The following is a 121,464-nucleotide window of genomic DNA, read 5'->3' on the forward strand; positions in this document are numbered from 1 at the left end:
TGCTGAGATCTTCATTAAGCTGGGAAAAGGGGTGGGGGGAATCTTTTTTTTGTTTGTTTTTTGGCTATTCCCTGGGATCTTAGTTCCCTGGCTGGGGACTGAACCTGCACCCTTGGCAGTGAAAGCATGGGGATTCCTAACCACTGGACCACCAGGGAATTCCCAAGTAATCTTTATTATTAAAAGTTCAGCAGACAGTCTGGTTCTGGTACAGGTGACCTGCAGGCCCTGCATTCGGTGAGGGATTGGCTTCCAGGGCCTTGAAGGCAGTAGATAATATGGGAAGGGTGAACCTGGCTGACCACCACCCTTATTTACTGTGTGATCTGCAGTGAGTTGCCTCTTCACAGAGTGTGTCTTCATCTCTAACACCATGAAGTCATGTGGGTTCAAAGCCATGGACAAAAGGTTTTGCACAGTGTACCATTTACTGACCTCTGACTCAACACAGAAGAGGTCATTAGTGTGAGTGCCCAGAAGAGGGACATAATACCAATGAACACTTTTTGAGTATTTACTGTGTATAATCCCCTATGTTAAATCCTGTTTGTAGGTTATCTTGATGAAATTTTACAACACCCCAAGTCTGTGCTATTATGGCCGTTCTTACCAGTGAACTGACTGAGCCAATGAGATGTTGAGTAATTTGACCAAGGTCACACAGCTAATGAGAGCAAATGTGTAACTACTATTCAGGGACTGAGGAAGGGCGGGAGTTGCAAGGGGAAGAAGCAGATTGTTGAGGGTGCAGCTCAGGAAGAGCAATCTACCCCAGTGCCCACTAGGTATCTGGGGCCGGTCAGCATCCTGGACAGCTCTCGTAGGGGCAGGCCTGGCTCTCTGGGAGATGCACTGGGAGGACTCTCCCACCTAGTGAGTTGGAGTTCGGATCCGTGTAAGGTTCCTGGCCTACTGGAGGCTGCTCCAATGGGGTGGGGGCCCCCCGCGGGGCCGGGCGGGGCTGCATTGCCATCTGGAGCCGCTGCGCGGCTGGCCACAGAGAAGGCGCGAGCAGCCAGAGCGCACGCAGGGCTGGAGGGAGCGCAGCCTCCGCCGCCACCGCCGCGGCGGCACATGGGCCGGCCCCGCCGCCGCCGCCCCTAGCAGACCCCGTCTCTCAGCCTCCCGCAGCTCCGGCCACCCGACCAGCCATGTCTTTCAGCGGAGCCTCCGAGCGCAGCGTCCCGGCCACCAAGATTGAAATTACCGTGTCCTGCCGGTGAGCGGGCCGTACCGGGGAGGGCTTAGGCATTGCCCCAGCACCACCCAGCTCAGGGGCTCAGCGCAAGCGGGGGGTAGACCCCAGGAGAAGAAGCATCGGGGCCAGGGAAAATCGCGGATGCAGACTCAGGGGAGTTGCTAACGGACGCGGGGAGGGGGTTTCCTTGAATAGCCCCAACCACAAAAGAGGGCTCAGCCTGCGGCTTGAAGGGATGGGTCGCGGGGATCCAGTAGGATCTGCGCCCCAGGAGGGTAAAGTTCTAGGGGGTTACCCTCTTTCCTGGGCCCTTGGAGGCAGTCTGGACGCGTCCAGTCCGCAGAGAAACAGCTCTTGGGCTGAGATTTCCGGTGTTGTCCAGGGTGCTGATAACGCGGGCCCCCAGGAGGGTGTAGTTACAGGGGAGGGAGGTGTGATCTGAACCCCGTGCCTCCCTAGGTGCCCACCTCTGGGTAGGGTACCGGCAGTGGGCTCCAGAATGATCCACTCGCTGTCCGTCTGTTTGTCTCTTTCTCTAGCAACCTGCTGGACCTCGACACCTTCTCCAAGTCCGACCCCAGTAGGCGGCACCAGGGTCGGGAGGGAGGGAACTTGGGGTCTGAGAGCACCTGAGGGGCGAGGGGAGGCGCGGGGGGGCGGCGAGGGGGAGGCGGGCCGACCTGATGTCCTTCCCTCCCCGCCCCCGCTCCCGCCTGCAGTGGTGGTGCTTTACACGCAGAGCCGGGCCAGCCAGGAGTGGCGGGAGGTAAGTCCTGGAACCCTCACCCAGTCCACCGCCGTACCTGGGAAGCACCTGCCCCCTTTAGCAGCCCCCGTGCTGATTGTCCACTCCCCATTTAGTTCGGACGGACCGAGGTGATCGACAACACACTGAACCCAGACTTCGTGCGCAAATTCGTCCTCGACTACTTCTTTGAGGAAAAGCAAAATCTGCGCTTCGATGTGTGAGCCCCGCCCAGAAACCTGGCTTGGACCTCCCCCAACCTGGATCCGCCCCCCAGCGGGCCCCCGACTTGGCTCCACCCCCAGGCCCAGTTCAGTGGCACTTTGAAGGACTCCTCTCTAGGCTTAGCGCCGCCCCCAAGTCTAGGTTGGCCACTCCCCAGGCCTAGTCCTGCTGACAACCCTTCTCCTTAATTGGCTCCGCCCCTTTCTAAGTCCCACCTCTGAGGTGACCCTACCCCCAGCAGGCCCCGGACTTGACCTTGCCCAGGTCAGACTCCTTCTGACCCCGACTCCTGCCCAAAGGAGGTCCAGGTTGAACTCCGGTACAAGACTGCCCCACCCTCCACCCACAATTTTAACCTGGACTCGAAATCGGACCCCTTTTCCAGGCTCTCTCCCACCATCCCCGCCCCATGTTGGTCCCACTCTCTTCCCAGGTACAACGTCGACTCGAAAACCAACATCTCCAAACCGGTGAGCGACCGTTCCCTCACGGGCAGGCTGGGCACACAGGCGGCGCTCACTGTGTGTTAAACGACCCTCCTTAGAACCCTCCTACCCCTCAAACCCGACTCGACCTTCTGCCCCGAACCTGCCCTCCCTGCCCTCCTCTCCTGTTCCTGCCTCGGTTTCCCGCCTGTGCCTCTTACTCACTGCTACTCTTCCTTCTCGACTGCTGCTGGGACCCTCAGAAGGTGAGGCTGAATGGGGCTGGGCGGGGTCAGCGTGTGTGGTGTGTGAAAGGTGAGGGGTGGGATGGTATCTTGGCAGGGTAGAGGCAGAGGGCTCCAGATGTCAGGACCAAGAAGGGCGGCTTGTCTGGGGACCCCGTCCCTCCTCTAAAGCCCTGGCTGGGTGGTTCCACTGCCTCCAGTCACAGTGGTTAGTGCAGCAGCATCACCAGGGCTGGGCTGGGACTGCACCACCAGTCGCGCCTGTCCTTGCTGACTCTGTATCCCTGTGCAGGATTTCCTGGGCCAAGCGTTCCTGGCCCTGGGAGAGGTGATCGGAGGCCAGGGCAGCCGAGTTGAGCGACCCCTCACGTGAGCTGAACCTGAAGGGGAAAGGGCGGGGGCGGGCCTCCGAATTCTCCTAAAGATGCAGCTGACTCTGTATCCTTGGAGGCTGGGATTCCCCTGGTCAGGTGCCTTCAATGGCTCCCATCACCTCCTGGGAAAATTCAGTTTTCAGGGTTTTGCTCAAGTCACTCTCAGCCCTGACATATCTCCTCTCTCTCTCATTCTCTGTCCTCACTCTTTTTCTGAATCTGATTCAACCTTTAAGGTTCACTTCCAAGTCTTCCTCACTAAATCAAGTTCTCTGGAATTTACATTACATTCACTCACTAAATATTTATTAGTACATTTTGTATGCTATACCCTGGGCTGGGTACCAAGGATTTATCCATTCCACAAACACTACTGGGCATATACTCTATGTAAGCCACTGTTCAAATGGCTTGGGTTGCAGTGGTGAACGAAACAAAGGCTCCTGCCCTCAGGGAGCTTATGTAACAGAAGAGGGAGAGAAATAGTACAAAACTGAAATAATAAATAAGTAAATTACATAATGTGCTAGAAGACACGAAGTGCTGTGGAATGAAAGTAGAACAGAATTAGAGTGACCGGAAATGCAGGGTGATGGGTGTTGCAGAATTCTACAGAAGGGTTGAGGAGGCCTCATGGAGAGGTAACTTCGGAGCAATAATCTGAAGAAAGTAAGGGAGTGAGCTGTGCTGATATCTGGAGGAGGAATGTTCCAGGAGAGGAAACTGCCTGTGCAGAAGTCTGATGTGTTCAAAGAGCATCACAGAGGCCAGTGTGGGTGGAACTGGGTGAGCAGCAGGGAGAAAGGAGGAGGTGAGCTCGGTGGATTCACGGTTAGGGCCCGGTAGCCACTGTGAGGACTTTAGTTTTTACTCTGAGTTGAGAGTCAGTGGAGGGTTCTGAGCAGATGAATGCTCTAACTTGCTTTCAAAGGTTGCTGCTGGGTTGAGACTACATCTTGGGTGGGCTAAAGTAGAAGTAATCCATGGTGCCAGCAGTGAAGGAGGGGAGAATTAGTTAGATTCTGGATATAAACTGAAGATGGAGCAGCAGATTCCTGTCAGACTGAATATGGACATGAGCGAATAAGAGGAGTCAAGGATGGCACCAAGGCCTTTGGCCTGAACAAGTGGAAAGATGGAGTTGCCATAGAGATGATTTTTTTTTTAGGTGAGGGAGGAGTAAGTTGTGGGAGGAAGTCAATGAGGAGTTCAGTATGACGTACTGAATTTCATAAATTTTTATTAGACAAGTAGATGGGTCAAATAGGCAATAAGAAACATAAATCTTCCATGCTCTTCAAGGACACGAGACTAGATGAGATCACTAAGGGACTGAGGAGAGAGAGAGAAGACGAAAGACCAAAACTCCATGAGTTGGAGCTAAGAAGGGAGACTGAGAAGGAGCATTAATGAAATGGGGGGATAACCGAGAGTGGGTGGTGCTGTCCTGGAAGCAAAAGACATGCAGCAATGACAAGAGAGTGGCTGATCGTGTCAGATGCTGCTGCAGTCGAGGACGGTGAGGGTTTGGACCTGGGTATTGGGTTTAGCAAGATGTCAGTCGCTGGGGACTCTGCTTGTCACAGTTTTGAAGAAGAGGTTTGGATAATAGCCTGGTTGGGAGATTTAGAAGAGAATGAAAGAGAGAAATGGCAATTAGGAATCTTTCAAGGAATTTTCCTGCAAAGAGGAGAAGAGAAAAGGAGGGGTGGCTGGAGAGAGAAGTGAGATCAAGAAGAGGTTTGTAATATTTTAACCTGAAAAAATTTATATCACATTTGTATGCTGATGGGAATGATCTAGTAGAATCTGAAAATCTGACATAATACCAAGAGGGAAAGAACTTCCCTGGTGGTCCAGTGGTTAAGACTCTATGTGTCCAGTGCAGAGGGTGTGGTTTGGTCCCTGATCGGGGAACTAAGATCCCACATGCCTCATGGCATGATCAAAAAGAAGGGGGGACAGTTGCTGGAGCGATGTCTCTGCACAGGCAAGAGGGAGGGTGTGGAATGTAGCACACGGGAGGGATAAATAGGCACATGGTAGTCATTTATAGCAACGGTAGGAAGGCCTCGTGTGGGAGAAGATCTGGAGGCAGGGTAGGTGTGTGGTGGGTCTGTGGACAGTGTCTTCTGGTTGCTTCAGCTTTGTCAGTGAAGTAGGAAACAAGGTCATTGGCTGAGAGTGAGGACGGAGGAGGAGGCTTTTTGGGCTGAGGAGAGAGGAGGAGGAGTACAAGTGAAATCTCACACCCAGCACTGGAGAGTGAAGGGACTCAGTGCACAGTATGATTAAGGACCTTCTTGAGGTTTGTGGTCACACATCTAAAATGAAGCCAATTAGCCTGAGTGTGGGTTTTCCTCTGGCCATATCCAGTTGCACAGGTGTGGTATGGGTTAGGCAGAGAATTGGATTTAACTCAGGCTGTGGTTCCGCCAAATAAGTAGACAGAAGTGAGAGAAGGGCTAGGGGAAAGGAGTAGGCTGGAAGGGAATGATTATTATAGTCCAGAGTGACTGGAGTTGACACTGGGTGAGGAGATGAGGGAGAAAATTAAGGAGAGAAGGAGCAGTGAGAAGGCAGTAGCATCAGAGACTCGCTTCTGGGTATGCAGGTGGAGTCCCTGCACTCATTACTCGCTATCTTTTTAAAGCACAGAGAGTCAGAGATCAAAAAAGCCAATGAAATGGTTCAAATTCTCATATTAAAGATGACAAACATCACATGGCAAGTTGGAATCAAAAGTTGAACTGAGAATACTCCCAACTTAGCTTCCTCTCTGTCACACTTTGGCTCTCCCAGAGTTTAGGGTTGGCAGGCCCATATCCACAAGGCCTCTGACTGCTTGGAGACCCAAAGCAAGTTGGGGATGGGTGTCCAGGCATATGCAAGTGTCTCTTCTTGGATCAGAAGAGGATAAGGCTGCCCTGGTCTTTTAGATCTCACTCTTCACAACCTTCTGAAAGCACAGCATCTTTGACCTAACAAGCCAGTCGTTCTGCCCCAGATCTGGGTAGAAACTGCTGCCCCTCATTCAGGACTGCTGCATCACATCACGCTCTACTTGCCTATTGGCCTGGGCATCCCACCTGCCCCTGGAAACTCCCTCAAGGCAGGGTCTAGCAGAGCTGGAAGGTGCCAACTGGCCCAATTGTACCTGGAACAATCCCTGGCATATACCAGAGTCTGCTTTGAGAAACAGAACCACCTTCATATCTACCAAGCTTACCAACTGCTTTTTATTCCATGCATTCATTCTGATCTTTTCACAACCCTAAGAGGTAGACAAGATTCCCATTACATAAAGAGAAAACCAAGGGCCCAAGGAAAGGGAAGACAACTTGCCAAGAACTCTAAATCCTGTCTTTCCCATGCTACCATTATGAGATGTCCGCACAGGCTAAAACCCCTTCCTTCCAGACCAGAGACCCTCCCCAGTCCAAGTCAGGTCCTACCCCACCAGAGACAGAAACACTTGGGACAGTCAGTAAATGACAGATTGAATCCCCTGGCCTACCCAATCCCCGATTGGCCACCCCAATCGTTGTTTCCTACTCTCCCCCCTCACAAAGAGGCTTTTTCTGCTTCCAGGGGTGTACCAGGCAAGAAGTGTGGGACCATATTGCTGACTGCAGAGGAGCTTAGCAATTGTCGGGTCAGTAAGGGCCACATGCTAGACCCAGGAGGCTCTCTTCTCTCCCCAAACTCCCTTTAGTGGGCTGTCTGTCTGGGGGCAATTCGAGTGTCAATAGTCCAACTTCATCCACAGGATATTGCCACCATGCAGCTGTGTGCAAACAAGCTGGACAAGAAGGACTTCTTTGGGAAATCAGACCCCTTCCTCGTGTTCTACAGGAGCAATGAGGATGGCACGTGAGTCACTGCTCCCACTATTGCTGTGGGCCCATTAGGGCTCTTAGGCTGGGACATCTTAGACTCCATCAGGACCTGAGCCCAGAATTCACTTAAGGCAGCACCCAATATGTGCTTAAACCACGCATATCAGGCCCTGTCTCTGGGCTCAGTCCTACCCCAAAGGCAGGATCCAGTCCTCTTGTCCTCTCCAGGTTCACCATCTGCCACAAGACAGAGGTTGTGAAAAACACACTGAATCCTGTATGGCAGCCCTTCAGCATCCCTGTGCGGGCCTTGTGCAATGGAGACTATGACAGGTCTGCGTCAATATAAGCTAAGGAGTAAGGGGACAAGGGTGTGAGAGTGGGGTTCTTGGGCTGAATAATGAAGGTAGAAGTGCCATAAAAGCGTTGGAGGATCCTGCTCAGTGAGACAGTTTTGGACATGGATATGGGTGCATGGGAAGGCATATGGATAGCCACATGGATGAATAAGTAGATGGACAGATGGATGGGTGGATGGATGAGTGTATGAAAGGGCAAATGAATAAGTGAATGAGCAGATACATGGATAGATAATCAGATGAATGGATAAACTGGGAATGAATAGATGGGTATGCTGATGGGTGAATAAGAAGACTGGTGGGTGGGATGGATGAATGGATAGCAGATGAATGAGTGAGTGGACTGCTGGGTGGATTAGTGGATGGGTAGATGATGGGTGGATTAATGGATGGATGGCTAAATGCTTGAGAGGCTGGATGGGTATATGAAAGATTGGAGGTTGCTTGGAGAGGCAGATGGGTGACTGAAAAAGCAGGAGGATAAACAGGTGGAATGACTGGTACATTAATAGACAGACAGATGAACGGGTGGTAGAGGGAATGGATGGGTGAGTGTAAAGCAGATGGACAGGCTGACCATATAAATTCACAAGTGGGCAGTATGAAGGTAGGTAAGTGGGCCCATAAGTAGATGGTTATGTAGACGAATGGATGATTAGATGGACATATACCAGATGGCTGAGTGTTTGGTTGGGTAGATGCGTGGAGATACAGATGGATGCTTGTATCTATCAGTGAGTCATTGAAGGGCTGGATGTATAGTTATATGGGTGATAGAGTTTAATAAGTAATTGATTGGTAAGTTTATATGGGTAAAAGGGTGACTAGATGGCAGGATGGATGGTTGAATGAACTGCCACATAGATCAGTGGCCATTTGAGATGACTTAGGCATAGCTGTTAAGAACATGGTCTTTGGAACCAGGATGTCAGAGTTTAAATCTCAGCTCAGCAATTTACTTGTTATGGTCCTTAGTCAAGTTACTGGTTTTGGGGGCCTCAGTTTCCTTATCCAAAAGTAATAATAGTATTAATACTGCTTTATAGAGTGCTTGTTAAATCAGTCGGTGCAAGTGCTGAGAACAATGCCTGGAATACGTGTGTGTGTATTATGCCTGGAACAATGCCTGGAATAGTTGTGTCTGACTGTGACCCTCTGCTCTACAGCCAACCAGGCTCCTGTGTCCGTGGGATTTTTCAGACAAGAATACTGGAGTGGGTTGCCATCTCCTACTCTAAGGGGTCTTCCTGACCCAGGGATCAGATCCACATCTCCTGCATTACATGTGGTCTTTACCTTTCGAGCCGTCAGGGAAGCAATGGAATTCCCTGGTGGTACAGTGGTTAGGACTCTGCATTTTCACTGGTGAGGGCCTGGGTTCAGTTCCTGGTAAGGGAAACAAGATCCCACAAGCCATGCAGCATGGCCAAAGTATTTTTTTAAAATCAGTAGTAAAGAATAGTAATAAAGAGCAGCAGCAGTAGTAATAGTGATAGTGTCAGTAGATAGTTGGGTACATTCATGGACTGATGAATGGATAAGACAGATGGGAGGAAGGTTGATAGAAGGACAAACGGATGAATGGAAGGATGATCTGTATAGGCAAGATCATCTTGACTATGATGGGTGGGGTTGTCTCAGATTTATCCTACAAACCTAGCCTATGTTTATCTCCAACATTTCAGAACGGTGAAGATTGACGTGTACGACTGGGACCGGGATGGAAGGTAGCACTGCCCTCTCCTAGAATTAAGCCAAACAGTTCCCTGAAATATGTAGCACACTCACCAGGAGCCCCAGAGTAGCCTTGGGAGCCAGAGAGGGTGACGACAGATGCCAGGACCTTGAACACAACTGGCCCCCTCAGTTGTCTCTCTGGGACACCATCTCTTCCCTTCTTTTCCTCTTAGGTTGGTCTCTCTTCTGACCCAAGGCCCGGTGCCTGGCAGACCAAGTAGGGGCAGGGGATAGTGAGGATAAAAGACTGGTTTCAGGGGTGGCTGCAAGCCAGCAGCAGTCGCTTACCTGCCCCTGGCCTCGTTGCAGCCACGACTTCATCGGTGAGTTCACCACCAGCTACCGAGAGCTGAGCAAGGCCCAGAACCAGTTCACAGTGTATGAGGTGAGAGCTCAGCCCCACCCAGGTTTCCCAGGCCTCCACTCCAGGTGTGCTCAGCCCGTGCTTCCCTTCCTCTATGTCCCACCGTCACCACTACCTTACTTCACTCAGGTACTTAACCCTCGGAAGAAATGTAAGAAGAAGAAATATGTCAACTCGGGAACTGTGAGTACTCCCGAGAGCTCTGGCCCTCTGTAGATCCTTCTGTTTCTGTCCCCAGAATGGGGACACACAGCATGACCACCCGGTGAGGGTGTGGGAGAGCTATGGGTGCAGACTACTTGCACATAGTGATGTTGGATACAAGGTGGCACCATTTCAGTTTTCCTTTTGTTTTGTTTTTTTTTTTTCTTGTTTTTCCTCTCACCTAAGAAAATTTGTTTGATCTCTAATCTTTTGCAGGTTTTTCTGCGGCGGTGAGGTGGGGGGGGGGTTATTTCATGATTTAATATACTTTTGGAAATCCAAGTATGTTTCTGATGGCTTCCCCCTTTGCCCTTTCAGAAATTGGACAGGGTGGGTCAGGGGCTGGAGTCGAGTGCCTCTTTCCCTTTCTCTAGCCCAACCGTCCTTCCCAAGTAGCAGGGCTGCCTCTTCTGTCCCACAGGTGACGCTGCTCTCCTTTTCTGTGGACTCTGAATTCACTTTTGTCGATTACATCAAGGGAGGGTGAGTCAAAGCCAAGCTCCGGACTAAAAGTCCAGCAATGAGTTTCTCCCAGTTCTGAGCCTCAGTTTTACTCCTCATTAATGGTCAGGATCTGATGAGATCGTGAAAACAAACTTGAAAACACTTGGCAGACTATAAAGTACAGGGTGCTGTCCACCGTAGTTCTCTCCATAGGGCTGCCTTTCAGCCCTAGCTTCCAGCCCCCCTGGGGAGATGACAGACCAGTGGTCTCCCGTAGCCTTACTGGAGCCCCGACAGAAGATATGGCGAGGCAAGAGGGAGAGGCCAAGAGAGAAGGAAAAGATAAGCAGGCTGTAGGGGACATTCTCTTTGGTTTAGTGGATGCAAGCAGACCTCAGTAAGGTACTTTTCTTCTCTAAACTTGATTTTAATGTAAAATGGAGATGTTAATTGCTACTTCAGGACTATAGTAAGGGTTAAATTATGCATATTATGTCATGAGGTAGGCATTTAGGGATGAATGGGGCATGTGGGAACACACTCCCCAAAGTGTGTTCCATGGGCCAGCAGCATCTGCCTCACTTGGGATTTTGTTAGAAATGTAGAATCTCAGGCTCCACCCAGACCATCCAGATCATAATTTGCTTTTTAACACAATTCCCAGGTGATTCAGATGCATACAAGTGTTTGAGAAATCCTGGTATAGTAAGTATTAGTCCCTCATTTCTCAATCCATCTATTTCCCCAACAGGACACAGTTGAACTTCACAGTAGCCATTGACTTCACAGCTTCCAATGGTGAGGCATGGATGGGGGAACAGGGTGTGGAGGGATTCTAAAGAAGTCATTAGGGATGGGCCTGAATTAAAACCTGGGAATAAAAGTTAACCGATCCAGGAAGCCCAGGCTTAAGGCAAGGCCCAGTCAGGCTAATACTGGGGCAGGAGTGTTGTGAGGGTAATGGTGGGAGAGAGTACAGAAAGGTAAGTGGGTAAATGGATCAAAAAAAAAAATCAAAAGGATAAATAGCTCTAGATAGCTTGAGAAGTGGATGAGTAAATGAATGGATGGGAGGGAACAGAAGTATACTAACAGATGAATATGTAAATGAGTGAATAACTGTGTGGGTAGCTAGATGAATAGAGTGGACAAATGGGTCTGAGTGAGTACAATAGGCTGAAGAGGTGGATGCATGAACTGGCATGTGGGTGGGCAAATGGACAGGTGTTTCAATTGGGGAAATAGATGAGTGGAGAGGTGGATGGATCCATATGAGGACAGACAGACAGGTGAATGAATGGAATGGACAGAGAGGGATGGATGAATGAGTAGATGGACAAAAGAATGTGGTTATATGGACAGATGGGAAAGAAAGGGAAATGGCAGATGAGCAAGTAGATAGATGGCAGGCTGGCTGGCTGGATGCACAGGTGGGTGGCTAGCTGGATAAGAGGATGGAGAAGCAGATGGATAGAGATGAATAGGTAGATGGATTTATGGCCAGTGGAAGGGTGAGTAGATGTATGAGCAGGTGGATGAACTGATGGATAGATATAGGGGTGGGTACACGGATAGTTTGAAAATGAACATTTGGATGACTCAGTAAAATAAAAAGGAATACATGGGTAAAGAGGCTTCTCTGGGGGCTCAGTGGTAAAGAATCTGCCTGCCAATACAGGTGACCTGGGTTCGATCCCTGGGTTGGGAAGATCCACTGGAGAAGAGAATGGTGACCCACTCCATTGTTCTTCCCTGGAGAATTCCATGGACAGAGGAGCCTGGCGGGCTACAGTCCATGGGGTCATGAAAGAGTCAGACACGACTTAGAGACAAAACACCAACAACAGCATGGGTTAAGAGTGGATGAATGGATAGGCAGCACATAGATGCACACAAAGACAGGCAGGTGAGCAGACAGATCATCAACTGACCCTGAGGTGGGGCTCCTGTTTCCCTACAGGGAATCCCCTGCAGCCCACCTCCCTGCACTACATGAGTCCTTATCAGCTCAGCGCCTATGCCATGGCCCTCAAGGCAGTGGGAGAAATCATCCAGGACTACGACAGTGACAAGCTCTTCCCAGCTTATGGCTTTGGTGCCAAGCTCCCTCCAGAGGGACGGATCTCCCACCAGTTCCCCCTGGTACGGTATGGGCCAGAGCCTAGACCCCACACTCTGGAATCTGGCCCACCCAAGTGGACAAAATTCTTCTACTTAGGTTTTCTTCTAAGGGTCAAGGACATGCAGAAGAGCAGGATCTAGGGGAGAGTGGCAGAGCAAGGAGGGGAGCTGGGCTGGAGTCTGGAGGGGTGTATGAAAGAGAGCAGTGGAGAAAGGCAAGAGTGAGCTGGGATCAGTCCAGCAGGGCATCTTCCCTGACAGAACAACAATGATGAGGACCCCAACTGCGCGGGCATTGAGGGTGTGCTGGAGAGCTACTTCCAAAGCCTGCGCACAGTGCAGCTCTACGGGCCCACCTACTTCGCCCCTGTCATCAACCAGGTGGCCAGGTAAGGAAACTGGATGCACCTGGGGGAAATTAAGGGGACCAGATAAGGGACTGACTTCCCAAGGATAGTGAATTTAGGCTTTGGGGAGAGGTTGAAGGTTTCAGTGTTGGCCAAGCTCTGGTATAAAGAGGTTACATCAGGCCTTATTCTAAGGTAGAAAGAGTGTCAGTGAACTGCCCCAACCCTACTTTCTGGGAACAACAAACCAGGCCTCAAGTCTGAGGAAGAGAGAAGGACCTATAGAACAGTGGATAAGGAACAAGCTTTGGCATCAAACCTGGGAGTGACCCCTCGGTCCACCACTCACTAACCTCATCTGACCTGAAGCAACTTAACTTCAAGAATACTTAGCACAGTGTCTGGCCCATAGTCAGTGCTCATGGTAGATTAAAATGAGCTCAAGTTGTAGATTAACAATGGAAGAGTAACTTCTAAAAACAGAAGAGTAACTCCAAATTTTCAGAATAAAAACACAAAGCAAAGAAAATCTAACTTACATATCAAATGATTTTTAATGCAAATAAAATAAAATGACTGAACTAAAACCAAACATACGTCAATGAACTTAAGTTGGATAAATTCACCTATTAAAAAGTTTCTCTGATTGGATAAAAAGTAATAATTCTACTATATGCTAAGGGCTTCCCTGATAGCTCAGTTGGTAAAGAATCCACCTGAGACCTCGGTTTGATTCTTGGGTCAGGAAGATCCCCTGGAGAAGGGAAATGCTACCCACTCCAGTATTCCGGCCTGGAGAATTCCATGGACTATAGAGTCCATGGGGTTGCAAACAGCTGGCCACAACTGAGTGACTTTCACATACATACTATATGCTAAATAGAAGAGACCCATGTAAAACAAAATACCTCAGAAAACTTGAAAGTAAAAAGATGAAACAAACAAACAATAATAAAAGTGGAAGGATTTCAGGGAGATATATATATCCAGAGACTCCCTTTTCCTCTAATAAAGATTAGTTTATCTTCTAATTCATCATGAGATAATAGTTTCTTTAATTACAAAAATAATGTAACATTGCTGTTGAAATTTTAAGGATGAAGAAATTAAATAAGAAATGACCCAGAAAATGGCCCATGAGAATGTGAAGATACATATATATATAATACACATATATATATAATATATATAGTTAATGATTATCTTTTCCTTATGTAGCCATAATGGCAGTCAAATTTGATGTAACATTTCACTACTGATCTTTTCACTTCATAATGGAACCTGAACAGATTTTCTTTTGTTATTGATATTAAACAGACTTAAATATTATCTTGGGCAAATTAGCTGGTTCACTCATTCATTTCCTGATTCGATGAACATTCCATAAAGCAAAATGTAGCATGAATGTGGGCTGTAGAGCTAGACTAAGTTAATACACCCAATCTACTACTTACAGCTGTGTCACTTTGGGCAAGACTCTTAACCTCTCTGTGTCTGTTTCCTCAACTGTAAATGAGGATAATAGTAGCTACATCATAGGGCTGTTGTGAGGACTAACTTAATATTCATCAAGCACATAGAACAGTGCCTGCCACATGGTAAGTGCTATGGGTGTAAGCTATTACTGTTACTATTATCACTATTACTATTCAAAGGGCATCTGCGTGTGCTCAGATATCTGCTGGGACACTGGAGACTCAGATGAATCAGATCTAGTCTCTGCCTTTGAGATCTCCCACCTTGGCGCAGGAGACAGAAATATAAATAAATCATTACCTTCTACAGGCCAGAGCTTCCCAAACTTTTCCAGCAAGTCGCCTGTTGGCAAAGGCAAACAACTGCTTCCCCTAGGGGAAACTGGGGGCCCAGTTGAAAGCAGCCAACCTGAAAATGTCTTTGAAATCCCCATATTTTATCTTAACAATTCATGCAAATTTTACATGCTTCTGACATTGTGTCCGTATTTGCTATAATTTAAGGCGTGGGGAGGTGTGTTTTAAGTATACTTAGAGTCATCTAGCTTTATCCACCAGACCATATAGTGTAATGGGTGCTTCAAGTATCCTGTGACCTTGGGTTCCCCTTGGCATACATGTTGGTACACTCATGGGTGTAAGGACTCATGAAGGGCAGACAATCCATCTTGGTGGGTGGCATCCAAGAGACCCAAGACAGCCTAGTTGTGGAGGGACCTGACTGCTTGGCTGGGTGCAGAGGGCGAACTGGACTTTTATCAGAGGAAGATGTGCAGAGCAGGCCTGGCAGCAGGAACTGCACGTGAAGAGCACAGAGGCATGAAGGGGCAAGCTCGGTAGACAGTGAACCGTACACCTAGATCAGAATGTGCACCGTGCATGGAGGAGGCCAAAGAGCAGGCGAGAATGAAGCCTAGAGGCATCAAGAGCTCAGGCTTTAGGCTTAGTCAAGTGTGGACTGGGGCCCCAGCTTCACCACCCCTTTGGAATGTTGTTACTCACACCTGTAAACTTCACTTTGGAATAACAAATGTGCTCACCTCATAGAATGGTAGTGAGGATTCAATCAGATCACGTATGTCAAGTGTGCAGCCATGATTCTGATGACCACAGATGCCTCTTCGTTGTCTGCCACCCCACAGCCAAGTGGGGCGCAGACTGGCTTTCCCCAGCCTGTAACCCAGCTCCAGGTCTAAATGGCCTTGGGAGTGCCAGGCTTCTGCAGGGAGCCACGATGTGCCTCCCAAGTCCCCAAACCCTTCCACACCCCTCAATGCTCCTGCTCACAAATCCCTTTCTGAAGAGGCCCTTACCCGTTGCTCTGACCTCCTCTCTCTTCTGTAGTCCTACCTGCATCTCCTAGAACACGCTCTCTCTTGGTTTGCACGTGCCATTCCTTCTCTCTGGATCATCTTCCCTTTACCCTCCTGTCCTCCCCCGACCCCACCTCTACCTCCAGCTCCTCCTGGCTAACTCCTACTCAGTTTTCAGGTCTTAGGTTAGATGTCATGTCCTCAAAGCCCTCGCCTCACTGCATCGTCGTGCTGTAAGCATCCATCTCCCCCCCAGGACAACATCCGATTCTCTGCTGCAGGCTCAGCACCAAACTTGGTGCCTGACCCACAGCAGGTGTGCAGTGATTATATGCAGAATGAGTGAGTGACAGGAAACAGTGCCAGCCCAAGCCTATGAAGAGGCTGCAGCCAGAAAAGAGCAAAGGCTGCTAGGGAGGATCATGGCCCACTCCCACCCTGGGCCCTGGGCAAAATCAACTGTAGCTGTTCGAATTCTCCACTCTCACTGTGCTTTCCTCTGGATTTTTTATATCAAGCTTAGATATCAGCATTGTCCGATAGAACTCTCTGCAGTGATGGATGCAATGATGGAGATGTTCTGTATCTTGTGATATCCTGTATGGTAGCTCCCAGCCACATACAGATAGTGAGCACCTGGAGTGTTGCTAGGGTGAACAAAGAACTGAGATAACTTTATTTAACTTAATTTATATAAATTTCCATAGGACCTGGGGACTGCCTTACTGGATAGTACAGCTCCATCCTTTCCAATCCTCACAGGGTTTGAGACTGGAAGTCAAGAGACCAAGTCTGCCATGGCCTTTGTGCTGTCTGAGGTCTTGTTTCTCTTATGTATAAAATAAGGGGACTGGACTCAATGACTTCTGAACTCATTTCAGATCAAAAAATCTTGGGAGTCAAAGACTGGCAGTGAGAGAAGGAAAAAGACTCTGGGAGCAGCTGTTAAGACTGGCTGAGGACCCAGAAGCCTAGGCAATGGGATGTGATGAGCAGAAGGGAGAAGGGAGGAGGAGAAATGGGTGAGAGATGGGAGAAAGAAGGCCTTCAGTCTTTGGTCTTGTTCTTGTATAAACACCAAGATCATTCTAGGGCCAACAAAGTCCTGGGTGATCTGGGCCCCACCCCATTTTGATCATATGGTCCATGCTGCTCCCCTCACTTTCTGGTCTCCAGACAGGGTAGATTTCCTCCGGTCTCATTACAGGGACTTTGTCCACGCTGTTCCTTCTGTCTGGAATGACCTCCCCCTCCCCTTCACTTAGCCTCCTCTCCCTCCTCTTCTCCTTCATCCTCAAACATTGTTTCCTTAAAGAAGTCTTCATTGACCTGGGCCAAGTCACGATCCCTTAGATGCTCTCCTCACAAATGCTATCCTATAGCTATTTCTGTGATTCTTGGTTCAGTGTCCACTCTCAAGAGGACTGGGGGGACTGTTGCTTTCTCACAATGCCTAACACAGTAGCTACCATAGTAAATGCTCTGTGAGTGTCACTGGAGGGACGGTAGGAGGGGCAGGCAGCCAGCTCTGGGGAAGAAGCATGAGCTTCCGAAGCCCCAGTGCTTGTCCTCTGCTTACAGGGCCGGCTGTGGAAGTTTTAGGGATAGACATTCCTTTGGACTCTCTGGGCTTTCAGCTGAATTCTGATCTTAGCTTCTTCCCCAGGGCTGCAGCCAAGATCTCTGATGGTTCCCAGTACTATGTTCTGCTCATCATCACTGATGGGGTCATCTCTGACATGACACAGACAAAGGAGGCCATTGTCAGTGTAAGTCTGAGGAGGGTTTGGCAGGAAGAGGTCACTGTTAATAACTGTCCAGGGGTTGAGATTTTGCCCTACATGCAAGCTAACAAGTCAGGCTGCCAATTTCATGGATGCTTGCAGTGGACACAAGATTTCTGGATCAAAAGCAAAGGTGTGTGGGACTTCCCTGATAGTCCAGTGGTTAAGACTCAACACTTCCACCGCAGGGGGCATGAGTTCAATCCCTGGTCGAGGAATTGAGATTCCACATGCCACTATTCCCAGCAATAGCAACAGCTCAACTATCAGCATTGGCTCTGATTCACTAAGTCCCACTTCCCAGAAGATAATGTGCCAAGGGCCAGATGACCAGTGGGTTGTATTATAGAACACAAACCCTGAGTGTAGAAAACCTGAGCCTTTTATCATGGGCAGTAAGCATGCCTGCCCTTTGTTCCAGCATGAGACATTTTATCGTACCAGACAGTAAACAAACCTGCCCTTTGCTGTATAGGAAGGCCCTGTATCTTTCAAGGCTGTTACATATGCAGACATACTTGAAAAGTTAGTCCGGCACAAAGAGAAATCAGTGCCTCTGCTTGGAAGATGTGCCGAAATATTATACACAGAGAGAATTGTCCCCCAACAGTCACTTCCCTTGCTATGGCTGCTCACCCCAACCATTTACCCTCTTTCCCCTCACAGGCCTCATCACTGCCCATGTCTATCATTATTGTCGGTGTGGGACCAGCCATGTTTGAAGGTGAGTAAGATGGGGAGTTTTCATGAGTGGGACCAAGAACTGGGGAAAACAGAGAAGGATCTAGGAACCCAGGCCTATCTCATAGAGAAGATAAGATGGATGCCTGTGTCAGACCTTGGCCAAGTCAGACCTTCTCTGAACCATTTCCTCATTATAACTGAGGTTGTTGATACAAATACTTCCCTCCTGGGCTTCCTAGGATGATGGAATGCATGGGAGGGAATAATAATAACTCCATTACAATGCCTAATATTTGTAGACTTTGATACAACCAGTCTCTTGATGACTCCAAAGGGGAGCGAAGAGGCAGAGGGCAGCATGGCTTGTTGTGGGAAAGGCCAATCAGCTGAGGGGTGTCTTTTCTGCAGCTATGGAAGAGCTGGACGGTGATGATGTGCGCGTGTCCTCTCGGGGACGCTATGCCGAGCGCGACATCGTTCAGGTAGACCTGATGTCATGAGGTCAAAAGGAAGTCATGGTGTCAAAGGCATGGTGGGAAGGAGGGGCTAAGTTAGCAGCCATTCCCCTTTACTGCCTTCCTTTTATTTTTTTCCAATTTTATTTACCTATTGGCTCTGCTGGGTCTTCATTGCTGCATGTGGGGCTTTCTCAAATTTATGCGAGTGGAGGCTACTCTCTAGTTGAGGTGTGTGAGCTTCTCTCGTTCTGGAGGCCGGGCTCTGTGACCCGTGGCCTCTAGACTGTGGGCTCAGTAGTTGTGACGCAAGGTCTTAGGTGCCTCAGGGCATGTGGGATCTTCCTGGACCAGGGATTGAACCTGTGTCCCCTGCATTGGCAGGTCGATTCTTAACCACTGGATCACCAGGGAAGTCCCTTTACTGCCTTCTTAATCACTTACCTTTCTTCCCTTCACTCTTTCAGCCTTCCTACATTCATTCAACAAATTCTTTTTGAGAAACAGGCAGGTTGCTGCAGCCATGGTGGATTCATAGTGTAAGAGATCCCCAAGGCACCTGCCCTCTAGTGGAGGCTGCCAATAATAATGGCACAGTTCATTAGATTGTGCTAAGTGCTCCAGAGGGACAGTAAACGCCACAGTGAGAGTCTGTAACTGGGATCTGATTAGGCAGGATTGTCAGAGAAGGCTACTATGAGGAAATGACATTGGAACTGAAATCTAAAGCAAGGTATAAGCATAACAGGCAGAGAAGCAGCAGGTGAGAAGGCCCTTAGGTTCAAAATAGCTGGCCCAATCATGGAGAAGGCAAGAGGCCCAGGTGGCAGCATCACAGCAGTGAGTGGAAGAGGAAGGCAAGGCCCTGCCAGTCATGGTGAAGTTTGGGTCTTTGTTCTAAGATTATTAGAAAGCTCTTGAAGGATTTTAGACAGAGAAGTGAGATGGTCAGTCTCGCATTTTGAGACATGCAGAGAGGCTGCAGGAGTGCAGACTGCAGCAGGACGAGGGAGAAGGCAGGGAGCTCTGTTAGAGAGGAAGCCTTCGAAGTAGTCCAGGGATTTGGATGGGAATAGGAGCGGTGAGGATGGAGAGGAGAAACAGGTTCAAAAGACAATTTAAGAAAAAATGTATGAGAATTGACTACTTGATTAAATGGTGATAGGGAGTCAGGGTGGCTTCAAGAATGATTCTTAGTTTCCTAGACTGAGCCCCTGGTGAGTGATAGTCTCACTTGCTGGGAAAGGAAAGGCTGGAGGAGGGGCAGATTTGGCAGAAAAGCCTAGAATTCAGCTGTAAACACATTGGACTTGAGTTATCTAAGACGAACGAAAGGGGATGTGATACAGGCAACCAAGTTGTGACTCTGGGCCTTACAGAAAAGAAGGTAGGGATGGATGTATAAATGTAGGAGTTATCAGGGAACAGGGTTGTGTTTTTTTTTTTAAATTGAAGTACAGTCGATTTACAATACAGTGTTAATTTCAGGTATGCAGAATAGTGATTCAGTGCTTTTAGTTTATACTCCATTTAAAGTTATTACAAGATAAAAGTTACAATACCCTGTTATACAGTTTATCCTTGTTGCTTATTTATTTTGTCTATATTAAGTTTGTACATCTTAATCCAGGGAACAGTTTGTAAATGTGTTGAAAGTGTATGAAATCATCCAGGAAGAGAATTGAGAAAGAAAAGGCATTAGATTTAGGGATTAGGCAGACTTAGAGCATTGGGGTTGGTGCAAGGAGGCATCCAGAAAGGTAGAGAAAATCTAGAAGAATGTAATGTGTCAAGAGTGGGAAGTGTTCAGGAAGATCATGGTGAAATGTAATGGAAAGCTCAAGGGGAGTCAGCAAGATGCCTGACAATCATTGCCTGCTAGACTGATTGGGGAACATGGTGCTGTTGACTTCATTAGCAAGAGCAGTTTCAGTAGACTGCATGAAGCCAGATTAGAGTGGTTTGAGGGTGAATAGAAGGTGGAAAAAAAAGTGGGTGGGGAGAAAGCAAATGTAGAAATTTACTCTAGATAAGGTGGGAAAGAGAGTGATACTTAGAGATATTAGGGGTCAAAGAGGAAGCCTCCGTCCGGCCACCCTCCCCAGTCCTCTCTCTCCTGGCCACCCACATCTGATCGTGCCTGTCACAGTTCGTCCCATTCCGAGACTATGTCGACCGGTCGGGGAACCAGGTGCTGAGCATGGCCCGACTTGCCAAGGATGTGCTGGCGGAGATCCCAGAGCAGCTACTGTCCTATATGCGCACCAGAGACATCCAGCCTCGCCCGCCACCCCCTGCCACCCCCAGCCCAATGCCAGCTCCAAAGCATCCCTGAATAGCCCACCTAACCAATGCCCAGCAGTCTGCCCGCCTGCCCACCCATTGCTTCTGCTCAAAATCAGAGGCACCTGGAACCTTGGACTTCATTGGGAGGGCAGCTTGGAGGATCAGTATTGGCTGGTTGAGCCCTCTGCCCCATCACCCACAGAAGGGCCTGGCACTGTCACCACCTCCCTGCCTTCTTGCTGATAATAAAGCTGATCTTTACTCCACTTCTGTCTCATGGGTCTTGGGGAGGGAGGCTGGGACGCCCAGGGTCTGGGACACACGAAGAAAAAGATGGAGCAAGGACAGCTTCAGCTAGGGATCATCCCCAACCTAACACACATCCATCTAACCCTTCTTCAGATATTCTTCAAATACTTTAAGAAACAAGTGAATCTTCATGTGTGTACATTTTTCCTGAGGAGAGGCCTATAGCTTTTATCAGATTCTAAAAGGGATTCTTGACCTCAAAAGGGGTCAGCTTTAAGATGATTCTGTATAAATCTGCTCTAATCTGTCTAGTTCAAATTTTTTTGAGTGAGGATAATTTTAAAAGCTGATATTTTCTTTGAGTGAAGTGAAGTGAAGTCACTCGGTAGTGTCCGACTCTTTGCGACCCCATGGACTGTAGCCTACTATGCTCCTCTGTCCATGGGATTTTCCAGGCAAGAGTACTGGAGTAGGTTGCCATTTCCTTCTCCAGAGGATATTCCTGACCCAGGGGTCGAACCCAGGTCTCCCGCACTGTAGACAGACGCTTTACCATCTGAGCCACCAGGGAAGTCCCTTTTTTTTTTCTTTTGAGTATTCACTACATATCTGACATTGATAAGTAATTTACATGCATCATCCTATTTAATCCTCACAGCAATCCTGTGAGATAAGCACTGTTTTATCTTTTGCACATGAAGAATCTGAGGCTCAGAGAGGTTAAGTCACTTATTGAACAGAACCCAACAGTTTGGCTCCAGATGCCAAGATGTTAACCAGCAAACCTCTTCCTGGAGTGTCAATTTTATTAGGATGTTTAGGGGAAGACATTGTATATATGAAAACATATACTTTATAGTGGGTCAAATGCAAAGTTTATACTAAGATAAATTAGAAGTTTCCAGATGTTTTAGGCTTTGCCCCAGAACCCTGGCAGACCCTTTCACGCTCCCCATTGATGGCAAAACTGGACAGGCTAAGCAACAAGTACTGTTTTACAAGTAGACTCTTCTTGGCACCCAAGTTCTCAAAAGCCCACCAAAACTGATAATAGAGTTGTCCAGCTCAGCTTTACAAATAAGTAATACGAGGTAGGAAGAATTTAACGAATTGCCCAAGTTCACATGGCTATAAGTGACCCAGTCACATTAAAAGTTGCTGTTTTGACATCATGAAGCCTTTCCCCGCCTACCTACAAGGTTCCGTCCAGCATCTGAATCTTATTTTACTTACACAATTTTACACCCAACCAGCATTTTGCACCGCCCCCAATCAGGCGGCTACTTTCAGATCCACATCTTTCCTCCAGCCCTGCCCTTTTACCTTTTCCAAGCCCCGCCCTTTCCCTTCAGCCTCGCCTGGCTTTTCCCAGCTCTATCCTCTCCCCAGCCCAGATCCAAGTTTCAGGCCTATCCAAAGCCCCGCCCTTTCTTTTCTGAGGCCCCCTCTTCTGTTTAGTCCCACCCCTCACCCCCGGTTCAGTCCCTATTCTCCTTACTGGGGCCTGCTTTACAGATGGCCCCGCCCACTCCCCGCAAACCCCGCCCCGTAGATTGGTTTATTCTCTTCCAGCCCCGCCCCGCCCCTACCCATAACTCCCGGTGCCCCTTAGGCTGCAGTCCGCGTCCCTCTTGCTCCTGGCCCTGCCCCCAGCCCCGCCCCGAGGCTCCGGCCCCGCCTCGCCGCCGTCCTCGGAGACCAAAGCCAGGTCCCTACCGCAGCCGCGGCGCCAGCAGGAGGGAGGGAGGGAGGCGGGGGGAGAGACAGAGGGGGAAGGGAGAAGGGCGGGCTCCTTACGCCCAGTCCCGCGCTCACCGTCCGTGCCGGCAGATTCGCTACAAACGGCCCGACCACTCCGGATCCCGAGTATCGCAACTTCTGTCTCTAGAAACTCAACTCTAAGATGGAGGCGCTAGAAAAGCCCTGTAAGGTGTCCAGGGGCCCTTCCGAATCCCAGAGAATGGCCTCTCGAACCTCAGCGGGCGGGCGGGGATCTGTGGCGAAAGTGCAGCTCGGCAGCGCCGCGGCGCCGAGTTTACCCTGCGCAGACGCCGTCGCCGCTGCTGCTGCCGCCGCCGCTGCCACTGCCTTTGCCGCCACCGTCTCCGCCGCCGCCGTCCCCGCGCTGCCTCCGGGAGCCTCCATTGTTCCGGCGGCGCCGGGTCCCGAGACCCGGCAACCTAGGGGCCTTCGAAAGGGGCGGCGGCCGCCGGAATTGAGACGCTCGGGCGCCGGCGGGACTGGGAGCGGCAGGGGTCAGCGCGGGAATCCCAGGGAGCCGGGCCAGAGCGTGGGGCGGCAGGGGGTCGGGGTGGCGTGGTCTGCAGTCTCCGGAATTGGGGCTCTCCCTCCCCGCCCCGTCTTTCCCCGCCGGCCTCCTTAAGTGGGGTCGGAGCCCCGGCGGGCGTCCCCGGCGATGAGCCCGGACTCGAGGTGGCCGGTGAGTACGAGCCAGGGACCAGGGCGGGAGTGGCAAGCCGGGAAGGGGTAGGCTGGTTTCGTGGGGCACGCACTGAAACTGCCCGGCCCGAGGGTCGGGCCACTCTAGCTAGAAGAACTGACAGTGCATTCGCCCCCAGCCCGCATCCCTGGGCAACAGTGTATCCCTTCGGGGCTGCCTGGATCATTGGCAGGAGGAGAGCCTAGTTCAACTTGTACACTTTGATCAAGGGGAAACGTCGCCGCATCCGGGAGAGGGCTGCGGGCACCGCCTGGGCCTGGCCTGATCCCTCTGGCCTCCGCCCCCTACTTCCTCCAGTCCCCTGAGAGCCTTGGGCAGATGCGGTCGTCATACCCCAGGGCCTGGGGCCCTCCCCACGGACTTTCGGGTCTAAGTTTCCGTGTCTCTTCTCTGTGCATCTGCTGCTGAGTCCCAGCGGAACGTTTGCCGGGGGCTCTGTGCTGCTTAGGGAGCTAGGGCAGCAGAGTTGCAGCCTTCACCAGGGACTCATTGAAACAGTAGAGTTTGTTTGTGCTTCTGATTGGTTTGTTCAAAGATAGCCACAGGTAGGAAGTAAGGGCAGTTTAAGTAGTTTTAATGAAATGGCAATCAGGGCCTTGGACAGAGTGGCTGGAACTGTTCACTGGCTGGGTTAAGTCACAGGAGAAGAACTCTTGTTAGGGAGCTCAGGGTGGCTTTGTTTGGAATGGTGCCCAGCCCATGGTTAAATTGTTGAATTCAGCTAGGCCTGGAGAAATTGGGGCAGTCTCTGACCAAGCTGGGCTTCCTGGGGGCTGGTGCCATCTGCTGTCTCCACTCACCCAGGAACACTGGCGAGAAGGAAGGGAGGGCTCTAAGGACCAGCGTGGAGCTGAGTGCACTGGACTGCCATGCTCCTGTTTGTACTCTTAAGGCCTGGTGGCATCCCCAGAGCTAGGGCATAGGCTTACCCCAGAGGCCTCAGAAAGTCACCAATTCTTTCTGTCATCCATTTATTTCTGCTGGAGTCCAGGACCAAATCATTTTGGCCACCGATTCAAACTTCTGCATGGGCTGACACTAGCCTTCATCCATCTCAGTCCTTAATCTGGTGATCCCTTCATTTAGCTATTCATTCAACAAATTATTTATTCATTTGCCAAAACAATATTGCATGCCAGGTTCTGGGGCTATGGAAGTAGGTAGGCTCTGGTGTCTGCACTGTACAGCTCCCAGTCTAGTGGAAGGAGAGAGAGAACTTTCAGTGTGGTGAGTGCCGTGGTGGAGGTGAGGATGAAATGCTGTGGAAACACAGCTCTCTATTTGAGCCATGTTTTGAAGAATGAGTAGGAGCTCACTAATCAGGGAGGGTGGAAGGCATTCTAAATAGAGATCATTTTGGGGGAATGAGAGCTGGTAACATTCAGAGAATGGCAAGTTGCCCTGTTTCGACAGAAATACAGCTATAACTGGTGAAAAGAAGGATCTAGAAAGGAAGACTAAGGCCACAGAATGAAAGGAACACCCTGACTGTCATCATAAGGAATGTGGATATTATCCTGAAATCAGTGGGGGGCATCAGGAGGCTTCTAATCAAAACACTGATATGATTAATGCTACTTGGTAGAAAGACCATTATGGATACATTTATGTGAGAAAAAGCTAGAACCGAGACATAGGGCAGGATGATCAGACAAGAGGTAATAATGCCAAGACCATGGCCATGGTGTGGACGAGATGGCATTTGCATCTGCTGTAGAGGCTGGCTGGCCAGGACCCTTGGGGAAAGGGAGGGCTGGAGAGAGCGGAGTGGGTGGCCCGGGCCTACGCTAACTGATCTGTACATTCTAGATGTGACAGCATGGGGGTGGACTTTGACGTGAAGACTTTCTGCCACAACTTGCGGGCAACTAAGCCACCCTATGAGTGCCCTGTGGAGACCTGCCGCAAGGTCTACAAGAGTTACAGTGGTATTGAGTACCATCTGTACCACTATGACCATGACAACCCACCGCCCCCACAGCAGACTCCACTCCGAAAGCACAAGAAGAAGGGGCGCCAGTCACGCCCAGCCAACAAGCAGTCGCCCAGCCCCTCAGAGGTATCCCAGTCACCCAGCCGTGAGGTGATGAGTTACGCACAGGCCCAGCGCATGGTGGAAGTGGACTTGCACGGCCGCGTGCACCGCATCAGCATCTTTGACAACCTGGATGTGGTGTCTGAGGATGAGGAGGCCCCCGAGGAGGCGCCTGAGAATGGCAGCAATAAGGAGAACACTGAGACACCGGCCGCTACTCCCAAGTCAGGCAAGCATAAGAACAAGGAGAAACGCAAGGACTCCAACCATCACCACCACCACAATGCTTCTGCGAGCACCACTCCCAAGCTGCCAGAGGTGGTCTACCGGGAGTTGGAGCAGGATACCCCTGATGCCCCGCCCCGGCCAACTTCCTATTACCGGTAAGGCCACCTCCGCCTCCCAACTCTGGAAAACTGGTCAAGCAGGGCTTAGGAGCCAAAGACAGGTGACAAGCAACAGATAGGAAATGGCAGAGGTAAAGCATAGCAGCAACACACTGGCCCTGCCAAGGCAGACATGCCCCAGCTAGCGGTGATGGCCGTTCCTGTACACTGCCACAAGCTGGACCCTGCCCTGGGCGCTTTATAGCCATTCTCTTGTCTTATTCTCACAACTCGCTCAGGTAGGTTTTGTTCACGGGTGAGGAAACCACAGTCCAGAAGAAGGACCAGACTTATGAGTAGTCACGTGCCAGTAGATAGCTGAACTGGGATTCAAACCCATATTCCTCTGACTCCAGAGTGGCTACAGTATCAAAGGGTCCCATCTGTTGTTCTTGACCCTTTCTACTCCATCACTGTGACCTTGGGAAAGGCATCTCTTTGGCTTTTGGTGTTCCAGTGACGCCATCTGAGTGCAGATATAATTTTCCTCTGCTAGCCTCAATGTGGAAGACTAGGGACACTGACTTCATAGAGTCCTAAAAGCTGTTTGTAAATCTGTATAAGTAATTTCCCCATTACTTGTCCAGTTATTATCACCTATCCTTTAGCATGCAGAAGCAGTGTTTTCATCACCTATGTTTCACACTCCTCTAAGAACCCTTTTATTTCATTTAACTGTTTCTTGGTATCCCACTTCCTTCCAAAAATTTGTCACAGTGGCTCCTAATAAAAATCACAGTCAAAAGGCTAAATTTCTTTCAACGTGAGGTAAAAAAATGGAGTGGGGGAAGTATGGTGGTGAAACTACATTCAGAAACCCTAGCTAAAGGATGGAACAAACACCAAGTGTGAGACTTCTTTCTGAGAGTCTTGGCATCCAAGTCAAAGAGGGCACTTGGGTGAGGCAGTTAAGCAGCTGTCTTTGGTATCAGCTAATCAGAAGGCCTGATCTCTGACAAAGACTTCTTAGAAAGGTTTTAATGTGAAAGGTAGTTTTTACCAAATGTAGGTACTAAATCTCAGTTCTTTACAAGCAGATTTTGGGGAACTCAAGTGATTTTCTTTCCTTTCACCCCTGTCCACATGCCAGCCTGTCTTTTCCTCCTCTCTTCCATCCTTCCATCTGTCCAGCCCAGCTCCATGTCCTTCTGGCTTTTCACTGTCTCTTATCTGTTAGTGCTCACTGCCATGCCCACCTCCCAACACACAGACCCCTCTCCGGGGCTGCCCTCTCCCCTCATGATTCTTCAGCACTCTCTGCTCCCTTAGGCAGCACAGCTTAGCTCCTGCTCATTTTCTTCATCCTTCCACTCAGAGTCACTCTTTCCTCCTGTGGATCAGATCTGTTCTCCAGGCAGCAGCTCTCAGCTGGTCCCCTACAATCAGTTGGGAGGTGTGTTGCATGTAATTTGTTACTACTCTTAGCAGAACTGCCTGTTTTGGAAATGATTTACTTTTTATGTAAATGTGACAAGATTCGAGGTCATCTGTCTAACAACACCACTGGCTCTTGCTCCCATCTGATAAACTTTCTCAAGGGGGAGAGGGAGGGTGGAGTGTCAGCTGGCGCATCAGGAATCGCACATGACGCGCAGCCTACCTTATCTGCGCCACAGCCTGTAATCTGAGTACTGTGGGCGTGTGCTGTGCACCATCACGTAATGTTACGCGTGTCAGGGCAGAGAAGAGGTTGAGAGCTGGTGCCAAGGCCTGGAATGGGCCAGATGGTTCACACTAGCCCTGAGCCACACCCTTTCTCAAGGATGAAGATGTTGCAGTCACCTTGGGGATGAGGTGAAGGGCTAAGCAAGAAGGTGCTTCTGACAGACACAGCACTTTAGTCTGTCCTCCCTTCCACTCTCAAAATGTCCTTCAGGTGAACAACACTGACTGCCTCTTTCTGTGTGGTTAATCAGATATGGTCCTTGCCTCTATCCACGTAGTGCAGGAGTTAAGACACAAAAACAGTTATAATGCAAGACAGGGTCGGGCAGAGCTATACCAAAGCTAATAATCAAGCTAACATTTATTGAGTACTTGCTCCAGGTACGTTTCTGAGCACTTTACCTATATTAACTCATCTAATGTTCCCAACAGCTGTGTGAAAGAGGTTCAAGTTAGTATCCCCACTTTACGGATGTGGAAACCAAGACCCTGAGAGGTTAGCTCACTTGCCTGCTGTCACCCAGAGCACAGCTCTGGAGCCTATGCTTGCCTGGCCTGCTGTGGCTTGCAGAGTCGCATTTTCCTTATGGAGAGCAGAGTGGAGGCCTGGGAACTAACATTTATCTAGGGCCTGCTACGTACCACTTGATTCAGCCCATTCATTTTTAATTAATTGCATTTAATTCTGACGTCTTAAGAAATGAAGGGTATTCTCCTCATTCTCTCATCAATAAAACTGAGGTTTAGGAAAGAGCAGGGATGTCCTGGATGTCCCACAGTAACAGAGCCAGGACCTAACTGACTGTTAGGTGTGTGTCCAGGTGTGTTAGAGGCCAAAGCCGTGTTCTTTGCCGTCGTTGCTCCCTGTAGCTTTACATAGCAGAGTCAGGCCACCTGGAGTGCACACGGCAGGGGAGTGGGGAGCCTGCTCTGTACCCCAGGTGCCTGGAGCCGCCCCTGGCTGCAGTCCCGCGGGCCCAGTGAGTGCTGTGGAGTGGAGTTTGAATCCTAGGTCTGCCACTTCCTGGTTGTGTGAACCACCTGTGTGGGGCACTTAACTTCCCAAAGCTTCCGGTTTCCTCCTCTATAAAGTGAGGGCAAGAAGAACATTGACCCAAGGACTGTGGGGAAGATAACTGTGATGACTTAGCACAATGCCCGGTCATAGTAAATGCTCAGTAAATATTAGCTCTCCTGACTGTTACCTCCCAAGGCTTTCCAGAGAGCAAAGAGTACCTAGATTCTGAGGGAGCCCTGAGCTGCTGCTGCACCAGCTGAGAGAAGACCTACAGCAGCTCCATTCAGGATACAGCCAGCTGGTACTCAAACAAATGTAAATTGGCAAGTGAAAACCGAGGACCTTCCTGCCCCTGACTCTTTGTGCCATCACCCAGACCACTGCAATCAGGGGTCCTAGCCGCCCCATCCTTCTCCCTTCAGGATCTTGCTGAGCCTCTGCATCTCAAAGGAGGCAGTGTGGCAGCTAGGACGTGAGCTTTGAGCTCGGCATGCCTGGGTTCACATCCCAGCTCTTCCACTTTCTCACAAGAGAGCTGAGCCAGGTGAATTCACTGCCCCAAACATTAGGTTTCCTTTTCGGCACAACAAGAATGATGACAGGCCTTATGGTGCCTGGAGTAAAGGTGAGGCTAGAATGAGACAACATGTACATCAAGGCACGGGCCTGGAACAGGGTGAGTGCTCCACAGATGTAACCCACGTTCTTTAAGGGAGGGAAATCCCAACCTTCTGATGCCGAGCTGCCTGTGTGCACTGCAGGTATATTGAGAAGTCGGCGGAGGAGCTGGATGAGGAGGTTGAGTACGACATGGATGAGGAGGACTACATCTGGCTAGATATCATGAATGAGCGGCGGAAGACGGAGGGTGTGAGTCCCATTCCGCAGGAGATCTTTGAGTACTTAATGGACCGGCTGGAGAAGGAGTCGTACTTTGAGAGCCACAATAAAGGCGACCCCAATGCGCTCGTAGACGAGGATGCTGTGTGCTGTATCTGCAATGACGGCGAGTGCCAGAACAGCAACGTCATCCTTTTCTGTGACATGTGCAACCTGGCCGTGCACCAGGAGTGCTACGGTGTCCCCTACATCCCCGAGGGCCAGTGGCTGTGCCGCCGCTGCCTGCAGTCACCCTCCCGCGCTGTGGACTGCGCCCTGTGCCCCAACAAGGGTGGTGCCTTCAAGCAGACAGATGATGGGCGCTGGGCCCATGTGGTGTGTGCCCTTTGGATCCCCGAGGTCTGCTTTGCCAACACGGTCTTCCTGGAGCCCATTGACAGCATTGAGCACATCCCGCCTGCGCGCTGGAAGCTGACCTGCTACATTTGCAAACAGCGAGGCTCAGGGGCCTGCATCCAGTGCCATAAGGCCAACTGCTACACAGCCTTCCACGTGACGTGTGCCCAACAGGCTGGCCTTTACATGAAGATGGAGCCTGTGCGGGAGACAGGTGCCAATGGCACCTCCTTCAGCGTCCGCAAGACCGCCTACTGCGACATCCACACACCCCCAGGTTCAGCGCGTCGCCTGCCTGCCCTGTCCCACAGTGAAGGGGAGGAGGAGGAGGAGGAGGAAGAAGATGAGGGTAAGAGTTGGAGCTCAGAGAAGGTCAAGAAGGCCAAGGCCAAGTCCCGGATCAAGATGAAGAAGGCGCGGAAGATCCTGGCAGAGAAACGGGCAGCGGCCCCTGTGGTGTCTGTGCCTTGCATTCCACCACACAGGTACGGGGGAGCAGATGGGCGGGCCGGGCAGGGAAGAAGCCCTGTTGGAGACCGGCAGTCCCCTGAGTGGAGGGAGAGGCTTGGGCTTTCTTCCTGTCAGGAGCTCCCTAGAGGTGGTGGTTGTTTTTAGTATCTAAAGAGATTAGCTCTAGCAGGTCACCTGACTTTTACATTAGGAACCAGAGACTTCAGCTCTTCTCTGACCAACTTGGCAGGTGTATTTGAAACTGCCCTCCATATTGCTGGGGTGGTGTAAGTTAGGAAGTAAGACGATGGAGTAGCCACCAGCCACAGTGGAAAAAATAGTCTGACTCTGAAGGGAGAACAGAATGGAAAAGAGGGAAGGAAATGCTCAAGGAATTGTGTTATGGCCACAGATGAGGGCTGTGAGCATCAGTTACTTTTTACTCTCTCTTCTGCTACCTGTACAATTTCCTGTAGTTGACTGCTGTGTTGTAGTACTTCATCTTGAAACCTTCCCAGGCTCAGCCCGAGTTGGGTGTCCCAGGGTCAGTTAGTACTCAGGGCTGCAGTGACAATAAGCAGTCTTCGGGGCCAGGCTCACTCACCCACCCTGTGAACAGGGTTAGTACTGGGAGCTTGGCTTCCTGTCTCCTGAGGTGCCCTTGACAGCCAGCTGTGTGTGTTCTCCTTTGCCCTAGCCCAGTGTCACAGGCCTTCTTGACAACAGATTTATTCCCTATTCAGCCCCACTCAGAGACCCTCATGGGCCAAAGACCCCTGTTCTCTGTGAGAAAATCAAAGCCCAAGAGGTTTTTCTTCTGTTTGCTCTCCTGTTTCCCAGGCTCAGTAAAATCACTAACCGCCTGACCATCCAAAGGAAGAGCCAGTTCATGCAGAGGCTGCACAGCTATTGGACGCTGAAGAGGCAGTCGCGGAATGGGGTCCCGCTGCTGCGTCGCCTACAGACCCACCTGCAATCTCAGAGGAACTGTGACCAAGTCGGGGTACTATGTCAGATTCCCTGTGGGCTCTGGAAACTAATGCCAGGGGGACGAGGGCAGAGATTTATCATTGGTTGGTTGTTCTGTACCATCCAGCATGTGGGATCTCAGTTCCCCAACCAGGGATCGAACCCGTGCTCCCTGCATTGGAAGCACAGAGTCTTAACCACTGGACCACCAGGGAGGTCCTGAGAACAGAGATTTGCGACTGCAGTTTCCAATCCCTGAGGGCTTGGGCTGTTTGTTCCTTTAAACTAGACCTCAAATCAGGCTAAGGATGAAATCCTTACACATGCTTCTCAATGCATTATTCCTTGTGTTCATCCTTTCATTCATAACAAGCATATACTGAGTACCAACTCCACTGGGCTCAACAGCCACAGTGGGTTGCAGAGCTTCCGCTTTAGCTGGTAAGCCTACCAAGAGATCAGTGTGCTCCCAGCTTTGGTTTTCTTGCCCTTGACCCAAGTTTCCTGGGCTCTTGTTGCCTCTGGCTCTCTCATCATCTCCTGATCCCCCTTTTGCCTCTTCAGAGAGATTCCGAGGATAAGAACTGGGCCCTCAAAGAACAGCTTAAGTCCTGGCAGCGGCTTCGGCATGACCTGGAGCGAGCACGGCTGCTGGTGGAGCTGATTCGCAAGCGGGAGAAACTCAAAAGGGAGACGGTGAGTGCTCCTCAACCAGCTCTTTTTTACAGTGGAGAAAACAGACCCAGGAGAACAGAAAACACAGAAAAGTATGTGTGTCCCCTGGCCGGGAAGCAACAGAACTAATGTGAGAGTAAGGTAACCTGGAGCTCAGTTTGCTCTCAGGCTCTTCAGAAGCAGAATGGCACAGGAGAGTTTTATGAATGGACTCCTAAATGATGTGATGCAGGTAGCTGGTGCTGGATGTTCAAGGAAGGGGAAGTCCACGGTAGTGAAGTGCACCCAGTGTGGGGTAGGAAGGAAGGCGAGTTCCCACGCCAGCTACAGCTACCTCCCCAGACCTCTCCGCCAGGGACCAGCCTCGGCCTGGCTGACGGGCTTTTATGTGTGCCAGATCAAGGTCCAGCAGATCGCCATGGAGATGCAGCTGACCCCCTTTCTCATCCTCCTTCGAAAAACCTTGGAGCAGCTCCAGGAGAAGGACACGGGCAACATCTTCAGCGAGCCGGTCCCTCTGTCTGAGGTAACCGAATTGGACGAAGTAAGAATCCCTTCCCCTCACTCCACCTTCTTTCTGTTCCTCTCCCAGATGGACCCTTGCCGCAGGTCTGGGCCAGGGGCTAGGAGGGGACCATGAAGAGAGGGGCTGGTGGCTCTGGGGCTCCGGGATGAACCGGAATCACAGGCATCACCTGGACTCTGTCTTGTCCCTGTCGTACCTCAAGGGCCCAGAATGGGAGGCAGTCTGCACTCCTTCCCCAGAGGCAGGGACTGAGTCTGCCAAGTGAATAAGCCCAGGGCAGGAAGACACTTTCCGGGTGCTGAACCCTAGAGCGGAGAATTTAGAAGGCTCAGCACCTAAAGAACCATCTCTGAAGCCCTAGGTCCTGACTGGCAGACTCTTCTCTCTAAAAGGTATAAAATGAGAGACCTGAGGCAGCAGCCTCCTTACATGGCTTACTGATAAGTGAAAAGAGCTATAGGAATGCAGGGTGGTGTTACTTCCAGAGGCTCCCCCTAGCCATTTTGGTATTAAAACCTCATGTGGCTCTAGGATTCGGCTGTAATTGCACTGCTGTTTTCCAAGCAAGGAAAAGAAGGCCCAGGGAGGCTAAGAGGCTTGCCAAGGTCACCCAGCTTGTGACTACTAAAGTCCAGACTAAAATCCAGCTTTCTTTTCCCCTGTGCTGTATGCCTGCCTCTGACTGTAGTAGGAGGAGGTTGCTGGATGCATTTCAAGGGAGGTTGTTAGGAACAGGGGTTCAGGGGGAATGAGGAACATACCTCCACTTAGCTACACCTCCCGTGTTCTCCCAGGTACCTGACTACCTCGACCACATCAAAAAGCCTATGGACTTTTTCACCATGAAGCAGAACTTGGAGGCTTACCGCTACCTGAACTTTGATGATTTTGAGGAGGACTTCAACCTCATCGTCAGCAACTGCCTCAAGTATAATGCCAAGGATACCATCTTCTACCGGGCAGCAGTGCGGCTCCGTGAGCAGGGTGGCGCGGTGCTCCGCCAGGCCCGGCGCCAGGCAGAAAAAATGGGCATTGACTTTGAGACGGGCATGCATATCCCCCACAGCCTGACTGGAGACGAAGCCCCACACCACACCGAAGATGGTGGGTGATAAGTCACACATACACGTAGAGGCCAATGCCAGGGATGAACAGCTTTCCAAAAGTCCCCTCCTGGGAGCAGGCAGTGTAGGCAGGAAGCAGCTAGTCTGAGCAGTGGCACGCTAGCCCCAGGAATGCTCTCGAAGCCAGACTTGGTAAATGGAGAGCAATCCCCGCCTTTCTGCATCTTGGTGCTACTGTTTTACAGCCGCTCCCGGTGAGAAGCGGAGGGGAGAAGAGTGACTTTCTGGTTGCCTGCCCAGGTTCACGGGGCCCAGAGGGCTGCCCTGAGACTGACCTCTCATCCCCTGTTCCCACCCCCCTGCAGCAGAGGAAGAGCGGCTGGTCCTGCTAGAGAACCAGAAGCACCTGCCAGTGGAAGAGCAGCTAAAGTTGCTGCTTGAACGGCTGGATGAGGTGAACTCTAGCAAGCAGAGCGTGGGCCGCTCTCGGCGCGCCAAGATGATCAAGAAAGAGATGACGGCGCTGCGGAGGAAGCTTGCCCACCAGCGAGAGACTGGACGGGATGGGCCTGAACGACACGGCCCCTCCAGCCGGGGCAGCCTGACACCCCACCCAGCGGCCTGTGACAAGGACGGGCAGACAGACAGTGCCGCCGAGGAGAGCAGCAGCCAGGAGACAAGCAAAGGTCTGAACCCCATGGCATGATGGACCCCAAGGCCAGCCAGACTTGGACTCTGCAGCACACACTCAGCCCCTGCCAGCCCCCCAGGCAGAGGTCCCTCCTACTCAGCTAGCTGCACTTTCTCCCTCCTTCCCCTTTCAGGGGCCTCTTAGCTGCCTCTCTGGCTATTTGTGTGAGAGACAGTGTTCCCAACTCCCTGCCCCCCTAACGATCTCCCCTACTCTAGCTGAAGTTATGTCCTATATCCCCAGGGCCTACCATAGACAGTAGCCCTTCCCACTTCAGGCCCCTCACCGACTCTCCTTCTCTCTTTCTCTGCTCCAGGCCTGGGTCCCAACATGTCCTCAACCCCCGCACTTGAGGTGGGCAGGAGAACCTCAGTTCTGTTCTCCAAAAAGAACCCGAAGACAGCTGGACCGCCCAAGAGGCCGGGCCGGCCCCCCAAAAACCGGGAGAGCCAGATGACCCCCAGCCACGGAGGCAGTCCTGTGGGGCCCCCCCAGCTCCCCATCATGGGCTCCCTACGTCAGCGCAAGAGGGGTAGGAGCCCTCGGCCCAGTTCGAGTTCAGACAGCGACAGTGATAAATCCACAGAAGACCCCCCAATGGGTGAGCCTCACCATCACCCAGCCCCTCCAATAGAGTGAGCGAAGCTGCCATCCTTCCCAGTATAACTCCCACCTAGCCCTTCATTTGCCCATAATATATCAGAGCTAGAAGGGCCCTTAGGAAGCCTGTCATTCAACCCCCTCACTTTATAGATGGGGAACCTGAAGCCCAGAGCCACTAACCCACCCAGATTCCCATCCAGGGTGCCCTCCATTTTATCACTTCACCTTTCCTCTTCTCATTCTCCTTGGGGAATCTCCTTTAAGCCACTGTGTCCTAAGGCTAGTAACTGCCAAGGGAAGTGCAAGGGGTGGGGCAGGGCTGTGGCCAGCTGTGGTGGACACGGCCCAGAGCTGGCTCTGCTGGCCGAGGTTGGAGGAATTTTCCAGCACAGAATGGAAAGCCAAGCTCTGAGTCCCCCCCAGTAGATCTCTGATCTGCATCTTACTGACTGATTCCTTCCCTCCCGCCCCCCACCCACAACCAAGACTTACCAGCCAATGGCTTCAGCGGTGGAAACCAGCCAGTAAAGAAGAGTTTCTTGGTGTATCGTAACGACTGCAGCCTTCCTCGGAGCAGCTCAGACTCGGAATCCAGCAGCAGTAGCAGCAGCAGTGCTGCCTCCGACCGGACCAGGTACCAGCCCTCTTGGTTTAAACCTGCCTCCAGGATGGCCTTCCAAATTTCCCTGTGAGGAGTCTGGTAGCAGCCATCTCCACCTAGATTAAGATGGCTCAGACCAAAGGTTCTCTGCAAAATAAATAGAACAGATGAGACTGTCACCATAATGAAATAGAGGGGACCATCCTTGGTTAAGTTCATGCTTTAGAACAGAGGGCTTCCCTGGTAGCTCAGATGGTAAAGAATCCACCTGCAATGTGAGAGGCCCGGGTTCGATCCCTGGGTCAGAAAGATCCCCTGGATAAGGGAATGGCAACCCACTCCAGTATTCTTGCCTAGGAAATCCCACTGACAGAGAAGCCTGGCAGGCTACAGTCCATGGGGTTGCAAAGAATTGGACATGATTGAGCAACTAACACTTTCACTTTTCACTTAGAACAGAGTGCATAAACTGATTCGTGGTGACCTGGATTTGACCTACAGACATATTTTGTTTGGCCAACATGATATTTAAAAAAAACAAAACAAACCCAGAAGTGGCACATAAAATTTCCAGTTTCTGTATTCCCTTTAAAAATCAGACCTAGCCTTTCTGGCCACTGTTGCCTTAAGATAGGGCATACACTCATCACTACTGCTGTATCCAGCCCACTTCAGTCAGATCACCCCCAAATCCCTGAGGGCACTTGAGTCTGAAATTATTCAATTAGCCTCTGCTTTCCAAAAGTCTTAGACCACTTAGGGGCCAAGAGAAGACACCCACCATGCCATTCCCCACTCTTGCCCTCCTCTTGAGTTGAGCATCCCTTTTGTCCACAGTACAACGCCTTCAAAACAAGGCCGGGGCAAGCCCTCCTTCTCTCGGGGCACATTCCCAGAGGACAGCAGTGAAGATACCTCAGGCACTGAGAATGAGGCCTACTCCGTGGGCACTGGCCGCGGCGTGGGCCACAGCAGTAAGTACGCCCACCCAAAGCCAGGGATGCTGGGGGCCTGGTGTCAGGGCCTTGCCAGACCCCTGGCTGCTGATCCGTCCCCTCTCTCCCATTCCTGTGAAGTTGTAAGGAAGAGTCTGGGCCGGGGAGCTGGCTGGCTATCAGAGGATGAGGATTCCCCTCTGGACGCTCTGGACCTGGTGTGGGCCAAATGCCGAGGGTATCCATCATACCCAGCTCTGGTAGGCTTTTGCTTTTCTCGTCATACCCCTTGTCTTCCAGCCCCAAGACATACACTCAAAAGCAGCAGACCTCCTACTCTGCTGAGCTGCAGAGCACACTAGTCTTTAGCAGATAGTCACTTAGAGGCCCCTCGTTAGTTTCTTCATCTGTCCCTTTCTCTTCCCTTTACCTCTTGGGCTCTGAAATAGTTCAGCATGGGAAGAAGCTGAGGGTCAGCACTGCAACCCTAGTTAGATGATTATGTTTTTCTGTCCCCACTTTAGAGGTAGTCTCCAAATTCTTGGATAGGGTAAGCCTGGGGGAAGGAGGAGACTGAACTAACCAAGGTCTTATTACACCCTTAGATCATTGATCCAAAGATGCCTCGGGAAGGTATGTTCCACCATGGGGTTCCCATCCCTGTGCCCCCATTGGAGGTGCTGAAACTTGGAGAACAGATGACCCAAGAAGCCCGAGAGCATCTCTACCTCGTCCTCTTCTTTGACAACAAGAGAACTTGGTAAGGAAGGAGGGGAGCAGTCGATGTGACTCAGAGGCACAGACGCAGCCCTGGCTCCTGAAGGCAGGCTGCCAGGAAACTCCAGCACTGCCGCCTGGGCGATCATAAATCAGTGGGGGAGGGACTTAGATCGCTGAGCAAAAGGGTTGTGTTGACCAAGAGTCTGAGAGACTGAGTGGGTAGCAGCTGACAAACAGCTGTAGCTAGAAAACAGGACCACGAGTGACTGTGAAAAACGTAGGGGTGGCTCCGCACCCAGACGAAGGTGGCTTCTAGATTTAGTTTTCCCACCTCTGCCTCCATGGTGACAAGCTGTGGGGGATAAAGCAGACATAATCATTGGGTCTCTGCATCCCTGTTCTGTCACACTTACAAGTGTAGTCCTTTGTTGTTGTTGTTAATTGTCTGCGAAAGATATCTAATGTCAGTTAAGTCTGCCTGGAGCCCATGGGACAAGGTATCTATTTCAGGCTGTCAGGGCTTCTTTTTGCACTCATAAATGTCCTGTGGTTATCCCCCAGTGTGACTGTCAACTGGGCTATTTTCATCACTAGCCTGTGAGCAGTTCCTGGAGGGCAGGGACTGCATCTCTGGGTTTCTGTAACTCCCACCAGAGCCTGGCTCAGAATGGGCACTTAGGAGTTTCTGAAGGAAGCAACAAGTGAGGGAGGCTGGTGCTTGTTGCCCTCCCAAGAGATAAGAGATGACTTACTTGATCCTTGTCTCATCCTACAGGCAGTGGCTGCCCAGGACTAAGCTGGTTCCTCTGGGCGTGAACCAGGACCTTGACAAGGAGAAGATGCTGGAGGGCCGGAAATCTAACATCCGCAAGTCAGTTCAGATAGCCTACCACAGGGCCCTGCAGCACCGCAGCAAGGTGCAGGGCGAGCAGAGCAGCGAGACCAGTGACAGCGACTGATGCTGCCCAGCGCAGCCCAGCCTTCAGTGCCCTGCCGCCTTTCTCCTCCCCTTGGCTCACTGTCCTGGAGTGGCACCGGCCTCTGCACTGACTCATTCCTGGTCTTGGGGCCAGTCTCAGGGGAAGCTGGGTGGGGGAGGTCCCTCCCGCCCTGAGTGCAGCTGGACTGTACAGAACACTCCAAGGGCCCCTGGGGGCTCTGCGCAATGAGAGGGGAGGTCCCACAGGCCAGAAAGCTCCAGAGACCTCACGGCATTGTAGCGCAGGGTGGTGGGCCCAGGTTAGGACACTGTGTAAAACAGGCCATCCCACCACCTCTGCCTACTTGTGCCGGGAGAATCCCTAACTGCCTAGTGGCCTGAGGCCCCTGAGGTGGTGTGGTGAGCGGGCATCTGCCCAGCCTAGCAGTGGGACTGATGTCTGTCCAGCCCGGAAGAGGGGCACTAGGTGACCCCCTCCCCTGCTGTTGTAAATAATGTAATTAGCGGAGAATTTAAATTATTCTCATTTGTAACTGCGTTTCCGGGTCGCGCCAGAGTCATTTGGTACTAAAAAAAAAAAAGACTGGGGCCTGTCCCCACTTCCCTTCTTCCCATAGATTCCCCCACCTTTCAAACTGGTTTGTATTTATTTCAAAGGAAGAAAATATATTGATTCTTAGAAAATAAATGGTCTGTTTGGAATTCTTGGTTCTTGCCTTCTGCCAGGGCAAAAGGATGAAAAGGGAGGCTCTATCCCTCAGGGATGGGAAATAATTGGGCTCAAGTGGTTGCTGGCTGTTGCATTTGTAAGACAAAGATACTATGACAGCTCCCATTCCCCATGTATTTCACTGAGTGGTAGACTGTGCTGAAACACCTGAAGATCCACACTTTTGTATAATCCTTGCAATAACTATGGGGAAAGTTAATAGGATAGTTAATTCCATAAAGACACCAAGGTTTAGAAAAATTACGTAACTTGCCTAAGTTCCCACAACTAGGAAGTTGCAGAGCTAGAATTTGAATAAAAGCCTGTCTGCAAAGCAGGTTCTGTAACCAGTATGCCAATCTGCTGGAAGGAAAGAGTTTAGTGCCCATGCCTTCTTGAACTGCAGATGCTTCAAGTCCTTTGCCAGTTGGATGGTCCAAATACTTCTTCAGAGTCAATATAGCTGTGACCTTCCCCTGTTTAGCTAGGGACTAGGCAGGAATATAGAGTGACACTTCATTCATTCCCCACCTTGACACCTCTTCAGACTGTAACATTTACTGGAGGAATGCCCTCTTCAGTGCTAGGCATCTGAGGGCTGGTGTCCCACGGAAGAGATAAGCACAGGAAGCAGCCCCAGGGTCTTGTGACTACTGAGCAGTGGGCTGAAATGCCCCCAGGTTTACAGCCCTCTGCTAGATACTGTGTGGGAGAGACAGACAAATCAGCTGCCAGTCTGTCCCTTAAGGAATCTGCAGGCTGATCATTGAGATACAGTAACCAAGAGTCACTATGCTAGAAGGGGAGAAACCGTCGAAACACAGTTGTTGTCTCTGGTTTTTGTGTCTTTCTCCAGGAGGGAGGTTTTGCCACATCTTCCCTGGACTAGGCAGCCGGCCCTGGCAACCGGGCTGCCCTGGGGCCACAGAGTTGGTGGTCCTAAGGCCTCTCTGGAGGCTCACAGAGGCCCCTTTCGGTAGGGCTTTCAGGTGGGGGGTGACGCCAGATGGGGCAGTCTGCGCAGAATCCCAGGAGGCAGGCCTCAGATGAGGAAGTCAGTGAGGCCTAAGGTTGCTCCGTGTCGAGGTTCTGGGACAAGCCCTTGGAGGGCAGAAACTCAGAGAGCGAGGGAGTAAGCAGATTCCTCGGGATCCAGACGCTGTAGAGACATCTCGGGCTCGGCTGGCCCGGAGCTGCGATCCGGGCACGATTCTCGGTGAGGGAGGAGTTCAGGGTAGCCAGACTGATGAAGGTGAGGATCAGCCCGAAGAGGCTCGTTGAGAAAGGCCCCAAGGATGCCGGGGGACAGCGCTTGGTTCTGCGGGCAGGCAGGCCCTGAGGCATCGCAGGGCTCTGAGGAAAGCAGGCGGTGAGGACTGTGGCTTGAGGGCGCACTGTGCGTCTTGGCAGAGGAGCGCGGGGATGGGACGCGCCGGCGTGCCGAGTGCAGACAAATCCCACAGAGGAAAGGCCAACAGCGGGCAGCGAGCCCAGCTCGCGCCAACCGCTGCGGCGCCTAGAAAGGCCCGCCCCCTCCCCTCCACGCCCGATTCTCATTGGCGCCTCCCAACTCTCTGCGGATTGGTTACCTCTGGGTCCAATTAGCCTGGCCTGAGCCCTCCTTCCGGTGAGAGAGAGGTCGGCCCCCAGAGAAAGCGGAAGAGCGCGTAAGCGCGCGCTTCACAAAGTCTTGGTAGCTTGAGGGGCTGGGTTTGCGTGCCCAAAGGCTATGAAGTGCGGGAGGGTCAAGACAGAGTGAAAGGGAAAAAGCGTTGAGAGAGCAGGGCCTGCGGGGAGTGGAGAAATTAAATAAAACTGCGGGCCTTAAATTAAGAGGCTAGGATTTGGTGGGTGAGGCCTTGAGGGGCGTGGTCTGTGGGGCCAGGTCTTTTGACAGGTAGAGCCCCTTCCGAGTGGGCAGGACCATCGCGGGGCGGGGACTGACTGGAAATGTCAGTGGTCTCCCTTCTGCTGGGTAGCATGGGCCATCGCACTCTAGCCTCCTTCCCGGCCCTATGGGCCTCCATCCCCTGTCCACGCTCTGAGCTGCGCCTGGACCTGGTTCTGGCTTCTGGACAGTCTTTCCGGTGAGTGACCCTGAGTCTTGGCTCCTCAGCACCGCAGGCCCTGGGTGCAAAGGAACGTTGGGGGTGAAGGAAGGGTACCAAAGAGACCGAAGCACGAGTGGTGATCCTGTTAACTCCTTTATAAGGTGGAAAAGCCTGCGCGGTGCTGTTGCGAGAATTACATAGTATAATTGGTGTAAAAGAAAGCACTTGTGTTTTGCAGTTCGTGAGTCAGTTTTGTATGTGAAACAGTTATAGGATAGGAGGGCCCCAAAGGGTGCAGAAAGGGGCATTGAGTGCTAGGGCTGCCATATGCCTGGGAGCGCAGGTGGAGGGAGCAAAGCCCTGCGCACTGGAGTGGCGTGCTGGCCGACCAGGTATGGACCCTGACCCAGACTGAGGAGCATCTTTACTGCACTGTGTACCGAGGGGACAAGGGCAGGGTTGGCAGGCCCACACTGGAAGAGTTAAAGGCCGTGCAACAGTACTTCCAGCTGGATGTCAGCCTCGCTCCACTGTATCACCATTGGAGTTCCGTGGACCCCCACTTTAAAGAGGTGGCTCAGAAATTCAAGGGTGAGTACAGAGCCTGAGGCAGAGGTTGGGTTGCTTGTGATTTGGTTAAGTTACTCGGTTTCACCATCTGTAAAGAGATTATATTTATCTGAGAATTTTATGAGGATTAAAGAAGATAATACATATAAAGTGCCTAGAATAGTGCCTGACACACAGTAATTATTATTACTACTGTTAATGTCCTGCTGGCCGCCATAGTGAAGTGACAGGGATATCCTGTCTGTGTGATCTGGGGCTGGTGACATCGTTCATTCTGTAAATGTTGCAGAGCATCATCTATGTGACTGGGAATACCACAGTGAACGAAACAAATCCCCAACCTCGTAGTGCTTATGTTGTGCATTATTTGTCTGTGGAATGGGATAACACAAACCTCACAAGGTGCTACAAAAAATGAGAGCTCCAGTGTTACTGTCTTTAACAACACTGTCCCTTATTCCCCTAGGATCCCATTGGAGCCTAGGATGTGAGGGTAAGAAGAGGTCACTACCAACAGCAGGTGATTTCTCATTTCCCTACCTTTCTGGTCCCCAGGTGTGCGACTCCTGCAACTGGACCCCATCGAATGCCTTTTCTCTTTCATCTGTTCCTCCAACAACAACATTGCTCGCATCACTGGCATAGTGGAACGGCTCTGCCAGACCTTTGGACCTCAGCTCATCCAGCTTGATGATGTCACCTACCATGGCTTCCCCAGCTTGCAGGCCCTGGCTGGTGAGTAGCTGGGTCCCTGGCTCCAGGCCTTACAACCGCTTTCAGGGTCTGTTGAGTTCTCCCCTGATGCCTTTCTTCCATCTCAACGCTTTCTGCCTTTTTAAATACTGCTCTCATCCAGAACCACCCTGCCTGGTCTGGTCAGCCCCAGTTATACCTCATCTTCCTTGTCCCTGAATTTTCAGCACTTCAGTGGTCTGTGCTTTTTGCCCATGAGTTCAATGGCTCATCAGAAGACATCTGTATACAGTGTACAGTAGTTTGGGCTTAAGATACATGTTCTAGAGATAGCCTCCCTGGGACTGAATTTCAACTCTGGCACTTGACTTCTGTCTATATGACCTTGAGCTCATTATGTAGCCTCTCTGTGCCTCAGGTTCTTAATCCATTGAATGGGATAATAGCTCCAACCTGTCAGAGTTTCAAGAGGGTTGAGTAAAAGAATGCACACAGTGCACCTAGCATAGTGTTTGGCATATAGGAAGTAAGCAGAAAATTCAAATTGTTATCTCTGCTGTGAACCCAACAATTCTGCATCCAAAAACACACATGTTCTTCATGGGAGCACTGTGAGGGACGTATTTTACAGAGGCAAGTACATCAGTTGGCAGATGTGAGAACAAGCTGGAAAAAGTGCTTAGTGCCTGCATAGCAAAGACACAGCCCCCGCTAGAGAAAACAGAATGTTTTGGGTGCTTAGAAAACCCATCTTGGGTCTCAGCTCCCAGCTTAGTAGTCATAATACCTCTGGGAATTCATTCACTTCTCCAAGCTTCCCTTGTTTGTGGAATAGGAATGACAGTTTCTATCCAGAAGGGTTTGAGGCATGAATAAGGCAGTCGTGAGGTAGTGCAGTGCAGTGGGTTAAGAGCACCGGCTTGGTGTCCTAGACCTCAGTGCAAGGTCCCATCTCTGTCCTTTCTTGAGCAAGTTACTTAACCTCCTCTAAGCACTCATTTTCTTCATCTGTAAAGTGGGAAGAACAGTAGTATTGTCATCAAGGTCCTTGAGAAAAGCATGTAATAGAAACTGCTACTGTTATTATGACTATTACTTTATTTATTTTTTAGATTATTTGTCTGCTCTGGGTCTTCATTACTATGCATGGGCTTTCTCTAGTTGTGGCAAGCAGGGCCTACTCTTCATTGGGGTGGTTGGGCTTCTCATTGAGGTGGCTTCTCTTATTGTGGAGCACAGGCTCTAGGACTCGTGGACTTCAGTAGCTGCAGCTCTAGAGCACAGGCTCAGTCATGTGGCACACAGGTTTAGTTCCTCTGAGGCATGTGAGATCTTTCAGGACCAGGGGTTGAACCCATGTCCCCTGCATTGGCAGGTAGACTCAACCACCAGCCCACCAGGGAAGCCCTATGTATTATTTTAGATCATGAATGTGAATTCATGAATTCACACCCTTTGGAAAGGTTAAAGAACTCAACTGAGGAGTTCTTCCACTAGCAAGTCCTTCTCAATCCCTGCTCCAGTGCACAGCACATAGTGCTCAGAAAACATTTGTAGAGGGGCAGAACCCAAGCTTCATTCTTTCCTTTGTATATGCAAGTGTCCTGGGGTCTCCCAGAGGATGGCAAGGTAGGAGAAGGGTACTTAGGAAAAGCATACGTATCATTTACAGGGCTCACACACTAGCCTGGTGACAGGAAGGATTTGAGAATGTCTGACCCCTGTTCTCCTCCTCACTCCCCCACAGGGCCAGAGGTGGAAGCTCAGCTCAGGAATCTGGGCCTGGGGTACCGTGCCCGCTTTGTGAGTGCCAGTGCCCGAGCCATCCTGGAAGAACGGGGTGGACTTCCCTGGCTGCAGCAGCTGCGCAAGGCCCCCTATGAGGAGGCTCACAAGGCCCTCTGCACCCTGCCTGGAGTAGGCACCAAGGTGAGGCCCGGCGTTGGGAGGGGGGCAGGTAGAAGCTACTCTCACTCCCCATGCAGAGAGTAGCAGAGGAGGAGACAAGGCAGTCCTGAGAGCTGGGTGTGGGCTTGGCTTCTGGAGGCAGAGTGGGAGGGAGAAAGGATACCAGCAGATGTTTTATTAGAGAAAATGTAGAATGCAGAAAGTGTATAAAAGACACTGCTCTTTGAATGCATTTTTAGAAAAACCATTTGTTCAGGTACATACGTACACTGCTGTATGTGTGCAGAAACTTCTGGAGGGAATCATAGGGAACTCAATAGTGGTTACCTTTTGGAAGACAAATAAGATGTTTCCAACTTTTTTTTTTTAAAACACCGTACTGTGTGACATGCAAGATCTTAGTTCCCTGGCCAGGGATTGAACCCATTCCCCCTGCATTGGGAGCTCAGAGTCTTAACCATTGGATCACCAGGGAAGCTTTCCACTTTTCATTTTGTTCTTCCCTTAAAATTATATGTACTTACAGAACTTTTAAAAAAATTTTATTAAAGGATAATTGCTTTACAGAATTTTGGGTTTAATTTTTTTTATTAAAGGATAATAGACCTTCTTGTTTAATATCAAGAATGGTTAGGTATCAGAAAGATGATTGGGAATTTGGTATTTATTGTTTTATTTTTTATATTTCTCTGTACTTTAAAAATAAATTTTTATTTAAATTACTCTTTTTAATGGGCTCTGAACTCCAGCCTAACATTAAATCTTGGTTCTGAGTCTCCCTATCTGTGTAACTTTGTCCAAATCACTTCACCTTCAGGACTTGTTTTCTTGTCTACAATAAACCTTTTCAGGTTATGATGAAACTGGCACACATAAGATGTTTACCCAGTAGCACTCTCGTCACAGCTGTTTTTTAAATTATTAATAGAAAATACAGTAAGAGTGTCCTCAGAGTGGAGAAGGAAGCATTTGGCTTTGGGACTAGAAGCAGGTTGCTGACTGGACCCTGCCATTCCTTTGTGGCTTACTGTGGCTTACTCTTTGTCTGTCAAAGGTGGCTGACTGCATCTGCCTAATGGCACTAGACAAACCCCAGGCTGTGCCCGTGGATGTCCATGTGTGGCAGATTGCCCAGCGTGACTACAGTTGGCACCCCACCACCAGCCAGGCCAAGGGCCCGAGCCCCCAGGCCAACAAGGAACTGGGTAAGGAGAGAGAGTGGGATGTCAGGGCTGGTATGTGTGGGCTGAGGTGGTAGAAATACACTCTCCCTAAAACCCCACCCTTGTGGACAGAGAGCACAAGGGGCCATTTAACATCACCTCACCACTTCTGGTTTAGGTAATTTTTTTTTTTTTTTTTTTTGGTTTAGGTAACTTTTTCCGGAACCTGTGGGGACCTTATGCTGGCTGGGCCCAAGCAGTGAGTGTACCTAGGCTTCCCCTCCAACTCCAGCCCAGACCCCATAGGACTTCTCCCTGGCCCTGACCTATTTTCTTCTGCCTCCATTGCTGTCCCAGTCGAGCCTAAAGGACTCTCTACCCCAGCCCTGCCACCCATGAGCCCTTACAGCTCCCCACACTGCCCCACCAGTCCTGACCGCAGTGTGCCCTCTCCCCACTCAGACTCCCACCCCTCTTCCCCAGGTGCTGTTCAGCGCTGACTTGCGCCAACTCCAGCGAGCTCAGGAGCCACCAGCAAAGCGCAGAAAAAGGTGCACAGGGCCGGAAGGCTAGGTGGGGGCACAGAGAAAGGGATTCCCCAAACACCCCTCCCTACTGCTCCCTCCTACTCTCCCTCGTCCAGTCTCATGTTGGAAACGGGACTTCCTACAGCTATCTCAGGGGCCAGGCACCCTCAAATCAAGCAGTTTGCATAACCATGTTGGGTATAGGTTGTCTGAGGAGACAGAGCTGCCTGTGGTTTTAATCTCTTATCTTTATTGTAAGAAGGAACAATAAAATAGAAATATTTGTATGGAAAATGCAGTGGAGGGGTGATACGGAAAGGGGTGTGGAGGGGATGGGGCAGGGTACCTCCGCAGTTCAGGGAGGGAGGGAGAGTAGGCCATCCCCAACCCTTCCTGCATAGCAGATCCTGACCCTGGATCCAGGCCCCTAGAGCTGGGGGTGCAGAGAGGGGGACAGTTCTGGGCTGGGCTCCACACAGCAGTCACGACAGCAGCAGCCAGCCACCGGCCCTACATGGGAAGAGAGAGCAGAGCTGATCACAGGAGCAGACCCTCCACTCCAGCCTGGGCCACTCTCCACGGACCTCCCATGCCCTTGCACAGAGCCCTCTTCTCACCCCCGGCTGCTGGTGCCAGGAGCTCCCCACGACTCGCTGTCTGTCCCTGCCCCTCCTGGCTGGTGCCCAGCTGTAGCTTCCTCATGTGCCGCACCACGGCTGTGGCATTGAAGGCTTGCTGTGGAGAAAGGCAGAAGGGACTTTTGAGAGAGTAGGAGATCGTGGGGCAGGGTCTGGCGGGAGAATTCTTAATAGCAGTTCTGTTATTTTCATTCAAGTGATATTGGTTGATCCCCAAAACCCCCTGAAACCTCTACAAGACTTCATTAAATTATATTCAGTCACATTATATAGTTACACACACATACACACACGTATAAAATATATGTAGACGTATAATTTTTCATATAATTCACATTCACATAATAGTAAACACTTTGTATAGCATTGTGTGTCAGGTAGTGTTCTAAACACTTATCATAATAGATCATTTAATATTCCTGAAAGTCTTTGAGGTGGGCAGTGTTAGTGTCAGCATTGTCAAAGGAGGAAAACAGGCACAGAGAGGTTAAATGACTTGCACAGCTGTATGTGTATCATTCTCTATTCAACCTGTCCACTGAAATGCCCCTCGAATTTACCATGTCCTAAATCAAAATCTGCCCCAAAACAAGTTTCTGGCCCCAGGATCTCCATCTAAGTGATGGCACCATCATCCACCTTGTCCCCAACCAAAGTCTTGGGCGAGCCCTGGTCATCTCCACTCTCTTCCAGTATCCATTCTAACATCACTTCTTGTCGGTTCTGCCTCCCAAACAACTCCTGGTCCAGCGTTCTCTGTTCGCACTGTCACTGCTCTGATTCAAGCCCTCACTGTCTCCTGACCGCATCTCTGCCACAGTCCTCTAAAGGGTCTCCCAGCCTTCACTCTGCCTTTAAGCATCTTGAGAGCCCCTTGTAAAGGTCAAGTTTCAGCTGAAAATCCTGCCGGAGCTCCTCAGCATCCTCACCAAGTCGGTGCTCTAATGTGGGACCCAAGCCCCCAGGCAGCCTGGCCCCAACCTGTCTTCAGCCCGGTTTCCTGCCTGCAGCCCCTTCAGTCCTGCCAGGCACTGCCCAGATGGCTGTACTCTCTTCTCCTGGGCCTTTGCACCCTGGTTCCCTCGGCCTCAGACCTTATCCTGCTGTGCTAGACTAATTCCTACTCAGCTCTCAGGCCTGACCAGTCTGTCAGGCCATGACCACTTTAGGCCCCTTCCAGGACCCCATAACTTGGATTATGTCTCCTTGAGAAGAATACACTGTTCTCCCTCTGGTCTTGAAGATCAGGGACCATCACCGGAATAAAGTAGGTGTCACAGCATTGCATGAATAAATGAGACCCTTCAGTAAGCATCCCTGAGCATTTACTGTGTGCCCCACTTGGTGTGAGCTGGAGGCTAGATGGGGGTCGTGGGCTCACCTTCCACTTGCTTTTGGCAAAGTTCTTCTTGATCTGCTCGCTCACGGACTGGTGAATATTCTTATCTAGGGCAGTATCTCCTGCAATCCTAGGACAGGTGTGTATAGAGGGCTGTCGGTCAAGGAAGAGGCAGGCCTAGGGGCCCCAGACCCCATCCTAGCCCGAGGCTTGTGGGAGCTCTCACCAGGGGTGCTGCAAGGCCTGCTCACAGGTGAACCTCTTCTCTGGATCCTTCTCCATCAAGTGCCGGATGAAGTCTTTGGCTGAGCCCCCCAGATAAGAGCAAAGACAGCATGGCGGTGCCTGAGAACACCCCCAAGATAGAACCCACCCCCTCAGGTCTGGCCTGGCATCAAAGCCAGATCTGTCCATGTACTGCCCCACACCACCTGTACTCTTTCTCTAAGTCCCCCGACCCAACCCAGCTCTCCAGCTTTCTCCCTTAAGAATAACTTGTTCTTAGAGAAGATTCACACTGACGTGTAAATGATCAATAATGCCTTCATAGCTTTGCTGCCTAACTGGAGGCACAAAAGGACAGATGAAAACATTAGTGGTGGTGTTTTAGGTACTAGGAAGTCAGTGTGGGGAGGTAGTCTGAAATATACTATGTCTGACCAGGGGCCAGGCAGAGAAAAGCACCCGGGGTGAGGTGTCTGGTCTTGAAGACAGTGCTTAATCTGGGGCTGGGGAATCTGGTGAAGTGAAGAGACCTTCCCTAACCCTCACTCTGCAACCCCCACTCCCCCCCACCCAAGCAGATGAAGCAGGGACTGGAGGTAGGATCAGGGGATGAAAGCAAAGCCCCAAATACCAGAGTCAGAGATGTCGTCCCAGTAAGGAGAGTCAAACTCGTACTCGGCCTTCAAAATCTGTTCAAAGAGTTTGGCATCATTCTCGTCATAGAAGGGAGGATAACCACAGAGCCTGCGCAGGGAGAAACTCATTCTCATTTCTACCGTCAGTGTACACACTGGCTTCCAGAGGGAGCTTTGGTGCGATGTTGAGGTTCAGACAGGACCCCGAGGAAGGAGTTCCCCTTCTACAAAGTGGGGAAATCTAGCTTTCTGCCTTGCTCACTCCTGTCCGACTCCACTGGCTTTCTATTCTGTATTGTGCCACCATCTGTCGTTCCTCAGGGCCTTTGCGCTTGCTCTGTGCTCTCTCTAAGCCACTCTCCCCGAACACTTTGAGTGTCTGGCTCCCTCACTTCATTCTGGATGCCACTCATGCCACGTCCTCAGAGCGGCTCCTGACCTCCTTATCTAAAACAGCATCCATCCCATCTCCCTACCTTGCTTGATTTTTCTTCATACATGTCTCACCACCTGCCATTATTTTACAGGTTTATTTACTTGTTTATTTTCTGTCTCCTCTGCTACTAGCATGTCTGCTCCCTGAGGGCAAGCACTTTGTCATTTTTGTTCTCTGCTAAATCCTCAGCGCTTGGGCACAGTGGTCAGAAACATAGTCTCTATTGAGTGAAATAATACAGTCATTAACTGGTAGAGATAAATATGGATGGCAGGAAGGAAGAAATAGCACAGAGGAAAAAGAGAGCAAAGTAGGGGAGAGAAGTCCAGAGCCACATCCATAACAGCCAGGCCCCCACTCACAGGATATAGGCGATGACCCCGATGGACCAGCAATCCACGGCCTTGCTGTAGGGCTTCTGGGCCAGCACCTCAGGGGCTGTGGAGGGAAGGGGACACAGTGTTGACAAATCTCTGCCCGGCAGCTCCCACTTCTTCCCTGCCCACAGCCCCAGACCAGGGCCCTCCGCACCCACGTATCCTGGGGTCCCACAGGCCGTGGAGAGCACACTGCTGGGGTCTTCCATCTTGGAGAGGCCAAAGTCGGAGATCATGATCTTAGAGTCTTCCTCCAGGCTGTAGTACAGCAGATTCTCTGGCTTGGAGGGCGGGAGGGAGGAAAAGGAAAGTTGGAAATGGCCAGAGGCTAACAGAAGCTTCTGCCTCCATAAACACCCCAATGAGCCCCCCTCCCCAAAAGCCACTGTAGTTTTACAGCTACCATCTTGGTTGGAGGCACAAGAAACTCAGGGAAGTTCTCAAGGAAGTCAGAAGTTCCAAAAAGGACAAGGACCTCGGGAGTATGGAGCGGGGGGATCTCCTATAAACCTCAGGTATGTATTGTGAAGCCCTGAAGAATTTTTGAGCACCTACTGTGTGCCAGATCCTGTGCTGTGCTTCATTTCAGTTCATCCTTACCACATCCCTGCCAGGCCACTGTGAATAATCCCTCTTTACAGATGAGTAAACGGATGCCTTGAGAGGCAAACTGACTTGCAGTTGGGGATCTATAGTTAGGGAGTGGCTAGGCCAGAATTCAAAGTTAGCTCTATTTCACCCCAGTGCTCTCCTCCTAAAACAGAGTGTGATGTACCACCAAACATGCACCTCATCATCATCTCTGAGGTGTAGGGCTTTGGGGGTTTCTGGCTGTCTTCTTTGTGTTTTGCTGTCATCCAAGTTTTCTACAAAGAGCAAGTGGGAGTTTTATTATCAGAAAAAACCTAAGATGTTACTGAGATAATCACCTTTGTGTTCATTTGAGTTTCAGAACTGGAATGGGGAGGAAGCAGTTTAGGGCTTAAGAGGTCAGACAGAAAGGCAAGGCTTAGCAAGGGAGTGAGAGGTACCCAAGGTCACAGTGGGGAGTTTGCAGAGGCCCCACTCTTGGGTGCCCTAGCTTCCCACACATCTTCATACCCACCTTGAGGTCTCGGTGTACAATGCCCAGGTCGTGTAGGTACTTGACGGCATCCAGCACCTGGAAGATGAGGCGGCTGGCATCCCGTTCCGTGTAGAAGCCTTTTTCCACAATTCGGTCAAACAGCTCACCGCCTGACACCCTGCAGCCAGGGACAGGGCGGTCTGACCAAGAGAGCAGTGGATGCAGAGAGACCAGGGAGGGGGCAGCAGGGACGGGTGTGAGAAAGGGGTTGACACAAGGCCACTCACAGCTGCATGATGAGATAGAGGTGTCCCCCACTCTCGTAGATGTCATCCAGGGCTACAATGTTGGGGTGCTTGATCCTGAAGGGAAATGAGGTGGTTCAGAGCCGAGGACAGTTCAGCCACCTCCCTACCCTCATCTTAAGGAAGTACTGCCTGCACACCAGGGCAGATGAGCCAAAGATCTGGGTCCCAAAGGGAAAAGCTGCTTTACCATGATGTGTTATAGTGTCACGGAGGTTAACACTGGGCTCTGGCATCTCACAGACCTGAGTCCTCATCTGCCTCTGCCACGTGCTGTTGAGGGCAAGTCTCACCTCACAGTGCTGACTACTATAGGATTTTAACACTTGTCTGGGTTTGTAAATTTTCCAGCCTCTCCCACCAGCATGTCATCTCTACAAGACCAGCAGCTTTATCTTGCTGACCACTGTTCCTCCACACCTAGTGCAGACTGAATACTCACTAGTATTCACTGAATTGAGTAACCTCTCCAGACCTCAGTTTTTTAAAATCTGTAATATGAAGCCAGTGATAGTACTTCCCTCCAAGTATTGAGGTGAGGATCACGTGAAGAAATGCAGGGAAGAATCTTGGCACAGTGCCTGGCACACAGTAAACACTCCAGAAATGAACCAATGATGGTGAGTAAATTTGATGAAAGGCTTGGCTCTGCCACAGACTTGCTGTGTGACCTTAGGCAAGTCCTTTGTCCTCTCTGGGCCTCAGTCTTCCCGACCCAGTGGTAGAAATGATTATTTCGTCCCTGCTCAGGGTGGTGAGAAAGCTCAGGTGGGAGGCTCAAAGTGGAGATTCTATATGAGCTTTCCAGTGAGAACAGCAGGTTTCCCATCAGCATGAGGAGTTCAGAGACCATCTGGTTGTTGTCAGGGTATCAGCAGATGGGTGTTTTTAAACTTGTGAGGCGGTGTAATACGTGGGGCAACTTGAGGTAGCTCTAGAGATAGCATCAGCAGAGATACATGGGTTCAAGACATGTTCAAGGATTGACCTTTAGATATGACTGGACATTAAACCACTGTAAAGAAGCAGTGGCATGTTAATCACATCAGTCGTGTTTGCTCTCGTGCCAGGCACTTGAAGTAAAGGACCTCTAATGCTCCCCACATCCTACCAAGTGGAGATAATTACCCCCATTTACAAATGAGCAGTTTGAGGCTCAGAGAGGTTAGGTGATTTGCCCAAAGCAGAGAGAGGAGGGGAGTGGGACGGGTCAAGGCAGGGTTAACCCACAGCAGGAACAGAATTTGCTCCACGCACTTGTGTAGGACAGCGATCTCGTTCTCCATGCTGCCCTCCTTGCCCTCCAGAGCCTTCTTGGCGATACATTTGATGGCTACCAGCTTCTGAGTCCTCTTATCTTCTGCCAGGATGACCTCAGAGAAGGCTCCTCTGCGGGGAGAGGGGATTCATGAGATGGAGAGCAGGAACCTCAGCTTGCCTCCAGCCTCTCCTTCCCCCTATGGGTTACATGACCATCCCCAGGACAAGGAGGTGGAATGAGCCTCCCTCTATCACCCGTTCACCTCTGGTGCCAGAGGTGTCCCAGCCTAGCCAATCAGAGTTGTCTATTCCCTTGCCACAGTAACTGGGTCCTGTGATGTGATGTAAGCCAGGTTACTGGCACTTTGAGAATGAGGTGTTCTTTCCTACTAAGTTGGTAGGATGTAAGCCTGGAGCTAATGGTGGTCATCTTTGCCACCACTTGGGGAGAGCCTGCTTGAGAATGAAACCAACACAAAGGAAATCAGAGCAGAGAAACAGTCAAAGACAGTTTCCTAATAATATCATGTGAGTCCCTGTATCCCATACCTGAAGTTTACTCCCTAGGCTTTTTGATTATGTGCATGACTGATTCATTCCTTTTTCTGCAAAAGCCAATTTGAGTCATGGCTTATTTAACACCCTTTAGAACCATGAAGAACATCAGCATCACCTGGTAGCCTTTCAGAACTGTGGAATCTTGGGCCCCACCTTAGACCTACTAAAATCAGAAGCTGCATTTTAACCAGATCCAGTACTTAGGCCACCTAATGCAAAGAGCCAACTCACTGGAAAAGACCCTGATGCTGGGAAAGGATTGAAGGCAAAAGGAGAAGGGGGCAGCGGAGGATGAGATGGTTCGACAACATCACCAACTCAATGGAGGTGAATATGAGCAAACTCCAGGAGATAGTGGAGGACAGAGGAGCCTGGCAGGCTACATACAGTCCATATAGGGTCACAAAGAATCACTGAACAACAGGTGATGTGTATGCTCACTGAAGTTTGAGAAGCAGTGCTTTTGAACAGTCTTAGAAAGGAGCATACTCATTTTCACTAAAGTTCACTGGTTAAGGAATGAGTGTTGACTAGTGCTCTCTAGAACTATTTGCTTTTCCTGGGATAATAAGTCATAGTCAATGAACAGCATCTCATGGTGAAATCTCAATCATCAGACTAACTAGTGACTACAATAGCCTCATTGCAGGCTTCCAGTCTTGTCCCTCTTCAATGTACCCTCTATACTGTGGCCAGAATGACTATCCTGAATTGCAAATCTGCCACAAAGTCTTAAATGTTATCCTGTGGCTCATGAGATTACTTCCAGCCTCTATAGCTTGGCTTCGAGGCCTTATCTGACCTGTTCCTCTCTTTCCTCAGTGTCTTCCACTCTTCCCCCCAGCCTCTGATTATAAGCTGCACCAGACTCTGTCTCTTTCCACACATAACATACCTCTGAGCCTTTGTTTATGCCATTCCTCCTGCCTGGAATGCCTTCTCCCTGTCTGACAAGTACTCTCCTACCCATCCTTCAATCCCCAGCTCTAATGCCCCCTTCTCCAGAAAGTTATTCCCCACGCGGAAGCCGCTGCTCTCTGGGCTCAACAAGTCCTCTTTTGCGAACTTGGCTACAGCACAGCACACACCCGGTTGTCATTTTCCGTGGGTCTGTCTCCCTCACAGGTTTGGGATCAACTTGAGGGGCAGAGATCAGGTTTGAGTTATTTTTGGATTCTCACCATGGAGAACAGAGCCATGCCCAGCTTCAGTTCCAAAACCTAGGCCAGAACCCCCAGTTCTTGGCAGTCAGTTTAAAAAACTGGCTCCTTCATTCTCGCCTACTTTCTTGTCACAGGAACCCAGAGCAAGAACAGCCTCTGTTCCACCCCCTGTCAGCCAGAAGTGAAAACTCCGGGCCACTCGGGCCATACAAGGCCACCACAGGGCCTGGGATGTAGGAAACAGGAAGCAGTGATCAACTGGCCAGAGGAAGCACCACCCTGGACCCAGCCTCCCTAGCCAGGCAGGCCCACGAGTGAGGACCCTCCGCACCCTACCCCCCAGCTCAGGGACAGCTCCCCCTTCTCTCCTGCCACGGAGACTCACGTTCCCAGAACATCTCGGAAGTCGTAAATGTCTCTAATGTCCTCCGCCTGCTTCCAGCTGGGGCCTTCCACTGCCCCCGGCATGGCCCACTGCCCTCCAGCCACAGCCAGGGCTCCTGGGAAAGGGAATCGAAGAAGACTCAGCAGGGCTCAGACTTTTGTGGGAACTTAGTGAAGGCCCCATTGAGCACGCAGTTATTCATCCTTGATTCATTCATTTGACAAAATCATCCAACATTCATTCACAGGCCATTTGTTCATTCAGCAACATCCATTCATTATATCCTTAAGCCTAGAGGAAAATCCTTCAGGTGGCAGCAAAATTCTTTATTCAATAAAGTCACTCATTCATTCATTCAACTCACCTCCCAATTTCTCCCTCTCTAAATCCAAACACACGAGGGGATACTGAACTCTAGGAGGACAGCAAAGAAGACCCCAGAACAATTTGTAGAAACACAGAGCCCCAGAGAATCCCCCTGTCCCCAGAACCAGCAATGTCGTTGCCCCACCCTGGGAATCTCTGGGGTGTCTCCTCTCCCTCCTCCTCCTCCCTTGCCAAGCCTCTCGGAAATCAGGTTTCCGGCAGCCTGGGCTTCCAGCAATATCTCAGCCACGTTTTTAAATAGCTCCTTCTGCACTGTTACCACAGCAACAGCAGGCACAGCTGGAGCTGCCCAGGCCTCCCGTTACCCCTCTCAGTCCTGACTCCCCATCTGGGTCCCAGCAGCCTGAGAAAGGGTCCCCTCCTAACCTGTCCCCTACTGGCTTCATCTTAGCCTGATCCAGCCTATACTTTTACTCTGTTGAGCCCTCTGTCACAACCAGCAGTAGCGGGTGAGCACTCTCTCCCCAGTTATCAGATGGGGAATGGGGAGCTGAAGTTGGAGATAGATAGGATTTGGTTGGAGATGGATAGCTGCCCAATGAGGCCCCAGCTAAGCTCGCTGAAAGCAAAGGCCTTGGAGGGCACTGCAGGCAGACTAGGACCCATCCAGAAAACACAGCATCTCAATGCCATCATAAGCCCACAGAAAGGGAAGTCAAAACTCAGCCCAGTGTGCTGTGTGACCTCAGGGAGGGCACTTTCCTTCTCTGTTTCTTCTGCTGGAAAAAGAGGGGAAGGTGCCCTAACTAGAGCCCATGGTATGAGAGTCCAATCTGGATGAGACTTTGTTCCGGGGGGCCTGACCACCCATCCCAGGGGCAGAAACTTCTAGGAAAAGAGACTTGATGGTAAGCTTCAGAGGGCAGGATTTTAAAATCCATCTGGAGGCCTGGCCGGAAAAAAAAAAAAAAAACCTCACAGTTCCATACATATCCCTGCACCAAGACCCACCCACAACCCTGAAACCAGACACCTGCCCCCAGATCCTCACACTCCATCTCCAGATGAGTCTCTGATCACACATGTATACCTAGACATCAGCCCACATCAACTCACCCCCCCCAGACACCCTCACACCCAGACATCCTTCCCACACCCCAAAACACATCCACACACACCAGGACAAGATGACACCCAGACAGAACAGATACACACACACATACCTACCTCACCTGTATACCAGACATTCTGGATTCCGCACACCTGTCACCCTGCAGCTCCTGCACACCCTGTTCAGTGGCTCAAATCATGTCTGACTCTTGTGACCCCATGGACTGTAGCCCACCAGGCTCCTCTCTCCATGGGATTTCCCAGCCAAGAATACTTGAGTGGGTTGCCATTTCCTTTTCCAGGGGATTTTTCCCACCCAGGGATCGATCCTGTGTCTCCTGCTTGGCAGGCGAATTCTTTACCTCTAAGCCACCACAGAAGCCCTCCTATACACTCTAGAAGCTCTTAAACTCCAAATCCTTATACATCTAACTCCAAACATCCTCAGGCCACAGCTATATACCCCCCAACTCTGACTTACTACCCTTTGAGCCAGAACCCAGCACACACAACACTTGGATACAGTCTGTAACAAAAACACGGATTCCCAGACATCCCCACCCAGACGGATACCCTACACACCAACATGCCTGCAACTTCACATTTGATCCACTTGCCTGTGCTGACATTCGCACACCCCAATACGGCCGCCACACATCTATACCTCCAAATGCCCAGTCCTTCCACACTCAGGCCCAGCTGAAGGCAGACACATACACACACATCCCTCCTCACCTTCCCCTTTTACCCGCTCAGTTTCCCACTGGCCACCTGGCACCTGCTGGGCCTGGGGCAGAGCTAGGGAAGAAAGGCCCTACCCTACCCAGGTAGAGTCCAGCATGCCCAGGCACCCCCTGCCCATCTTTGGGAGAGGGTACCCAGCGGATGGGGGTCCCGCCGCCCTCTGGCGCCCAGGGTCGTGGGCGGGGCGGCTCCGGGGCGGTACCTGCGGCTGCCCCGCCGCGGGGCTGGCTGGGAGGCCCGACTTGGCTGGGGCCGAGCTCCGGCCGCCGTCCGCCGCTGCTGCGCTCCTGGCCCGCCAGCCCGCTCTCTCACTGGGGCTCGGTTCGGGCTCCGCGGGCTCCCTCCTCCCGCCTGCGGCTCTGATGTCAATGGAGGAGGAGCCTGCGGCGGAGGGACTGGGGAGGTGAGGCCCCGCTCCGGGGCTGAGGAAGGGGCGCCCGGGGCGGGGTGGGCGCGCGGAGGAGCCCCTCAGTTCAGTCAGAGCATCCGCTGGACTCGTTCTGTCTTTCGTTTCCCGCCGGGGTCCCCGTTTCGCAAAAGGAACCACTGAGGCATAGGGAGATGAAGGGTTCAGAATCAATTGGTCAGAAGCAGAGCTGAATTCGAACCCAAGTCTGTCCAATGCTGGAAGCTGACCTTTTCCACCCTGTCTCTAGAAGTTTCTTTCAGACCAGTTCTGTGAGCTTCCTTAGGGTTGAGCTCTGTCCTCCTCCCCTCCCCGCCACTCCCCACCCCTCCCCACCCAGCCCCGGGAATTAGTCCCTGGGAAGGGCTTGGGAGACTGATGGGAGTGGAGGAATGGGGCCGTAAGGAAAGGCCCACGCAAAAGTAAGCAATGAAGAGAACAGAGGCAGTGGTAGGCTAGGGGCCGCATTCTACTGGCGGGAAAACTAAAAGGTCCTTCTCTGAGGAAGAGCTGATGCTCTAATTCCCTACACCTGCCAGGCAGAACAGGTGTGGTGCCCGGAGGGCCTGGGGCGGGGAGGGAAGGGGGAGGAGGGAGAGTTAAATCAGGATCCTGGGGGAAGGCGGCCAAAGAGGATCACGTGATGGGGCGGGCGCCTGGGGCCCATGGCTCAGGGCCAGGTTGGGGAGGGGACTGATTCAGGACTGATTTTTCCTTTAGGATGGACTGGTTAGATCTCCTTGAAGTCCAGGGTACTCTCAAGAGTCTTCTCCAACACCACAGTTCAAAAGCATCAATTCTTCAGCACTCAGCTTTCTTTGTAGTCTAACTCTCACATACACACATGACTACTGGGAAAACCTTACATGTATACATACATATATATATATATTCTTTTTTATATCCTTTTCCATTATTCTTTTTATATTCTTATCCATTTTATCATAGGATACTAAATACAGTTCTCTGTGCTATACAGTAGGACCTTGCTGTTTATCCATTCTATACATAATAACTTACATCTGCTAACCCCAGCCTCCACTCCACCCTTCCCCTCCCTGCCTCCCCCTTGGCAACCACGTCGGTACCCTGTGTCCGTGAATCTGTTTCTGTTTCATAGATAGGTTCATTTGTGTCATATTTTATTTATTTATTGGCTGTGCTGTGGCACAGTTTGCATGATTTTAGTCCCCCACCAGGGTTTGAACCTGAACCACAGCAGTGAAAGTGCCAGTTTCTAACCACTGGACCAGGGAATGACCAGGAAATTCCCTGTGTCATATTTTAGATTCTACCTATAAGTGATACCATACGTATTTGTCCTTCTTGGTCTTAACTTACTGTGACAATCTCTAGTTGCATCCATGTTGCTGCAAATAGCATTATTTTGTTCTTTTTTATGGCTGAATAGTATTCCATTGTATATATGTACCATGTCTTCTTTATCCATGCATCTGTTGTTGGACATTTAGCTTGTTTGCATGTCTTGGCTATTGTGAATGGTGACATAGGGATGCATGTATCTTTTTGGATTAGCTTTTCATCTGGGTATATGCTCAGGAGTGGGATTTCTGCATCTTACGGTAATTCTATTTTAGTTTTCTGAGGACCTTCCATATTTTTTCCATAGTGGCTGTACCAACTTATTTTGGAGGTTCACTTTTGTCCACATCCTCTCCAAAATTTATTATTTGTAGAGTTTTAATGATGGCCATTCTGACCGGAATGAGGTAGTACCTTGTAGTTTTTATTGTATTTCTCTAATAATAAGAGATGTTGAGCATCTTTTCATGTGCCTGTTGACCATCTGTATTTCTTTTTGGGGAAAATGTCTATTTAGGTCTTCTGCTCATTTTTCAATTGGATTGTTTTTTGTTGTTGAGTTGCATGAGCTGTTTGTATATGTTGGAAATTAAGCCCTTGTCAGTTGCATCACAATTATAAAAACATTCTTAACCTCTGTTGTTGGAAACAAACAAACCCAAAACTCTACCTTATTCCAAGATCATAGCTAACAGTAAAAGGCAAACTTCCGACTGAGGAAATGTTTTAGTGACAATGGATTAATATTTCTATTATGTAAAGAATACACGAAATTGATAACTAAGAACCCAATAAATGGTCAAAGGAGACAGACAAGACATAATGAACATGGAATATTCTCTACCTTGAAAGTAGTCAAGGAAGTACAGATTAAAAGAAGAAACCATTTATAGCTGATGTTAGTGTGAGCAATGGGTACTTCAGTATTTCTGGTGGAAAAATAACTTGCTAAAAATCTTTCTTTTGGAAAGCAATTTGGCAATACGCATCAAAAAGCTTAAATAATGTCCAGCCTTTTGACCCAGGAATTTCTCTTCTGGGAATCAATTTCAGGGAAATAATCCTAAATTAGGGCAATGGCAAACCACTCCAGTACTCTTGGCTGGAAAATCCCATGGATGGAGGAGCCTGGTAGGCTGCAGTCCACGGGGTTGCGAAGAGTCGGGCACGACTGAGCTACTTCACTTTCACTTTTCACTTTCATGCACTGGAGAAGGAAATGGCAACCCACTCCAGTGTTCTTGCCTGGAGAATCCCAGGGACGGGGGAGCCTGGTGGGCTACCGTCTATGGGGTCGCACAGAGTCAGGCACGACTGAAGCGACTTAGCAGCAACAACAGCAGCAGTGCAAAGCTATACGCTCCAAGATGTTTGAAGAAATATTTTTATAACAACAAAATTTAGAAGAAATTACCACGAAGAGAATGACTAAAACATAGAAGGTACATCTCCTAGATGTACTACTTCACAGCTTGTAAATTGATGGTTACTGCAGCCTACTTAAGAGAGTTTTCCTCTCCTTTTCTAGACATTAGGTCCCCAAGGACAGCACTTTCAATATTATTTCTCCTTCCATTCTTGAAGGCCCACAAGTTCTAGTCGAGCCCCACATTTGGGGTTTTCCCTCTGCCTCTGTGGTGCCTACCCCTACTTTCTCACTCAGGAACAGCCTATCTCTAGAGGCTCAGAGGTCTATCTACTGTATACCAGATCTCACTAATTTCTCTTGGCTAACACAGGCACATTCTAGGGCACATATTCTTGGCCTTTCGCTGATTCTCATCCCACAGTACCTACAATTTTGTATGTGATGGTGCTGGCCAGCCCAGAGAGGGACGTTTAGAATAAGGCCTCTAAGGTCTAAGACTTGGCTTACAACACTGGCTCACCACCAGCTATCTGATCTGGCCCTTCCCCTTTCTGTATCCTAGTTTCCTCATCTGTAAAATAAAGGTAATAGTATCGCCTGCTCTGACATAGGGTTGTTGAGAGGAGCAAATTCATGTACTGTGCTTGGCACCACCCTAGCTTGGGGGTCCCTTGCATAACCATTGTCCCAGAGTTGTTTTAACAATATGTCCTGAGCTTTCATCAGGGGTTGTGATAAGAAATCACCATGTGAAACTCAGTCTCCTTTTCCTGTCAAATTTATGGAGAATATTATCTACATATGACTCTAGTTGAGAAATTTCACCAGCATGACAAATTATTAGAATTTTTGTCAGTAAAACTGGGAGATGCCCTTTACTCTGATATCAAATGCTCTGAGACTGATGCATCATATTTCCATTTTTCACCTTAGCTTCCAGGAAGCTTAGAGCTAAATCTAATGGTTAATGACCATGACTCCATTAAACCAGATGGGCTTAACTTTATGAAACTCATTAGACACACCCTCAGTTATGTTTTCCCAAATTCTTCTGAAAAAGAAAGAGACGAAGGGAAGAGAAGGAAGCAGGTATACTTTGAAAAGAGGGCTTGGCATGCCACTTACTTTATCAACTAGAACATAGGTTTGGTTTCCCTAGGAGACACCCAAAATAATTGTGACTTAAAATAGAAATGTATAACAATCTGGTTACAGCAGTCTCAGGCTGGTACAATGACTACAGGTAAGAGGAACCCTAGCTTCTTGTCTTTTTACTCACCTGTTTCTATGTTGTCTTGGACCACATGTTTTGAGAAGCGTGGCCACCATGCCTCATCCCAGCCATGGGGAGAAGGGAACATGGAGGGCACACCCCTTGGGACTTAAGACCTCATAGTAACACACATCTCTTCCACTCACATCTGTCAGCCAAAACTTGATCACATGATCATACCTAATTGCAAAGGAAGCTAGGATGTTTAGTCTTTCAGACGCACATGTCCAGCTAAAGATCAGGAGTTCTATTACTATAGAAGAAAGGGATAATATATTTGGGAGGACATCTGCCAGTTTCTGCAACATCCTCCATCTCAGATGTGTTTCTCGGCACATGATTGCACTCCTGTCTGCTGCCGGTTCACCCTCACCCCTTCTTTTCAGTGCAGCCTCCCTGCTGCTATCAGAGTACTTCCCATTTTAGAGTGCTGTTATGGCACTCCCCTGTTCACAAACCACCCCTGACTCCCTAGTGCCTAGAAGAGTGATGCCCAGACTAAAATGCATCAGGAATCACCTCAGGGCCTGCTGAAACAGACATCTGGGCCCCCCCTGGAGCCCTGCTGATTGGGTAGATCTGGGCTCTGAGAATTTGCATCTTTAAGTTCCCAGATGATGCTGATGTTGCCGGTTCAGGAACCACATTTTGAGAACAACCACTGACCTTAGGAATAAAACCAATGAACCTTAACCTGCCGTTCAAAGCCTGTCCCAGCCTGGTCTCAACCTACTTTCCGCCTCATCTCTCATCCTTCCCTCCCCCTCCACACATCCAGGGCTCCAGTCACACTGAAGTTCTCACCTCTCTCTAAGCAAACCAGCTGTTCGCACCTCTGTGCTTTGCTGTTCCTTTTGTCTGGAGTGTCTTCTGACCCGCAACTTCCTTTCCACATTCTCCCTGACCCTCTAAATGAAATGGAAGTTTTAACTGCTCAGTTGTGTCCGACTCTTTGTGCCCTCTTGGACTGTAGCCTGCCAGGGTCCTCTGTCCATGGAATTCTCCAGGCAAGAATACTGGAGAGGGTTCCCTTCTCCAGGGGATCTTCCCTGACCCGGGGATCAAACCTGGGTCTCCCAACATGGCAGGCAGATTCTTTACTGTCTGAGCCAGCAGGGAAGCCCCCTGACCCTCTGAGCTGTTGTAAACCAGTCTCTGTCCCAAGTCCGTGCAGATTTTATACATTCTTCTATCTGCTTTTATTGCCTTGTGTTTTGGTTGTCTGCTCAGCTGCCTCCCATTGTCACCCACATAGTTTTTAGCCAGGGTAACAGGATCACTGAGTAAGGAAACAAAAATATGATTGAGGAAATAGAGGCAAGTAGATGGAGCGATCGGAGAAGGCAATGGCAACCCACTCCAGTACTCTTGCCTGGAAAATCCCATGGGCGGAGGAGCCTGCTAGGCTGCAGTCCACTGGGTTGCGAAGAGTCGGGCATGACTGAGCGACTTCACTTTCACTTTTCACTTTCCTACATTGGAGAAGGAAATGGTAACCCACTCCAGTGTTCTTGCCTGGAGAATCCCAGGGACAGGGGAGCCTGGTGGGCTGCTGTCTATGGGGTCACACAGAGTCGGACACGACTGAAGTGACTTAGCAGCAGCAGCAGCAGCAGCAGATGGAGCGATAAATGTTTTTATGAAGTGAATAAAGAGAAAAGGCAATGAGTGAATTAATACATGAACAAGTGAATTATGGTCTGTTTATGCTTAGTTCTCTCCTTTGAGTCCTGAGCCACTCATCAGGAAAGGAATTAATTCTCTGACCATTTTTCCACAAACTTCCAGCCATTGCCTCCTTCTTTTTTTTCTTTAGCTACACCCTGTGGCTTGCAAGATCTCAGGTCCCCCGCTAGCAATTGAACCCTGAGGTCACAGCTGTGAAAGCCCAGAATCCTAACCACTAGGCCACCAGGGAATTCCTCATTGCTTCCTTCTTAGCAGAAGTCATGTGCGACCTTGCATCCCCCAGTTAGTTCCCCAGAGTGCTCAGGAGCTAAGAAGGCCTGGCGACCCACGCTAGGTCATGGGTGGGTTAAGCCTACCTACGCCAGGGCTTAACCTCTACCCAATCCTGTTTTCACTCACCCTGGTGTTTCTGAAAGTTAGTTGTAAGGCACTAGGGACTCAGGGTAAACAATGTTAGTGGATGATTTTCAGGGCCAACACACAAAAGACTTTTTTTTTTTTACCAAATTGGTGATAAGGGGTCAGTGAAGTGAAGTGAAGTCACTCAGTCATGTCTGACTCTTTATGACCCCATGGACTATAGCCCGCCAGGCTCCTTCATCCCTGGGATTCTCCAGGCAAGAATACTGAAGTGGGTTGCCATTTCCTTCTCCAGGGGATCTTCCCAACCCAGGGATCAAACCCAGGTCTCCCGCATTGCAGGCAGACGCTTTAACCTCTGAGCCACCAGGGAAGCCTATATCATAAGGGGTCAATATCATTTCCAATTAAAACTGTAGCCTAGGGAATTCCCTGGCAGTCCAGTGGTTAGAATTCCACACTTTCACTGTTGGGGCCTGGGTTCAGTTCCTAGTCGGGGAACTAAGATCCCACAAAAAATAAAAACATTGGAGCCTTGCAGTGTCGAAACTAATCTCCCCCTCCTCAAAGGAAACCCAGCTTTCCCCAAACCCCATAAAGGAGGCCTTCTTTGGCTCTAATGGACATGGGTAGGCCATAAGAAGGGACTCCCTGTCCTGTTGTGGTTGTCACCTCTGTCAAGGATGGTACTAGCAGGGCTGTAACCGTTCTTGCACTGAGGCTGTGCAACCTTTTTGACCCTGGATGTACTGCTCTGCAAGGTAAATGTTACTCCTTGCTTTGTAGGTGTGTAATGAGCATCAAATAAGACATGGGAGCAAAGGGCCAGCACAGTACCAGGCAGAAGGTAGATGCGCAATAGAGAATAACTAGAATTCTCACAACCAATCCTTGAAAGTTCTGTTTTTTCCCTAGTGAACTAGGCCCAGTCAGTCTTCTAGGGTTTTTCCTTCTATTTATAATGTCTACCTTCCTCTCTCACAGTTCTACCTAATCTTGGGACCTTGGCTGCCACCCTTCCTCCTCCACAAAACCGTCGCTGTTCCTGGAACACTGTGCTAACGACGCCTACTATACTTATGGTCTTGTCTAATGGACAGGGAAATGAGTAGTAACTAAGAACAGGGGGTCTGTAGGCAGGGCTTGCATGTATCGCTGTACAGGTTGCGCACCACCTAAAGCTGAACCACCATACGCAGACTCTAAGGAAGTGGGGCCCTGATGTGTTGTGTCATAAAGAGACTCAGTGTGCAAGTCAAATTGACTGAGCTTGAAACCATGCTCAACCACTAATCCACTACTTGAGCAGGCAAGGTGTATCAATTCCTAAGACTTAAGTTTCCTCATCTGTGACTGGGGTATTATTAGTACCTACATGAGGGATGTTTGAGAAGATTCAGTAGCTTAAAAAGTTTAGCAGTGCCTTATACAAGGCCGAATTTATTGAGCACTTAATTTTAGAAATTAAGTGTGGGTGTTTCTCTCTGAGAAGGCTGTACAGAACCGCAGGGCAGTGAATCACTGAAAAGCTGCAGCAGCACCTCCCCCGGCCCTCCACTGCCACATAGCAGGAGGCAGAGCCTCCCTCACGCTGTCCTTTCTCTCAGGACAGCACACCGCCCTTCTTTTTGCCAAAATACACTTTTATTAGTCACATCTTTTCTAGTTGACAAATGACAAAGCTCCAAAGTAGACTAGCGTAAGCCGAAATAAACATTTGTGGGCGAATATAACTGAACTCCAGTGGAGGATTCAGGGCATCAGCCATATCATTCGAGAGCTCTGTCTTCCATCTCCTGGCTCTGCTTCCTAAATTGGCTGTATTCTCAGGCAGACTTTTCCATGTGGCCGGAAAATGGGTTACTGGGTGGTTCAAGCTTATATTCTGTGGTTTTTCACTCAAAAGAGAAGTCCTCCTTTCTTTCATCATCCATAGAGCAGTCTTACGGAAGGCCTCTGATTGGCCCAGCTTGGCTCATTTGCCCACTCTTTGGACCAATCATTGTGGCTAGAGGGATGGCAGACTGAGATTGGCCATGCTGGTGTCATGTGTCCACCCTCTTTTAACAGCCCACAGAGCTAGGTGGAATGGGAAAAAGGCAGTTCTCTAACAGGAGACGTGTTGGCCGTATAAGAATGTTGGCCATCCTGGCCATCCTCCTTTAATGCTCAGTTCATAGGTCACTTCCTCAGGGAATCTCTGCCCCCCGCACCTCCCCACCCCGCCTCCATGTGGATCTCAATCTTCCCACAGTAAATTGCAAAATATTCTCTGACTCTCTGACACCACAGTTTAGGAACAGTTGGAGACAGAAACAAGTGTTTATTCATCTGTTCTACCGTCTCCCCACTGCCTTAGGTTTAGTGGGGAAGCAGACTCCTTTCTCATGGAGAGTGGTCTAAACCCATTAGAGTCATCCCTTGCTAGTGGCTTGTTCAGGAATGGGCATGTAGGACCAAGATTGGGCTGGTGAGACCTAAGGGTGTCTGAGAAAGGCTTCTTATTCTTTGGGGTGGGCTGTGGAAGCCAGCTGGTGCCTTCCTGCCCTCTTGTGCTAGACAGAAATAAGGAAGCATTTGGCCTCCATCAGCTGCTACTGGCTGCCACTGCACAGCAGGAAGGGAACCTACTTCAGGCAAAAGCTGACACCATGGGAGAGTGGAGATCCCTGGCCCTTTGGTCAACCCTGGTGGATGCCACCCTGCCCCCGGAACACCAGACCCCTAGCTAACACAATGTCCTTCTTGTCAAACCACCTGGAGCTGAGATGTTGTTACCTGTGGCCACAGATATCTTCAGAAAGTTCTCCCTGAATGAATGACCTGGGTGAGTGGCCACAGGCTGACAGCCATCGAGCATGCCCTAGTCAACTCTGCCACTCACACCAGTTCCTTTCTACCCCACAGTAACAGACATGCAGAGATTCTGGATACTTTTTAAAAAAACCATGTTTCAGTCACTTTATTCTTAGGTCTGCACTTTACAAAACCACAAGGGAGAAGTCCTTGAGGGTGAAAGGGGTAGGGAGGGTGGGGGTGAGGATGACCCAAAAATGAAGCCCCCCCCCCATCTGGGGGACCAAGCAGAGTCTGGGCCCCAGGCCAGCCCAGCAGGGCCTCTCATGTCCTGGCTGTACAGAGTTTCGCCAGAACATGTCAGGGAAGGGCCCAGCCTCTAGAGACTGCTGCCATTTGACACTAGCTACGCAGCCACAGGCCAAACTTCTGGAAGCCCGAAGGAAGCGGGCCTCCCGTCCCAGGCCAGGGGAAGGCAGCCTGAGCAGGGGTGAGAGCTACCCGTCCAGCAGCTTCAGGATGCTCTCGCGCTCCTTCAGAGTCTTCCAGGCCTGATCTTTCTCCTTCTTGGTGGGGGTCCGTTTCTTCTGCCGGGCAGCCATGATCTTGCGGAAGGCATCCATGACCTCATTGTCTGCCATGCGGACCCGCTGCCTCAGCTCCTGCCGACTCACCTCCTCCTTCGCCAGCCTATGGGGACCAGCCAACCAGAAGCTGTGGGAAGCCCACCATGGCAGGGGCTCCTCCCTCTTCCAGACTGAGCCCGTCTGCTACCCAGGGACCGTGGGCCTTTCCATACCAAAAAGCAGTTACTGAGCCACACTTAGGTGTGCCCTGTGCCAAGTACTGCCTCTTCAAAAACAGTAGTTCAATTAATCCTCGTAACAACCTTGTGAGGTAGGTACTACTATTATTCTTGTTACCAGTGAGGGAACTGAGGCTCAAGGAGGGTAAGAAATGCCCCAGGATCCCGCAACTAGTGAACAGGAGATCTGAATCGAGGCAGGCTGGCTCCCACTATCTTTAAAAGGTGCCCTGGTGCCAGCAGAAGACCTGCTTGCTTCAGCATCCAAACTCCAGAGCCACCTAAGGGTCCAGGCAGCCTGAGTCTACAGGAGGCGAGTGAGACGCCCAACTGATGCCTCTGAACAGAACCTGACCTATCAACTCAATTGATGGTGGAGCTGGAAGGTCACTAAAGAAATCCATAGTCTAACCTGTTGATTTTTCAGAAGGGGAAGCTGCTGCTTGGGGCAGGAGATGCCTTGCAGCCTGTCCATGCAGGACTGAGGGGTACATGCGGGCCTTCTGACAGCCAAGCTAGTTCCTTCACTGCCCCTGACTTCCACATCTGCACAGCCCTACTTCTCTTTCTCCCCCGCTCTGCCCTTGCCCTCCCTTCCTCTGTACTCTTTCATCTGTATTTTCCTCTTCTTGCCCTTGAGAGGGAACTAGAATGAGGCTTTGGACTCAGCCTTGGGCTTGAGTCACAGCTTGGCTGTTTGCTGGCTGTGTGGCCTTCGGCAGAGCACTCATTTCGCTGGGCCTTTATTTCCTCATTTGGTGCACAGGGAAAACTACCAGCTACTCTCTGGGCTGTAGTGGAGATTAAGTAAGAGGGCAGACATAAAACCCATGGTACATGGTAGACACTCAGTACACCCGCATCCTCAAATACCCCAGCAACTCGTCAGCAACTTTCATTCCTACTGGTGCGTGTCTTTGCCAACCACTCATGCAATGACCATAAGCCCTTTGCCCTGCCTCTCCTCCTAACCCACAGCACCAGGTCTAAGAGATAGGCAACCTGACCAAATGGATGAGCGTGCCCTGCTCTGTTGGGGCTCTGTGAGGTGAAGACACAGCACCCACCAGAAGCAAGGAGACTTAGTTGGGCTATTTGTCTATCTCCCCAATAAAATGGCAGTGCCTCCCGTGATCTCCCTCTGGTTACCACCTGCATCCTTGTGACCGATGCAGGGCAAGAGGTATGGGAATGAATACAAAATGAGTGACATTGCACTTCAACACTGGTCAATTCCTGGTGAGAGGCTGATAATCACAGATGCCCAACTAAATGTTAACAGTTGCTAATCTGAGGTAGAGAGTATATTGGTGTTTACTGTGCTAGTCCGTCAGATTTTCTGCATGTATGAAATTTTCACTATAAAACCTGGGCGAAACAAAAGGTCCCTGGTTCAATCCTGAGTTTTGGCACCAAAAACAAAGGTCAAGAATTTTAAAAAAAAAGCACACTTTGGGAGAAAAAGAAAATCAGCATGGAGAGAATTAAAAAATAAGCCACACAACAATGTGAGTATAATTAACACTACTAAACTGTACACTTAAAAATGGTTTAGAGGGTAAAATTTTGTGTTATTTGTTTTTACCACAGTTTGAGGTAAATAAATAACTCACAGATGCCTCAGCTCTAGTCAGTGGAATTAGACTGTTTGAGATATAACCAGTGGGGTGGTGCCCAGCAATGATTTCTTTTTTCAAAGCTCCTCAGGTCTTCAGAGGCCCTGCCAGGTTTGGAAAGCCTGTCGTCAAGCTCCCAGAAGGGGACCATTGTGGCCGAGGCCTCCCGTCCACACTCACCTCAGCAGGTCGTGCTTCTTGGTGCGGTTGTGGGCACTGAGCGCCTTCAGCTCAGCCTGCCGCTTGCGCAGCTCCGCCAGAACCTCATCCTCTGAGTCCTCTGCAGGGCGGTCCTCAGACTCCAGCAGGCCCTGGGCGATCAGCTCCTCCTTAATGCGGCTCTCCAGGGACTTGGTATGCGGCACGCTGCAGGGGAGGGCAGTGCTCAGCTCAAGGCCAGCCCGTGGGGGCCCCTCTGAGGCACCCAAGCTAGCAAACACCTTCCCTTCTCTTTGGGACACCCTCTCTGTCTATCTACATATCAAAATACAGAGACAGACACATCTGATCTTGTTTCAGACACAAGCAACAGATATCAATATATTATGTAATATAAAATACAGGAAAACCTATAATGCTAACAACCTAGAGAGAGTTATTATTATGTTATCTGTTATTATTACTTACCATTTTCTTTCCATGTGGTATATACATAAATATGTATTTTATGTTAAGGCTTCCCTTGTAGCTCAGTCGGTAAAGAATTTGCCTGCAGTGCAGGAGACCTGGGTTCGATCCCTGGGTTGGGAAGATCCCCTGGAGAAGGAAATGGCAACCCACTCCAGTATCCTTGCCTGGAAAATCTCATGGACAGAGGAACCTGGTGGATTGCAGTCCATGGGGTCGCAAAGAGTCGGGCACAACTGAGTGACTAACACACATATTATATAAACACTATACGTATTCTAGATTGTGTTACATATTAGTCTCACTTTTTTTTAAAATCTTTTGGCTATACCTCATGGCCCTGTGGGACCTTAGTTCTCTGACCAGGGATTGAACTCGCACCCCCTGCATTGGTAATGTGGAGTCTTAACCACTGGACAACCCAGGAAGTCCCTCTTCCCACTTTTATTATGTATTATTTTAACTTCTTACCCACTATGTGCACACATTTAAATATATCTTAAGTAAAAATAGGGTCGTATTGTTCATATTGTGCTACAACTGATGTTTTCCACTTATCACTCTACTGATCCCATCTTTTCATATCAATTAATTATATTTCTCTAATATGATTGATAATTACAAGTTATTTCATCATACGGAGTTACAACGAGTTAGCCGGCCAGTCCCCTCCAGTTGGATATTTAGGTTTACAGTGAGAACAGGGCCATAACGAAAACCCTGAACTAAGTCTGTGTATGTGGAAGTGCTGGGCCAGCATGCACATCTGACTTCTATTGGACTTTATCAAAATGTCCTCGGTCTCTCTATGAATATAAAGACCACCCCACGTTGGGATTGACAGAAGTCAACAGAAGCAGAGGCCAGACTGTGGAGTGTGGACACGATGTCACTCACCTGAAGGGCTTGTTCTGATTGCGGGGAGAGGTGCTTGCCCCATCCGCCCCCGATTCTTTTCCAGACATGTCTGGAATAGGAGAGTCCTCCATGGGGGAAATAATATTTTCCTAGAAGAGCACAGAGATGGTCAGAGGAAGAAAGAGATGTAGTATTACCATTTCCTGCTTCCCTCTGACCTACATGGACAGTCTTCACATACCAGAAATAATCTTTTCTTCTTCGCATTCCACCCACTCTGGGAAGTCTTCCCAAACTGGCTCCAAAAAGCTTTGATCATTTTATAAATTCTTGTTTTTGTACTGATACAAAAGGGAGCACAGAAGAGTGATGGTAACATTCAACAGCAGTAATGAGAAGAACTAGGGCTCGTTAAGCATTTGCAGTGCACCAGGGGCTGTGCTAGGCACACGGTACTGAGCACAGGGGCTGTACCATAGCAGAGGTTGCTGGCTGTCCGAAAGCCATTCTTGCCTTTCCTCCACAGGAGCTGGGCTAATGGCTGCCCAGATGAACCCCACTTCCCAGCCGCCACTGTGGTCGGGGTGGTCATGTGACAAATACTCTCCAATGGAAAGTGATTAGAAGAGATAAGAGCCATAGCCAGCGGGATCTTCACACACTCCTCCTTGCTCTTTTTCTGTGGGCTGGAGTGCCAGTCACATCTGGAGTGACCCTGTGCAGAGCGCATGTTTACAACAGCAAAGTGGGCTTCCCTGGTGGCTCAGTGGAATGCAGGAGACATAGGTTTGATCCCTGAACCAGGAAGATCCCACATGCTGCAGAGCAACTAAGCCTGGGCACCACAACTACTGAGCCTGTGCTCTAGAGCCTGGGAGCTGCAACTACTGAGCCTGTGCACCCCAGAGCCCCTGCTCCACAACAAAAGAAGCCACTGCAATTACAAGCCCGAGCACCCCAACTAGAGAGTAGCCCCTGATCGCCACAACTAGAGAAAAACCTAAGCAGTAACAAAGACCCAGCACAGCCCAAAATACATATATACATTTTTTTAAACAACTAAAAAGCCAGCAAACCTGGGGTCCCTGTCTGATGGTATGGAACAGAGATCTCCCCCAACCTCCACTGATCTGGAACATGTGCCCAGAATGCTACATGGGAGAGAAAGAGGCTATTGTGTTTGAGCCAGAGGGAAAACTGAGGCTCATAGGTGAAGAGACATGCCTTGGGATAGCCAGTGGGCATAAAGAAAGGGCACCTGAACCTGGTGTTTGAAACCTGCTTCCGCTTATTAGCTGTGTGATGTCAAGCGAACAGTTCCCTTTTTTGAGCCTCAACCTTGTTCGGTGTAATGTGGGGTTAACCACTATCTGCCTTTAACAAGAGGATGTGTAGAAAGCCCTTTGCACAGGGCCTTTCACTAATGCTCCACAAAAGTAACTGTGGAGTAGTGGCTACCCTGGAGGTGGGGGAGGTTAAACACTGCGAGGGGCATGAGAGGGCCTTCAAGGATACTGATGATGTTTTATTTTGTGATCTTGGGACTAGTTGTACAAGGCTGCTCATTTGTGAAAATCGATCAAGCTGTACATTTATGACCTATGTACCTTTCTAAATATATAATATACTTCAATAAACAAACACTGAAACAGAGTGATAGTGGTTTCTGTTTTGCATTGGGGGTACTCACCTCCACCAAGGCCTGCAGCAGACGCTGTGTCAGGGCACCAAAGGGACACCCGTCTTCTGGCTGCTCATGCTGGGCCTCAGACTTCTTCAGCAGGGCATCCACATCTGAATTGGGCAGAGACATGGTAGACTCATGGGCTGAAGTTCTGGGAACTCAAGTCCTAGCTTGGGGTGGGCAGGGAGGTGAGGGACTTACCTTTAGTGTCCAGTTCGGTCAGGGGCCCCAAGAGGCCTTTCTTCTTGTCAGCCACAGCTGCTGCCCGGGCCCCGTCCTTCTGCTCCTCCAGCAGGTCCTCCTGTGCCCAGCGCTGGGAGTAGTGCTTCCCCAGGGGCGGGATCTGTGGGAGACATCCCACCCAGCCCCAAAGAGATAAATACAGCCAGCGATGCCTGGGGTGTGGCAGGGTCTCTTTGTGCACTTGGAAGTGCCAACAGGCTCTTCGTTCACCCTCCTTCCTTCATTTATCTGTCTCCCAAGTATCTAGTCCAGGGCTGAGGCCTGAGCCTCAGGTGAGAAGAGATACAGGAGATAAAAATCTCTACACTCACAGTTTAGTAGAGAAGCCAGGTACATAAACAACTAAAACACACAGAAGGCAATACAGGAAAATTTCCATGATGTAAGGTGCAGAATGGTGTGTGTACACAGACAATTTCAGTTGAGAGCTATTATCTCTCGAGAGAACTACAGGCCTTCAGGTCAGAAATGAGAGAAATAGGCTTATGCACTGCTTGAACTTGTGACTGCCCGTATAGATTACCTTTTCAAATAAGTTTTTTAAAAACTCAAACAAGTGGAGTGACAGAGTAGGTTAAGGGGTTGTGGCAGTGCAACAGACAGACCAACCTTCTGCTGGAAAACCTGCAAAACCATTTTGGTGCAGGTAACGTGCAATAAGGGACTTGAAGGGTGTTAGTTTGCCAAGGGAAGATTGGCATGTACAGAGGCCCAGAGACCAGAAAGGACCTCGTGTGAGCCTGGAGTGAGGGTAAGGTGCTTGGTGGGGCTGGCAAATAATAGCAGTAAAGAGGTGGCGTGGCCAAGGACACTGTGCTACCAAGGACTGAGGCTTGGACCTGAGTCTGTGGGCAATGGGAGCCACACAAGGCTGTTATAAGCACCTCTGATCATGATAGCGGACCTATGGGAGAATTCCCCTCCAACATTTTTCTGTATTTTCTACATTTCCTTTAACGGAACCTCTTTTATTTTCATCATAAAAACTAAAAATAAAAAAACTTCTACACATTAAAAAAATAAAAAAGAGAGAGAGGAACTTCCATGGCAGTTCAGTGGTGAAGACTGCTCACTTCTACTGCAAGGAGTGCAGGATCGATCCCTGGTCAGAGAACTAAGATCCCACATGCCACCTGGTGCATCCAATAAAAAAAGGAGAGAAGAGAATCCCTCTAGAGGCAAAGTGTTAAGAGGCTGTAAAGGGAAAAGCTGATGAATTTTTGAGCCAAAGCAAAAGGGATGACAGAGACAAAGGGAGGACCGCACTGAAGAAGATGCCTTAGGACGTAGCAGGGTAGAAGGGAGGAAGCTGAAAGCTAGAACCTGGGTGTCTAAGTGAGTTAATGGAACCGTCAGGAGGCTGGGGAGAGAGAAAAAGGAAGATGATATATAGCTCTGTTAATTGTGAGGCATCTCTGAGCGCTCTTGTTCTCCATCATGTCCAAGATGTTTCCATCTTGTCTCATCATGCCTAGGGTCTTCACCTTGTAATGTTCAGCCTCATCTTCTGGGGGTTTCAGTAGCTCCTCTAGCGTGCGCACTTCCTCACTGGTGATATCAGCACAGTATGGCTCCACTGAAGCCCAGAATCTGCAGGGAAAGCAGAGCCTGAGGGGGTGCCCCCTGCCCCCTGCCCAACCAGCCTCAGCCCCAGGCCTCTCCACAGCCTCCAGTGCCCAAATCCTAAGGCCCATCTGTGTTCCCGGGCCCAGAACCTGTTGGGGGCGTCATTCTTGGGGATACGTGGCACATCAATTGGGTCATCAGTGAATTCATATTCCTGGATCTTGGGCTGAAGGTTTTTGGATTTGGGTCGCCCAGGGCCAGGGCCAGGCCCATGTCCCGCCTTCCCTTCCAGTTTCTGCTTCTTGGGCTTCCCATGTTTGGGGGGAGCTCCAAGCTCATGGTCTCGACCCAGCTTCAGGAATCGTCGGTCACCTTTCTTATCCTGCCAGTCAGTGAGGATCTGAAATTCAAAGACTGTCACTGAGGATGAGAAGGGAAGACAAAGGACAACTCCATCTCCCCATGAAAAATTAGGATCTGGAACTCAAGAAGGCCCTAAGTCTCTCCCCTTCCTCTTTTCATCTACCAAACTTCTACTCATACTGCAAAAATCAGCTCCTTTTCTGTGCCCATCTCACAAGACTTTTTCATATACTTGTCATCATTCCATTCACTTATCTGTATTGATTCACCTCTGCAGCGCCCAACCTGGTCACACAGTGTTTAGCAGGTCTAACAGGTAGATGACAACGCAGTGCATGATAGCCCGAGGAAAATATGCTGGCAATAACTTTCTATTGAAGGCACGCATGCCTCCCAGCAAACCTTCACTTCAAATGTCACCATGACTAGGAAGCCTTTTCTGTATCAGCTATCTAGCTTCTTAGATGCTGTGTGCTACAGCCCCACTCGAAAAGCTTCCATGGGTTCCCAGGGACCACAAGTTAATTTTATTCATCTTATGAGGTTCAGTTAAAATGTCATCTTCTTTCTATAGGAGTCTCTGGTACCTTGCATCCCTAGGCCCAATCATGTCATCTGGTCATAACTAGAATAAATGGAGTACCTAATCTCTTCAACAGGATTATAAGCTATTGGGGACCAGGAAGTTCATCTCAGCCATCTCTGGTCCCCAAGTTCTGGCAGAGCACCTGGCACACAGGGCTCAGAGGATGTTTATGCCATAAATAGAAATAATGAGAGTCAGACCAATAAATAACATTTGACATGCTTACTTAAGTGTCAGACGTTGGGCTGAGCCTTTGCAAAAAATCTCTTAATTCTCACAAAAGCTGAGGGTAGATCCTATTATCTAGCCCACTTTTCAGATGGAGGACTGATCTGCAGAAGCAGGCAGTAAGTTTTGCAACGTCACACAACTCAGAAACTGCAGGATTCAAATCCAGGCCTCCCATTCCAGTTCCCCCAGTACTCCTAACCAGAACAGCAATTCACCTGATACGTGTCTGACCTCCCTTTCCTTTAGTTGGCACACTCCCCAAAGGCTGGAATTGTCCTAATTAACTCTACAGACTCAGAACATTGTGAGGAGTCGGGGGGGGGGGGGGGTCCCTAGATGCTTAGTGAATAAGAAATCTCACATTTTAGAAGGATCATGCACATTCTTGCATATTTTATGTGTCACACAAGCAATGTTTGGGTCTCTCTCTTCAAACCCTGAGATCCTGTAACCTGGGCCTCAGCAGCTGAGGCTAACTCAGTGACACATCCCATAACTTGTCATAGTCCATCCCTGTAGTGGACTGTAGTGACATCCATGTAGTGATGTCCCCTCTGTAGGGTATAACCTGGGTTTCAGCCTCAAGCACCCGCAGGCGTCGGCTGGCAGAGGAAAGCAGGGTCTCAAGCTCCAGCTGCAGAGTGTCCAGCTCCTCGATACCGATGCCGTCATCCTCAGAGCGGGCCAACACCGCTGTGTAGCGAGGACAGACCTTCAGGTGGTCCACTGACTTGAAGTCGTGGAACTGCAAGGGGCAGTCCTTCAGCTCACTCATGGCTCAGGATAGGGGACCCTGTGGAGCTGGAGAGGAAAGGACCATTGATGGGGGTAAAAGTGGCACTAGAAAAGTCCAAGGGCCCCTTCCATCCACCGACAGCTTCGGGGAGAGTCAGGCTTCAGCACCCTACTGACAAGGATGATGGCTTAGCTACTATTCTCACAGCACCTACTGTGTGCCAAGTGAGGGGCAGACATTTTACTGGCTACTCACTGAATTCCTCACTCAACCCCAAGAGCAGGGACCATGCTCATCCTCATCTTACAGACGAGGAAACAGACTTTGTAAGCATGCAGCAGGTCCAAGCTTACCAACATGAATCCAGGTAGTTCTGAATTTGTTCAACTAGCTGCCATGATATACTACACTACTATGCTTGTCTTTCTGATGCTCTTCCCTTCACTTCCACTCTTCCTGGGTTCTGCTGAGCCCAGAGTTCCAAGCATCCGGCACTTAGGCTAATGTTCTTCGTGCCTCCCAGCCTCTTCTTGTCTCACCCCTCCCCACCTCTGCCCCTTCTCTTTGCCCCACATAGTAAAGAGATACCTGGATCTCTGGACAGCCAGATATACCTGGATTCAAGCCCAGGCTTGACCAATGTCTATGTAGCCCTGAACATGTTAATTAATTCTGAGTCGGTTTTTCCATGCGTAAAATGGGGACAAAAGAAGGCTGAATCTGTTTTCCCTTAAGTCTGAATCTGTAAAATGGGGTAATAATGGTACCTACCTCCCTGGGATGTTCTGAGGATTTAGAGTTGATGCCAGTCAAGAGCTCAGTTCAGTGCCTGGCACAGGAAAAGTGGGGCTGGTTAATGGCTGGCCCCACCCATGATCGCCCCAATGTCCCGCCTTCAGGGTCCCAGTTCTCTAAGGACACCCTATCGCGGCCCCCGCCCCCTCTACCTCCTCCTTGCTGCCTCCAGCGGCCCCGGGGCCGCGGGAGGGGCGGAGAGTTCCGGCCGGTGAGAGCAACCGCCCCGGAACTGGCTATGTGAGGGCCCCCTGCAGTTGACAAGGGGGCGGGAAGACGCGAGTACCAACCCCAGTCTTTTGGTGGGGGAGGGTTGCGGGCAGCGAGCTAGCCCTCTGCAGGTGGGGTGCAGAAGGTATGCCACGGGCGTACCCTAGGGAACAGCCCGGCGCTGGAGGGAGGGGCTCGGCAGCCAGGTTTTCGGCCCGGCAGTTAGTGTCGCCGAGCCCCAAAGGCTGCAGGTAGGAGGGGCCTGAAGATAGGATGGGGGCGCAGAACCGGAAGGATCGAAAGGCTCCTCCGCCTTGCCTTGCCCTAATATGGTGCCAACCTGAGGTCGGGCTGCACCATTGCATGACTATGAGGGAAGGCGGCGGAAAAAAGACGAGAAAGCCAAAGTCACAAGCAAGAGCTCCATGGGGAACGGGAGAATCTTGAGTAGTGATTTTAAGCTACAGAAGCCTAAAGCTACTAAGACAGTCCTAACGGGAAAACTTACGAGGGACCAAATGTTCTTAGCCTCCCCCTCCCCCGCTCGGAACACAGATGGTACAGTCCGGACGTCCGGGCGGAGACTGCGGCTGCGCTTCTGGAGAAAGGGCAGGCGTCGCGGGGCGGGCCACTTCCGCACTTCCGCTTTCCGGCCCAGCCAGCGCCCGCGATGGTGAGAGAGCCGGGCCTCGGGCCAGGGACCCCCGTCTTCTGCCTCTAGGCTCTGGGTCTGGGGGAGATGCGACTTTGGGGCGGAGAGGCCCTGGGCCGAGGGATGCTAGGGGTGCGGGGGTACCCTGAGGCTGGGAGAAAGAGGGCGGGGCAGGGGCTGAGGTGAGGAAGGGGCGAGCGGGGGACGCCTTCGTAAGAAGCAGGCTTTGAGGCTTCCTATTCTGTCCTTTGAAGCTGGTGGGGGATACTGAGGCAAGAAAGAAGCCGGAAGTGGCTCCTCCTCGGTTTGTGGTAGCGCCTCGAAGGCACGTAGTACACCTTATAGTCCGTAGTAGGGCCGCTGAGGCATGTAGTAGGGATACCTCCCTACCCAGAGTAGACGTTCACTAAATAAACTCTTTTCTTTCTCGCTTGCTTGATCCCACAGTTCTCTGAGGGAAGCCTCCATACTTCCTTTTCCCACTCCTCATGTTGCCACCAGCTCTTACTTTTACCTCACTGAAGGATCTCTCTTTTGCTGCCTCCACGCAGACCCCTTCCTGGTCAGAATTCAACCGTATCAGCCTTAATATGGAATGTTAAGCTCTGATGCCGCTGACCTTTGCCTTTCAGGAAGTCGTCCCTTTTGATCATTGTGGGTGTTTCTTAACGTCAATTGAGAGTTTGGGTCACTGCCTTCCCCTTCTTTATCTTCTTCCTGTCGATACCTATTTAATGTACAGGTCTTCATGACCATATAATTTATGATGACTCCTAAATCTGCCTTCCTAGCTCTCTTTCAAGGTTTACCTGGATATCTTGAAGACACCTTGAAATTAGACGTCTGGATTAAAACTCACCTCTCCCTAAATTTGCTTGTTCTCTTGTATTCCTTATTCTTGCTCTGTGTTTTCTTACCTCAGCTAGAAACCTGGGATATTCTTTTGTTGCTGTTAAACTGAGGGGATGCCTCTTGATTTTTTTAAACATCATACTTATTGAAGTATTACACAAGAAGGTGCTTACTCCATTTGTGAAAGGGCAGACGTCGTAGGGTTGACCACCTAAAATGTACCTTTTTCAGATTTGCTATGAACTTTGACAGATACAATCTTGCTTGTCCCTCATTGCCCCAGGCCAGGCTCTTATTGCCCTACTTAAATAACCTTCTTTGCTGGCTCTGTCACTTCCCTCTCCTCCAATCCATTCTCCACAAAGTCTCCATGCAGCTGTAGTTGTGTAACTTCCTCCTCAGAAAGCCCCAGAAGTTGCTTACCACTTTTAACAGAAGAGCTAAACTCAGTAGCCTAGCATTTGAGATTCCTCATGAATCTCTGGACCCCATCTGCAACCTCATCCATTAAATCTAAAGCAATGCCTCCTGGCAACATTGTACTACTCATTACTACTTTAATGCCCCTATTTGATACTCTAATCTTGTTATTTTTCATTCATTCACTTATTGTACAGAAACTGAGTAAGATGGTGAATAGGAAAGGTCCTGAGTGAGCAAGTTGCAGGGTATGTAAATTTGAATAGAATAGATACGGTCTGTTAACCATGGAGCTTTCAGTTTAGTAAAGGAGAAAATTACTTTTCTTGGAGTTATTTGAAGGGTGTATCATTGTAAATTATAAGTGCTATGAAAAGGGAAATCAAGAATGACCTCTGAGGAAAGAAGAGGCCTTCTCTGAATAAGCCAAGATCTAAAGGATGACTTAGGCAAAGAAGGGGGAGAAAACCCTGCAAGATAGATGGTTTGGCATGTGTGAAGGCCTGGGGTGAGAAAGAACTTTTAGCTAATACAGGGAATTGAAGATAGTCCTTTGTTGCTAGATGCCATTTCCTCTACCAGGAATATCATGTTTGTTTTTATCATTGTGAAATCCTAATCCTATTTCCATCTTCAAATCAAAACCAGTTTCTTCTGCAAATATGATTTGTAAATCTTAACTATTTCACATTTTATGCATTGTATCATAGTTACTGTCTGTCTCCCTGACCTGGTTGAACTATTTAAGGGTAGAAATGGTCTTAGTCATTGAATTCTCAACCCCTTGTGTGCCTGGCACACTATAGATACATACATTTGTTGACTCAAAGGGCAGATTGAAGACAGTTATTCACCTGTGTGCCTCTAGACCAGAGTTTCTCAACTTCAGCACTATTTGGGGCTGAATAATTCTGTTGTACATTGTAAGCTATGTAGCAGTATCCCTGACTTCTGTCTATTCAGTGCCAATAACTCCTACCCAACCTCAGTTGTGAAAATGAAGAATGTCTTGCCATTGCCATATGTCCCCTGGTAGGCAAAACAGTCCCCTTTTGAGAACCACTGTTCTAGTCTTAAAATGAAAGACATCTTGAAGGCCTAGTCTGTTCTGTTCACTGCAGTGTCTGAGAGCCAAGGACCTCAGTACTGCCTGGCTCCTGTGTAGCTGGACTATGGGATCAGCGGATTTTGTGAGACAGATTTTGATTGTCCCTTGGGGTTTTCCTCCAGACTGCCACTCTCCGCCCCTACCTGAGTGCCGTGCGGGCCACACTGCAGGCTGCCCTCTGCTTGGAGAATTTCTCCTCCCAGGTCGTGGAACGACACAACAAACCGGAAGTAGAAGTCAGGTATGGGAGGAAAGGGGGTAGGGGGTGATGGATGTAGCACCCAGAGAGGACTGTTATCGGAGAGGGCCGTGAACTTCCATCCTGGAGTTGTCAGAACAACTACAATTCACATTTTTTGTCTTGCTGCCGGGTAAATGATGGTTCCCAATTTGAAATTCAGAAAATTGGGTCTCAGTGGGTTGACAGGACAAAACTCAGGGGAGAAGCTACTCTGGAGCCAAGATTTGCTTGACACAAGTTGTGACTTTTCAACATAGGGCCATTTGGGAAATATCTCCCAAGGAGGTACTGAACCCTCTAGCAATTTAAGGAGAAGACTTGAGAACTGAATTATCTGAGATGCCATCTCTGCTCTTCTCAAATTTGAAGATCAAGGATCCCTCCCCTCAAAAAACAAATAAACAGCTGGACTCCCATCCCCTACTACAAATATTCTATACTTTGGATTATTTTATCTGATTTATGTTTTGTAAAAAAGTTTTTCTTTTTCCCCTTTGATGTTTAATCTGGTACATATACAACTGAGATAAGGATTGTTACCACAGTAAATTGATATGATTTGAATGTAAGAAAGCTGACATGATGTTAAAATGTGCCCTATTATGCTACTTAATGTATACGGTTTCCACTAGGCATTTTAAAGGATAATAGCTAACAGACACCACCAATACAATTAACTACCGTCTGAGGGATCCAGAGGCATCAAAATGGAAACTGAGTTGAGAGGGGTCATAATTTTGATTATTAAAGGAGGCCAAACTGTTTGATTTTAGCTTGTCCTTATCTCTAAGGCAGGCTCTCATTCCCTAAACAGTATATGGGTTTGCCTATAGTTATGAAAATAGGAGCTGTCATTTGTAAAGCTCCTACAATGTGCCAGGCTCACTGTTACACACTTGACCCTTGTTGATCTGTTTCCAAATGAGGAAGTTGAAATTCCAACAGGGTAACTTGCCCAATGGAAGTAACAAAGGAAGCTGAATTTCAGAACCTTTCACCCTGACTCCAGAGCCTGTGCTCTTTCTGCTGGAGAACATGCTCTCTGGCCCCCATCTTGGAGCACCCCTGCTTGTGAGTCTCATTCCTTGGACTCTGTGGTCCCAGATAGTGATTCTAGAACCTGCCATGGAGTCTCCCTGACCATTCTGTTCTTTTATAGTACCTCTGTCATTTTGTGTTCTCAGGAGTAGCAAAGAGCTCCTGCTACAACCCGTGACCATCAGCAGGAATGAAAAAGAAAAGGTTCTGATTGAAGGTTCCATCAACTCTGTCAGGGTCAGCATTGCTGTGAAACAGGTGAGCTCACCCTAGAGCCCCTGCCTCCCTGGGGAGGCCAGGGATCCCCTATGTAAGAGGTCATCATGCCAGATTCAGGGTGCAAAGAAACCCAGGTTCTCTTTCCAGGAAATGATTTGCTAAACCTACCAGATCAGTAGAATAAAGGGAAATCAGCCTTATCGTCTAGGCTTGCTCTGGATTAGACAGCAGGTAATGTAGCAGCCAGGGCTGTGGGCCAGTTTGGTGTCAGGTCATAAAACTCTTCCTAATGAGTGAAGAATAAGTTCAGTTCAGACAAACAAGTAGTAATGGTATCAGTTTGATAGCCATAAACTCCAAAATGAGATTTAGGGTAAGAAAATGAAGTGTAGTTTCATGTTTCTTCATTGTTTCACAAATGTCTGACATTCCCACTACCCCCATCGTTTCTTCCGTGTTTATGGACCACTTGGCTACTTCTTTACTTAATATTATCTTTCAATTAACTTTTTTTTTTTTTTACTTAAATTTACCATAAAAAGAAAAATAATATGCCTTGCCAAATTGAGGACAACACTAAAATACAAGCACATTGAAAATAAAGCAGAATTAAGACTTTTCCTTCCAGAAAACTCTGTCCCTAGTACCTGCTCTTTGTTAAAAGGGGAGATGAATAAATATTGGGGGCTGTTAAGGTCTTGCCAGCCCGTAATACAGAATTCTTTCATCAGAAATGTTGAGAGTTCATTCGGGAAAAACTTTGGGAATTGTTTGATGTTCATTGTTACTAAAGTGGAGACCATCTAAGGTTATCTGATATACTTCATAATGTGTATCACTGACTGGAAGATGTAGCATTAGTGAAATGAGACTGGAAAGAGCAGATTTGAATATAGATATGGATTCTGGAAGGATTGGATAAAAAATTGGGGCTTGCCAGGACTTCCCTAGTGGTTCAGTGGTTAAGATTCTGGGCTTCTACTACAGGGGACTTGGGTTTGATCCCTGGTCTGGGAACTAAGATCCTGCATGCCACACGATGTAGCCACAATGTGTTTTTAAGTTAAAAAAAAAATAAGATTTGGGTTTGTCAGAGTTACCTTTCTGGAATGGGTAAAGGCAAGATCATGATAATGCCCCATTAAGTTGGAGGGCTCTAATGTAGTGGACCTTCCTTTTAGCTGGCTACCAGTTATTCATGATTCAGACTTCAATACCCAACCCCAGTGTCTCCAGCGAGCATGGGGGAAATTGGGCTCCGAAGACCAGGCTACAAATTTCTGTTGGCCTTTAGGGAATGACTTTAGGGAAACACATTTCTTCTTTGTTCTTACCAGGCTGATGAAATCGAGAAGATTCTATGTCACAAGTTCATGCGCTTCATGATGATGCGAGCAGAGAACTTCTTTATCCTCCGAAGGAAACCAGTGGAGGTATGTGATCCATGTGTTGGTAATACCCAGAATTCCACTACTGAGTCCACTGTCAGTGGCCTGGGATTGTTTCTAAAACTGGGATTGCTTGCTCCCCACACTGTAGGGCACCCACAGCCTGAGTTGAGAGTTGGTCTTCATTTCGGCTGGAGTAAGAATAAGGGGAATCAGCTTAGGAGGTTGAGTCTGTCTCAGCTGTGGAAAAGGCAAAAAAAGATGAGGTGCATTGCTCACCTTCCCAGAGCTTATAGTGTAGTGGCAGAAAGGGCATGATGAATCAGAATTCTAAACTCTGTCACCAATTGAGTCAGTCTCTCAAGGCCACAGTTGATATGGGGTCACTTGTTGCCTGACTTTGTACTTGAGCGCTCACTACAGATTCTCTGCCTGCTCAACTCCCTGCCAGTCAGTGACTAAGCAACTACCATGCAGAGCAGCGGACACCATTGTCAGACACATTAGTTGTTGGCCAAACTCACCCTCATCCTGAGCTAAAATCTCTCCTGTTCCTAGATCTAACCTCCAGGGCTACCAAGAATAAATAAAATTGCTCTTCTACACACAGTCTGAAAAAGTGAAAAACCATAGTTAAAAACCTCAATACCACCTCCTCCCACAGCATCTTCTTTTCTCTCTGGACTAAATGTTCCTGTTGTTTGATGAGATTCTTCTGTAACAAGATTTAAAGTCCTTTCACTCTCCCTTGATTCATTCTGAACACAACTGTTTATACCACAGAGAGTCTGCCAGACAAAATTCTCAATTGGGATCAGTTGATCCACCTCTTAGTTCCTTGGATCCAGCATACACACCGCCACCAGAGCAGATGGGCTGCTGCCTGAAGGGTGTGTCACTTGGGAGAAGGTCAGCTGGAAGCATGTGGCTGAGTGACATAGAGGGCTGGCCAGTGAAGTGCCCGAGGATGTTGATTCTCTCCCTCCTCTCCACTGTCTTCCTTCCCTAGGGGTATGACATCAGCTTTCTGATCACCAACTTCCACACAGAACAGATGTATAAGCACAAGTTGGTGGACTTTGTGATCCACTTCATGGAGGAAATTGACAAAGAAATTAGTGAGATGAAGCTGTCTGTCAATGCCCGTGCACGCATTGTGGCTGAGGAGTTCCTCAAGAATGTAAGTGGAGTGGCCTTCTTGGTTTCCTTTCAGAAGTAGAAAGACCTAAATAAAGGTTGTGCTGAGAACTTAGCATCTGTTGGGGAAATGGTGCCAACTGTGTGTAAATATTTTCTGAGGCCTCTAGGAACTCTGGTGGGCAGCAGGTCAGCCCCATGCCTTGGTGTGGGAAGGGCCTGAGGTTCATCTTGGAGAGCTATAGAGCATCTCCAGGGCCCTGGGCAGTGCCTCTCTTAGTCGTTCATTTCTACGTCTCAGAATATATAGAGTCCTTGCGTGTATCTAGTTCCATCCCCGAGTGAGTCAAGTTAAAGCCACATGTGAATTTTCTGGGAATATAGGGCGGTTAATCATAGTGTAATTCCACTTCTCAAACAGACTCGAATAGTTTCCTTCAGCGTCTGTTTCTCAGGCTTAAAGTCACGATTTCTTCACTCTGTTTTCCATCATTTTCATGGCTTAAGTCCTACAGATCCCTCTTCAGTTGTTTGTGCCTTCCTGACAGAAAGCACTGCCGCCCTCTGAGGAGGACAGATTGTTTACATTAATGAACTGATGACACAGTTCTTTTTTAGACATTCACAGCGTGCCGCCTTTTTTTTTTTCTTTTTCCAAACAGTCTTTGGTTTGTTGACATGTTCCACTCAGAATTGATTATGATCCCTAGATGGTAGAATTAGTGTTTACTCCTACCAGTGCATACAGGTCCAGCCCAGAAGGAGCTCAGGCTCCTAAAAATGGAAATTAAACCCACTTCCCCTGGGCTTTAATTATACTGAGGGCAGCCAGTGTATAGAGTAGCTGTGCTGTGCACCCAGGGGAGCACGCTTGTTCAGGTCACAGAGATGGTGGAGTCAGACCACCTTTGCATCCGGGTCCACTGCCTCCTCAGGCATCTTACAGAACTTCTTGACTAAGCCTCAAGTTTCCTCGACCCTGAAATGAGACCGTTAATTAATATATACCTTTTCAATGTAGTTGAATATGAAATGAGGAAATGTGTATAAAGCATATCACTTGGTACATAGTGAACTCTCCCTGTATTATAGCACGAAGGTTATGTGGCCAGGGCACGGGGAGGCCTCTAAATTCAACTGAAGAAAATGAAAAATAGTTTTTGTCCCAATTTAGTATTTGGTTCATTCATTCAGTAGTCATTTAGTTGTTACACTAATTGCATTTCTATAGTAATACAGCTGAAAAAGCACATATGAGTATCTCAGGGGGGGAAAAAAAAAGACTTCCCGTGTGGTCCACTGGTTAAGACCCTGCACTTCCAATGCAGGGGCACGGGTTCCAGCCCTGATCAGGGAACCAAGATTGCACATGCCGCATGGCACTGCCAAAAGAAACATCCAAAAAGCCAAGTATTGGCAATATCTCATTTAACACCTAAAACAATCTTTGAATCTTTATCCTCATTTCATGGATGTATCAGCCAGGCTCTCGAAGTTGTCACATATTTCAAGTGCCTCAGCCAGTAAGTAAGTGAAGGAGCCAGGACTCAGTTAGTTTTTCTGACTCAAAGATCTGAGATAGTATCATGGCATCTGGCAGGGATGACACAGTCAGGTGCATGGAAGGCTCAGGCCATTATGTTCATGAGTGAGGTGGGTTGTGTGGGGACCTAGGGATCACATGCCTTACCCTAGGTGGGTCACCACTGCACAGCTCCAGCCCTCTGGCTTCATCAAAAGAATCTCAGTGTGCAGTGTCTTCTGTGTTTTTAAGGTTGTCTAATTCATATTCATAGCAACTAGTTCATAATCTTTGAACCACTGTGAGCCAGACAGTGCTCATTTTTGGGCTGGAGTTCAGCAAGTGGGCCAGTAGTCCACAGCGTCTGGTCTGTAAAATGTCCAGGGCGGGTCTGGGCACTATGGGGGATATTTGAGGGCACAAAGCATGTCCAGGGCCTATCCTGCTTGGCAGACCCCTCAGAGCTTGACGCAAAGCACCAGCTCCTGGGTCCCTTTCTGAATCCCCAGGCATTTGCACATGAGCCCCCATTTCTACAGAAGGCAACCTCAGTTCAGCAAGCAAGGTACTGTGACAAGGCTTTTTGGCTGTCTCCACGGCAAAGCCAAGGGGAGCTGTGGAAGGGCCCGTAATTTTTTTGCCTTGTCTAATGCTAAGTTTTACGGTCAGTGCCTGCTGATTTGGGAGCAACTAGCGCGTGTCCACGGGGTTTCCTGAGACCCAGTCCTGCCCCACAGAAATGTGAGTATAGCTACAGCTCACAGATCAGCCCCCCTCCCCAGAACAGGCCTGCCAGGATACAGTAATAACTATCATTCACCGCCTCTTGGTTCTCTTAACAGTTTTAAACCACCTGGCTGGATCTCGTGGCCTTCCCCCTCAGGATCCCCCGTGTCTCTGTGAAGTCGTCCTGGAGTTAACTTCCCAGAGCAGCAGCGGCGACGACGGCAGTGGCAGCAGCAGTGGAGGGGAGCTGGGTCAGGGTGGGCATTAGATGCGGGAGGGGGGTGGTGTGCTTGCTCACTGGGCCACAAAGCAGCAGTGGACCTGCCCCGAGGCCACATGTGCCTGGTCAGGCTGGCTTCTGATGTTCAGTCCCCTGAGCCGGGACAGATTTTTTTTTAACGTCTTGAAACTTAAAACTCTGTGCTTGTAGGAGACTGTAACCTTTTTGTCTTTTTTTTTTTTAAAAAAAAAAAAAAAAACAATCTCCACCTCCAGTGGCTGTGACTGGTCCCAGTGATTGTACCTTATTGGTCGCTGTGGGTCTGGGCGGGCCTGGAGCCAAAAGGCGACTACTGTTTCTCCCTGGAGCCATCCCAGGTGGGGAGGGAGGGGGGTTTCAGACTTGTGTTCCTCTCCCTCGTCCTCCTATCTCCTTAGGCTCAGTAGAAGCGGTGGGGACCCTCTACCAGCTTCCTGAGCCCTGCCTGCAGTTGGCCACCCAGCACTGGTTGGGGACAAGGGCTGAACTGGTGGCCATCAGCCACACCTAGGAGCTGGGGCCTGGAAGCAGCCTTCAGCCTCAGGGGCCGCTTCGTGCCCTCCCAGCTGGGAGGGGTCGCTGTTTCGCCTTGTCTGTCAGTGCAGTGCCTGTGCTAGAGGTGGAGAGGTGAGTCCTCCAGAGCGTCCCTGCCAGGGCCTCCTGCCTGCTCTGGCTCCTCTGCTCCCTTGCTCGCTGTACCTTTTCTTATTCTGGTGAATCCTCCCTCCCCTAATTAAAGTCTCTTTTTGCCCCTCTGGGGCTGCATGAGGTCTGTGCTCTGTGTGTATATGTGATGAAAGGAGGTGGAGCTGTTCCTTAAGACCATGTGGCAGGCACTTGGGCCTGGGGGTCCCCACCAGAGACAGCCTTGTGATTGGCCTCTGACAGTAGCCCTGCTGCTGCTGCTAAGTCGCTTCAGTCGTGTCCGACTCTGGGCGACCCCATAGACGGCAGCCCACCAGGTACCCCCGTCCCTGGGATTCTCCAGGCAAGAATACTGGAGTGGGTTGCCATTTCCTTCTCCAATGCATGAAAGTGAAAAGTGAAAGCGAAGTCGCTCAGTTGTGCCCGACTCTTTGCGACCCCGTGGACTGCAGCCTACCAGGCTCCTCTGTCCATGGGATTTTCCAGGCAAGAGTACTGGAGTGGGGTGCCCATTGCCTTCTCCGAGTAGCCCTGCTGGAGGACCCTAACCTGAGAGACCCATTACAGTCCAGGTTCCACCCATTTCTGAAACTGCTCTCTACCTGTATAGAGCTTTGACCCTTTTCACATAGTGAGCTCATATGGGCTAGAATGTAACAGAAATAATCCCATTTCATGGCTAAGAAACCTGAGGTATCATGAGATAGAGCAGCTTGCCCCAAATCTCCCAGCTAGTGAGCAAGAGGGTGCAATTCAGATGTAAGACATCTGCCTTTACCTATGCTGTGATACTGATCACTAGCCACATGTGGCTATGTAAATTACTACAGTTAAAAAGTTTCAAATTTATTGCCTCAGTCCCACCAGTGCTCAACACTTACATGCTACTAATGCCTATCACATCACATGGTCATAGATAAAATATTTCCATCATTGCAGAAAATTCTGTTGGACAGGATTAAATCCTCTTAGTGACACCTTGAAGTGAAGTAAAAAAACCCAAAAACTTACATTTGGGTCCTATTATGAATTTGAGTAAATTATTTATATTTTGTGCCTCAGTTTCTTAATCTATAAAGTGGAGATAATGTCAGTCTGACACAGTACCTGTCATTACAAGTAGTGAATAAACAATGACTGATCTTTCCACCAGCCCAGTATCCAAGCTGTTGGTAACTTCCATTGTGCTGGTTGTTGGGGGGTGACATTATCCCTGTCTCAGAGAGACTTGGGGGCCAGTGGAAGTGTTGCATATGTAAATAAAGAGGTGCACTGAAGTGTTTCACGCTCACTAATGGAAGTCAGTGGGAGCCCACAGCGGGGTGTCTTTATGAAAGAGGAGGCCAAGAAAAGTTTGAGAAGGGTTGGGCTTTGCTGAGTTTTGAAGAATCTTCCATATGGCCAAAAGGGGTCTCTTGAAATAGGACAAGGTACTGTTTAAAGGAAGGAGGGGTTGGGGGTGGGGACAGCTTGGGCTGCTATCATCCCCTTTATGACATTACCTCTGTGACCTCCCCCTCCTGTCTTGCAGAATTAGGTGTGCCCTTCTGTGGGGCACACGGCCTTAGCCTAGCTTTGCAGTGATTGTTGCTCACGTGAAGGTGTGGTGAGGCTGGACATCCAGTAGAGTATGACAGCTGCTCACTCAACCCTCACAGGACAGCAATGCCTGGGTGAGCCAGCCAGAATTCTACTTTGTCGTGGATCCATCCCCCAGAGTTCAGAGCTAAAACCAAATTTGCTGGCTGATCAGAACAGACTGGATGGTCTCCAATCAGCCAGTCCTCTCCTGAAGGCATACCTTTTGGGAAGCCCAGTCATCAGCCGCAGGGTTGAGAACGGTGATCTTAGTGGTTGGGGTTGACTAGGGAGGTCTGTGGAGGACGCACCTTCACTTGTATGAGCCAATGTATCAGTGACTGACAGAGCTGGTTTCCTGGAATCTGCTTGAGAGGGCATTGCTAGAGTTTGCCTCTCACACTGTCCATTTGGTACTTGCATGACTGATAGGCAACCCTTATGAGTGATGATATGGACTTGTGTTTAATAGTGTTTCTGTTTAAGAGTGGGGCTTTGCAGTCAGACCTGGGTTCCAGGGCTCTGCTATTCGATTTAGGGCAACTAATTTAACATCTTGGAACCTTATTTGTCTCACCTGTGACATTTGAGGGTGTAAGTTTTCATACTACCTCCAAAAAGGTTGCCTAGTCTTGTCTTGAGGGCTGTTGCTTAACTTTTTTTTTGGTAGATTGAAACGATACTTATTTTCTATTTCCAAGTGCTGTCTTTTTTTCGGAGGCGGGGGGAGGGGTGGGGGGTGGGGTGGGCTCTGGGAGTTCTGCCCTTTTATTTTCCCCATAATACTGTCCTGGCTTTCAAGTCTACCCCCAAGGACCTTACCCAAGCTCCATCTGCCAGGAGCTGCAGATCTGGTCAGCTTCCTTTTAGTCCCCCCAGAAGAGTTCTTACCCTTTCAGGGCTGTTGTAGAGGCTCCTCTCCCTGGAATGCTGTTCCGCCCTTGGCCAACTCCTCACTTGCATTCAGTAGGTTTCAGTTTAAATGTCACCCCTTCAGAGAGGACATCATTGACCACTTTATCTAACGCATAAAACACCTGTTATTCCTCTGTTGCTTGCTTTTTGTTTCCCCTCCACCGGGCAGTAAGCGCCATGAAATCAGGGACCATCTGTAGCTTGTTCTGATCCCCAGCACCTAGCCCACTACTAGCACGTGGTCTTCGCTGAATACTGTGGAATAACTGAAGCCCCAGGAAGCGCTGGATAAGGAATCAGGGCCCTATTAGAAACTGGCAGGGCAGCCCGTGCTCTATGCTTCCAGCTTCAGTGCCCCATTCATGACGGGTCTAGGGCAGGCAAGGCCCTGAGTTTGGCCCCGCTGGAAGTAGACCCCCCGAACCGCCACCCGAGGCCTGATTGTGCCAAGGGAATCGTTTCCAAGGCGACAAAAAACAGAGGGCGGGGCCTGAGAACGGAGGGTTCAGCTCTGGCCCCCGCAGGGCGCTCCCGCGAGACGCGGCTGCGCGCGGAGGGGAGGCGGGCTCTGGGGCTCCGGGAATGCGCGCGCGCGCGCGGCGAGGGTCTTATGCAGGGGCCCACGGCAGCGCTGCTCCTGAGGGCGGGGGAGTTGGGGGCCACACAGCCGGACTCCACCTCCTGGTACCGCCAGGAAGGTGGCCCAGTGTGCAGCTGGCCGCGGAAGCCTCAGCCGCTCGAGTGCCGTGCAACTTCCCCCGCCCCATGGCCCAGGGCGCGCCACTCAGAGTTCCGGCTTCCAGAGAAGGGTGCGGCGCACGGCCAAGACTGGGTCTGCAGCCCAGCCTCAGCGCGCCGGCTAAACTGCGCCCTCCAGCCCTCGACCCACGACAGCCACGCCCAGGGCGCCGAGGATCCCCGCCTCTCTGGGCCCTCGCTTACCCCGGCTCAGGAGGACGCCCCGCCCCAGGACGGTGAGGCCACTTGCGGCTCGCCCCTCCTGGCCCAAGGCTGTCTTGGGGCGGAAGTGAGAATCCGGGGAACCGGAGAAGAGCGGTAGAGGATAGGCATCGGGATGCAGGGTGGAGAGAGAAGGGGTGCCTACCCCACCCCCACTCCGCATCTTTCTGCAGGTTCTCTTGTCCTTTGGCGAGGATTCTCCAAGGCGTCTCAACACATGGGCCGGCTCAGAAACGCCAAGATCCACGTGGAGAGAGCTGTCAAGGTCGGAGGGGGTTGGGGGAAGGGCTAGAAAAGGCCTGGAGGGTGGCTCACCCTGCCTCCTTGCACTATATTCTCCCCTCCTTAGAAAATAAAGAAGAAAAAACCTTGATCCCACGCCTGTCTTCAAATACTTCTCCAGTTTTCAATACCCCGTTCACAAGCAAAATTCTTGGCAGAATTCAACTTCTTTATCTGGGTTTCAGTCAGCCCCCACCACTCTGGGTCCCTGTCCTTCACCACTCTCATCAGGAACCTCTCTAGTTAAGGTCACTGGTGACCGCTAAGGAGCCAGATCCACCAGTCAGTCCCTTTTCTGTCCTGACCTTGGTTCGGCACCTTGTGTCATTCTGCACCAACACACCTTTCCTCCTGGCCGTCTGCACACTCCTGCTTTTCCTTTCTCCCTCCCAGGCAGCTACTTTTCGGTTGATTCTGAAGACTTCTCAGGACATTCTTGTTTCCCTGGATCCCTCTCTACACTTGTCTCCTCGGCTGTGAGTTCAATCCATCCTGCGCCCTTTTCATTCCCTCTCCAGCCCAGCCTGGCCTCTGACTGCACCGCTCTGTGGATCCAGTCCCTCACTTGACATCTCCATCGAGGGAACATCAAAGCATTTCAAACCCATGTCTTAAACCATACTCGTCATTTTCCTGCCCAGACCCATTATTCTCCCTGCTCTTTGGTCTTTTCCATCTCCCAGTTGCTTGAGCCAGGAAATTTGATCTTTCTGTTCCCTCACCCACACATCTAATCCTAATAGCACAACTAGTCTCTATTTCCAAAAGGAATGTCAACTCCCACCTTGTTCCCATCTCTGCTGGAGGCACCTAGAGAAACCACAACAGCCTTCTCACTAGTCTCCTTTCTTCCATCCTTGCCCTCTGTTTTCCATAGGACAACAAGCCACACTTAACAGCCTCCAAGCACGTCACTCCCTCCCTTCACTTTATTGCTTCACGCTGCTCTTAATATAAAATCCAAGTTCATTCCACAGCTGTCAGTGCCTTCCACACACCTCTTAGGAGGTCTCCCTGCATTTTCCACACTCCATATACCATGGCTCCCTTCCAGTTCCTTCTGACTCCTCCAGCCTCAAGACCTTTGCACGTGCTTTTCCCTTTGCCTTAACTGCCATTTGCCCAGCTCTGTACATTTCTGGCTCCTTCTCAGCTTCCCTTGATTGATTCTCTAGATCCCCATTAAAATCCTATTTCTTGAGCTTCCCAGCCTGGATGTTAGTTCCTGCTCTTTCACTTAACCACTGGGTGGCCAAGCTACTCAGTGTCTCGATGCCTCTGTTTCATAACCAGTTAAGTAGAGATTGGTTGCATGCGGGTGCTCAGCTATGTCTGACTCTTTTGTGACCCCATGGACTGTAGCCAGCCAGGCTCCTCTGTCCATGGGATTCCCAGGCAAGAATACTGGGAGTGGGTTGCCATTTCCTCCTCTAGGAGGTCTTCTCAACCCAAGGTTTGAACCCATGTCTCTAGCATCTCCTGCATTGGCAGGCGGATTCTGAACCACTGCACCACCTTGGAATCCCCAAGTGGGGATAATAGTGTCTATTAAAAATACACATTGTTGTTAGTAGTAATGTGTTTAAGTGGTTAACACATAGTAAACGCTCAATATATAGTTGCTATTATGATTATTACTATGCAGATTATTTTTCTACTTTTTTACAGTCTGTCTCTCCTACTAGAATATATAAATGTCATGAAGGCAGAGACCATAGCTGTCTGGCTTACCATTATCTCCCCTGTGACCAGCACTTAGGCTATACTTACTGAAAAAGTATTCTTCTGTCACCTTATAGCAGAAGAAGATCTTTATGATCCAAGGTCGCTACCCTGTGATCCGTTGCCTCTTGCGCCAAAGGGGCTGGGTAGAGAAGAAGATGGTTCATCACTTGGGTACCACTTTGCCACAACCACATAAGGATCTGGACAGCTCAGTAATGGGTGACAGTGACACGACGGAGGAAGGTGAGAAATCCCTCCCTTCCCACAAGCTGCCTGAGTCCCTTTTCTTTGTTTCCCACTGTCCCAGGGTTGAGGCTTTGATGTGGGGCTGAGGGGCAGGGACTGGGGCCTTCCCACACCTGGGCTCTACATCTACAGAGGATGAAGATGAGGAGGAGGCATTCCGGCCACCACAGCTGTTTGACTTTGATGAGTTATTGGAATTTGATGACCTACATGGGAAACACGCTCTGATGGTGAGGACCCAGGGGGCTGGATAGGGGGCTGCTTCTTTCAAGAGAAAGCACTAGAGTCCAGCTTGGTGACCCCAGACAAGCCGTTTTCTAAATCTCAGTTTCCCTATCTGCGGTAAAAACGATCGGTTCTCTAAAGCCTAGGTAGGCCAGTGGAGTGGTGAGTGACACAGATGAGGCTGGCCTGGGATCAGGACTCTTTGCCAGGCTGTATCAGAAGCTGGCACAATCTCCACACCTGGTAATTCCCCTTTCCAAATAAAACCCCATAGTTCATCTTCCTCCATCCTTGGCAAGTGAAGGTTAGAAGGAAGGACTTAAAAATTTTTGAAAAAGGCTGGTATGTTAGGGAGGATATGTGTGTTGAGATCAAGACACTTGGCTTTGAATCTTCGTACCACCACTTTCTGAGTTGAACTATGCCAAACTGCCATTATTGTCTCTCAGGTGAGGTTGAGGACTGGCAGTTCCACACGGCCCAACATTGTGAACCTGGGACAAGTCCCTGAGCCTCAGTTCCCTCATCTGTGAAATGGGGATAATGGTAGCACCTACCATATAGGGTTATGGTGAGGATTAAATGAATTGACACGGAAAGCTTAAGCACAGGCCCTGGCACATGGTGTTACTGGTTATCAGTAATCCTTCTTCCCAGCGTTCTAGGAAGGATGGGGAGAAGTGGAGCTCACGAGAAAACCTTTGTCACATGCTCTGTGACCATCAGCTTAGAGTCACTGCCCTGCCACTAAGTCACTAATGACCAAGACCCAGAACAAGGTGTGGCATTCAGTTGTGGGCTTTAGTCACAGCCTAGGGGCACCTGGTTGAAAGAGCTGCAAGCCTGCCTGCTCTCTGCTCACCAGCATGTGCCCCAAAGGGAAGAGATGTCTTTTCTTAGCTTACAAAAAGATGACGTGAGCTAGAGGACCCCTTGGAAGGATATTTTCCCTCCATTCACCCACCTGGCTCAGCATGGTGGGGAGAAGCTTCCTCAGACCTCGTGGTGCCCACATCAACCTTCCCTGTCTCCTCCCCTCTCCCCAGTCACGTATGGTTCGGAACGAGATCCCCTACTTCATCTGGACTACTCGTCGGGACATCCTGGACTGTCGCTTCCTCTCCAAGGATCAGATGATAAACCACTATGCTCGGGCAGGCTCCTTTACCACAAAGGTGAGCTCTTCAGAGCGCAGGCATGGCAACTGCCAACCCCCGCCAGCTCTTGGGCTGGCAGTCCCTTTTTCTGCTCTCCTTGTCAGTGAGAGTTCTCAGGAGGTGGGGAGGTACGTGATTCAGTGGGATTTGGACACCTGGGTTCAAATCCAACCTGTGCAGCATGTCGGGCTCATATAGACATGCTGACTAAAATAGACTCCAGGAGCCAAATGGGGTCTGGAGTAAGAACAAACACCATGGCCAACGATTGTGAGCAGGAGGACCCTTCTCTCCTAAGCAGAGACTGTCTGGCTGATGGTTCTATTATATCTTGTCTTGGTTAACTGACTTCACCTCTCTGAGCCTCAGGCTCCTCTTCTTTAAGTGAGAATTCCAGTAAGACCTATCCTCTAGGGTTACGGCAAGAATGATAGGCTTTATAATTGGGACCTGCTGCTCTATTATTAGTGTGGACTGGGAAGGATTCCTCAAAGAGGCAGGTTTTTAAGGATCCAAAGGGTGGCTTGGAAGGATGCGGGGCATTCTGGACAGAGGGAGCCACATGAGCAGCACGTGGAGGTGAACATGAGCCTAGCAAGTGGGGCAGAGGCTCTGAGCCTGTCCACGCAGCATCCCCTTGAGCTCTCTGGGTGGGTGCCCAGTGTGGAGAGTCCCTTGGAGGCCCCCTGGGCAAGTCCCACCCAGCCCCCTCAGCAGCTGACTCCATAGGTGGGTCTGTGTCTCAATCTCCGGAATTTGCCGTGGTTCGATGAGGCTGATGCCGACTCCTTCTTCCCACGCTGCTACCGCCTGGGGGCTGAGGATGACAAAAAGGCCTTCATAGGTAAGGAGATACCAGCCCCATGCCTAGCCCCTCAAGCCAAAGGAGGAGGGCTAAAGCCCTGGCTGGTGTTGGAGAGCAAAGGGCCTCTTTCATGCCCTCATGTGTCCCAGCAGATTTCCGTCTCCATCCCCAACCCTCATCTTTCCCTTATGTGCCTCTCTTAATGAGGCCCCTACCTTGGTCACCCCAGACCTCCAGAAGAGCTGACGTAGTTTATCTTATTTTCTAGAGCAGGTTCTAAAAGTTGGTCACCTAGTTGAGTTTGGAATCCAGAATAAGTTCCAACCCCCTGTCAGATTCCACTGACTAGATCGGGTTCCAAGTCTAGTTCCAAGAAAAGTTTCTAGACTTTGGGGCTCACAGACAGAGTAGGCTCCAACTCCAGCACACGCTCTAAATTCAGGTCAGAATTTGGATCCACATTAGACTCTAGGTTTAAATTCGTCTCCAAATCCTTTATAGATTTGGGGCCAAAGTCTGGTTCTCAGGCTAGAATAAGTATTAAAAGTGGATCAGGACATTGTAAATCAACTATACTTCAAATAAAAAAAATAGAAAATCACACACATGCACAATTAAAAAAAAAAAAGTGGATCAGGAACAGAGGAGGAGAAATCAGACAGCAGAACCAAGCAAGATTCTGAAGGTGGAATATGAGCCAAGTCAGGTCAGATTCTGGGGCTCGTTCCACAGTTGAAACAGAAGCCAGGTTCTAAGTGGGGTAGAGCCAGAAGCGGTAGTCAGGTTCCGGATCCAAAGTGGGACAGGTCATGATCAGGTTCCGGAACCAGAACAGGCCTGGAGCCTAGGGGCTGAGGAGGGTATCCCCTGCCCCGGGAGCAGAGGACTTCTGGCTGACAGCTGCCCGCAACGTTCTCAAGCTGGTGGTAAAGTGCGAGTGGAAGTCAAACTCTGTCGATGAAGGAGAGGCCCCAAGTAAGTACTGTGGTCACTTCTGCTCCCCTAACCATTGATCCTCCCACCCAGCACACCTCACCCATCTGTCGTGGTATTTTTCTCATCCGTCTGCCCATCCACCACCCCTTCCTACCCACTCTTCCATACATCTCCCCTTCTCTCTGTGCACAGTCTGTTCATCCATCTGCTTACCTACTTACCCACCCATCTCACATTCACCTACCCATCCACACATCCATCCATTCATCCTTCCCCCGACTGTCAATCTGTTCATTCACCTACTTTTGTCAACTCCACATTGCCTATTCATCCCCTCCACCTTGCTGCCTATCTACCTACTTATGCTTCCACAGACCCGCCTCCCCATCCATGTACTTCTTTTCCATCCTGCCATCCACCACTTAATCTATCTTCTGGCCCATCCACTCATCATTCTTCTGTCACGCCCACCCACTTACCCACATGTCTTCCTATCTGTTTGTTAATTGGCCTACTGCCTCGCTCAGTCCTCCAATGGGCCTGGCATGTGGCAGAGTGCTCTAGAGAGGACAGACTTAAGAGGACATGGTCCATCCCTGCCTGTGGGGAGCTCAGATCTGTGAGGAGAGGCAGCAGTAAAACCATGTAGTTTCATGTGGTCTGAGGACCCCTCGTGCCATGTGAAGGGGGACCCAGAGAGTCTCTCCCTACTTGTCGACTCAACCAGTTGCTGGCCCTTTCCCTTTCTGGACTTAGCTCCTACCTCAGAGCTTCCATCCTGTATCCCAGAGTCCTATCAGCCAGAGTTCCCAGAATTCTTCAGGGATTTGGTGAAATGAGAGGCAGCTCTGCTGTGAGCAGAAAGTCCCTGGCTCTTCCAGAGGGAGACCTCCCCATGGCTGTCTCCTGGGTGTGTCAGGAGCAGGGGCTCAAGCGGCCTCAGGTGTGTCAGAGCTCCCAAGCACAGAGAGGCTGCAGGTGTGTCTGCTGGGACTCTAGGTGCTGAGATGCTTTGGGGACATTTAGGGTGGAGCCCAAATGAATGACAGGTCCTGCACAGTGAGGGGCAAGGACGCGCACTGAGGCCACAGGTGAATTTAGAACAAAGCCCCAGGTGAGTGGCAGGTCCCACAGCAGTAGGGGCTGCAGGTGTATTTCAGGTGAAGTCACAGGTAAGTGACAGGCCTTGGGGCAGTGGGAGCTGTGGAGTGTGGGATAGTGACAGCCCCCACCTCTACCCCATCTTTTCAGGAGACAAGCAGCCAAAGAAACAGGAGAAGAAGCCAGTGTTGGTGTCCCCAGAGTTTGTGGACGAGGCTCTGTGTGCCTGCGAGGAGCACCTTAACAACCTGGCACATATGGACATCGACAAGGACGTGGAGGCCCCGCTCCACCTGAGCCCTGAGGGCTGGTCCCTCTTTCTCCAGCGCTACTACCAAGTGGTCCAGTGAGTGCCTCTGCAGCCCAGGCCATGGGGCGTGCTCTCGGGCAGCTTTCATGCTCCCAGCTGAGGGTCAGGGACAGAAGCTCTCTGTCGAATACCCACCGCCCCCAGCTTCCCCCCAGTCTCACTGTTTTCATTCGCTCTACTATTCTCCTCCAGAACCCTCAGGAGTTCTCACTGGCTTCATATTAGGGTCCAAACTACTCTTCCCCAGATCTCGGTGTAGCATAGTCACTAAAATCATGGCCTGTGTTGTCAGACAGATCTGAGTTCAAGTTCTGCCTTTGCTCTTTCCAAGCTCTGTGACCTTGGGAATCTCACTAACCTATCTGATCTTTGCTTTTCTCAAATGCAGAATAGGTTTAAAAATAATGTTCTGCCTCAAAGGTGGGATTAGACAGGATAATTTTTATGATGTGCTCAGCATTGACTCATAGTATTCCTTCACAAAGTAAGACTCGGTTAAGTCATTTAGATTTTATCCTGGAAGCCAGCATTTTGCAAAGCCTATGATATAGCATGCTAGTTCTATATGCTGAAATGGAGTTTATGAAAAAAAGGGTTTTGTGGTCAGTCACATTTGGAAAACACTGGGTTGAACAAAGTTAAAATAGGTTTCCTTGATGCAGGACTTTTCAGAAGATGGTGTAAACTCCCAAGAGGGACAGAGTGTGCAGTGTATCCTGTACTTATGTGACCCCAGCCCCCTGCCCCAAGAATGCTTAGTGGTTGTATTTGCAGGACACATTTTGGGGAAGGGTTCTTAAGCAGAGGAAAGGAGTATTGAAATGGGCCTGGGCCTGTTGTAGGGAGATGCTGTTCAGTACAGTGTGCAGGAAAAACTGGCAGGAAAAGGGCCTGAAGGCAAGAAAACACTCAGCATTTACTGAGCCCTTCCTATGTGCCAGGCATCATGCCAGACCCCAGAAATGAAGCAAAATCCGTGCCCTCAGGAGCAGACAGCTCAAGGTGGGAGACTTGGAGCAAGTCAGGGGGAGGGCTAAAGGCCTCAGGTGGCATGGTGTTAGAATAGAAAGGAACAGACAGATTTAATGATTGATAGGGGAGACTGAAGAACTAGTAAATGAACTTTGAAACCCACATCATTGATGAATAATTCATTTGTATCTTTTTTTAAACATTAGAGAATGAAAACTAGGTGATCCCGTACTTTCCCCTTAGCTGCCAGCAAACATAAAGCTGCCCTTCTGAAATTAAGAATCACTGGGGGACTTCCCTGGTGATCTGGTGGCTAAGACTCCAAGCTCCTGATACAGGGGGCCATGGTTCAGCCCCTGGTTAGGGAACTAGATTCCACATGCTGCCGCTAAAAGAGCCCACATGCCACAGTGAAAGCTAGTAAAACCGAGTACAGCCAAATAAATTTAAAATATTAAAAAAAGAAAAAAAGAATCGTCAGGACGGAGTTATAAGAGTCGGTGGAAATCATGTCAGTCCTTTGCATTTCTGGATGTGGGGCAAGTTGAGGGCTGAAGGAACCTCTCAAAAGCAGGATTAGGAAATTTCCCTGGTCATCCAGTGGTTAAAACTCTGCTTCCAGTGCATGGGTTGCAGGTTCAATCCTTGCTCAGGGAACTAAGATCCCACATGCTACATGAAGCAGTCAAAAAAAAAAGTTAATGAAAAAAATCAGGATTACATAAAATATTACCTCATGTAACATTGTACTGAATTGTTAGATTATTAACATTAATTAAGTCAATATTTATTGCTACTTCTCAGCTTTTAAAAACAAATCCACAACTCACCAGCCAGGCTTTTTTTTTTCCCGTCCCCTGACCACCAGGTCCACTTTCCACAGAACTACTGGGTTTTTTTTTTCCACTAAATATAAAATCATCCTGTCGTGTTGAATATGCTTTTTCAAATTGCACGTGTCCGTGCCACTGCCATGTGACACTTTCCTGGGCCAGATCACAGATTTGCTCAGTATATTCTTTATGGCCATGGCCACAGAAACATTTCCAGCAAACCTTGTGGAAATAGAAGAGCCAGGATTCATGTGTGAAAAGGAGGCCTTGCCCAAGACCCCTCCATCTTTTTGTCCTTGTTCCCAGCACTGCCCAGCTGCCACTGCTATGCCAGCCTTACTAACAGAGATAAGTTCTCTGTGGCTGGAGACATCTAAGAGGCTCCAGCCTCTTTAACATCCGAGAGATGTTAAAAGAGAGGTTACCATCTAGCAGAGGCTTCCTTCCTGTTCAGTCAAAAGAAAAGAAATGGGAGAGTTTGGCTGAGGCTGCCAACCTGCGATATTTTGTGACTTGGTTTAGTTGAGGACATTTCGTGTCATGTAGGGATCAGGTTCCTCTTTGTCCCTGAACTCTTATCCATACAGCCCAGTCGCTGCCAGAGACTTCCTTATCCAATCATTCATTCATTTAACAAACTTCTAGGGAGAACCTAATAAGTGCTGGGGTACTACTTGGGGACAGGAGTATAACAGAGAATAACAACTATAGAAAGTATTCCTGGTCTCATGGAGCTTGCATTCCAGTGAGCAGAGACAGGCAATGACCAAATAAGTGTAGGTGTCAGGTGGTAAGTGACGGGAAGAGAAATCTAGGAGATGTATGATATAGTTGTGCAAGAAAAGAATTAGATGAGGAAGGGGCCTGCCTATCCACCAGTGTTAGGTTAAAGATTAAGAGAGGAGTGAACCGCCAAAAACACTTGTGGATGAAAGATTCAGGCAGGCTAGAGTTTGCATCCTGGCTCAGCGTCTTAACTCAGTGTGTGGCCTTGGGCACATCATTTAACCCTGCAAGCTTCAGTTTATACTTCTCTAAGATGGGATCAATAACATCTCCCTAAAGATGGATTAGTGATAATGTATGTAAAGCCCTTGGCACAGTGCCTGGCATGTAGAGGTGTCTCATCATTTGATGCTGGTGTGATTAAATTCTGCCAAAGAGCAGATTTAATATAATAGAGAGAGAGGTGGTGGCAGAAGGTGGAGTATTGGAGTCGGAGGGGTTACGGTAGGTAGAAGTCCCATTCCAGCAGTTGGGGACGATGCCCTGGGCAGGGTGGATCTGGGGCGCAGCCTGAGGGTGGGGGTGGAGGATTGGGAGAGCCCTGTCTGGGTCTCAAGGGGAAGGGTGTGACCAAAGCTGGTGGGACCATGGCCAGGGGGCTTGTGTCTCCCCTTGCCTTGTTCACCAGGATGCCCCCAGGCCCAGCCCTGTCCAAGTCCCATCATCTCCCCACAGCGAGGGGGCAGAACTCAGGTACCTCGACACTCAGGTCCAGCGCTGTGAGGACATCCTGCAGCAGCTGCGGGCTGTGGTGCCCCAGATGGACATGGAAGGAGATCGCAACATCTGGATCGTAAAGCCGGGAGCCAAGTCCCGTGGACGAGGTGGGGGTCTGCCCCTGCTACCTGTACCAGCACCCTACACCCTCCCCAACCAGAGGCTTGGGAGGTTAATAGTACAGCCTCTGTTGGAGCCAAACTGCCTAGGTTCGAATCCCAGCTCTTCTACTGATGATCTGTGTGACCTTGAGGAAGTTATATCACCTCTTTGAACCTCAGTTCCCTCATCTGTGAGAGTTGATGATAATACCTCCTATGAGGCCAGGATTAAATGAGGTAGTGCATGTACTGCTCAGCACGGTGCCAGGCACAGTAGCCACCCCATGAATGCTGGCTGCTGTGATGATGATAGGGCTTCCCTGGCAGCTCAGCAGTAAAGAATCCGCCCGCCAATTCAGGAGATATGGGTTCAGTCCTTGGGTTGGGGAAATCTGCTGGAGAGGGAAATGGCAACCCACTCCAGTATTCTTGCCTGGGAAATCCCATGGACAGAAAAGCCTGGCGGGCTACAGTCCATGGCTTCGCAAGAGTTCGGACATGACTTAGCAACTAAACAACATGATGATACCAGCGCCTCCTCTCCTGCCCTGAGAGTTTAGGTTAATGCTTTAGGCAGGCCTGGTGGTACTCACTGCAGTTACTTGCCGTCTAAGGGCTCTCCGATTTGACTTATGCATCCTTGTGAGGTGTAGAACAGTGGTTAAGGGTGTGGATGCTGAGAGCTGAGCCAGACTTCCTTGGTTCAAACCCAAGCTCTGCTCCCTAATATTTGAAAGACCTGGGGCAGGTCAGTTAACCTCTTCTGTGCCTCATTTTCATCCTTGGTAAAATGAAGCCAATAATACCTACCCAAGAGGATTACATGAGTACAATATGGAAAGTGCTTCGATCCTATACTTTTAGAGTAACTGCTATGTAAGTGCTGTAATTTTTAGCCACTATTTTGACTGCTCAGCATGAATGGAATTTGAACAGGGCACCCAGCAGGCTGGGATGGTGCATCAGCCCAGCCTTTAAAAGATCGTTAAGGACTTCTAAGATGTAAAAAACAGACTTTTGGCAGCGGATCACCCCACATACTGCCCTTGGGAGAATTTGTTCATGTCCTAGTGAAGCTGTCGCAGCTTCACACACTGTGGGACACTCTCAGGATGTCTCTCTAAAACTAGCATCATAGTCTTTTCTTCTTCTATGTTGGAAATCGTTTTGTTGGTCTTTTCCAGGTTTGAAAATACATATTTGTTATTAAAACAAGACCAGACAGTACAGAAACGTGGAAGAAACTAAGGGCACCTTTGATTTCACTGGGATAACTACTGTTTACCTTGTGGTGTGTTTCTATACTCTCGTCTATGCGTGTTGGGTGTATGTGTGTTTTATTCTAAATAACAGCATACTATGTAGCTTCCTTTTTTCATTATTTATCTTTTCATATCAGTGAGTATTACTTACTGTTTTTCACCTTTATTTTTTCTTAATAGATCTTAGAGGTCACTCCATTTCCATACATCTAGATCTGCTTCCCCCTGCCCCCCATTTTTAGTTTATTGTTGGAGTCACTTTCAAACATACACAAAAGCAAAGAGAACAGTACAGTGAGTTCCAGTGTATTTCAACATTTTCTCTCCATTTTTAGTAAAACTTGATTGAAATATGTATACAGTCCCCTTCATTGACAAGGGCACACATTGGGAATATACAACTCAGTGACTTGTCACATAGGGAACACACTCGTGGAAACAGCATCCAGATTACAAAGTAAAACATTACCTTTACCCTAGAGGGCCCTGTGCTACCTCCTGGTCTCTGCCTCCCTGCAGTGGAAGCCCTTATTCTGACATATAATACCATAGATTAGTGTTGCCTGTTTTTGAAATTTTATATAAAAGTACAGTATATACTTTCCGACCTCATTCTATCTTATAGCTGCACAGTCTAATCTTGTTTATATGTACTCTCATGGTTTTACTTAATCCTTTTCTGATCGATATTTAGATGGCCATCAGTTTTTTCCCTATTTATTTGATTATTTATTGGTTAATTGCTGTTAGCAACACTGATGAATATCTTGTGCGCATATCTTTCCATTTATAGTAGTTTTTCCACTTATTTCTTTAGGATAAATTCCTAAAAGTGAAATTGCTGGGTCAGAGGTCATGAACAGTCTCAATCTGTGGCTACACAAGTCATCATCATATTGGGAATATTAGTCATCAGTCTGGGCTTTTGGGAAAGAATCTGGCCTGGGAACCAAGCATAAGTTGTTCTGTGCCATTGGCAGGCAGTCAGACTGTTTGGAGGACCAAGCAGTGAAGAAATAAGATTGATTTTTGAGTGTAGGTGTCTGTCTGCAGTGTGATTCTCACTGTAGACCCTTGAACAGCATGAATGAACTGCATGGGTCCACATGTAAGCAGATCCTTTCACTTTGTACCTACTTTAGTACTGCATGACCTATGGTTGAACCTGTGGATGCAGAAACATGGATACAGAGGACCTACTGTAAAGTTATACAATAATTTTCAACTGTTCAGAGGGTTGGCACTGCTAATCCCTGTGTTGTTCAGCTGTATTTATCAGCATTAAAACGCCTTAATTAGCGTAAGATGCTTAACTTCACTTGTTATAAAACAGATAAAATTAAAAGATACCATTCTACCTAGGAGAATGGCAAAAATAAATCATCAACAATGTCGGTAGTATGTGGGCAAACACACAATCTCATACACTCTTACTCGGAGTGCAAGTTGGTAGAACATCTTTGTTCTGTAAAGTGAAAAAATGTACAAACCCTTTTAGCCAACAAATCTATAATTAGAGATGTTTTTCACAGGTAACTAATAATGATGATGAGTTAACATTTACTGAATGCTCACCAAGTGCCAGGCACTGTTCCAGTTCCTTAGGATGTTTAAATGCATAGAATGCTGTGCAGCTGAGGCACACACAGACTCTGCCATAACTTGGGTGCCCATCCATAGGACCTGGAAGCAGCACCTGGCTTCTTTGGATCAGGAGATGTGTGTTGTTGTTGTTGTTTTTAAATTGTGTACCCTTTTGTACTGCCTGCTTTTTGCCTCTGCTCTTTTATATTTTGTTGTTACGAAAAACTAATCAAAGTCATATATGTATATGGTTTTAAAAAGACCCAATACTGTTTAAATTTTTATATGTACATATATTCCTTTCCATCATCAAAACTGGTTAATTAAAAAAAAAAAAAATCCTTGGCAGATTCTCAGCTTTCCCAAAGAGAACATGGAGAAAGGCAGACTTACCCACTCGGGCCTGTCAGTCCTTAGGGAATGCGAGCTTAGGATGAACTGTTCATAATCCGCTAGCCCATCTCCCAGCTGAAGCCTGGCCTCACCCCTAACCAGCCCTGTTTCCCCCTTAGGTATCATGTGCATGGACCACCTGGAGGAAATGCTGAAGCTGGTGGACTGCAACCCCATGATGATGAAGGACGGCAAGTGGGTGGTGCAGAAGTATATCGAGCGGCCCTTGCTCATCTTTGGCACCAAATTTGATCTGAGGCAGTGGTTCCTGGTGACCGACTGGAACCCACTTACTGTGTGGTTCTACCGTGACAGCTACATCCGCTTCTCCACACAGCCCTTCTCCCTGAAGAACCTGGACAAGTGAGCACCCCCCCCTCCCCCCGCCCTCAGCCCCCTCAGTCCCATGAGCTCCTAATCTAATCTGGGAGCTGGCAAGGAACAGTGCTTCCAGTGCAGTACTGGGCTCCGAACACAGCCTCTGCAGGCAGGCAGGCCCATCCATCCACCCATCCTTCCACCCAGCAGATGCCTACAGCACGTGTACCCTGAGCCATTCACCATTCTAGGCGCTTGGGACACAGTAGTGAATGAAACAAACCCAGCCCTCAAGAGTTCACATTCCAGCAGGGAGAAACAGACAAGCCGTGAACATAATCAGTAAAATCATCAATGGGTTAAAAGGCGATATGTGTTATGAGAGAAAAGATGTAGAGCAGGGTAAAGGGGGATCCGGAGAAACAGAGAGGCAGCATTCACTTGGGGGTGAGAGGAAGCCTGTGGAGCCCTGGATTCAAATTCCTGTTTTGCAGCTTCCAAGCTCTGTGACTTGGGTCGAGTGGAACCCTGTTTAAGCATCAGTCACCACCATCTGTAGAATGGAGCCAGTGACACGGAGCTCAGAGCTGTTGGTTAACTGAATGCTTGCGTGTGACGAACGCCAAGCACTTCATGTATATTATCTCAGACGTTCATGAAAACCTGGCCAAGTGGGTACTGTTACTACCCCCATCTTTTACATGTTGAAAGAAGCATGCAGGTTAAATGAGTTATATAGGATTTTACCAGTCAGCAATGAAGCCAGGACTTGAGTGCATGTCTTGGTGATTACAGGCCCTGTACTCTGAGCTACCTTCTTCCAGGCACTGGGAGAGTTAACTGTGACACTGTCACAAAGCACTTGGCACTGTGGCCCCATATTTAGTACCCTCAGAGAGGCCCTGAGCACAGACTGGCAGTGGTCCTAAAAGATGGTGATGAGGATTTTGCCACCTCAAGCTGCACAGTTTGGTGTGGGCAGGACTGGTTCCGGGGTTTGCCTGCCCTCCCCATGTCTGGGTGGGTGGGGCGAAGGGAGCCAGCCCTCAGCTTCCTGCTCTCTGTCCCAGCTCTGTGCACCTGTGCAACAACTCCATCCAGAAGCACCTGGAGAATTCATGCCACCGGCACCCACTGCTGCCCGCAGACAACATGTGGTCAAGCCAGAAATTCCAGGCCCACCTGCAGGAGACGGGGGCCCCGAACGCCTGGTCCACTGTCATCGTGCCTGGCATGAAGGCCGCAGTGATCCACGCCCTGCAGACCTCCCAGGACACCGTGCAGTGTCGGAAGGCCAGCTTCGAGCTCTATGGTGCTGACTTTGTGTTCGGTGAGGACTTCCAGCCCTGGCTGATCGAGATCAATGCCAGCCCCACCATGGCACCCTCCACAGCTGTCACCGCCAGGCTCTGTGCCGGTGTGCAGGCAGACACCCTGCGTGTGGTCATCGACCGGCGACTGGACCGCAACTGTGACACAGGGGCCTTCGAGCTCATCTACAAGCAGGTGAGGTGGCCAGGCCCAGGCGGGACCCAGGGAGGCCTCCCTGTAGTAAAGCTCAGGGCTCTGCAGTCACACAAACCCAGTTTGGGTCCTGGTCTTGCTGCAGTGACTGGGTACAGCCACTCCACCCTCTTGAGCCCCCATTTTCCTGTCTGTAAGATGGTCATGCTGTTACCATCTTTTTCCTGGGGTTTGGGGGATGAAATGAGTCAGTGTGTTGGATAATACTTCTAGAGGCTGGTAGCATACTGTTATAAGCATAGACTCTGAAGCCTTCCTGGATTCAAATCCCTGCTCAAATAAATAACTTCCTCTTCCATGAGGTTCCAGTAAAACAGCAGCCCTCAAAATTATAGAAGCTCTACTGTTAACCAAAAGGCCTTGCAGGTCTGTCTTTTCACTCAAAATGTGTTCAAGACTGAATCTTGAGACCTATAGGTATACTCTTGGGATGCTTAAAAGATGTGTAGCTGCCTTAAAGGGCCTAATAGGCATGGCTTGGATTTCTCTGAAGTTTTCTGTTTGTTTTTTTGTGTGTCTTTTTAGATATCATTGACATACAACATTTTTAGTTTTAGATGTACAACATAAACAGTATTTACAAATTTGAAAAGATCACCACCATAGGTCTAGTTAACATATATCATCAAACAGTTACAAGAATTTTTTTCTTGCATGAGAACTTTTAAGATCTACTTTCTCAGCAACTTTCAAATATACAACATTATTAACTATAGTCATGATTCTATACATGACTTATATATTTGTAACTGAAAGTTTGTAATTTTTTATTCCCTTCACCCATTTTGCCCACCAATCAGCTATCTGTTCTCTGTATCAGTGAGTTCAGTTTGTTTTTTATTTTAGATTCTGCATATAATTGAGATCATACGGTATTTGTTTTTCTCTGACTTATTCAACTTAGCATAATACACCCATGGTCTGTCCATGTTGTCACAAATGTCAAGATTTCATTATTTTTGTTTATTTTTTTGGCCGCTCCACAGGGGATCTTAGTTCCCCAACCAGGGGCCAAATCTATGCTCCCTGTAGTGGAAGCGTAGGATTGCCAGGGAAGTCCTGAGATTTTCTTCTTTTTAATGGCTGAGTAATATTCCATCATATATTTACAGGTACACATTTTCTCTGTTCATCTGTCAGTGGATGCTTAGGTCAATTCCATATGTCGGTCATTATAAATAGAGCTGCCATGAACATGGGCTTGCAGATATCTTTTCAAATGGTTTTTCATTTCTTTTGGGTAAATACCCATAAATGGAATTGCTGGATTGTATGGTAGCTCTGACATTAACTTTTTGAAGAACATCCATACTGTTTTCCATAGGTGGGCACACCAATTTACCTTTCCACCAACCTGCAAAATTTCCCTTTTCTTTACATCCTTGCCAACCCTTGTAATTTTTTGTCTTTTGGATGATAGCCATTCTGCCAGGTGACAGTGATATCTCATTGTGGTTTTGATTTGCATTTCCCTGATGATTAGTGACGTTGAGTACCTTTTAATGCACCTGTTGCATGTATCTGTATGTCTTCTTTTGAAAAATGTCTATTCAGATCCTCTGTCCATTTTTTAATCAGATTGTCTTTATATATTTTGGGGACCTCCGTGGCAATCCAGTGGTTAAGACTTCACACTTCAGTGCAGGGTGTGTGGGTTGGATCCCCAATTGGGAAAACTAAGATCCTGCATGCCTCATGGCATTGGCGGGGGGTGGGGGAGGGGAGGCGGAGATTGTCTTTATATCTTTGTATGTTATTAACCTCTTACAAGTGATTTGCATTTTTTCCCATTTGGTAGGTTGTCTTTTGATTTTGTTGATTTCCTTTGATGTTCAGAAGATTTTTAGTTTATTTGTGCTTTTGTTGCCAAATCCAAAAAATCATTGCCAAGACTGAGTTAAGGAACTTCCTGGCTGTTTTCTTCTAGAAGTTTTATGGTTTAAGGTCTTATGTTCAAGTCTTCACTCCGTTTGAGTTGATTTTTCTATATGGTGTAAGATAGTGGTTCAGGTTCTTTCTTTTGCATGTGGCTGTCCCGTTTTCCCAACACCACATATTAAGAGACTGTATATTCATGCCTCCTTTATCATGACTTAATTGACCACAAATATATGGATTGATTTCTGGGGTTTTAATTTTGTTCCATTGATCTGTGTGTCTGTTTTTATGCCAATATCATACTGTTTTGATCACTATAACTGTGTAATACATTGGTTTGGCCAAAAAGTTCATTTGAGTTTCCATGTATGCTTGCAGGAAAAAAAAAAACAAATGAACTTTTTGGCCAACTCAATAGTCTGAAATCAGGAAGTGTGATGCCCCCAGCTTTGTGCTTTCTCAAGATTTCTTCAGCTATTCGGAAATCTTAAGTGATTCCGTACATCTTTGGGGATTGATTTCTCTATTTTTGTGAAAAATGTCATTGGAATTTTGATAGGGATTGCATTGAGTCTATAGATTCCTTTGGGTGTTATAGACATTTTAATAATATTAATTCTTCCATTCCATGAGTACAAAATATTTTTCTATTTATTTGTGTCATCTTCAGTTTCTTTCATCAGTAGTGTACAGGTCTTTCACCTCCTTGGTTAAATTTACTCCTGGTATTTTATTTTCTCTGATGTCCTTTAATCTCCTTAAGTTAGAACAGCTCCACTGCTTTTTTTCCTACCCATGTTTGGATCTTTTGAAGGCCCCAGACTGGTTGTTTTATGGAACTGCCCCACATTCTGGATTTATCTGATTGTTTCCTCATGGTGGTGTTTAACTTCTGTTATCTGAATGTCCTATAAACTAGAAGTTAGGTCACACAGCTTGATGAGGTTCAGATTACACATTTTTGTCAAGAACACTTGAGAGGTGATACTGGGGGCCTCATACAGCATCACGAGGCACCCATTGTCAGAGTGTCTCGTGATTGGTGATGCTAAGTCTGACTGTGCAGGTAAGGTCATGCTACGAGACCTCTGCATGGTAAGTTGCATCCTTCCCTTTGCAGTGATCATTTTCTTTGTAAGGTGATTCTTTGGCAGCGTGCAGATGACACATTTTCCTGTCATCCTTTTCACCTACTTGTTTTGATATCCAGTTTTGATTCTTGCCTGTTCTGTTAGAGTCGCAGAATGGTACATTGCTATTTCTATCATTCTTTCTGCATTTATGAGCTGAGATTCTTCCATAAAGATGAGTTTTTCTGTATCAACTGGGCTTCCCATGAGCTCTGATATCTGTATTTTTGTAAATTGAAGTATAGCTGATTTACAGTGTTGTATTAATTTTTCTATACAGAGTGATTCAGTTATACATATACATGCATTCTTTTTCATATTCTTTTCCTTTATGATCTGTCCAAGGATATTTACTGAATGTAGTTCCCTGTGCTATACAGTAGGACGTTAATATCTGTAAATTTTTAAAGCATTTATTCATTCATTAGGCTGCATCATGTCTTAGTTGTGGCAATGTGGGACCTCCATCATCTCCGTTATGTCTTGCGGATCTTTCGCTGCAGGGCACGGATTCTCTAGTTGTGGCGTGCAGGCTCAGGAGTTGCAGTGCAGGGGCTTAGTTGTTCCATGGCGTGTGGAATCTTAATTCCTTGACCAGGGATTGGACCCATGTCCCCTGAATTGCAAAGCAGATTCTTAACCACTGGACCACCAGGGAAGTCTCTCGATATCTGTATTTTTAACAAGCTCCAAATGACACTGATGTTTAGATAGGTTCTAATCAGGATCTGTTGATGACATGGAAAACCCATCAGCCTAGCCCTAGGTTAACAGAAGTGTTCCTAACAAGATGCAGGGGCTCTTCTGTGTCCAGTGCAGGAAGTACAGCTCGGCTTAATAAGAACTGAACATGGTCCAGGAGCTCCTTTCTTGGATCTTTCTTTCTGCCTCCCTCTGTATATTTGCAACGTCATTCTCTCCACAGAAAGCCGCCTTTAAGGTTCTGCTTCCCTTGGTTCAGATGAAAATTTAGGCAGGCTCCAGGCCTCTTATCTTTCTGGGTGTTGTAATTCACATGCTTTCAGCAGGGAATCTGGCTCATCTCAGGAAGCTGTCCATTGACAGCAGCCGGTGGAGGAGCATTCCCGGCTAGGGAGTTGAGGAAGGCAGGCAGGTGGAGGGGTAAAGGTGGGGGCCTGGCTAAGACTACCCCCCATTCCTCTGGTTTATTCATCTCAGGGGCTCTGTCACCCTCCAGGTACTGATTCAGACCCCTTAGAGGACAGAGACGGGCTTTGCATTTCTCAGCCCAGAAATGTCTCCTGACCAGGTGTCCCAGAAGTTAATTCCATCTACCCCTTCCCTAAGTCTTTCTAGACCTAGGATTCTAGCACCATGGTCTGAGCAGGCCTTGTCTCCCCTTCTTCCCCACAGCCTGCCGTGGAGGTGCCCCAGTATGTGGGTATCCGGCTTCTAGTAGAGGGCTCCACCATCAAGAAGCCCCTGGCGATGATGAGTCACCGGCGGATGGCCGTCCGCCCAGCCCTCCCTCACCTGCTGGCCCCGAGAGGCTCTGGGGAAAGCAAGGACTCAGGAAGCCCCATCCACAGGTCAGCTTCTAGGAAAGTTGCTGGGGCCAGAAGCCTGGGGCACACTGAGAAGCCAGAATCCACTGCCACCACCTCAGCCCCTGGAAAGGGGAAGAAAGGCAAGGCGAAAAGTGCCACAGCCCAGGTCCGCCCCAATCTCCGGAAGTGGGACACCCCCAGCACGAGGATGAGCTGCATTTTTACCATGACCTTAGCTAGCAGGGACAGGCATCCCCACTCTTTGAACAGATTGCCATTGAGTCTGAAGAACCCCCAGGCCCTGGGTAAGACCCTTCCCCCCAAACACCCCAGGGCCTCAAGACAACTTCTTCCTGTTCTCCAAGCCGCTCCTAACCACCTGGGTTTGCCCCCACCCACAGCCCCACCAGAGAGTCACCGGTAGTAAGTAAAAGTCACCACTTACAAAGTATTTTTAAAAACTGCACGACTGAATGACTGTGATCCACCCCCCGCAAAGTAGTCACGTGGTGAGGCAGTTGTACTCATTTGGAAGATGCCAGGACTCAGTCCCAGTTTGGTCTCACGCCAGAGCCCCTTTTCCTGCTGTAGTATTCTGTCTTTGCTGCCGTGCAAAGTTGCCTCTGGGGAAAAGGAACTAATATCTGTACAGCACATAACAGTTGAAACTGTGTCACTACCTGACCAGCTCCTTTAGTTCTCACAGCCTAGCGAGGGAGGTGCTATGATCCCCATTTTCCAGCCGAGGTATCAGGAAGTGTAAGGAAGTTGCCCGAGGTTGCACAGCTCAGAAGGGGCAGAGCTGGGATGCAGACCCAGGTCTGTTGGACTTCAAACCCTGTGTCCTTCCCATGGCCTCTGGAGAAGGAACTGGGTGGGCTCCATCTGCCCTCATCTCCCCCTGCCTCCCCACCCTCCACTCACACCTTGAGGGGGAGCTGGTGAGCCTTAGCCCCTCCCCACCCCCTCACGGCCCCTCTTGCTCCCACAGCCCCTTACCATTTCCCAAGCCTCCACAGCAAGGCCCGGCTGCCTTCTCCCCATGTGCCCTGGCCCCAGGGGCAGGTCCTCAGACTACAGCACAGCAAGCTGGCGGGCACTAAGGCCCTGTCAACTACAGACAAGGCCTTGATGACTCTACCAACTGCCAAGGTTTTGATTTCCCTCCCACCTAACCCTGAGCTCAAGCTGGCACCCAACGCCCTGAAACCAAAAAAGGTGGGCCTCAAACTGTGACCAGTACCCCGCTGGGCAGTGCTGACTACCAGGGTCAGGGCTGGAGGGCACAGGTAGAGGGTAGCCCCCAGGCTGGCCTGTGCCCCAAGGGAAGGGCTTGCATCCCTCAGGAACCCCCTCCTGAACAGATTCCTGATCATCTCTCCTCCTTCTCCCCTCCTTTCACACGGAGGCTCTTGCTCCCCAGCACCTTCATGGTCCCCACTTTGGAAGTAATGTGTGGTCTCAACCCTTTGAAGACGGAAATCTTCCTAGCATCTGTAGGAAGAGCAAGACCAAAGGCAAACGCAAGGCCAGACTCTGTGACAGACCAAAGGCCGAGACACACCTCATGACAACACTGAGCCTTCCAGGGCCTCTGACCCTTATCACAGACCGGGGTTTGGAGGGCACAAGGGACATGTGGCCACAGAAGCTCTTGCTTCCATCACCACCACCCTTATCCTGGATGCAGCGCCAAATAAAAAAGAGCAAATGAGGTCTTGGAGGTTTGGCTCCTTTTCTGTTGGGAGGGTGAAAGGGTATGTGACCCTGTACTCCAAGGCCCAGGACTAGAGCCAGAGGCTGTCAGCAACTCCCCCCAAAGCACAGCCCCGCACTCCCACCCAGCAATGACAGGAGACTCAGCGGAGAAGAGTGGACCTTGCTAAACCCCAGTCCTCTCCCGAGGGAGTGGGCCCGTCCCTTCCTCTGCAAGGGGCCAAGGTCACCTCAAAAGGAAATATCCAACAAGGCCCTCTCATCTGAAAAAAGCTCAACATTCCTTAGTTATAATGGGTTGAATGTTGGTATGTCTTCCTAGAACCTGTGGATATGTCTATTTGGAAAAAAAGGTCTTTGCAGATGTAAGTTAAAGTACAGATTTTGAGATGAGATCATCCAGATGGGGCCTCAATCCAATAACAACTGTCCTTACAAGAGACTGAAGACAGTCGAGGAGGAGGCTGTGTGGAGACAGAGGCAGAGGCTGGCGTGATACGGCCACAAGTCAGAGGGTGCTTGAGCCACCAGAAGCTGGAAGAGGTAAGGAAAGATTCTCCTGTAGAGCCTGTGGGTAGAGCACAGCCCTGTCAACACCTTGATTTCGGACTTCCGGCCTCCAAAACTGGGAGAGAGAATCCATTTTGTGCTATTTTAAACCATTCAGGTTGTGGTAAATTTTTTTTTCCCCTAATTTTTGGCCGTGCCATGTGGCACATGGGATCTTAATTCTCCAACCAGGAATTGAACCCATGCCCCCTGCCATGGAAGTGCAGTGTCTTAACCCCTGAACCTCCAGGGAAGGCCCCAGGTTGTGGTTAATTCATTGCAGCGGCCCTAGGAAACACACTAGTCAAATCAAGATAAATACACTCTGATCCAGAAATTATTGCACAGCTGAATGAGAAAACGCAGACAGGCAGACCCACAGCAGCACTGTGGTCACAGCCGATGACCTAAGTGTCCATTAACGTAGGGTGGATAGACTGCAAGCCCCAGCATTCCAACTCCATGCCACACAACAGATGCATTTCCCAGGGTGGAGGAGAACAAGTCACAAAAGGATATATACAGCACAGTTCCATTCCACAGGAGTTTGAGAAGCAAGCAAAACAAAATACATTGTTTAGGGATGCATGTATATGTGGTAACACTTAAACACACAAGGAAAGAATTCTCTCAAGTCAGGGGAGTGGTTTCCAATTGTGACTCTACACTAGTGCCCATTCTGGAGCTTTTAAAAAAGATGTCTCTGTCCCAGACTGGTAAAAGTGTCTTAGGGGTGTAGTCAGGGGAGGCATGGGGATCTTTTTTTAAGCTTTCTGAGGGGGCAGGGTAGGGGATTCTAGTATGGGGCCAGGGTTGAGAACGGCTTTGCTCTAAGATAGGAGAAGGCTGCTTCTGTTTTGTGCCAAGTGGTGGTCATGTGTCACCTTACAGTTATTCTTTAAATCACACAGATGTTTTATGCACTCTTGTTTGATATGTTACATGGTTTTTTTAAGGAAATGATCTAACATCTAAATGAGTAGTCAAATTCTTGGAGACAGAGAACAGTGGCTCCTGGGGCTGAGATGGGTAGGGGATGGGCAGTTGGTGTTTAATGAGAACAGAGTTTCAGTTTGGGTGGATGAGAAAGTTCTGGAGTTAGATGCAGAAGATGGTTGCACCACCGTGTCAATGTACTTAATGCCACTGAACTATACACTTAAAAACAGTGAAGATGGTAAAGTCTACGAAGCGTATTTTAGCACAAATTAAAGAAAAAACACTCTAACATTTTCCCTCAGCTAGAATTGGGCCAGGAACAGCCAAACATAAAGACCACATATTGAACTCGACAGAAAGCACAGTCCATGATAAACATTTTCTTCCTCAGCAAATCCTGAAAACAATCCTGTGAGGTAGGTACTTTTATTATTTCAAGCCCAGAGAGGTGAGGTCATTTGCCCAACACCACACAGCAAATGGCCTTAGGATGCGATCTCAGGTCTATCCCACTAGAGTGCCCAGCATCTTACACGGTGGCCTGACTGCATGCTGAGCACTGACCACACTCTTCTTGGGCCTGACCGCAGCCCATTCGCCTCCCACCCCAACTGCTTTCCAGCAGGACTATTGGTAGTGGAGCCCGAGGCACTGCAGGGTCCTGGAGAAGTAAGAGGGCAGAGGAGCCAGAAGCTCAGTGGGTGGGTCCCTGGGCCTGGTGCCTGGGAGGCGAAGACAGTGCAAATGGAGGTGCAGGGGCAACCGGGCAGCCTGGGAGGCGGTCAGGCAGAGGCGGCCGAGGAGGGCTTCATCCAGGACCTGGGGCGGAGAGACATGTCAACATTCAGCTGGGGGAGTTCCCAGCAGCGCTCAGCAAAACAGGAGCAAGGCAAATACTTTGTCCTCCCTCTGCATCCGTGTTCTGCGTGCCTCTGCACATGTAAATACCATCACACTCACACACACACTCCAGCATAGACCAGCTGCTGCTGCTTCTGCTAAGTTACTTCAGTCGTGTCCGACTCTGTGCAACCCCATAGACTGCAGCCCACCAGGCTCCCCCGTCCCTGGGGTTCTCCAGGCAAGAACACTGGAGTGGGTTGCCATTTCCTTCTCCAGTGCATGAAAGTGAAAAGTCAAAGTGAAGTCACTTGGTCGTGTCTGACTCTTAGCGACCCCACGGACTGCAGCCTACCAGGCTCCTCTGCCCATGGGATTTTCCAAGCAAGAGTACTGGAGTGGGGTGCCATTGCCTTCTCCAGTAGACCAGCTAGGGTTCACCAAATCAACCTCCTAGGCATCTCGCTAAACTGCATTCCCCAGCACCTCCTGCAGGTTGGGGATGCCGTGATTGAGCTCCACTCAGCACAACAGGAGTGTTGAGTGTGTGTCCCGCTTCCTGACCTGGCCCAAGAAACCAATACCCGGCCCCCCTGCCCCATGAACCTGCCCTGTCTCCTCTGCTGACCAGATGGCAGCAGCCAGGGGCCCCCCAAGTGACTTGTTTGGAGCAAAGCCTGCCCCTACCCCATCCCATTAGCTGGACTTCACACAGAAGGAAATGGTTGTGTTAATACTCTGGTACTTGAGGTTTTTCTGTTAAAGCAGATAGTGTTACCAGAATACACAACCTCTTACACCCGTTATAGAATGGCAGACTTAGAAGGACCTTTAGAAATCGTCTGGTTTGATTTCCTTATTGAACAGAAGAGACCCATAAGAGAGGGTGTCACTTAGGGCCACACAGCAAGACAGGGCTACTGGTAGCTTTGGAAGCCTAAGTTGCGTAGCTGACATCTGGAGATGCTAGCCATCCCTCCAACCGCACAAGCCCCAGCCCACCCCAGAAGGCCGCAGGCAGGTGGGCTCGGGTACCTGTCTTTGGGGCTTGGTGCTCTCGACTGGCAGAAGAAAGCGCTGGCCAAGGACAGTGCCCACGCGGGCAGAGTATGTGTGATCCCCAAGCACAGGGCAGAGCTGCAGGGCCATGTGTGCCTGTAGCTGGTTGGGAAACACTAGAAGACAGAAGAGATGGGACAGATGGCAGGCAAGCAGTTCATTCTGTCCCACCCAGTACTGCCGCGCCTCCCCACCCCATTCTCAGATGGTGTGGTTTCAGTGAGATGGACACTACCACCCCAGCCTCTGGAGCAAGGTTGGGGCAGGCAGAGCTGTCAAGCCACCAGCCTTGAGGGACTCATCCATGAAGAGACGCAACCCTGAATTTTTTGTGATGCTTCTGGGAATGAAGAGCACTCTTTCCTGCTGTGGAGTGAGCCTGGAGCTGCTGGAGCACCTGCATCTCTGCCTCCACGGGGGACAGCTGCTGTTCTGATGGGAGGAAGAAGCCAGCACGCAGGAGGTGGAAAGAGAGGGAGAAATTGCTTTCTGATGACATCCTCCAAGCCCGGACTATTACTGTTTTGGCTGCACTGGGTCTTCATTGCTGCATGCGGCCTTTCTCTAGTTGTGGAGAGTGGGGGCTACTCTCTAGTTGCGGCGTATGGGCTTCTCATTGCGGTGGCTTCTGTTGTGGAGCACGGGCTCTAGGGTGTGCAGGCTTTCAGGAGCTGCGGCATGCAGGCTCGGTAGTTGCGACTTGCTGGCTCAAAGGGGCGAGGGCTTCAACAGTTGCAGCACAGGGGCTCCTTAGTTGTGGCTGGTGGGCCCCAGAGCGTGCACAAGCCTGAACTTCTAAGTTATACGAGTCATTAAATTGCTCTTTTGGGTGACACCAACTTGAACTTGTTTTGGGGAAACGTAATGGGTATGAAATGGTTCACACATGCAAACTTATTAATACTCCTGAAAACGCTATAATGTGAGACCTAGCATCATTCCACCTTATAGACAGGAAAACCGCAGCTCAAGAAGTAACTAGCCCACCACAGACTGGGATTCAAGCCCAGGAGCTGTCCCATCTACTTTCATGTCCAGCAATATGATGGACTGGGCAATCTAAAACCCATCTTTTATTAACCACCTAGAAACACTGGAAAACTAGCAATCAGCCTTTCAAATACACAGCTGGACACGGGGGAAAGTAAAGTCCCCTGGATGAACATACAAAAAGAAAACAAATCCAGAGCACAAGAGAGTCGACATTTCACCTCTTCTAGGGGTACTTCCAATCATGGGGCCAAGGGGGCTTGGGTTTAAGTAGTGACAAGGGGCCAGGGATGAGGCTGTGGTGCCCAAATGAAATCTTGAGAGGCTACATCTTCCATGCAAGGGTGGAATAGGAGAAAAAGCCAGCCACCAAGGAAGGCAGATGAGCTCTGTAGGTATGGATGAGGGGAATGAAGATCAATTCCCAACTGTGAGCTGCTCTCACACAGGCTTGGGGTTCTAATACCACTTGAGTGATCTGTGAACTTCCAACTGAGGTGTTAATCTCTAGGTCCTGAAGCAGTGATGTGAGCCCACTCAGCAGAAGCAAGGCAGAACCTCTCAAGTCCCCACTGCCAATGAGGCAGTAAAGGATTTCCATAGATGAAGACCCAGCACAACCTGAACCACAGAGCAATAAGGAGACATTCCACCAAGGGGAGCAAGTCTGCAGAAATCACAACAGAATTAGACTCTTAGAATCTCAAAAGAATTATAGAAACACCATACAGGTGTGCTTTAAATGAGTGAAGACAAACAAGAACAAGTAATGAGAGAAAAAAACAGATGCCATCGCTAATTGGGTTCAAGGCTAGGAGAATGGATGGACAACAAGCACAGGGAAGGAGGTGATCAATAGAGAGGCTTGCCCAGAGCATGGACTGTCGGTTGATGTGTGTTCTTGGCCATTTGGGATTTATAGGTAAAGAAAAAGCTGACAGATCAGCAAGAGAAGGCACGAAGCAATCTGAAGACTGACCAGGTCATTTAATTCCTGGAAAAACGAATCAGTGGCTGTTGGTCACCTTTACTTACTGGTGTGAAAAATAAAACCACAGGATGGACCACAGCAATCGGTGAGCAGACAAAACTTTAAATCAGAAAGGCAGGGTGGGGGTCCACGGTATGTGCAGCAAAAGTGGTTAGATGTGTAATGACTTGAATATCCTTTGAGATCTGAGATTTTAGCATGATGCTCTATTGGGTGTGAATACTGTTCTCATTAGTTTTATTGCAGTCTAGACAAAAATGTTAGGACTTTGGGAGTTCCCTGGCGGTACAGTGGTTAGGACTCTGCTCTTCCATTTCTGTGGGCCCAGCTTTAATCCCTGGTCAGGAAACGATCCCTCAAGCCATGCCATGCAGCCAGAAACAAAAAAAGAGGCTGATTTAATAAGAATGAGCAAAACATTGGTTAAAAAATGCAGGCAAGGGCTTCCCTGGTGGTCCAGTGGTTAAGAATCTGCCTTGCAATGCAATGGACACAGGTTCCTGGTCGGGGAAGAGCCCACATGCGGCAGAGCAACTAAGCCCATGCGCCACAACTACTGAGCTGCAACTAGAGCCCATGCTTTGCAAGGAGAAGCCACCGCGATGGGAAACTCGCCACCATAACAAAGAGAAGCCCTCACTCTGCGCAGCAGGAAAAGCCCACGTGCAGCGACAAAGACCCACCACAGCCGAAAACTAAAAGTAAACAAACAAATCTTAAAAAAAATGCAGGCAATAAGTCTAGAAGTATTCTAAAAGTTCATTTACTTTGCAGTTGGCCGGATTGAATCACGATTTTCAGGCTGACTTGTGCCTTTGTGTGGACTGGAGGAAAGCACCGCTCCTTTGCTGGGTGCAGTCCTGCCAGGGCCCACACCTCAGCAGAGAGAATATGGGCTGCTCTGTAACAGAGCTACCTGCACATGGGCAGCCCTGGCTGCTTGACTGTTAGATAGGAACACTCACAACTTTTGAAGACCAAAGATTGTAAATAAATGTTTAAAAATTTTGGGAGGGAGGCTATTTTTGTTAAAAGCATTACGCAAATTAAAAACAGTTTGATGTAAAAGAAAAAACAGATGCCTTATTTTTTTAAAAGGCCATCTGTATTTGTAAAACAGTCAACTTGAATTTGCAGACGTAAACAATACAATCAATGGGTAGGTTAAACTAGCAGGTTAGATCCAACTGAAGAGAAAATTACTCAGCTGGAAGGTACATCTGAAGATTACCCAGATATGCAGCAAAGATAAAGACGTGAAAAATGTGGAAGAAAATGAGAGAGACACAGCAGGTGAATAAGAAACTCAGACGCTACCAGGCATTCAAAAGGGAGGATGCAAGAGGCACAGCATTTCAAGAACTTTTCAGAATGGATTAAACAGGTTAATCTTCAGATTCAGCAAACACACTGAATCCCGAGAAATAAAACTAAACCTACACACCTCGATTCATCACAGTGAAACTAGAGAACATCGAAGGTAAAGAGAAGATGCTGAGAACAGTAAGAAAAAAAAATAGGTGACCTGCAAAGGGGTGACCTTCAGACTGACCGGAGAAGCACTGCCCCCTCCGGGTGGAGCTGATCACATACACCCTTACAGTCCATCAAAGACTCCCCAGGCCGCCACTGAAACTACCACCTACCTCCCATTCCCTGCCTCCCCAACCAAATACAGTTTGTCAAGTCTGGCTGGGGCTCCAGACCCACCTGTCAGTGGCTGCAGCTGGACCAGGGCACAGCCAGAGCCCGTGGCAACCACACGGAAGTGGCTAAGGGTCCTCTTGACACCTTCCATGATGTCCTTTCGTGATGGGGACCGCACTGGAACAACCTGTGGTGTCAGCCCCCAAGGGTGAACAAGCTTCACACATACATGGGAGCTGCCCCCAAACCCTACCTGTTCCCACCAGACCCAGGACAAGGGCCACAGTATAGGCAGTGGTCACTCACCTGTTTTAGGGGAATGAAGGGCCAGCCACCCCATATCTATACCCTTCACTCTTCTTGAGGGGTATGTCTGAGGGTCCCCTCTTCCCCACCCAGGCCCTGACTCACGAGATTGACCCCATCAATGTGTTCCAGTTTCAGAGCTGCTTGGATCTTCCCTTCAGAAGTAACTGGGATCCCATCAGTGACAGCACTGAGAAAGAGGCAGGAGGACGTCACAGAGTTGTTTGCTGGGACCTCCCCGCTGCCCTGGAGCTTCCCAGCCCTTCTCACCAGTACGTGGCTGTGGGTCTCCTGGCTCTCTGTGAGTGAGCGAAGAACTTCTGGAGGCGGCTTGCTGTCTGGGGACAACTGGAGAGGAGCACAAGCCCCGAGGCCTCCCTGGAGAAAGACAAATCATAGAAGTTAAAATCCCCTGGGATCACCCGCAAAAAGAGGAGACCCTGAGGAAGAAACACGGACCCGCTGAAGGCCGAGGAGTAACATCTGGACTACAACACAGACCTCCTCCTGAGAAACAAGTAAGTCTTCCCCGTGTTTGATAATAAGAGTACATAGCTTAAACATGTTTCTCATTTTGCTCTGGCTCCCAGGGAGCTCAGAGCCAAACATCATAACAATTACTACCAACTGCTGACTGTCTACCAGTAGGCACTCTACTAGGAATTTCATATATATTAGCTATTAAATGGGCTTCCCTGGTGGCTCAGATGGTAAAGAATCTGCCTGTAATGTCAGAGATCTGGGTTTGATTCCTGGGTTGGGAAGATCCCTTGGAGAAGGGAATGGCTCAATTCCCCACAAACAAGCTTATGAGTTTGTGGAACTGCAGAAACATCTCATCTCAAGCGCCATCTCTAACGATGGCTATTAGAGGAAAGAGTATCACAGATCAGTTAACAATGCCGGCTATGAATACTGGACTGGAGAAGTGACTATACACTGAGCACAAATGTTATGAGTTCTGTTTTATGGTTAAAGAAACTAAGGCTCAGTGACACCTAAGATCAGTTTGTACATAAGGATTTGAACCCAGATCTGTCCACTTCCTCCTCTTTTTCTTTGTTTCCTACCTCTGTGATCCCAAAGCAGCCAGTGGAAAATGTCTGTTTATTCCTAAGTGGCTCTGCCCCCATCCCAAATAGATGCTTATCTTCCTACCTTTCTATCACTTCCACCACTTACTTCCCAGATGCTCGGACAACCTGGAGCTCCTGCTCCCCAAGCCCCAGGGACCGGCTCAGTTCTGGCAGCACTGACAACAACGTCAGCTCTCCTGGTTTTCCTAGGTGAAAAAAAAAAGGAAGAGTACAAGTTGCTCTCAGAGGCAACATCCCTTCTCTTTGATACTGTCTGCTCTCAGACACATCAAAACCCCTTTTACTGCATCTCTTTTCCCTGCCCATACCTGTCACTGGCAGACCCTGTGGCTTGTTCAGTGTCACCAGAGGTCCTGAAACATGTAATACATAAGCATCAGCAACAGCAAAAGCAATTTACAAAGACTTTCTCAATTCATATTATGTGGTCCCAGTACAACTCTCATACAGGAGTTATCAACCACGCCCTAAAATGAACTTCTTTCTGAACCTTGTATATGCTCAGCTTGCTGCCTCAACCTCAGGACCTTTGCACTTGTTGCTTTCCATGTCTCAGATTTTCACGTGGCTTGCTCCTTATATCATCATGGCTCAAATGTGATTGTCACAAAGAGGCCTGGGTCTCCAATCTGATGTCTGCTCCTTTCTTGCAGGTCCTTACCACCGCTGTTTTATTAACAGTACTGATCACTAGTAAGTTTTTTTTTTCATTTATATTCTGGTTAATCATTTTCTCCCACTGAAAGGTTGGCTCCCTGAAGGCAGGAACCATATTTATTTTGTTCAGCACCGGACAGCCCTGTTCTAGAGCAGTGCCTGGAACACAGCCTGTGCTCAATAAATAGCTGAGAAAATTCATAAGTCACTTGAGACTGAGGCACAGAGACATTGTTATTTTCCTAAAGCCACACAGCAAGCTGATCACAGAGCTAGATATGACTCCAAAGCCCGTTTTGTCCCCCAATACATTAACACTTTACTGAGAGCCTACTAGTGCAAAGCTCTCTGGTTATTTACACTCTCCCTCCCCACAGCTGCATCCCATGATGCTGAGGCAGAGACAGTACCAGTACGTGGCTGGTCCCACGTGGTACGTGGTTAGTACGTGGCTAGCTGGTCCCACGTAGCCGTGAGGTTCGTGAGTGGGAGAACCAGGATTTGACCCCACAGGTTTTAGTACTGTACCGAACCAGATCCTCAGAAGGCTCGGGTTAAGACTCCTCCCCTTCCAGGTCTCTCGGCACCTGTCCCTCCCACCCCTCACCTTTACGGTCCACCACAGCCGCCCTTAATACATCGACCAGTTCTTCGCGACTGAAAGTCCCCGGTCTCAGCAGTCCTGGGAAAGACTGGTCACCCGGGGGATCCGACGGTTTGCTGGCGCCTCGACGTTGCAGCTGATGCCTGGGAAAGGTTAGGTAAACAGAGGAATCACTGCTTCCGGAGGTGCCGCCCACTCTTATCTCCACACACATCTTCCCAAACCCTGCGGCTTCTTATGAATGCTTCAGGAAGTCTGGATTCAGCTTCCCGAAATCTCAGGTTCTATTGGCCCCAATGTACAGAAAAGAGAACTGAGGCTCAGAGAGGTCTACGACTAGTTTAGGGGCACACAGCAGAGATGAATTAGAACCCATATCTAGATCTCTACCCTCCCCCAGCCCCAGTCTCCTCCCTTCTACACAAAGCGGGGCGGAGGTTGTGTAATCACCGGGCCTTGGTGCCAAAGCCTGCGGCTGTGGGCGTTGCACGGATCCCCAGACCCTGCCGCCAGCCACCCCACGCCTGACCCAAAACCCGACAGCCACCCATCTGCGGAGCGAAGACAGTGCGCTTGTGTCCGGAAGGACTGCCCCGGGATCTCCCACAGCACGCTGATTGGTCAGATTGACTGTCAATCGGAATAGCTAGGCACCGAGTGGTGAGAAAGCGGAGCTTTGCTTTTAACCGGGAAGGAAATGCAGAAGTTCACGAACTGTGACTTTGAGGAAACCGAAGCACAGAGCCGAGCAGGTATTTACTGCAGGTCAGAGGACCGGTCTTAGGACAAAGCCAGGTTTTCTGCTCCTCATTGCAATTCTTCGGAGTCTTTTGACTTAAAAAAAAAAAACCGCCACTGTGCACAATTTTGTAAGGCAAACTGGAAAAAACAAAATCCGCACTCGTTTGTTCAGACTGAAGCATACAGCCTGGTGCATAATCCAAAAGGGGAAAAAAAAAAAAAGGCCAAAGGCAGAAACAGGTTCACTACAGCATTATTTATAAAGGTAGAAATAAATCTCGAAACTGTAAACAAATTGTCCT

At 49.3% G+C, this 121,464-nt stretch overlaps 8 protein-coding genes across 13 annotated transcripts; 5 read left to right on the top strand and 3 right to left on the bottom strand.

The window, feature by feature from the left end:
• Window positions 1-1,120: 1,120 nt before the first annotated feature.
• CPNE9 (copine family member 9) lies at window positions 1,121-20,842 on the top strand. Its single transcript, XM_052636057.1, has 20 exons — window positions 1,121-1,219; window positions 1,738-1,778; window positions 1,918-1,964; window positions 2,060-2,163; window positions 2,602-2,638; window positions 3,131-3,207; window positions 6,804-6,867; window positions 6,982-7,085; window positions 7,280-7,384; window positions 9,096-9,137; window positions 9,457-9,532; window positions 9,641-9,694; window positions 10,137-10,198; window positions 10,911-10,957; window positions 12,120-12,301; window positions 12,542-12,669; window positions 17,082-17,184; window positions 17,866-17,923; window positions 18,292-18,365; window positions 20,488-20,842. Exons 1-20 carry the CDS (start codon window positions 1,152-1,154, stop codon window positions 20,671-20,673), a joined length of 1,659 nt encoding a protein of 552 aa, XP_052492017.1. The 5' UTR covers window positions 1,121-1,151; the 3' UTR covers window positions 20,674-20,842.
• A 2,161-nt stretch (window positions 20,843-23,003) lies between these two features.
• Window positions 23,004-38,481, top strand: BRPF1 (bromodomain and PHD finger containing 1). Of its 6 annotated transcripts, XM_052650144.1 has the most exons (15): window positions 23,006-23,313; window positions 25,144-25,393; window positions 25,517-25,752; window positions 29,200-30,159; window positions 30,965-31,127; window positions 31,658-31,789; window positions 32,166-32,312; window positions 33,089-33,398; window positions 33,724-34,044; window positions 34,366-34,650; window positions 35,139-35,286; window positions 36,091-36,227; window positions 36,330-36,448; window positions 36,794-36,948; window positions 37,684-38,481. In XM_052650144.1, exons 2-15 carry the CDS (start codon window positions 25,154-25,156, stop codon window positions 37,865-37,867), a joined length of 3,537 nt encoding a protein of 1,178 aa, XP_052506104.1. In that variant the 5' UTR covers window positions 23,006-23,313; window positions 25,144-25,153; the 3' UTR covers window positions 37,868-38,481. The 6 variants fall into 6 exon arrangements, with proteins under 6 accessions (XP_052506073.1, XP_052506113.1, XP_052506081.1 ...); XM_052650129.1 differs by having other exon boundaries at window positions 25,144-25,752; XM_052650137.1 differs by having other exon boundaries at window positions 23,007-23,313; window positions 25,144-25,752; window positions 32,166-32,294.
• A 1,743-nt stretch (window positions 38,482-40,224) lies between these two features.
• Window positions 40,225-45,626, top strand: OGG1 (8-oxoguanine DNA glycosylase). Its single transcript, XM_052648387.1, has 7 exons — window positions 40,225-40,644; window positions 40,952-41,199; window positions 41,734-41,913; window positions 43,619-43,800; window positions 44,834-44,984; window positions 45,152-45,201; window positions 45,426-45,626. Exons 1-7 carry the CDS (start codon window positions 40,508-40,510, stop codon window positions 45,513-45,515), a joined length of 1,038 nt encoding a protein of 345 aa, XP_052504347.1. The 5' UTR covers window positions 40,225-40,507; the 3' UTR covers window positions 45,516-45,626.
• Window positions 45,627-45,896: 270 nt separating this feature from the next.
• On the bottom strand, window positions 45,897-56,363 carry CAMK1 (calcium/calmodulin dependent protein kinase I). Its single transcript, XM_052648376.1, has 12 exons — window positions 56,240-56,363; window positions 53,857-53,971; window positions 51,748-51,879; window positions 50,473-50,547; window positions 50,225-50,363; window positions 49,274-49,400; window positions 49,105-49,180; window positions 48,303-48,415; window positions 47,673-47,751; window positions 47,489-47,576; window positions 46,087-46,204; window positions 45,897-45,979 (listed from the first exon to the last, which is right to left on the bottom strand). The coding sequence occupies exons 2-12, from the start codon at window positions 53,937-53,939 to the stop codon at window positions 45,897-45,899; spliced, it is 1,113 nt and encodes a 370-aa protein (XP_052504336.1). The 5' UTR covers window positions 53,940-53,971; window positions 56,240-56,363.
• A 9,047-nt stretch (window positions 56,364-65,410) lies between these two features.
• Window positions 65,411-75,831, bottom strand: TADA3 (transcriptional adaptor 3). Its single transcript, XM_052648364.1, has 10 exons — window positions 75,654-75,831; window positions 75,340-75,397; window positions 74,401-74,633; window positions 72,802-73,052; window positions 72,571-72,676; window positions 71,045-71,186; window positions 70,850-70,953; window positions 69,199-69,308; window positions 67,855-68,040; window positions 65,411-65,943 (listed from the first exon to the last, which is right to left on the bottom strand). The coding sequence occupies exons 3-10, from the start codon at window positions 74,605-74,607 to the stop codon at window positions 65,751-65,753; spliced, it is 1,299 nt and encodes a 432-aa protein (XP_052504324.1). The 5' UTR covers window positions 74,608-74,633; window positions 75,340-75,397; window positions 75,654-75,831; the 3' UTR covers window positions 65,411-65,750.
• Window positions 75,832-76,174: 343 nt separating this feature from the next.
• ARPC4 (actin related protein 2/3 complex subunit 4) lies at window positions 76,175-85,903 on the top strand. The gene is made up of 6 exons (XM_052635787.1): window positions 76,175-76,246; window positions 78,728-78,846; window positions 80,031-80,142; window positions 81,441-81,536; window positions 82,501-82,671; window positions 84,993-85,903. The coding sequence occupies exons 1-6, from the start codon at window positions 76,244-76,246 to the stop codon at window positions 84,996-84,998; spliced, it is 507 nt and encodes a 168-aa protein (XP_052491747.1). The 5' UTR covers window positions 76,175-76,243; the 3' UTR covers window positions 84,999-85,903.
• Window positions 85,904-88,883: 2,980 nt separating this feature from the next.
• TTLL3 (tubulin tyrosine ligase like 3) lies at window positions 88,884-110,114 on the top strand. The gene is made up of 12 exons (XM_052648653.1): window positions 88,884-89,247; window positions 89,407-89,498; window positions 91,318-91,483; window positions 91,619-91,716; window positions 92,758-92,886; window positions 93,598-93,712; window positions 94,556-94,648; window positions 95,861-96,056; window positions 99,287-99,435; window positions 102,788-103,031; window positions 104,057-104,492; window positions 108,893-110,114. Exons 1-12 carry the CDS (start codon window positions 88,884-88,886, stop codon window positions 109,448-109,450), a joined length of 2,640 nt encoding a protein of 879 aa, XP_052504613.1. The 3' UTR covers window positions 109,451-110,114.
• A 1,658-nt stretch (window positions 110,115-111,772) lies between these two features.
• On the bottom strand, window positions 111,773-120,997 carry RPUSD3 (RNA pseudouridine synthase D3). The gene is made up of 9 exons (XM_052640205.1): window positions 120,872-120,997; window positions 120,425-120,564; window positions 119,469-119,513; window positions 119,246-119,345; window positions 118,334-118,441; window positions 118,169-118,253; window positions 117,821-117,944; window positions 114,106-114,245; window positions 111,773-113,049 (listed from the first exon to the last, which is right to left on the bottom strand). The coding sequence occupies exons 1-9, from the start codon at window positions 120,970-120,972 to the stop codon at window positions 112,858-112,860; spliced, it is 1,035 nt and encodes a 344-aa protein (XP_052496165.1). The 5' UTR covers window positions 120,973-120,997; the 3' UTR covers window positions 111,773-112,857.
• Between the last annotated feature and the right edge of the window lie 467 nt (window positions 120,998-121,464).

This window comes from Budorcas taxicolor, chromosome 1 (genome assembly GCF_023091745.1).
Source record: "Budorcas taxicolor isolate Tak-1 chromosome 1, Takin1.1, whole genome shotgun sequence".
Classification (NCBI taxonomy): Eukaryota; Metazoa; Chordata; class Mammalia; order Artiodactyla; family Bovidae; genus Budorcas; species Budorcas taxicolor.

Coding starts and splice junctions, on each gene's coding strand:
- CAMK1 (XM_052648376.1), bottom strand. CDS start 53,939: ATGCCGGGGGCAGTGGAAGGCCCCAGCTGGAAGCAGGCGGAGGACATT. Junction 49,181..49,273: donor TGGGACCCCAGGATACGTGG/GTGCGGAGGGCC, acceptor TTCCCTCCACAG/CCCCTGAGGTGCTGGCCCAG. Junction 45,980..46,086: donor CCTGGCACCAGCAGCCGGGG/GTGAGAAGAGGG, acceptor CTTCCCATGTAG/GGCCGGTGGCTGGCTGCTGC.
- TADA3 (XM_052648364.1), bottom strand. CDS start 74,607: ATGAGTGAGCTGAAGGACTGCCCCTTGCAGTTCCACGACTTCAAGTCA. Junction 71,187..72,570: donor ATGAGGCTGAACATTACAAG/GTGAAGACCCTA, acceptor TGTCTCCCACAG/ATCCCGCCCCTGGGGAAGCA. Junction 65,944..67,854: donor AAGAAGCACGACCTGCTGAG/GTGAGTGTGGAC, acceptor TGGTCCCCATAG/GCTGGCGAAGGAGGAGGTGA.
- TTLL3 (XM_052648653.1), top strand. CDS start 88,884: ATGCAGGGGCCCACGGCAGCGCTGCTCCTGAGGGCGGGGGAGTTGGGG. Junction 89,248..89,406: donor GGACGCCCCGCCCCAGGACG/GTGAGGCCACTT, acceptor ATCTTTCTGCAG/GTTCTCTTGTCCTTTGGCGA. Junction 91,484..91,618: donor CAGTGACACGACGGAGGAAG/GTGAGAAATCCC, acceptor CTACATCTACAG/AGGATGAAGATGAGGAGGAG.
- RPUSD3 (XM_052640205.1), bottom strand. CDS start 120,972: ATGGGTGGCTGTCGGGTTTTGGGTCAGGCGTGGGGTGGCTGGCGGCAG. Junction 119,346..119,468: donor ACAGGGTCTGCCAGTGACAG/GTATGGGCAGGG, acceptor TTTTTCACCTAG/GAAAACCAGGAGAGCTGACG. Junction 117,945..118,168: donor ACATTGATGGGGTCAATCTC/GTGAGTCAGGGC, acceptor CTGACACCACAG/GTTGTTCCAGTGCGGTCCCC.
- BRPF1 (XM_052650113.1), top strand. CDS start 25,154: ATGGGGGTGGACTTTGACGTGAAGACTTTCTGCCACAACTTGCGGGCA. Junction 25,753..29,199: donor CGGCCAACTTCCTATTACCG/GTAAGGCCACCT, acceptor TGTGCACTGCAG/GTATATTGAGAAGTCGGCGG. Junction 31,128..31,657: donor GGAACTGTGACCAAGTCGGG/GTACTATGTCAG, acceptor TTGCCTCTTCAG/AGAGATTCCGAGGATAAGAA.
- CPNE9 (XM_052636057.1), top strand. CDS start 1,152: ATGTCTTTCAGCGGAGCCTCCGAGCGCAGCGTCCCGGCCACCAAGATT. Junction 2,164..2,601: donor CAAAATCTGCGCTTCGATGT/GTGAGCCCCGCC, acceptor CTCTCTTCCCAG/GTACAACGTCGACTCGAAAA. Junction 3,208..6,803: donor CGAGTTGAGCGACCCCTCAC/GTGAGCTGAACC, acceptor TTCTGCTTCCAG/GGGTGTACCAGGCAAGAAGT.
- ARPC4 (XM_052635787.1), top strand. Junction 78,847..80,030: donor AAACCGGAAGTAGAAGTCAG/GTATGGGAGGAA, acceptor TTGTGTTCTCAG/GAGTAGCAAAGAGCTCCTGC. Junction 80,143..81,440: donor TCAGCATTGCTGTGAAACAG/GTGAGCTCACCC, acceptor TGTTCTTACCAG/GCTGATGAAATCGAGAAGAT.
- OGG1 (XM_052648387.1), top strand. CDS start 40,508: ATGTCAGTGGTCTCCCTTCTGCTGGGTAGCATGGGCCATCGCACTCTA. Junction 41,200..41,733: donor GGTGGCTCAGAAATTCAAGG/GTGAGTACAGAG, acceptor TCTGGTCCCCAG/GTGTGCGACTCCTGCAACTG. Junction 44,985..45,151: donor CCAGGCCAACAAGGAACTGG/GTAAGGAGAGAG, acceptor TTTTTGGTTTAG/GTAACTTTTTCCGGAACCTG.